The sequence below is a fragment of the Anomaloglossus baeobatrachus genome, chromosome 6, assembly GCF_048569485.1.
Source record: "Anomaloglossus baeobatrachus isolate aAnoBae1 chromosome 6, aAnoBae1.hap1, whole genome shotgun sequence".
Taxonomy (NCBI): domain Eukaryota; kingdom Metazoa; phylum Chordata; class Amphibia; order Anura; family Aromobatidae; genus Anomaloglossus; species Anomaloglossus baeobatrachus.
The window spans coordinates 272597447-272741625 of NC_134358.1; positions in this window are offsets into that span (position 1 = coordinate 272597447).

Here is a 144179-nt window from a genome sequence, read left to right on the forward strand (position 1 = left end):
ACGCCAAAAATTGAGCAGGGATGCAGATCTGTTATCTGCATCCCTGATCAGCGATTGGCGGGATGCACGGACAGATGCGATACAAAACGCGTTGGGGATACGGAAAAAAAAGTCACGCCAAAAATTGACCACGGATGCAGATCCGTTATCTGCATCCGTGATCAGTGCTCGGCGGGACGCACGGACAGGTGAGGTGTAAAAATGGACAGGATACAGGGGAAAAAAAAAAAAAGTTATACTCACAGTACCCAGAGGAGTAGCAGGAGGAACAGAAGGCAAGCGAGATAGACATCTGTAAAGGAGCAGCAGGCAGGACGTTGGACAGATCAGCAGAAGACCCAGGAAGGACCCAGAGATGGAGGCAGATGTGATCGGGCCAGTGAAGAAATCGGACGACCCGGTGAAGGCAGGTAAGAGGACGTCAAGGGGAGAGGGGAGGGGGAGAGCAGAGGGGGGCGCGGGAGAGCAGAGGGGGGGCGGGAGAGCAGAGGGGGGCACGGGAGAGCAGAGGGGGGGCGGGAGAGCAGAGGGGGATACCGGAGAAGCAAAGAAGGAAGGAAGGAAGCAGAATAGAGAAGACAGAGGAGGCAGGCAGATCACAGGGGGAGCAGATCGGGATGTCGGGGGACAGATCAGGGCGTGGGGGGGCAGACCGCAGGGGGCATGGGCAGGGGCCATAACGGGAGCGCGCAGGGGCCATAACGGGAGCACGCAGGGGCCATAACGGGAGCACACAGGGGCCATAACGGGAGCGCGCACAGGCTGCAAGAAGAGTGGAATACTCACGTGGAGCAGGCGCAGAAGCGGTGACATTAGCGGCGGCAGCGGTGGCGTGGTACCACAAGTACCAGCCACTCCACGCTGCAGACATGTTGGGGGAGGCTCCCCAGACCAGCACAGACCTGGGGAGGGCGGCCACCTGCAGATCAGACCGCCCCACTGCACACTGACTGGAGCGATTGCGCGTCATAGCACGATCGCTCCAATCAGTGCTGCAGGGGCTGGGGGCGGCATGTTTGAGATCCACCTATGATCTGCAGTAGCTGCTACGGCATCTCATAGCAGGATCTCATAGTATTGCACTAATTCGGGCATTATTTTTGCCGAAATCAGTGCGAATGATGTGGTTGGCGGTTCAGATTTGAACAGCCAATCACATCGATCGTCAATGGGGGTTGGCGATGCCACCCCCCATGGGGTCAAGCAAAGGTCCACTGCTGTAAGAAACAGCAGGGGACATCATTTGAAAGCTGTTGCTATGGCCACGGCAATCAAATGAAGTTTAGGCAGTAAAATTACGTCCCTGGTCGTTAAGTCACGTTAAAATAGGACGTAATTTTACTGCCCGCGGTCGTGAAGGGGTTAATGGCCTTCTCTCATTGTGATTCTGGGTTAAATGTTGATGACAAGGTGGCAAATTATCTTGGTTTACCATATCTAAAATTCTGTAAATCACTGCTTTTGATAATACACCTCTCACCCACAGTGCATTAAAGTATTTCACAAAGGAAATTTCCCTTCTGGCCGATTCCCTACAGTTTTAATGTAAGTAATTTTTTTTCTTGAAAACCTTACTGAACTTGTGGTCTTGGCATACTTTGGTTATGTAGTCAAACTAAGTTATTGACTGGCATGTAATTTATATTGTAAGTTGGAGCCCTGAGTGTCAGAATAAATATATGTTTTTAATTGTGAATTTTCCAAGATCTAACCCAATGATGTACCTGAAATATAGGAATGAAATGTAAGAGAAGGAGATAAAAACATTTAACACAACTGAAAGTCACAATGAGTATCTTTTGATTCAAGCTAAGTAAGGCTCACATGTCTTGTAGTCATCTGTTAGAACAGATCCGTTGGGAAACTGATTTCTGCCAGTTCCATTTTTTTAATGAAAATCAACAACCAAACCCATCGCATGATTGTAAATAAATATCAATATATGCATATATACTGCCAAGGTGACACGTAGGCAGTGTAGACTTGAGACTAATCACTGAATCAGAAAATAAACAAATAGAAAAAAATATGTGATCAAACACCCATTTAATAAAGCAGTGAAAAATCTTTATTAAGGATGGTGTAGGTGACAGCGTGTTACACAGACAAATATGTAGGGGGCGCACATTCCAGCAAATAAGTAAGCAACAATTTGAAAAAAAATCATATCGTAATAATATACCCCAATATGCATCACACAACCAGTATAGACACTATATTAAGTGGATCTACGTAGGGAAGGGCAAAAGTGCCAAATGAGGTGTAAAAACCAATAGTAACCATACATTTAAGGGCAGAATGGAAAAACCTATTGGGCTCATCGATGTAGAATAGAGGTTGGAAACGGCTTGTGGGAATGGCGTCTGCCTCAATGTCCGGGGTCCCCTAATGAAGGCTTTCCAGCCGAAACAGCATATCTGGTACTATGCTAGCTTTACAGTATTTGCAAATTTGCTTAAATTTTGATTCCTCTTTCCCATTAATATTTACTTCTGCCAAGATTCATGATTATTATTTTGAGTGTAAGTTTGTTTTGGAGTAGTCATTACATGGATTCTAGGTTTTTGGTTTTTATAACTTACATCCTTTGGTGTTTTTAAGTGTTCTTAAATTTGTTTTTGCTGTTTTTGAGTTTCTTTTTGCATATTAATTAAGTGCATTTTTTTCATATACCTTTCTGTATGTGCAGTTCCTTTTTCCATGTTTCCTTTTTGTTTACTACTATTTACTCACATTGTTCTTCACACTGCCCTTTTGCTTCACGTTGCTTCTCTTTTTTCATACTCCCTCGCCATGATTTTTTCCCATTTTGTATTTATGATCTTACTTTTCACATCTTTTTTTAGTTTTAATTGACTCATTTTCCAACTCATCTTTGTGCACTAATACTGTCAACTACTTTTCATATATCTTTCGAAAGATATATATGTTGTCTATTTTCTAAATGTTAGTTTTTTTAGGTTTTTGTTTTCATCTTTTTCCCCACTGATTTCACTATTGTGTATTTGTCTTAATCATTTATTAAATTTTTGTGCACAAAACTGATTTTCTTTATCATGTCTGTCCTTACTTGTTTTATTTTGCCAATTCATGTTTTGTTTTTTTTTACTCTGGTATCTTTCCTAATGCTTACTTATGTCATTTTTTTATCAGTGTTTCCCAGTGTTTATTGTAGTAACCTTTTATGTGGTGATACCCAACAAATATTCCTTTGCTATATTAATTGGGCCTCTACATTTTAAAAAACCATACCACTTTCTCTTATTAGCAATACTTGGCAAATCTTCATAATGGACGTCAGCTGACTATCTAAATGCAACGGCAACTTGTAGTCAATTGTCAGCATTGTGTTCCACACATTCACCTTCTTTCATAAAATGATTATGCTGCCCTTTGGCCTCTTCTGAATTAAATCATGATATCATGCAGTAATAAATTTGTTGGACCATTCCAACTGGTTGTCACTGATGTACAGGTCTATATTATACTCCCACTGAACACCCCAGAAAGACTTTATGAATTTCAGGTGTCATGTGTGACCAGATATTCATTTATTTTACTTACTTTAGATTATATTTATTCAATCATGCATTTTGAGGAAATACTTTACCTAATTGTATCTAACCTGTGCTTTTAAGTGCATACAACATGAGGATGGGAATTAACCCTAGAACGCGCAACCGTAGAAATCTACCATAGAAAACAAGTGACCTAGCAGGCCTGCGAGGCTCCAGGTATGCATTCTAGGGTATAACATACTGGCAAGGGCTCCTCCTGTTTGCAGTGTGCTGAAGAGCTAAGCAGCATCCATACATCACTAATGCAGGCTACATTACACAGCCATCATATTTCTCTATGAGCTCTGAGTGTGGTTGACAGCTGTTGTCAATCACTAATAACAGCATTAAAATGGAGCTTGTGCCAATGCTGTAATGCATCGGCTACTAGTAGCCAACCAGATAACGATTGAGGAGGCATAACGGGTAATTATGGCAGCCAGGGGCCTGCTTAAGACCCTTATCACTGTGATCTCAGTACTCCTGTGAAACTCAGTCACTGGATGAGATTAACCCTGTGACCATGATAGTCATTGTTTACTGCAATGTATTGTAATATATAGTGTAAACGATCAAAATTTAAAGGGATTAAAAAATGTAAAAATGTTTTAAGAAATAAAAATCTAAGATAAAAAAATTTAAATGAGCCTCATTTTTGCAATTAACAATGGAAAAAAAGTAAATATATTTTGTATTGTAAAGCTCTCTTCTATTAAAATGTGGAATTAAATAACCCCTGTAAAACTGTAGTGAGAAATAAAATAAAAATGCTAGTATTGTGTTTTTGGGGGGTCAATTTACCTACCTAAAAAATGCAACACAAAGCAATTAAAATATTTTATGTACCCAAAAACTGACAAAAATAAAAACATGACCTACTCGTGCCAAAAAAAACAAGCTCCCATTCAGCTCCATCAGAAAAAAATGTTAGGGAGGGTCTAAAAAAATGGCAAAACAATGTAAAACATTTTATTTACAAGATTCTGTTGTTTTTTATATCATTTAAATAAGAAAGATGCAAGATTGCTATTGCAAACCCTCATATGGCTATGACACTAGAAAAATAAATGGTCATTTGGAAGAAGGTGAGAAAAACTATGAAAGCAAAAAGACTAAAAACTTCCTGGTACTTAAGTATTAATTATAGTACTTTAGGGTACTACAATTTAAGCAGTAAAGCATATTGAATTGTTTTGAATGGAGTATCATGTCCTTCTATTCTTGAGTTTTGTTGTGCATCAATGAGTATCTTGAAAAACAAATGGTATGGTTCAATATAAATTTATGACAGTTTTTGTATTTTATATGGTCTTATCAGTCTAACATTTAGTCAATTGATATTTGGGATTTGTTCATTGTTTTTCTGTGTCTATTACAACTTGTTTAGTATTGTCATTTCTGCTGGGAATATTTCACATCTTTTTCAAGCTACAATTTTCAGAGTTTACGACAAAGACATATTTGACATATTTCCAGAATCATACAAAAGTGGTCCCATCCTACAGAAATTCTCTTGTCTTTTTTTAAGCAGTTAGAAGAAATAAAACATGTGTATTTTGAATAATTTAACTCAGGGCATGCTGGAGGAAACATTCCCCATAATATGATGTTACTTCACACATGCTGTTCATAAATAGATAAGCAGTGTTAGGTTTGTGCCACGTCTGACACTTAGGGGTACTTTGTACACTACGATATCACAGGTGCGATGTCCGCGGGGTCAAATCGAAAGTGATGCACATCCGGCGTCGCTGTCGATATCATAGTGTGTAAATCCTTTATGATACGATTAACGAGCGCAAAACCGTCGTAATCGTATCATCGGTGTAGTGTCCGACATTTCTAGAATGTAGCTGCAGCGACGGTACGATGTTGTTCCTCGTTCCCCTGCGGCAGCACACATCGCTGTGTGAGAAGCCGCAGGAGCGAGGAACATCTCCTACCTGCGTCACCGCGGCTCACGCCGGCTATGCGGAAGGACGGAGGTGGGCGGCATGTTTACATCCCGCTCATCTCCGCCCCTCCGCTTCAAATGGCCGCCTGCCGTGTGATGTCACTGTGATGCCATGCGACCTGCCCCCTTAGTAAGGAGGCGGTTCGCCGGCCAGAGCGACGTCGCAGGGCAGGTGAGTGCATGTGAAGCTGCCATAGCGATAATGTTCGCTACGGCAGCAATCACAAGATATCGCTGCTGCGACGGGGGCGGGGACTATCGCACTCGGCATCGCAAGCATCGGCTTGCGATGTCGTAGTGTGCAAAGTACCCCTTAGGATTTTGTCCAAAAAGCAGCATTATGTGTAATCTGACCACAAAACCTTTTTCCACAATTCAGCTTTTTCATAAACTCCAGATGTGCTTTGTCTTTTTTCTTCAGTAACAACTTATTCACGTACATTCTCCTGGACAGACCAGTTGTATGCATGGCTCTCTATAGATTAGTTTCTTCCTACCAGTCTCCACAAATGATTGTTTTAGCTTCTCCAAAGTTTTCATTGGCCTCTCCATAGTTTTCTTAAATTCTACCTTTTTGATTTGGGACTGCATTTTGTGGACAGCCTTATCTAACAAATGTCTGATATATATGATGTTGATTTTTTTATCCTTAATAATTATTCAAACAGTGCTCACTTAGAAATAAAACACTTTGTTATTAATTTGTGAGCTTTTTTATTCAAGTAAAATATATTACTTTGACATCTTTTGAATGCTCATCAATTTTTATTTCCATATCTTTTTATATATTCAGAACCTGATAAACATTATGTTTTTGAATTTGTCAGAGAAAAAGTCCATTTCTTGGTGCAAAAATGTATAACATAACTTTCCTATTTTATGCATTTTTTTATAACTATAAATAAGTTAAGTACAAGAACTATTGAAGAAGAAATGAAAGAATATTCAGAGTTCTTTGGCTGTAAAAACAGATACAATAACTAGTACTGAAAACTTAAAAGCTTTGTGGAGGAAAAAAACAATTATAGTCTGAAGTAGTCAGCAAAACCACTAAGCAAATATTACTTCCTACAACTTTGTAGCAAAAAAGAATCCTGCTGTCTTTTAAAATGATTTTTCTAGATGCAAATGTATCTTTCTTCATCTGCACTTAAAAATAGAACAAGTAATTTTCTGTACGTAAGATATGCAATATCCTGAACTACAGGGGGTATAATACCTTTTTTTTCTGCTAATAGGTCAAACCTTAAACACAGCTTTGCCTAAATCTACTGTGTAGTGTTTATTTTAGTGTGTTATTATTTTGTATTGCAGATATAGTGTGAGTCTTGATGATTCTCAAAAAATCGGCTTTGCCTACATTACACATGAAACTATACTGTCTGTTCCTATACAATTACAATGAGATTACATTATACTTCATGTTCTGTACAATATACAGAAATATATATATACATATATATATATATATATATATATATATATATGTATAATGTATATACAGTTAGGTCCAGAAATATTTGGACAGTGACACAATTTTCGCGAGTTGGGCTCTGCATGCCACCACATTGGATTTGAAATGAAACCTCTACAACAGAATTCAAGTGCAGATTGTAACGTTTAATTTGAAGGTTTGAACAAAAATATCTGATAGAAATTGTAGGAATTGTACACATTTCTTTACAAACACTCCACATTTTAGGAGGTCAAAAGTAATTGGACAAATAAACCAAACCCAAACAAAATATTTTTATTTTCAATATTTTGTTGCGAATCCTTTGGAGGCAATCACTGCCTTAAGTCTGAAACCCATGGACATCACCAAACGCTGGGTTTCCTCCTTCTTAATGCTTTGCCAGGCCTTTACAGCCGCAGCCTTCAGGTCTTGCTTGTTTGTGGGTCTTTCCGTCTTAAGTCTGGATTTGAGCAAGTGAAATGCATGCTCAATTGGGTTAAGATCTGGTGATTGACTTGGCCATTGCAGAATGTTCCACTTTTTTGCACTCATGAACTCCTGGGTAGCTTTGGCTGTATGCTTGGGGTCATTGTCCATCTGTACTATGAAGCGCCGTCCGATCAACTTTGCGGCATTTGGCTGAATCTGGGCTGAAAGTATATCCCGGTACACTTCAGAATTCATCCGGCTACTCTTGTCTGCTGTTATGTCATCAATAAACACAAGTGACCAAGTGCCATTGAAAGCCATGCATGCCCATGCCATCACGTTGCCTCCACCATGTTTTACAGAGGATGTGGTGTGCCTTGGATCATGTGCCGTTCCCTTTCTTCTCCAAACTTTTTTCTTCCCATCATTCTGGTACAGGTTGATCTTTGTCTCATCTGTCCATAGAATACTTTTCCAGAACTGAGCTGGCTTCATGAGGTGTTTTTCAGCAAATTTAACTCTGGTCTGTCTATTTTTGGAATTGATGAATGGTTTGCATCTAGATGTGAACCCTTTGTATTTACTTTCATGGAGTCTTCTCTTTACTGTTGACTTAGAGACAGATACACCTACTTCACTGAGAGTGTTCTGGACTTCAGTTGATGTTGTGAACGGGTTCTTCTTCCCCAAAGAAAGTATGCGGCGATCATCCACCACTGTTGTCATCCATGGACGCCCAGGCCTTTTTGAGTTCCCAAGCTCACCAGTCAATTCCTTTTTTCTCAGAATGTACCCGACTGTTGATTTTGCTACTCCAAGCATGTCTGCTATCTCTCTGATGGATTTTTTCTTTTTTTTCAGCCTCAGGATGTTCTGCTTCACCTCAATTGAGAGTTCCTTAGACTGCATGTTGTCTGGTCACAGCAACAGCTTCCAAATGCAAAACCACACACCTGTAATCAACCCCAGACCTTTTAACTACTTCATTGATTACAGGTTAACGAGGGAGACGCCTTCAGAGTTAATTGCAGCCCTTAGAGTCCCTTGTCCAATTACTTTTGGTCCCTTGAAAAAGAGGAGGCTATGCATTACAGAGCTATGATTCCTAAACCCTTTCTCCGATTTGGATGTGAAAACTCTCATATTGCAGCTGGGAGTGTGCACTTTCAGCCCATATTATATATATAATTGTATTTCTGAACATGTTTTTGTAAACAGCTGAAATAACAAAACTTGTGTCACTGTCCAAATATTTCTGGCCCTGACTGTATATATATATACACACACATAAGGGGGTACCAATTAGTGATGACAAAGCGTCCTCGCCATTTGTTTTTATTATATTGAGCATGGGGATCTCGAGCAAGAATTGAGTAATGTGTATAATGGAAGTCAATGGGAAACTTAAGCATTTATAAGCTCCACTGCTCGATGCTCAATCGAATAACAAGCAGTGTGAGCACGCTCCCTCATAGATTATAACAATTTTTTTGAACCTTTGACTTTGTCTCTATATCTCACCATCCACTACAGCTTTGAGTGTGAAACTACAGTTATTTTATAGACAATCATCTTGGCAATCTCACACTTAAATTTTACTTGCAGATCTGTATTATATGATTAGTTATGCAGATTCTTATCATATCACTTCATTGTTATCCTTTTGCTCCTACTAATCTAAATTACAATTTTTATTATTTAGTTAAAATTTTGTAAATGTACTTTTGGCTTTCACTACTGCCTGAATCCTTCTGGGCATGCTTTAGATCAGATTCAAGCATGTCATCACTGAATTCTGATCACAGGTGTCTTTTACACATTCCCAATGTTGGTGCATACTCGTAAACTCAATTGGGTATGTATAGAGCTTTTTATTAAACTCTATGCAGAAGTGTTGGATTGGTTTGGGGTTTGAGGACTTAGTGGGCCTATCCAGAACTTCGACTTCATTGGCATTTGAATTGTTATCCTGCTGAAACATATCCTTTTTAAACCAATAATACTTAAGTGCATGAAGTAATTCATGTTTAAGGATACTAAAATATAGCTTAACATTGAGACCACCATTAATTCTGGTCATGTACTGTATCCAAAGCATTTGGCTGGGAAACAACACCATATCATCAGGCTTCTTCTACCAAACTTGACAGTTTCTTCAATGTCTTGATCTGTTAGCCGCTATTCCTTTGTTTCTTCCAGACCTACTTGCATCCATCAGAGCCTAGTCTTTTGACTTTTGGCTCTTGCTGCAAAACACCTGTTTCCAATTTTCTGCTGTCCACTTTTTGTCTTTTCTTTGGAAACTCAAGCTGAGCCTTCTTATGATGATAGTTAAGGCGATTTTTCACTTTTGTTCGGGCCACCATTGCAGACTTGTGTAACGTGCATCACACGGTGCTTGCATGTCTATGATCACACTATTACAAAGCATATGAGACACCTGGACTGGCTTGTTTAAATAAGTCATACTTACTTTTTTTTTCTTTAAAAGTCAATTCAAATAGCGCTCAGGCAGCTATACATGTAAAATAGTAATTCATTTGGCAATACAATGCAGAAGGCCAGAAAGACCCGTCACCAAAGAAAGCAAACTCCGCCAAAAGAATTGCACTCAAAACTACCCACAAGACCTAAATCAATAAGGGTTTGCAAGTGCCTGGTTTTCATAAACAGATTAGGTAGACTCCCATTGTCATTCCACTCCCGAGCCCACTATATTACAGTTTTATGAATACTTACATTGACTAGGAACAGCCAACCGCTATACTTTGCTGCAGTGGAATGCAGAAGAGAACAGCTGGAATGACGAGGGACATGGCCATACTTAATACACCTGTGACAGGAGTGACAGCAACAGGACTACACAATCTGTGTGTAAGAGCCTGGCACTTGAATAAATATTTATTTTTTTTGTTCAAGAATAAATGTCTATTGTTAGTCATAGGAAAATAAACATTTATTTAAGACCTTGACTTATTTTCAGGGAACACAGATGACTGGGGACATACATTTAAAACATTACTACAATGCTTAAGTAAAAACACTGAAGTAATGGTTTAAAAATCATGGAGAGGCTCGATCTCGCCGGTGATGACGTCACAGCCTTGAAAGACAAGGAGCAACGGTCATATCCAAAAGCGGCAAATACGCAACAATTAAAGAAATTTTGACAGCCTAAAAACCAGTGGACCATCTGTGGGAAGATCTGGGGAGTATTTTAAGACCAACCCCGAAGAAATCTGAGGTAGCACAATGGAGACATCGGAGAAAATCTGCGGCGGGCAGGAGCTCAGTAAGTGTGTACCTCACAATACACTGTCTCCTCATGTTCCCAGTCCAGCTAGCGACAGCAGAGTTATCCCACTAATGTGAACCATCACCACTTCACTTTCATATTAAAAAAAAATTAAAAATTCCAACCCCAGTCACAAAAGAGCACAGAATATCATCATTAGCCTATATAAAAGGTTCGCCGGAAGCATGCTCGAGCCGCAGCCATTTTAGTTGTCGTGATAATGGGGATGCCGGCTCATAGGAATAAGTGACGATCTAACTGTTAATCCCAGATACTATGCCAGTGGAAGTACCTTCACACATTAGTGTCCCTGTCACTATTCTTGATTAAACCTAACGAAATAAAGCTGTCACAAGCTGCCAAACCTACTCATACTGACACTCTATTGATGGCTCTAGAGCTTGCTGGCACCGTTGCCATTTTTATTTATTTTTTTCTTTCAAGCTACTTTAAAGTCCAGAACCTAGTAAACAATAGAAGTGTTAACATACTTGTCCTGAATGGATTGAAAAATTACTAAATATACAATTTCAAAATGGAGAAAGGAGCAAGATCCAAGACCTTTAACAACAACCCATCAAACAAAACTCAAAAATTGAATGCGGGTTCAGACTCGGGAAGAAACTCACAATCTTCAGCCTCAAGAAGGAGAACCACCTCTTCTTTAAATAAGAAACATGACACCTAAACTACTTAGTCTTCATCTGACACGTATCATAAAAACTGTTTGATTGGAGGAAATGCTGCCTTAGAAACAACCCAGGACGAAAAAACATCACTAGCAGAAAAACTTGAAATTAGCTACATCAAACCACCTTTATTTAACCCTTTCGACCAAGACAAGGACAACTCCTTACGAGTTGATAATATGGACACTGCTAAACCAAATGAAAAGGAACTGATACTTACAGTGACTCTTCAAAGGATGAGTTCTATGTGTCACATTCAGGTTCTAGTGACGAAGCTCTTTCCCGCGTTCATAGCAAACAGAGACCTAAAGTAGAAATTAAAACCTCAGTTCATACATCTGTGACAGCTGATAATCTATGACCTTGGAACACATAAAAATGGCAGACAAAGTGGCCATGGAATAGTTTATGGTCCATTTAATAACATTTCTCAAGTCTGACATAAATGTCGCTCTAGAGCAACAAACTAAAACACTGAAAGATGATTTAGAAGTTATTAATGCAAGTCTAGATAACTATGGCGACAACATTTTAAAATTAGAAGAAAAGACAAAGACACTCACCCAGAGACAGGAAGATCTTCAATCCCGAATCTAATTTTTGAAAACTAAGGTTGCAAACCTTGAAGACAGGTCAAGACTAGAGTTGAGCGAACCGGTCCCGGTTCGGCTCGAGGTCGGTTCGCCGAACGGAGGTCCCGTTCGAGTTCGGCTCGTCGAACGTTCGACGAACCGAACTCGAGCCAATAGGCTATAATGGGAGGCAATCACAAACACATAAAAATGCATTATAAATGTACACAAACAGTTAATAAACATTGCCATAACACTTACCGGTCCTCGCGATCCCTTCTGCACTCTGTCTCCTGCCGCTATTCCATCCGATGATCGCTGAATCCTCCCGGTGACGGCACTGCCAGCAGAGATGCAGGACCTATCGTGACGTCAAAATAGCCATGTGACAAGTCACGTGGCTATTATCTCATTGGCTACAGACTGGTCACATGACTATGACGCGTCATGTAGGACCTGCGAGTCTATCTCTCCGGTACACGGTGCACATATGTGTATCGCCGTGTACCGGCGACATGCTCTAGCACACGGTCGACTCCCCGTTCCGTTAGGGACCGGCTGACACAGCCGATCATTAACGGAGATCACCGTTGCAATAGCAACGCAGTTAGCGGTGACGTCACCGCTAACCGCGGCTCCGAGAGCACCGTTGCTATGGTAACGCGTCTGTCAGCGTTACCGCTGTTACCGCTAGCAGCACTGATCACTCACGGAGTGAAGGCTGCACGCTGCTTCCCGATTATAGTGAGGATTGTACTGAGGATGAGGTTCCCCAGCCCCAAGTGATGAGCTGGTGAACCTCATCCTCACTACAATCGTCACTACTACTACACTAGTGAGGATTGTAGTGAGGATTGTACTGAGGATGAGGTTCCCCAGCCCCAAGTGATGAGCTGGTGCACATCATCCTCACTATAATCGTCACTACTACTACACTAGTGAGGATTGTAGTGAGGATTGTAGTGAGGATGAGGTTCCCCAGCCCCAAGTGATGAGCTGGTGCACATCATCCTCACTACAATCGTCACTACTACTACACTAGAAAGAAAGAAGACAGAAGAGCAGGATCGTGGAGGGCTGACAGGGGGTAATAAAGATGGAGTCTCTAATGTGTCTGTGTATTTATTTCTATTAAAGTATTTTTTCTCTGTGTGGTGTTTTTTTAACCCTTTATTGGAGATTCTTAATGGCCGGTCAAACGTGCCTGACATTAAGAATCTCTGGCTTAATACTGGCTAGTAAAACAAAGCCAGTATTAACTCATGATTACCCAACAAGCCACCCGGCTCCAGGGCTGTTGGAAGAGTTGGATACAGCGCCAGATGATGGCGCTTCTATGAGAGCGCCATTTTCTGGGACGGCTGCGGACTGAAATCCGCAGCAGAGGCGCCCAGAAACCTCGGGCTAACCTGTGCTGCGGATTCTAATCCCCAGCTGCCTAGTTGTACCCGGCTGGACACAAAAATAGGGCGAAGCCCACGTCATTTGTTTTTTAATTATTTCATGAAATAAGTGAAATAATTAAAAAAAAAAGGGCTTCCCTATATTTTTGGTTCCCAGCCGGGTACAAATAGGCAACTGGGGGTTGGAGGCAGCCCGTGGCTGCCTGCTGTACCTGGCTAGCATACAAAAATATGGCGAAGCCCACGTCATTTTTTTGGTGGGCACAAAACTTCTGCATACAGTCCTGGATGGAGTATGCTGAGCCTTGTAGTTCTGCAGCTGCTGTCTGCTCTTCTCCATACAGACAGACAGAAGCTGCAGAACTACAAGGCTCAGCATACTCCATCCAGGACTGTATGCAGAAGTTTTTTGCCCCCTGAAAAAATTATGTGGGCTTCGCCATATTTTTGTATGCTAGCCAGGTACAGCAGGCAGGTACGGCTCCCCCCAACCCCCAGTTGCCTATTTGTACCCGGCTGGGAACAAAAAATAAAGGGAAGCCCTTTTTTAATATTTCATGAATTTCATGAAATAATTAGAAAACAAATGACGTAGGCTTCGCCCCATTTTTGTGTCCAGCCAGGTACAACTAGGCAGCTGGGGATTGGAATCCGCAGCACAGGTTGGCCTGAGCTTTCTGGGCCCCACTGCTGCGAATTGCAGTCTCCAGCCGCCTCAGAAAATGGCATTTTCATAGAAGCGCCATCTTCTGGCGCTGTATCCAACTCTTCCAGCACCTGCCTGCTATACCTGGCTAGCATACAAAAATATGGCGAAGCTCACGTCCTTTTTTTGTAGTTTTTTGGCAAAAAAAAATAAAAAATGCTTCCCTGGATTTTCCATTGTCAGTGAAGGTAACACCAAGCAGTGGGGGTTAGCAGCCAGTAGCTGCTTGGATTACCCTTAGCTAGCAATACAAAAAATCCAGCGGGAGCCCATATATATTTTTTTTAATTATTTATTTAAATAACTAAAAACAAAATGGGCTTCCCTGTATTTTGATTGCTGGACATCACAGTGCTGTAAAAATAAATCTTTAAAAAAATGACGTAGCGCTCCGCGGTATTTTTGATTCTCAGCGCAGATAAAGCAGACAGCTATGGGTTGCCACCCCCATCTGCCTGCAGTTACCTTGGTTGGCAATCAAAATACAGGGAAGCCCATTAATTTTTTCTATTTAAAAAATAGTTAAAAAAAAATGACGTTGGGTCCCCCCATTTTTGATAGCCAGCTAGGGTAAAGCAGACGGCTGTAGCCTGAAAACCACAGCTGGCAGCTTTACCGTGGTTGGGGATCCAATGTGGAGGTCCCCTCAAGCTCTTTTTTATAATTATTTTATAAATATTAATAATTACACAATAAAAGTAGGGTCCCCCCCAAATTGGATCACCAGCCAAGGTAAAGCGGACAGCTGTGGTCTGGTATTCTCAGGGTGGGAAGCTCCATAGTTATTGGGCCTTCACAGCCTAAAAATAGCAGGCCGCAGGCACCCCAGACGTGGCGCATCCACTAGATGCGCCAATCCTGGTGCTTCACCCCAGCTCATCCCGTGCCCTGGTGCAGTGGCAAACAGGGTAATAAATCGGGTTGATGCTAGCTGTAAAGTAACCTGAGATCAAGCCCAGCAGTTTGTGATGTCATGGCGTCTATTAGATACCCAACATCATAAACTGTCAGTACTAACAAAAAAAAAAATCGACAAAAGAAATTTATTTGAAAAAACAGTCCCCAAAACATTTCCTCTTTCACCAATTTATTGTAAGAAAAAAAATAAAGGGGTCCCACGACGACTCTGGACCGTCTAGAATATGGGGGGGAGACACTCAGGGAACGTATCCCCCATTTTCTAGGAGTGCCGTCCCTTCATGTGAGGAGTGTGGGTGCAATGAATCTGCACTCACTCTTCTCGGGTCCACAGCAGCAGAGTCCATGTCGTAATGGTTGCTACCAAAGCTGCAATGCCCTGCTCATGAGGTAAGGGCATGCCTAATCAGGAGAACTACTGTAGAGGAAGCTCTGCTCACTGGTATATAGGTGCTCAGAGGTAATAATAGATAAAATTAGTGAGTAACCTCGGCACTCTAAATCTCCCAGACTAAGTCAGTAAGTCACAAAGGATAGTAATGCAAAATCACTCTTTATTGGTCCGTATTAAGAAAAAATTTTTTTTCATAAGCATATATATTTTTGTCCAAAACAAGTTACAAATGACGTTTCGGCCTGAGCCTTCGTCAGATTGGACTTATCTGCATGTAATCATGAAAAATGACAATAATCAGTATCACATAAGAGTGAGAGAACAATAACATAAACTCGAACAATGTAGAGGTACAATTGGGATGCAGCAAAAAAATTGCAACACAGCAAGAAATGAAACACATGATACAAATGTCATAATACAGTACAAGGACAATATAGTAATGACAAATATGGGGTCAGAGTAGGCTTAGACAGCTCTGGTACGAAAGAGATGTCAATCATAAAGTAACATGTGCAGTAGGTGTAGAGCTACACTATGCATGGCAGAGCTAATGGGTAGACCGACCATAGAAAAAAAACGGAGAAAAAGTGGAGAAAAAGTGGAGAAAAAGTGGAGAAAAAGTGGAGAAAAAATGGAGAAAAAAATGGAGAAAAAGTGGAGAAAAAGTGGAGAAAAAGTGGAGAATAAGTGGAGAAAAAGTGGAGAAAAAGTGGAGAAAAAAATGGAGAAAAAGTGGAGAAAAAGTGGAGAAAAAGTGGAGAAAAAGTGAAGAAAAAGTGGAGAAAAAATGGAGAAAAAAATGGAGAAAAAGTAGAGAAAAAGTGGAGAAAAAGTGAAGAAAAAGTGGAGAAAAAGTGGAGAAAAAGTGGAGAAAAAGTGGAGAAAAAGTGAAGAAAAAGTGGAGAAAAAGTGGAGAAAAAGTGGAGAAAAAATGGAGAAAAAATGGAGAATAAGTGGAGAAAAAATGGAGAATAAGTGGAGAAAAAATGGAGAATAAGTGGAGAAAAAATGGAGAAAAAAATGGAGAAAAAGTGGAGAAAAAGTGGAGAAAAAGTGGAGAAAAAAATGGAGAAAAAGTGGAAAAAAAAGTGGAGAAAAAGTGGAGAAAAAGTGGAGAAAAAGTGAAGAAAAAGTGTAGAAAAAGTGGAGAAAAAGTGGAGAAAAAAATGGAGAAAAAGTGGAGAAAAAGTGGAGAAAAAAATGGAGAATAAGTGGAGAAAAAGTGGAGAATAAGTGGAGAAAAAGTGGAGAAAAAGTGGAGAAAAAAATGGAGAAAAAGTGGAGAAAAATTGGAGAAAAAGTGGAGAAAAAAATGGAGAAAAAGTGGAGAAAAAGTGGAGAAAAAGTGGAGAAAAAGTGGAGAAAAAAATGGAGAAAAAGTGGAAAAAAAATGGAGAATAAGAGGAGAAAAAGTGGAGAAAAGGTGGAGAAAAAGTGGAGAAAAAGTGAAGAAAAAGTGGAGAAAAAATGGAGAAAAAAATGGAGAAAAAGTGGAGAAAAAGTGGAGAAAAAGTGGAGAAAAAGTGGAGAAAAACTGAAGAAAAAGTGGAGAAAAAGTGGAGAAAAAGTGGAGAAAAAGTGGAGAAAAAGTGAAGAAAAAGTGGAGAAAAAGTGGAGAAAAAATGGAGAAAAAATGGAGAATAAGTGGAGAAAAAATAGAGAATAAGTGGAGAAAAAATAGAGAATAAGTGGAGAAAAAATGGAGAATAAGTGGAGAATAAATGGAGAAAAAAATGGAGAAAAAGTGGAGAAAAAGTGGAGAAAAAGTGAAGAAAAAGTGGAGAAAAAGTGGAGAAAAAGTGGAGAAAAAGTGAAGAAAAAGTGGAGAAAAAGTGGAGAAAAAATGGAGAAAAAATGGAGAATAAGTGGAGAAAAAATGGAGAATAAGTGGAGAAAAAATGGAGAATAAGTGGAGAAAAAATGGAGAAACAAATGGAGAAAAAGTGGAGAAAAAGTGGAGAAAAAGTGGAGAAAAAAATGGAGAAAAAGTGGAAAAAAAAGTGGAGAAAAAGTGGAGAAAAAGTGGAGAAAAAGTGAAGAAAAAGTGTAGAAAAAGTGGAGAAAAAGTGGAGAAAAAAATGGAGAAAAAGTGGAGAAAAAGTGGAGAAAAAAATGGAGAATAAGTGGAGAAAAAGTGGAGAATAAGTGGAGAAAAAGTGGAGAAAAAGTGGAGAAAAAAATGGAGAAAAAGTGGAGAAAAATTGGAGAAAAAGTGGAGAAAAAAATGGAGAAAAAGTGGAGAAAAAGTGGAGAAAAAGTGGAGAAAAAGTGGAGAAAAAAATGGAGAAAAAGTGGAAAAAAAATGGAGAATAAGAGGAGAAAAAGTGGAGAAAAGGTGGAGAAAAAGTGGAGAAAAAGTGAAGAAAAAGTGGAGAAAAAATGGAGAAAAAAATGGAGAAAAAGTGGAGAAAAAGTGGAGAAAAAGTGGAGAAAAAGTGGAGAAAAACTGAAGAAAAAGTGGAGAAAAAGTGGAGAAAAAGTGGAGAAAAAGTGGAGAAAAAGTGAAGAAAAAGTGGAGAAAAAGTGGAGAAAAAATGGAGAAAAAATGGAGAATAAGTGGAGAAAAAATAGAGAATAAGTGGAGAAAAAATAGAGAATAAGTGGAGAAAAAATGGAGAATAAGTGGAGAATAAATGGAGAAAAAAATGGAGAAAAAGTGGAGAAAAAGTGGAGAAAAAGTGAAGAAAAAGTGGAGAAAAAGTGGAGAAAAAGTGGAGAAAAAGTGAAGAAAAAGTGGAGAAAAAGTGGAGAAAAAATGGAGAAAAAATGGAGAATAAGTGGAGAAAAAATGGAGAATAAGTGGAGAAAAAATGGAGAATAAGTGGAGAAAAAATGGAGAAAAAAATGGAGAAAAAGTGGAGAAAAAGTGGAGAAAAAGTGGAGAAAAAGTGAAGAAAAAGTGGAGAAAAAGTAGAGAAAAAGTGGAGAAAAAGTGGAGAAAAAGTGAAGAAAAAGTGGAGAAAAAGTGGATAAAAAGTGGAGAAAAAATGGAGAAAAAATGGAGACTAAGTAGAAAAAAATGGAGAATAAGTGGAGAAAAAATGGAGAATAAGTGGAGAAAAAATGGAGAAAAAAATGGAGAAAAAGTGGAGAAAAAGTGGAGAAAAAGTGGAGAAAAAAATGGAGAAAAAGTGGAAAAAAAATGGAGAAAAAGTGGAGAAAAAATGGAGAAAAAGTGGAGAAAAAGTGGAGAAAAAATTGAGAAAAAGTGGAGAAAAAATGGAGAATAAGTGGAGAAAAAATGGAGAATAAGTGGAGAAAAAATGGAGAAAAAAATGGAGAAAAAGTGGAGAAAAAGTGGAGAAAAAGTGGAGAAAAAAATGGAGGAAAAAGTGGAGAAAAAGTGGAGAAAAAGTGGAGAAAAAGTGAAGAAAAAGTGGAGAAAAAGTGGAGAAAAAATGGAGAAAAAATGGAGAAAAAATGGAGAATAAGTGGGGAAAAAATGGAGAATAAGTGGAGAAAAAATGGAGAATAAGTGGAGAAAAAATGGAGAAAAAAATGGAGAAAAGGTGGAGAAAAAGTGGAGAAAAAGTGAAGAAAAAAATGGAGAAAAAGTGGAGAAAAAAATGGAGAATAAGTGGAGAAAAAGTGAAGAAAAAGTGGAGAATAAGTGGAGAAAAAGTGGAGAAAAAGTGGAGAAAAAGTGGAGAAAAAAATGGAGAAAAAGTGGAGAAAAAGTGGAGAAAAAGTGGAGAAAAAAATGGAGAAAAAGTGGAGAAAAAGTGGAGAAAAAAATGGAGAAAAAGTGGAGAAAAAGTGGAGAAAAAGTGGAGAAAAAGTGGAGAAAAAAATGGAGAATAAGTGGAGAAAAAGTGGAGAAAAAGTGGAGAAAAAGTGGAGAAAAAAATGGAGAAAAAGTGGAGAAAAAGTGAAGAAAAAGTGGAGAAAAAGTGGAGAAAAAGTGGAGAAAAAGTGAAGAAAAAGTGGAGAAAAAATGGAGAAAAAAATGGAGAAAAAAATGGAGAAAAAGTGGAGAAAAAGTGGAGAAAAAGTGGAGAAAAAAATGGAGAAAAAGTGGAGAAAAAGTGGAGAAAAAGTGGAGAAAAAGTGAAGAAAATGTGGAGAAAAAGTGGAGAAAAAGTGGAGAAAAAATGGAGAAAAAATGGAGAATAAGTGGAGAAAAAATGGAGAATAAGTGGAGAATAAGTGGAGAAAAAATGGAGAAAAAGTGGAGAAAAAGTGGAGAAAAAGTGGAGAAAAAAATGGAGAAAAAGTGGAGAAAAAGTGGAGAAAAAGTGGAGAAAAAAATGGAGAATAAGTGGAGAAAAAGTGGAGAAAATGTGGAGAAAAAGTGGAGAAAAAGTGGAGAAAAAGTGGAGAATAAGTGGAGAAAAAGTGGAGAAAAAGTGGAGAAAAAAATTGAGAAAAAGTGGAGAAAAAGTGGAGAAAAAAATGGAGAAAAAGTGGAGAAAAAGTGGAGAAAAAGTGGAGCACCCTTTGGTGCCTTTCATGTGGCACTAAGGGGTGCTTAGCTTTGTATTTAGCCAAAAAAATGAAAAAAAAATGACATAGGGTTCCCCCTAGTTTTGTAGCCAGCTAGGGTAAAGCAGACGGCTGCAGCCTGCAGTCCACAGCTGGCAACCTCATCTTGGCTGGTAATCCAAAACTGAGGGCACCCCACGCTGTTATTTTAAATTAAATAAATAATTTAAAAAAAAAACACGTAGGGGTCCCCCAAAATTGGATCACCAGCCAAGGTAAAGCAGACAGCTGGGGCCTGATATTCTCAGACTAGGGAGGTCCATGGTTATTGGACTCTCCCCAGCCTAAAAATAGCAGGCCGCAGCCGCCCCAGAAGTGGCACATCCATTAGATGCGCCAATCCTGGTGCTTCGCCCCAGCTCATCCCGCGCCCTGGTGCGGTGGCAAACGGGGTAATATATGGGGTTAATACCAGATGTGTAATGTCACCTGGCATCAAGCCCTGGGGTTGGTGAGGTCAGGCGTCTATCAGATACCTGACATCACCAACCCAGTCAGTAATAAAAAAAAAATAGACGACAAACACATTTTTATTTGAAAAAACACTCCCCCAAACATTCCCTCTTTAACCAATTTATTAGAAAGAAAAACAAATCCAGGTCTGGTGTAATCCAAGGGGTTGCCATGACGATCCACACTGTCCCAGTCAATGAAGAGCAGGATGTTCCCCATTGGCTGGGAGAGCAATGCAGTGACCTGAGCTAACATCAATGGGTCAGCCCAGGTCACTGCAGGGCATGACAAGTGCTGCTGTCAGCGAGGTACATTACCTGCGCTGATCTCCAGCACACTGACAGCCCCTGTCACTGAGTTCAATGACCGGCGCCTTCACACCAAGCATCGCGAGAGGCCCGTGACGTCACCGCTAGTCAGTCTCGGGTCGGAAGCGAGAGGTGATGTGACAAGCGGCGGCCATGGAGGACAGTGACAGCGCTGAGGTCGGGATGGCGGGACTTCATCCCCGCAGGTAAGCCGAGCGGGACCATGTGTGTGTGTGTGTGTGTGTGTGTGTGTGTGTATGTGTACATGCCGCGGGCAGGAGGGAGCGGAGCGAGCTGAGCGGGGAAGTGTGGGCTTCCTGCACGTAACTAGGATAAACATCGGGTTACTAACCAAAGCGCTTTGCTTGGATACCCGATGTTTATCTTGGTTACCAGCTTCTGGCAGGCTGCCAGCGATGGCTCCTGCACACTGTAGCTGTAAAAAGCCCTGCTTTTTGCTGCTAGAACCGTTCTCGAACGTTTCTAGAACTATCGAGCTTTTGCAAAAAGCTCGAGTTCTAGTTCGATCTCGAACAGCCCCCAAAATCACTCGAGCCTAGAACTGGAGAACCTCGAACCGCGAACCGCGCTCAATTCTAGTCAAGACGAAATAATCTGAAACTCGGAGGCATTCCAAAAAACAATACCATGTAATGAACTAGAGGACTACACCAAATGCCTACTAAAAACACTATTCCATTTTTATCAGATACCAAGGTTATTATTGCTAGAATTCATCGTCTTCCAAAGCCGAGGTTTCTTGCACCTGAAATTCACAAAGACGTGATTTTGAAATTCCATTATTTTGGTACTAAAGAAAAACTTTTAAATTACATGAAACATAATACCTCACTGCCGGACCCATTTAGACACATCAAAGTGTTTATAGACATTTCAAAAGAGATCATGAATATGCGAAAATCCTTCTCTGATACCACAAACAGACTCAAAGACTGGGGGATCCAATACTGTAGGGGATTTCCTACCAAACTCCTCATTTGGATAAATGGCAAAACTGTCCCCATTCTTTCACCATAGGACGGTCAGAGATTTCTGCAATTCTTGGATAAAAACAAATATATAAGCAAGAGTAATCACAATACTCATCCAGGTTGATCCTATGGATTACAAATACTATCTAGCCCTTTCATAGGCAAAAGCTTAACAATTCTGACTTTCACTTTAAAACTTTATTCATTGGACCACTGCTTGCCGGATAAACAATCGGAATTTATCTACGGAACTCGTAAACACCACAAGAAGATGTATTGGACTATCCGCCCTTCTCTTCTACTCCTTTTCATTTTTTTCAGAAGAAGAACATCTTAACATCCTAACTTGCTATTTCTCATATTAACTTTGCCTCACTTGAGATTCTCCTATTCTGGAGAATTACAACTGTGAGGAGAATGTTTAATTTACCGTATTTTTCGGACTATAAGACGCACCGGACTATAAGACGCACCCTTGTTTTAGAGGAGGAAAAAATAGAAAAAAAATAAAATTAAAGTAAAAGAATGTGGTCATGATACACTGTTATTTTACTGCTGACTGTGTTACTGAGGTAATAATATCCCCAAATTCTGTCCTCATATCCCCCATTCTGGGTACCTTCCAGGTATATATGGCCCCCATCGTGGAATATGTATGTTCCCCATCATTATATGTGTGATCCTCCAATCTGGTGTGTGTGTGTGTGTGTGTGTATATATAGTTATATTGTGTGCTTGTGTGTGCATATATAGAGTTATATACTGTGTATGTGTGTGTGTGTGTATATGTGTATATATGTATATATATGTATGTATATATATATATATATATATATATATATATACACACATATACATACACACACCGTATATAACTCTATATATGCACACACACGCACACATACACATAATATAACTATATACACACACTCATATATATACACACACACACACACAGTATGTAACTATATATGCACACACACATAATATAACTATATACACACACACACACACACACACACACTCTCTCTCTCTCTCTATATATATATATATATATATATATAATGAGTGTGTGTGTGTGTGTGTATATAGTTATATTATTTGTGTGTGTGTGCATATATAGTTACATACTGTGTGTGTGTGTATATATATATATATATATATATATATATATATGAGTGTGTGTAATATATATATGATCCAACCCCATCCAGGTGTACAGTACTGTCTTTATATACTATATTATTTATTGCCTTACTTTTACTGATGTGCTCGAGGACCTACAGTGATGTAATGAAGAGGCGGGGCACTGTGCTGTTCTGTGCTGCTCTGGCCCACCCCTCTGCATTACATCACTGTAGGTCCTTGTCAGCTACGGGAGACTGTTTCTAGTGTAAAGGCAGCAGGAGCAAAGTGAAAGTAATTTGAGCCCTCAGCACAGAGACTGCGGCTGTGCTGTGAAGGTATGCCGTGCTCTGGCCCGGACACTGCAGTGATCTAGACTTCTTCCGGGCCAGATATGACTGCAGCGGCACCCTGCTCCTGCCTCCTTCACAGCGGACACACAGTCTCCCCAGCCGCTGCAGGAAGCCGGCGTCTGGAGCTCCCACGTGTGTCCGCTGTTTACATTAAACTATTGATTTGCTGCTCCTCACCCCTGCAGAGAGAGGTGGGCGGGGAGCAGCTAATGAATATTCACTTACTTTAAGCAGCGGGCACACGTGGTTTCTCCAGCCGCCGGCATCCTGCAGCAGCGACCATCCCTGCTTCCTGTGATCCCACTGCATAGCGCTGACTCCCCACAGCTCCCTACCCCGCAGGTTCAGACCATAAGACGCACCCCACACTTTCCTCCCAAATTTGGAGGAAAAAAAGTGCGTTTTATGGTCCGAAAAATACGGTAATTGTTACTCTTTAGTAGGGTGATCTATTTCAAATGTATTGAATACTACTGATTGTCAGATACTGTAAGTTATAGTTATTAGATAAGATTGTCTGACCTCTAGTTACAGATCCTAAGTCTTAGATAAGTATATTTTGTTACCCAAAATTGGAAATCTATTAACCTTATTTTGGTTTTTTCAGTTTTAAGATTATATAATTATCATACCACATAAATAATGACCATAAACTTACTGAGTTACACTGTAAGAGGCCTTAACGGCCCCAGACGTAGATATTTGACATGGCGAAACTTAAAAAATCAGGAGCAGATCTTGTCTGTCTCCAAGAAACAAAAAAAATCTAAAACTCATCCTTCAAAAATAAAGGAGTACTTATGCTCATTAAGAACACAGTGACTTTTGAATTCATATATGAAAAAAGTCATACCTCTGGTAATTTTCACATCCTAGCGTGCAAAATTAATAACTGTACTTTCACAATTGTAAATATATATGCACCTAATTTTGCTCAAATTAGCTTCCTAAAGAAATTACTAAAAAATGTAGAATCTGTCCAAATCGGCGACCTAGTAATACTTGGTGATTTTAACCTAATACCTGACCCTATTCTCGATTCTACTACACACTTTAGATACAGAAAACAAACCCTAAAAAACTGGCTTTGCAAAAATGAACTTCTGTACAGTTTTTGATGTTTAAATCTACATCTAGAGAATATTCTTATATTTCAGATATTTATAAATCATTCTCAAAAATAAACTTTATTCTCACAAATTCCCTTACAATATCCAAATGTAAAAATGTTTCTATATTAAAGAAAACTTTCTCTGACCATTGTCCCACTTCTTGCAAAATTATTTTGAATTATAGCACCATCACAAATTGCCTTTGGAAATGTAGCCCCTTTATAATCAATCCTCCTAAATATAAAACCCAGATTGAAAACACTCTCAAATTATACTTTCAAGACAACAGTAATAACGAATCAGGTCCACAACAATTTGGTTAGCATATAAAGCTGTCTTGAGAAGAGAATCAATTAAAATATCTTCCCACCACAAAAAGATTAGAAGACAAAAACTTACTACAGAATTGATATACGATAAAGGAAATCTTCTACAACAATCCACCACCTCATCAGGTGATATCTATAAAGAACTTCTAAACCTCAGAATCAAACTAAAAGCACTCCTCTTCAATGAATACGACAAATACCTGTATCATTCCAAACTACTATACTATACTGACTTCAACAAAACTATAAGTCTAATGACTCGAAGAGTGAAATCAGCAGGAATCAAAAATAGAATAATATCCATTAGGACTGCCCAAGGTGTATAAATATACCACCCAGAGGAGATAGCTAACTCCTTTGTGGACTACTACTCTAGACTATATAACCTTAAAATTGACCCCAAGTCTCCCCAGCCAACTCCTGAAACAATAAATTCTTATTGAAGATAAAACTCCCACAAATTATGCCGGAAAACTTAATTAATCTTAACTCTCCTTTCACAGAAATTGAAACCTTACATATAATAATGTCCTTAAAACCAAGAAATTCACCAGGCCCAGACAGATTCACTATACTTTGTGCAGAATTATTAGGCAAATAAGTATTTTGATCAAATGATAATTTGTATACATGTTGTCCTACTCCAAGCTGTATAGGCTTGGGAGCCAACTACCAATTAGGAAATCAGGTGATGTGCATCTATGTAATGAGGAGGAGTGTGGTGTAATGACATCAACACCCTATATAAGGTGTGCTTAATTATTAGGCAACTTCCTTTCCTTTGGCAAAATGAATCAGAAGAGAGATTTGACGGGCCCTGAAAAGTCAAAAATTGTGAGATGTCTTGCAGAGGGATGCAGCAGTCTTGAAAATGCCAAACATTGAAAGCGTGATCACCGAACAATCAAGAGTTTCATGGCAAATAGCCAACAAGGTCGCAAGAAGTGTGTTGGTCAAAAAAGGCGCAAAATAACTGCCCATGAATTGAGGAAAATCAAGCGTGAAGCTGCCAAGATGCCATTTGCCACCAGTTCGGCCATATTTCAGAGCTGCATTGTTACTGGAGTATCAAAAAGCACAAGGTGTGCCATACTCAGGGACATGGCCAAGGTAAGGAAGGCTGAAAAACAACCACCTTTGAACAAGAAACATAAGATAAAATGTCAAGACTGGGCCAAGAAATATCATAAGACTGATTTTTCAAAGGTTTTATGGACTGATGAAATGAGAGTGACCCTTGATGGGCCAGATGGATGGGCCAGAGTCTCAGTAAATAGCATAGAGCTCCACTCCGACTCAGACACCTGCAAGGTGGAGGTGGGGTACTGGTATGGGCTGGTATGAACTTGTGGGACCTTTTCGGGTTGAGGATGGAGTGAAGCTCAACTCCTAGATCTACTGCCAGTTTCTGGAAGACAACTTCTTGAAGCAATGGTACAGGAAGAAGTTGCATCGTTCAAGAAAAACATGATTTTCATGCAGGACAATGCTCCATCATATGCATCCAACTTCTCCACAGCGTGGCTGGCCAGTAAAGGTCTAAAAGATGAAAAAATAATGACATGGCCTCTTGTTCACCTGATCTGAACCCCATAGAGAACCTGTGGTCCCTCATAACATGTGAGATCCAAAGGGAGGGAAAACAGTACACCTCTTGGAACAGTGTCTGGGAGGCTGTGTTGGCTGCTGCATGCAATGTTGATCATAAACAGATCAAGGAACTGACAGAATCTATGGATGGTAGACTGTTGAGTGTCATCATAAAAAAAGTGGCTATATTGGTCACTAATTTTTTGGGGGTTTTGTTTTTGCATGTCAGAAATGTTTAGTTTTAAATTTTGTGCAGTTATATTGGTTTACCTGGTGAAAATATACAAGTGAGATGGAAATATATTTGTTTTTTTTTTAGGTTGCCTAATAATTCTGCACAGTAATAGCTACCTGCACAAACAGATATCCTCCTAAGATAGCCAAATAAAAAAAAAAAACACTCCAACTTACAAAAATATTAAGTTTTGATATTTATGAGTCTTTTAGGTTGATTAAAAACACAGTTGTTGATCAATAATAAAAAAAATCTTCTAAAATACAACTTGCCTAATAATTCTGCCCATGGTGTAATGACTCTTATAAGTCTTTCTCTTCCTTTCTTTCCCCTCATCTTACTAATGCCCTCAATGAAGCCTCCCTATCGGGTTCATTTCCAACAGAAATGTTGTAAGCCATCATAACTCTGATTCCAAAACCAGGGGGGGACTCTGAGTCTGTTGGCAGTTATAGACCCATTTCTATCACGATTAAAGGCCCCCTTCACATGTCCGTGGTACACGTGCGTGTTTTGTCCGTTTCCGTATATACCGGAGACACGGCCAAACGTGCACCAATGTTATGCAATGTTTGAGGACACACGTGCGTTATTTCATAATGTCCGTGTGTCCGTGTGCGTGCTACGTTTGTGTCTCCGTTTTGCACAGAAGCATGTCCGTTTTCAGCATGCAACACGCAGCACGGACCTAATGAAAGTCAATGAGTCTGTGCGCACGTCCGAGTGACACGGACGCATCTCTGTTTGCTCCCTGTACATTTTGTGCTTTTTTCATGTGATGTCGGTCTTTTTCTTTTTCTGTTTCATTCTCTCCCTCAGTCCGTCGGTCGGTCGGTCTCTCTCTATGTCTGTTGGTCGGTCTCTCTGTCTTATATGTCCCTCTCGCTGTCTGTCGGTCAGTTCCCCCCCTCTCTCATACTTACCGTTCCCCAATCTCCGGCGCGGCGCTGCACTGCTGTTATAAAAGCTCCGGCGGCTTTTCCTCTTTTGAAAAAGCCGGCCTCTCATTAATCAATCTCGTATTCCCTGCTTTCCCCGCCCACCGGCAAATATGATTGGTTGCAGTGAGACACGCCCACACGCTGAGTGACAGCTGTCTAACTGCAACCAATCGCAGCCGCTGGTGGGCGTGTCACTATGGAGCAGAGAAATAAATAATTAAAAAAAAGGCGTGCAGTCCCCCCCTATTTTAATACCAGCCAGATAAAGCCATATGGCTGCAGGCTGGTATTCTCAGGATGGGGAGCCCCACATTATGGGGAGCCCCCCAGCCTAACAATATCAGCCAGCAGACGCCCAGAATTGCCGCATGCATTAGATGCGACAGTTCTGGGACTCTACCCGGCTCTTCCCGATTTGCCCTGGTGCGTTGGCAATCAGGGTAATAAGGAGTTAATGGCAGCCCATAGCTGCCACTAAATCCTAGATTAATCATGTCAGGCGTCTCCCCGAGATACCTTCCATGATTAATCTGTAAGTTACAGTTAAAAAACAGACACACCCGAAAAATCCTTTATTAGAAATAAAAAACACTAACTAATTCCCTCCTCACCAATTTATTAACCCCAACAAAGCCCTCCATGTCCGGCGTAATCCATGGACCTCCAGCGTTGCATCCAGCTCTGCTGCATGAAGTTGACAGGAGCAGCAGTATACACCGCCGCTCCTGTCAGCTCCACACAGCAAATGAGGTGAGTAGCACGATCAGCTGCTGTCAATCAGGTAACTCACGGCCACCGCTGGATCCAGCTGTGGCCGCAAGTAACCTCAGTGACAGCTCAGCTCCACACAGCAAATGAGGTGAGTAGCGCGATCAGCGGTGACCGGGAGTTACCTGACTGACAGCAGCTGATCGCGCTACTCACCTCATTTGCTGCGTGGAGCTGACAGGAGCGGCGGTGTATACTGCTGCTCCTGTCACCTTCATGCAACAGAGCTGGATGCGACGCTGGAGGTCCGTGGATTACGCCGGACATGGAGGGCTTTGTTGGGGTTAATAAATTGGTGAGGAGGGAATTTGTTAGTGTTCTTTATTTCTAATTAAGGATTTTTCGGGTGTGTCTGTTATTTAACTGTAACTTACAGATTAATCATGGAAGGTATCTCGGGAGACACCTGACATGATTAATCTAGGATTTAGTGGCAGCTATGGGCTGCCATTAACTCCTTATTACCCTGATTGCTAACGCACCAGGGCAAATCGGGAAGAGCCGGGTAGAGTCCCAGAACTGTCGCATCTAATGCATGCGGCAATTCTGGGCGTCTGCTGGCTGATATTGTTAGGCTGGGGGGCTCCCCATAACATGGGGCTCCCCATCCTGAGAATACCAGCCTGCAGCCATATGGCTTTATCTGGCTGGTATTTAAATAGGGGGGGACTGCACGCCATTTTTTTAATTATTTATTTATTTATTTCTCTGCTCCATAGTAACACGCCCACCGGCGGCTGCAATTGGTTGCAGTTAGGCAGCGGTCACTCAGCTTGTGGGCATGTCTCACTGCAACCAATCATATTTGCTGGTGGGTGGGGAAAGCAGGGAATACGAGATTGATTAATGAGCGGCCGGCTTTTTCAAAAGAGGAAAAGCCGCCGGAGTTTAGAGAACAGCCGTGCAGCGCCGCGCCGGAGATCGGGGAACAGTGAGTAAGTGAGAGGGGTACTCCATTCAGTCACTCTGGTGACTAGCGGTCACCTATGAGTTCTTCACGGGTGACCGCTAATCAGGACGCGACACAGATAGAGCCACGGTATGACAATGAAGTCGGGTGAAGTTCACCCCAGTTCATTCTCTACACGCGACTCTGTCTGCTGTCAGCGTATCTACGACATTGTGCATCACAAACACGCATAAATTCACACGGACAACACATACTCATCTCAGTTATTTCTGTCACGCATAAACGGACAATCATCATGCACACACGGCTAGCATACGGCATTCACACAGATGGCACACGGACACAAAAAAGGACACAAAAACGGAAAACGGACCCGAAAAACGGACGTAACACACGTGCGTGTTTTTTCACGGACGTGTGAAGGGGGCCTAAGAGAAAGAGTGTACCTAATACATGGTATCACCACATGCAAAGAATGATATAGAGATGATTGGCAAAAAAAATATACATTTTTATTAAAGTTTCTCAGAGAATGAAGCCACACAATGTACAAAAACACTAAAAACATTTAAAAAGCCAATAAACATGGCACAGCCTGATTAACCCTCTCACATGTCAAAAATAAACCTGCTGGACAATAGGAAACATGTAAACGTACACTTTTAAACTGCCACTGTAGGACAAGCAATGCTCAATAGGACAACAACAGGGAAATGGAAAGGCAGAGTAATAGAAAGGCAGAGGCAGAAAAAGGCAGAGTTGATAGAAAAAACCTTATTGATAAATAAGCTCCTCCACACCCTTGTTGCAGCCTGTTTGCAAGACCATATATGCCTTGTTGGTAAACAGACTCCTACAACTCCCTATAGCAACCTCACTGGCAAATAAGAGGTGACTAAAGCCTTGGAGCTTACTCAACCTGATTGTGGATGACAGATAAGCCTGTAGCTCCTGGATAGGACAGCATAATCAGAAAGTGAACCTGTGGGGGTTACTGCCCACACATATTGCCACCCGTGGTGGTTTTATTAAGGGCAAAAGACCATTCTTTTAATAAGGCTTTTTTCTATCAACTCTATGTTTACATCTATGCATTCACCCTTTAACAGGATTAGCATGTGTCCTTTTACTGCTTGATATCTTCATTGATGTCTGTTACAGGGGCTATCTGATTATAAAAACCAAAGAGATATCAGACAGTCAGGGTCCACCGTGCAAAGTCCCTGCTGCAGACTATGGCAGAGGATAAGGGGTATCTTGTACCACGAATGCAGTACTGACACTGATACGTCTCAGTGACACTAGAGCCAATCACGGCGTGTACTGTTAAAGTCACAGCGACTACCGCATTTAGCATTAACGTAAAAGGGATATGTTAATGAGTGAGGAAGAGTATATAAGTGTGCCGCTGTAAATAGTAGTAGCACAAGTGCAGAGTGCAATACCTCTGTTAAACTCACAGAGGAATATAGTTAGGAAATAAAGCAATTCCTCCCTTACTCGGAGGGTGTGTGGTATGGTCTCTGTTTATGGTCACAGAGACAAAAGCAGTGAGTGGGAAATGGCACCTACCTAGGTCTGTTCCTCTAGCGGTGCCAGGAGACGGGCAGCAGCATCAGCCGCACAAAGCTCCTACCTGCGTTTGCTCCACTAGTGTGCGAGGACATGAACCACTAGATATGGCACCTGCCTAAGTCCGCTCCAATAGTGGTGCAGAAGAGACGGACAGCAGCACAAGCCGCACAAAGCTCCTACCTGCGTTCGCTCCACTAGTGTGCGAGGACACGAACCACTAGATATGGCACCTGCCTAGGTCCGCTCCACTAGTGGTGCAAAAGAGATGGACAGCAGCACAAGCCGCACAAAGCTCCTACCTATGTTCGCTCCCCTAGTGTGCGAGGATACGAACAACTGCCAGACGCAGTATAAGGAACGTTACCCTAGCGGCAACGTCCACCTACGAGTAGAATCACAAGGCTCAGCCTGACCATATGCCTCAGGCACCTGCCTATGTCAGCTCCAATAATCTGCAAGGATATGGACCGCAGGTGAATCTGTAAGGTACAAGAACGCTACCCTGCTGGTAGCGCTCACCTAGCATAGACAGGAAGATGCCTCCAGGGACGTGCACAGAGCGTCTACTCTCATGCATGAACCAAGAGGACTGAGCGCCGGGCGGCGTGTGTCAGGGTCTTATATAGACTCTGTGCCTCATCCAAGATGGAGGACACCAGAGCCAATCCGCTGCCAAAAAACGACAGCAATGACGTCATGCTGGCCTATCACCGAGCAAGGCGTCACAAGCACATGACCAGCGACCAATCGGCTTAGAAGGTGTCAGAGACATGTGACCTCATGTCACAAGCACATGACCAGCGGCCAATCAGCTTAGAAGGTGTCAGAGACATGTGACCTTGTGTCAGTGATGATGTCACTCGCACATGTGCAATGGCTCCAAGATAGGACTTAGTCTCCAGCGCTCGCACATGTGCAGTAGCAAGAAATCCGAACATAGTCTCCAGTGCCACAGCAAAGGAGAAGGAGACACGCAGATACCCAGAAACGGGAACCGTAACAATGTCATTGTGACTGCATTGTTAGCCTCCTGCCTTTCCATTTCCCTGTTGTTGTCCTGTTGAGCATTTCTTGTCTTACAGAGCCAGTTTAAAAGTGTATGTTTACATGTTTCCTACTGTCCAGCAGGTTTATTTTTGACATGTGAGAGGGTTACTTAGGCTGTGCCATGTTTATTGGCTTCTTAAATGTTTTTAGTGTTTTAGTACATTGTGTGACTTCTTAGAAGCTTAAATAATTTTTTTTGCCAATCATCTCTATATCATTATTTGCATGTGGTGATCCCACGTATAGTATTAGGTACAATAGTTATCTTAAATCCTGCTAGTTTGTCAAGTACCTAGGTGATCCCATTTTCAGGTGGTGCCCTCTTTGTCTAGTTCTTTGTATAGACCCATTTCTCTAATAAATAAGCATGTCAAAATCTATGCGATGATTTCCAATAGGCTTAAGAGAATTCTCCCCAACATCATAAACAATGATCAACTTGGTTTTGTGGAAGTCCAACAAACCACTGATGGCATGAGAAGGACCATCAACCTCGTACATCAGATGAGAAAAAAAACAAATTGCCATCTGTATTGCTAACGCTAGATGCTGAAAAATCATTCGACCGCATAAATTGGCAATACCTGAGGATGACTCTATCATTATTTGGTCTTAATAATAGCTTTATTAGAAAAGTTATGGAGTTATACTCTGGTCCTTCAGATAGAGTGTAAGCAAATAACCAATTGTCTACTCCCTTCCACATTACAAATCGAACCCGACAAGGATGTCCCTTCTCCCCTCTTCTCTTCATCTTAGCTATCGAAGCCCTGGCCAAAATCATTAGATTAAATAACAATATTAACGGAATCTCGATTAGAACTAAAACCCACAAAATAGGACTTTATGCCGATGATATTATGCTTTCATTATCTGACCCCTCTACATCCATCCCTGAACTAATCAACTTACTAAATTAATATTCAAGAACCTCTTTCTACAAACGGAATGGAAAAAAAATCCAAACTCCTTCCTTTCTTCCTCGACTCTCCCACTACTAACTTAATCAAATCCCTATCCTCATTTTCTTGGGAAGAATCAAAAATTGATTACCTGGGATTCAAATAATAAAACCCCCTTAATATGATTTCTACCAATATCAATAGATTAATTAAAGAAATCAATATAAATATTAATATGGCCCAAACAACATGATCTATCCTAGTTGAGGAGATCACTACCTTCAAAATTATTATCCTCCCTAAAATTCTATACTTGTTCTGATTTATTCCCCTGATTTTTCCTATCAAACTCCTAAATTCCTTCTAAAAGATTTTAAACAACTTCATATGGACTAACAAAAAAACCAGAATATTTAAATTAAATCTATCTAAACACAAAAGTAGGCGGGGTATAGGGCTTTCAGACCTGCATATTATATCACCAACATATTAAAACAGAGCCAACAATGGGTCAATGAATCGTATACCCTCTCGTGGGTAGATTTAGAAATGTCCTCTAATAGTTATAGCCTATTAAAAAATCTGATTCTCCTACACCTCACCTCTTCCTTATTTTTGCCACTCCTGACTCACCAACCATATCGGCAACTTTATATGCATGGAAATACCTGGCAAATCAAAACATCAAAACAAATACAAAACTATAAAAAAAAATATACAATTTAAAGCACTTCTGTCCAAAATTGAAGTCCCAGTTCCATGGCAAAACTCGAAATTAAGATTTTTAAGCAACTTACATGATGGGTCCAACTTTATTTCATTTTTGGATCTGAAAATTAAACATAAAATCTCTGACACAGACTTTTACAAATTGTACTGCTCCTCAGAGATTCAATCTGGAAATTACTTATAAATAAAAATCCCCTTCCATCTCTAATAGATCCTTTATTATGTAATCCCAAAGATAGTAAAGCCTGGAGTAGTAAAGTGCTATAGCAATATGTTATAGGAGACTATAACTTAGAGAAAAAAAAGCCTTTTCTCAAATGGGTAAAAGACCTAAATAAACAATTCCCAGAAGAGGAATGGCAAGATGCTTTGAAAGCGTTACTATTTACAGAATTTAGTGAACCAGTTAATAATTATTATACTTTGATAGTTTCGACTTTTGTGAATGTGACAATAGCACATATTATGTTTTAATTATATATATATATATATATATATATATATGTATATATATATATATATATATATATATATATATATAAAATTTATTTTTAATAACTAAAACGATGAAGGATTTGAACTTTTATGTTTTTTAATTTTTTTTAATATTTTCTAAAACTGTTTTCTCTTTTCCCTGTACACTACAAAGATTTGCAGGCCTCTGATCTGGGAACAGCGTTAACATGATAGCAATTGTGCACTATGCATGTTCCAAGCTAGAACCCTACTAGTGGGTGCAGCCTCGCTATGTACAAGTGTGTGAAGTGGGCGCATTCGACTAGTAAGCTTGGCTGTCCATTGGGCGTGGCCTTGCTCAATACATTTGTATTAAGCAAGGCCAAACCAACTAGTCAGGTTCTGGCTGGGAACATCCATAACGCACAATTGTGGTCACATGACTATTGTTCCTGGCTTAGAAATGGGCGAATCCTCGCAGCTCACAGTGTGTGTGCTGGGAGAATTCATAAGTCTGCTGGTACATAGAGTGGCATCAGACTTATCACTTTAGACAGGACAATATCTTTAACAGGTTAACAATCGTGGGCAGAGTTCCTCTCCATCCGCAACTACTTGAGGCAGGTACTGATTGTAATACACAGCCATTACCCCACCGAGTATGGGGCAGGCTTATTCCATGAGCTCACTCCATACATTCACTTCTGACTTGTCCCTTACATGTACGACAGATGTTGGGAAAGGAGTAAAGGAACTTTGTCCTTAAGATTACATTTTTTTCTCCAAAAACACACCATTCTGGTCAAGTTGCTTTTTAAAACCTAACTGAATCTGCACCTATATTCATAAGATTCTCTTCTCCATATTCAATACATCCCTTTCTTAATTTATAATCATATGAATGCTCTGCGCATGGTAAGATTACTTCCTGATCCGATTCCCTGCTGACATTATTCCTTTCTTAGCGCCCGCTTCTTTGGCTCACTGTCTGTCATAGTAATTGGTGAGCACTACCATGCTCAAGTGCTCAGTACTCATAACTAGCAGTTGGATGCTCAGAAGTGCGCTACGAGTAACCCGAGTATAATGGGAGTCAATGGGGAACTCAAGCATTTTTCCGGAAGATTTCCAGAAAAAGGCTCAAGATTCCCATTGTGTTCTGTTATACTCGGGTACTCGAATCACACCAATTCGAGCATACATCTGCTCCTTATGAGTACTGAGCACCCAAGCATGGTAGTGCTTGCTCATCACTAGTCATACATGCTAACAGTTCTTTAGGTAGAAAAACCAGACACTTTTTAATACTTTCATATGGGGGTGTTGTGCTTCCATGCATACTGTTTCTTCGTAAATGCTCAGCAAACACTGATAAAAAAATTGTTTAAAAGAACAGAGAGTCCTCAGTGGTTGATACCTTTTAATGGCTAACTGAAAAGATGGTAATAATTGCAAGCTTTCGAGACTACTCAGGTCTCTTCATCAGGCATGGTATAACACAAAATCTGAAGAGTCACGTATTTATATACAACAGGACTTAGAATAGTGCAGTAAAAAAAAAAAAAAAAAAAAAAAGAACAAGTTATATGAAACAGAACTATCTCTATGGCAGGGGGACAAGCTGTTCTAGCCATAAATACTGCTGCAGTTCAGTGTGAAAGTTTTATTGTCCTTTGATAAGGGTCTGGTCCAGGGCTGTGACACGCTCAGATGGTCAGAGGAGCACATCTTTTAACTGATGTAAAAAGACATGAATCCATGAGACACATTCATTCCTTCTCTGAATGTGTCAAAGGTCATCATAAGTTTGTACTCCCATAGTCTCCTGTCTCTCTGGGACTTGAAGTTTCCTTTCAATACCAGCAATTTCATGTCCATGATGCTGTGGTCTGGGTTACAAAAATGTTTGGCCACAGGTAGATCCATCCTTTTTTCCATGACATGACATGAAATTGCTGGTATTGAAAGGAAACTTCAAGTCCCAGAGAGACAGGAGACTATGGGAGTACAAACTTATGATGACCTTTGACACATTCAGAGAAGGAATGAATGTGTCTCATGGATTCATGTCTTTTTACATCAGTTAAAAGATGTGCTCCTCTGACCATCCGAGCGTGTCACAGCCCTGGACCAGACCCTTATCAAAGGACAATAAAACTTTCACACTGAACTGCAGCAGTATTTATGGCTAGAACAGCTTGTCCCCCTGCCATAGAGATAGTTCTGTTTCATATAACTTGTTCTTTTTTTTTTTTTTTTTTTTTTTTTTTTTTTACTGCACTATTCTAAGTCCTGTTGTGTATAAATACGTGACTCTTCAGATTTTGTGTTATACCATGCCTGATGAAGAGACCTGAGTAGTCTCGAAAGCTTGCAATTATTACCATCTTTTCAGTTAGCCATTAAAAGGTATCAACCACTGAGGACTCTCTGTTCTTTTAAACAATTTTTTTATCTCTACTGGCTAACACGGTACAAAGATATATTTTACTTGCAGCAAACACTGAGCGTTCTATGTATGTTAACAAGATGTTTGACAGTTCTTTTTTTATGGAAAATAATTATGACTAATTGTTTAAGTTAAATTGGCAAAACTTTCATAATGTCATCATAATTAGTCAAGGTCATTAAGAGGTGTCCATTTTTAAAATATAGACAGCTAATGAAATATTTATAACAATTCACACATTTATTGTAATAAGTAATATTCAGTCATTTGTGTGCATGAAATTAAAATATAATTATGTTTAAATAAACTCACGTTAATGTCATCTTAGTATGCAGTAATTGCTAATTAATATAAATATTTAATTGTTGACCAGTGTGTCATTATATAACAAAACAGCAGTTATTTATAGTCTAACATGATATTATTAAGTCGATGTTTTTTCAATATTTTTATTGAAATGCAATGGAATTAGCAATGAAATTAAAACTGATAAATCAAAAGGGCATAGTTATTGAATGACCATTTGTACATTTTCTGACATTGTATTATACTAGAAATTCAAATAGTGCCATTTAGCTTTATATTTGCTATTTAAATCAATGAATAGAATTCAAATTGCAAAGAAAAAAAAGGAAGTGGTTTAATAATGATGTACTAATGGTCACATAGTAATTAGACTTTTACATTTTTCAGGACTATAGCAACACCTTAGTAGTAAATTGCTAATTAATTGCTTTCTGTAGTCAGAGTAAATTATGCTAAAATGCCAAATAAGTCAAAGCAGAATAAATTATTATGACTAATAATAGTAGACTGGGTTCCACTAGAATGCATATAGGGAAAAGTTTGTTCATCTACACTGAACAAAGTAATTTATTTGCATTGATTTTCATTTTGTTTGCCCTCTATTTAAACTTGATAAGAAAGTAACAATTATTTGACATGGGAGCAAATTTTCCCTTCAACTACAGTGTAATATTAGAGCACTGTAACACAAAGCAATTGGCATGCTATGGATTGGAAAATCTGCTGCACATCTAGAATCTGCCAAAAAGTTATTACACTGTGCGTATATATGAATTATATACCCCCTTCATTTAAATTGTACAGCACATAATTTTACTGTACATAACTGAATTGTACTTTTTTTTGCAAAATTCTGCTTCAGATTTGACAATCATAATTCTGGCACAAATAAACAATGTGCAAATTCCAACTCTTATTTTATAGCTGACATGGTGATTTTAAAGAAGTGGTTAACCCATATTTATTGTTTGCTAGATCGATATTATGTTGAGAAACAATGTTTCTCTCAAATACCTTATGTTGGCAGTAGTACCTGTGAGAGGTGCTATTGTGGACTGCTGTTCCCCATCATCTGATCCCTGGCCTCCATGAACACAGGGATCCAGTGATGTCACATCAAGTTCCTGATCATGTGAAATCACCGCAGCCGACCCCAGTCTTCCTGAGTAACTGGGCTGTGGGCGATGTTTCACCAGTCGTCACAGCCCAGCACGTCTACTACTTGCAGCGCTTTGCTGTGAGGGAGGAGGTAGCAGGGAGCTGATAGGCTGTCACGTTGGGCTGTGTTGAGAGGTGAAACACTGACCACAGCCAATCACTCATGGAAACTGCGGCCGGCCACGGTGATGTCACGTGATCAGGAAGTTGACGTTACATCGCCGAATCCCTGAGATCATGGAGCCCGGGGGTCAGGCAATGGGGAACAGTGGTCTGCAATAGCGCCTCTCACAGACACTATTGCCAACATATGGTATTTGAGAGAAACATTGTTTCTTAAAATAATATCGATCTAGCAAATAATAAATATGGGTGAACCACCCCTTTAATAAAAATGTGTTTGAAACTACAGTACCGCTGAGTTGTACAGACATATGTTGCATACTTAAATGCATGGACAAAATAGAACACGGTGATTCTTCTTTGTTTTTTATTCTGTTACATTTTTTACTATTTTTTCAGTATGATAGAAAAACAGGAAAAAATCAAGAATATTTGCTGCTGCAACAATCGATTTGCATAACCAAAGATATTTTACACAAACTGTTAGAAACTGTCTCAGGGAAATTCCTCTGCCTGCATATTGTCAACATCGAGATTTTCACCTGACTGTAGTTCGTCATTGTATACGACTTAAGTGGGAAAATGCTCACATTCAATTGTTTCTGGAATGCTAGATATGTGTTCTCATCATGGAAGAATCAAGATTTTTACTCTACAGGATATATGGCAGACTATGTGTATGGTGTTGTGTGGGTGAGTGGTTTGCTGATATCAATGTTGTGAACTAAGTGGCCCATAGTGGCCATGGGGTTATGGTATGGGCAGGCGTTTGTCATGGACAATGAATACAGGTTAATTTTGATGATGGCATTTTGAGATACCGTGAGGAAAACCGGTAGCCCTTTGTTGTGCCATTCATCCACTACTATCACCTAATTTTGCAGCTTGATAATGCCTTTGTTGGTGCTGAAATGTCTGCACAAGATTTATGCACCATATTTGCATCTCCTGGAACAGCATCAAAACACATTTTTGGGCGATTTTTGCCAAGAGATGCAGCTTTGGTGCTGGAATTTATGCACCAAATTCTGTTGGCTAAAAAAGCATCAAAACATGAAGCGGTTTTCATGTGGTTTTTGTGATTTTTGCCAGGCAATGCAGATTTGGTGCAACAATGTCTGCAACCAAATACTCAATGTGCGCACATTGCTTAATCCGGAGGCAGATTCAACTGAGTTCACTGAGAACAATCCGAAATTCAGGTATCTGTGAGGCCCAAAAACCATAAAGGAGCCTTTAGGAGAGTCTTTAAATTTCCTGGCGTTCCCAGCTGTTGGGACAACAGGAGGCTGTGAACTCTGGTAACGGAAGCCCAGAAACCTTAAAAGAGCCTTTAAGATAGCCTTTGAGTTTCTTGGATTTCCCAGCTGTTGGGACACCTGGAGGCTGTAAACTCTGGTAACAGTTCACAGCCTCCAGATGTGTCAGCAAAGGCTCTCTTAAAGGTTCACTTGAAGTTTCAAGGTTGACAGCTACCCCAAAACCTGAAAAGTATACAGAAAATCTGGATGAGTGGGTCAAAATACCTGCTGCAATGTGTGCATATGTGGTCAAGAAATACAGGATATGTCTCACCTCTGTAACTGCAAACAAAAGTTTCTTTACCAAATATTTAGTTCTGTTTTTATTGTATCAAATACTTACGTCATGCAATAAAATACACATTAATTATTGCAAAGTCATACAATGTGATTTTCTGGATTTTTATTCATTTTTGTTTGTCACAGTTGAAGTGTACATATGATAAAAATTACAGAGCTTTTCATTCTTTATAGGTGGGAAAAATTTGTAAAATTGGCAGTGTATCAAATACATATTTGAATTAAGTATTGAGCATTTCACCAATTTCCAAGCTATTGGCATGAATTTCTCATCATGTGCCAAATAACAACTGTCATGGCTTGTGGGCGAGCCTTCTCTTGGGCCTCACTTCCGGAGCTTGGATGCTTTAAATTCTGTCATTTCTGGTGAACCAGAGCCGGCTATAAGCTTAGCACTGCTTTGCCTGTGATTGCGGGTCCCTGCAAGTGTTTCCTGATCCGTCCTTCCCCTGTGCTCTGTCTATGTTCTGTCCCACCTACTTACTTCCCACAATAGCCCCAGTCATTCCCACTTCTCCTACCTCCCCACTCGGTTGCTTCCTCTGGTACTTACCTTGGCCTGACCTCGACCTCGATTTTGCTTGTTCCTCCAGTCTTCTTTCTCATCGTACTGTGTATGACCTGGCCTGCCTTACTATCCCCTGCACACACCATGGCCTCTGTATTCTGACTTACTCTGCAGGGCAGTACTCCATCACACACTGTGTCAGCCTCCATGCTGATTCATCTCTGTATAGTGTCTTTTCCTGCAGGGCTCCAGCTCCCCCTGGTGGTAGCCTGACAACAACCCTTTTAATCCACACAAGCAAAGAAATCATACCATAGATATTCATAAATTAAAATATTGGTATTAATGAGAAATGACACAGGGAAAAAATATTGAACACTGTTAATGAATTTTAATTAATTTGTAAAAAAGCCTTTGTTGGTGATTACAGATTCAAGACTCCTCCTGAATGGAGAAACCAGTCAGATGCATTGCTCAGGTGTGAATTTGGCTCATTATTCCACACAAACACTGTTCAAATCCTATTGGTTACCTGGGCTCCTTCAATGTATTCTCAGCTTTAGGTTTTTTCATAAATTTTCTATTGGATTCAGGTCAGGCAATTGGCTGGCCTATTCTAGGAGTTATATTTTCTTTCTTTGAAACCAATTAAGAGTTTCCTTGGCTGTGTGTTTGGCATCATCGTTTTGCTAAAATGTCCACCCTCATTTCAATTATGGTCTCAAGTCACTGAACTACATTCTCCAAGTATTCCACAGTACTGTCTAAACATGGTTAACCAAAACTTTAAACATGCTTTAACATGCTTTTTGTTCAGCAATGGAGTCTTTCATGATATGTGCTTAAAAATCATGAAGGTTGAGTGCATTACTTATTGTTTTCTTTTAAAAAAAATTGTACCTGCTGATTCCAGGTCTTTATGTAGCTCTTCACAGGGGGTCAATGGCTCTTAGGCAGCTCTTCCGAAAAATATTTTCTATTTTCTGTATGAGATCTTGTGGGGAGCACCTGGTTGTGGTCGGTTTATTGTAAAATGATGTTCTCTCTACTTATCAATTTTGGCCCCAACTGTGATCACTGGAGCCTTCAGTAGTTTAGAAATTCTTCAGTAACCAATGTCATCAGTATAGTTTTCAGCAATAAGTTTGCAAAGGTCTTGAGACAGCTCAATAGTTTTAGACATGAGATTTTTGTGTGTGGCACCTTGGTAATGGGACATCTTTTTATAGGCCATTAGTAGAACCAGCTGCTATTAATTTTCAAATAAGTTGGAGGATTGCTTTCCAATTAAAAATTAGTCATTTGTGTCATGACTTTCCATTTTTTCATCTCTCTTTCTGCATGTGTTTAATACTTTTTTCCATTTCTTTCCTGTTCCATTTCTTTCCTGCTCCAGGGCAAGATGGGAAAGAGGTGATGTGGGGTCATCTGGCCAGCGCTTGTGCAGAACGGTGGAGGCAGAGGGGAAAGCTCGGGCACTAGATTATAGGCGGGTACTTGCTGATGAAAATCACAGTGCTGCCCATAATCTCACGCCTGCACAACACATCACCAGCGGTCACACTGTGCACAGTCCCGCTAGAGTAGCACGGCGCATGCGCGAGAACTCGGGCGCACTGGGCGGCGTCCTGAGGTATGAAATTGAGCGATGGGGGACGGCGTAAAGCAGCAGGAGGCAGAATAACGGACAACAGACAGCCCGCCCCCGTGTACGATTAACAAGATTTGCATAAAAAAAGGTACCACTTTATAAAGTATTTATTTTGGTCTAAAAAGGGGCACAATAACAACAGGAACCTTGCTAAAATGCAGCCCACGAGCTGCAGAAGGGGAATCTTTTAGGTTTAGTGCAAAATTTCTGCTGACAGGTTCCGTTTAAATACACATTATGTGGATAAAACTATAAAAAATATGTCCATAGCATATTGAAAGATTCTTTTAATATTATTAAAAAGATTATCATTGTTCACATCACTGAAAAAAGTGAAATAATTAAAGAGATCCTGTCAGCAGGTTTTTTCAATTTGGAGAGCAGCATGATGTAGACAAAGAAATAATGAATAGAAAAATGTATCACTTTGTTAATTGGGTGCAGCAGTTCTGAGACACACTCTATATATACAATGTCTATAGACAGGGAGCTGCTAATCATAGCATGAGGTCTAGCTTATTTCTAGGTGAGCTAGTTCTATAATGCTGATCTCCTGAAGTTAAAACAAACACTTCAGGTAAATAACAAAACACAGTGTGATAACAGACATTGCTGAAATATTTATGTTAACCCCAACAACATGCTTTATCCAGATTACATAAAAAATACCTGGTGAGATATTTCCTTCCAAAAAAGAATTGGAAAGTATCATAAGTGATGAAAAAGAAGAAAATAGAATAGATGAAATGAAAATGTAGGAATATACATTTCCCAAAGATATAATACATATATATCCATTACATTGAATTTGCAACACCAAGAAAGAAGTATAAATATCACGGACGGAAAAAACAGTCACTTACTTGCATTGCCATGCTCTCCATGGGGTTATTAATGGTTGTCTAAAGAATATTCTGACATACTGATTACATTTGGGCACTTAAATCATCAAGATCCACTGCCAGCAATTCCATTTGCAATTACTAATCAGTGATATTGCAGATATGTTTGAAGGCAGAAAATACTAGCGATCCTGAAGGCCATGGTTGCATGTTTAGGACATGATTCACTTTTCAATATATAATCCCAGTACATCAACAAAAAAGAGGTTCACAGAAAAAAAATTATTATAAAAAAATTACTTTTTTAATTCATTTAAAATCCTACATTGGCATATACAGTCACTGTTGACACCCTTGAACTTATGAAAGTATTTCTCTCAGAAAATTATTGCCATTACACATGTTTTGTTATACACATGTGTATTTACTTTATGTTTTTAGAAACAACATAAAAAAATAAAAAAAGGGCAAATTTGAATTAATTTCATACAGAAGACCCAAAATGGGCCCGACAAAATTGTTGGCACCGTTACAAAATTGTGGGGAAACAACTTTGTTTCAAAAATGTGATGCTCGTTCATGCTCACCTGTGGCAAGTAACAGGTGTGGGCAATAAGAAAATCACACCTGAAACAGATACAGAAGGAAAAAAGTCTGAATATTTGTTTTGTGCATTTGTGTATGCCACACTAAGCCTAGAGAATAGAAAGAGGTGGAAAAGAGAACTGTCTGAGGACTTCAGAACCAAAAGTGTTTAAAATATCAACAATCTTATGGTTACAAGTTCATCTCCCGAGACCTTGATTTTTTTTGTCCATGGTGAACAAAAGATTAATGAAGTTTACAACCCATGGCACTGTAGCTGATCTGCATGGATGGTAGAGGAAAATTGAAGAAAGGTTGCAATACAGGATATTCCAGATGGTGGAATTGCAGCCCTAATAGAGTTAAAAAAAATTCAAGCTGTCCTGCAGGCTCAGGGTGCATCAGTGTCAGGGCAAACTATGTGTCAACATTTGAATTAAATAAAACATTTTTGAAGGAGGCCAATGAGGTCTACACTGCTGACACAGAGACATAATGTTACGGTTGTGTCCCTGCTTTTGGAGTCTAGTGACAGCTTTAGGACTGGAGCCTCTCATCTCCATCTGGGACTCTACATTTAAATGTTGTTTCAATTCTCTTGGTGATGAAACAGTTAATGTCAGTTTTAATGCTAGCAGTCTTCCAGCAATGCAGGTCAGCTGCAGCTGCTCTGTAGCCATGCCCCTTTGTGTTTAAGTAGCTGAGTTTCCCAGCAATCTTTGCTGATTATACAAATCCATTTGTATTCTTTCCGCCTTGGTGGAAGGAGCTGCTGTGGATTCATCCTGAAGTTGTATCTTCTCCATTTCAATTGTTTTTCCCCTGTTTGTTTCACCTACCCTTTTGTTGTGTTAGTATAGTGGATAAAGTGTACCTTATCTTTCCACTCACTAGCCAGGACTATAGTAGGAATTTTCAGTGCTTCAGGTATTCTTGTACAGCAACAGGTGAGGAACCTGTATAGGGTCTGGCTAGCGTCTGTGTTAGGGTCCTAGATCATGGGTCTTCCAGCAGGAAAGTGACCCTGAACATACTTCAAGAAGCACAAAAAATGGATTAAAACAAAGCATTTGAGAGGTCTGAAGCATCCAGCATCTTAATTCTAATAAATTTCTGTAAAGAGAGCATTGTTCGGAGAAGGCACCCTTCAATCATGAAACCTTGATCAGTTTGTAAAAGAAGAGTAGTCCAAAATTCCATTTGAAAAGTGCAAAAAGCTTGATGTTAACAGGAAGCAATTGATTGCAGTTATTTATTCCAAAGTATGTGCTACCAAATACTAATTATTAACAATTTTGTCTTGCCAATTTTGGGGAATTTGTGTGACATTATGTCCAATTTTCGTTTTTTTCTATGTTTTTTTGTGTTGTTCCAATACATAAAATGGAAATAAACCTGTATGACAAAACATTTGTAATTGCAATAATTTTCTAGGAGAAATACTTAATTTTCTGGAAAAAATGTAAATGGTGCCAACACTTTTGGCTATGAACGTATAAGTTAAAATGAAAGAAAGAAATTACAGAAAAAAACTCCTAACACAGTTCGCTATCAAGAAGACAAAGTATTTGATAAAAAAAAATGAAGTGTTTTCTTAAAATGTGGTAGAGCATTTATCAGACAACCATTGATATCTTATAGCATAACTAAGAGTGTAAATCACTGTATTGCTGTGTGAGACTCCCATATTCAATACTGATTAAATTTTAATTTTTTGACAATTTTGTTTCCATTTTTATAACCTTTCCATATCATTAGCATGTTGATTTATCCTGTTTCTTGTTAATTACGAAATTTCATTATTGAAGTGTTTTTTTTTCTCCCAAAATTACACAAAAATATAAAATGTCAACTGAGGACTTCCTGTATTGGAAGGAATAAATTGCTGTATATTGAAAAAAATAAAGGAAAGTATGTAACTTATTTTTAAAAAGTATGCTACGGAAACCAAATCATATTTGCAAGAATTTAAAAAAAATAAATCAACGCCAATGTTATTTATTTTCAGGATAGGCCTTTTTTTTGTACCTGTGATAGTGCCTGTTTTCTAACCTGTTTTACTTGCCCTTTAGAGATTTTGATGACTTTATTTTTCCCCCAAAAAAGTACTGCTATTGTGATGGGTGTTAATTTAGCACCCATTAATCAGTTTTGTAAATCTGTTCTTGACAGTATGGGTAAAAAAGTGTATTTTTAATAATAAACCATTTCTTCCTTTTGCAAAATCCTATAAAAGTTATATAAACAATGTGGTTATTATCTGGATAAGTAGAACAAAAAAAACGTGAAGAATTTATCTCCATGACCAATAATTTGAATAATAAGAATAGCTTAGTCTCTACATCTGAAAAATAGGTTGATTTTTACTTTAGATATGGACATTTTTTAAGGAGGGCAATCAAACACTAGGACGTATTTTAAAGAGACTGATTGTAGCAGTTACATTGAATTTAGAAGTTGCCGTTTTAAACCTTGGTAAAACATTATCCCCAAGGGGCAATTTAAGAGGAGCTATAGAAATTGTAAAAATGAAAGTGATTTTAAAATACAGATGGAAAAATGGTTTTCAGATAGAAACTATAATGAGCAATTAGTGCAGGAAGTACTTTATGCAGTAAAATGAAAATAATATGAGGGTGTATAAAGGACAAGAACAAAAGTACAAAATGGAATAAAGAAGAACATTCGCGAGATTTAAATTAAATAAATAATATCATAAAAAATAATAAGTATATTTTTCAGACCGATCATAAAATAGGTGTTTTTTCTAGATGGACCAAGAGTTTAGCAAAAGAAAAACCGGTATCAATACCAGACTAAGGCCGGCGTCACATGGGACGATATATCGTGCGATCGCATGAGCAATCGCACCCATACCCGTCGTTTGTGCATCACGGGTACTTTGTTGTCCGTGGCGCACAAGGTCGTTTACCCCCGTTACACATACTTACCTCCTGGACGACCTCGCTGTGGGCGGCGAACATCCTCTTCCTGAAGGGTGACGGGAATTCGGCGTCACAGCGACGTTACACAGTGGCCGGCCAATAGAAGCGGAGGGGCGGAGATGAGCGGGACGTAACATCCCGCCCACCTCCTTCTTTCCTCATTGCCGGCGGGATGCAGGTAAGTTGCTGTTCGTCGTTCCCAGGGTGTCACACGGAACGATGTGTGCTGCCACGGGAACGACGAACAACCAGCGCGCAGAAAAAGGGACGACTTTATGAAAATGAACAACATGTCACTCAACGATAAGGTGAGTATTTTTGCTCATTCACAGTCCTTCGTAGCTGTCACATGCTACAATATATAATAAACTTAGCTCTGGCACACTAAAGTGATCAATGAGATGATAAAAGACTCCTTGAAATGCTGAAAATTCTTTTATTAGTGCAAAAAAGGATGATAAATCGTCCGACGTTTCGACCTTATTCACAGGTCTTAATCATGGACATGGTTATCTACGATCATAGGGGGTTACAAAATAATATAAACATGTAATTAGTACAGCATATTAATCCAGTATATCGTGGTACAATAAATCATTTAACCATGATGCACATGCAAGAATTTTCCTAAAAAGCATAAAGGATGCAATTATACAAAGGGGAACAGAGAATTCCCATAAGGCCCATTTGAGAGACTATTCAAGAAAAAAATATAAAATAAAATAAAAATAAAAATGAAATAACCAAAACAAAGTCAGGCACAATGGATACACACCTATATGAGTAACACGGTGGTGTGTGTTCAATTGTATCGCGTCATTGCCAATGGTACAAATGGAAAACTCGTAATCCTACATAGTCAAAAGAGTGAACACACATCATATCAAAATCACAAAAACCTGATTATGAGAAAAGAACTCGATTTTCATACTGTGTCCAATATAGCAGTGTGAACATATATATGTCTCGGTACCTTATGCACTTAGAATTTCTAGTGTAGATAATGCGAGCCTATTCCAAAAGCTGGAATTGGGTAGAATCTAAAATAAATGGCATAAGAATTATTATGACACATGGGCTGTGACAAAAACATGGGCCGTGAGACCAAGAGGTAAAGATGAAACTACCTATATCCCTACACAGTGATAGGTGATGGATGTCACTCCATAATCTAGGTGAGAGGGGCTCTTATATCAAAGGATTCCCAGTCACCTCAGAAATATGAAAAATAAGATAAATGGTATGATAATGAATAGGTGGTGGGTTGTACTACCTAAAAGAGATATGGAACATAGGACACACATCAGTGACCACTGCATATTCCGATAGAAGGGAGAGGGAACGAGAGAAAAGGAGAAAAGAGAAAAGAAAAAAATCTTTTAAAAAGGAATGAATGTCACTACCTGAGTTACTGCTGGAAAAACCCCAATGGGTGTAGTGAGGGTTGGTAGAATGCACTCACTGAAGGGTTTTCAGTTGCCTCAAATTCATGAAAAGGCAAGGGTGCCTGGAGAGAAGAGGGGGGAGTTCGTATACCGTGAACAGTACAAGATATGTGTATCGCATGTACTAGTGTAAGGATATATACAGGCTATCCATGAAAAATAGTTTTTGAAAAAAGGTAAGGAATACCTGTATTGTTATATGATAGCCACGTATTAGATTATGTTATAAGGGTGTATCCAAATAACATATTGGTGCAGCTGAAAGATTCTTAGTAGTTTCAGGGTCACAATCTCTATAGGCAAATATTGCAAAAAATTAGAAGTGTACATACATGAAAAAATAAGTGTACATACATGAAAAAATAACACCAATATAAGGTACATATAGTGTGCAGAGCGTTCCAATGATATTACCTTTATGAGCATAAGGGACTCAATCATTAAGGCCTTGTGGAAATTCAAGGGAAAAAACGTCCCAGTGGGGCTCTATGGGGAACCCTATAGGGAACATGACATAAATAATAGCATATGGGATGAATATATCAGACACCATAGTGTAGGCCAGATAACATACCTGGTGTATGCTGGTGGAGGTAAAGGGCGAACAGAGCGCTGTATAGGGACTGTGAAAGAGGGCATAAGAAACAATGGATAAAGGCTCCTGATATCGTGGCTTAGACCGGAATGAACCGGTACACATACCTCTCAGTGGTGGTGCAGGGTATCGGGTGTAGGCCCCAGGGAGGAGTGCATCCGACCGTGGCAAGGGACTTATTTATACTAGGGAGCAGTGCATTCCCCGTCCGACTTCCTGGACGGTGGAACGCAGCGTGTGGCCGGTGAAGCGCACGCCGCGCATGCGCAGTGCAACCAGTGCACCGCGCATGCGCGGGGAGCGTCACACGCGCCGATAATGTGAGGTGCTGTGGTTGGAAGACACTCGTAGGGGGGCGTGTCACAAGATGACAGTGGGGTGTAGGTGCAGGCTGGACCGTGGATTGCGTGCAGCAAAGGCGCCGCGCCTGGCTATTGGCGCAGCGCCCAAGCCGGACACAGAACACCGGCCAGTGTGTTGGAAAGAGTAGACTATAAACTGTAGCGTCCATGTGAGGCAAAAGGTCGTAATGTACTTAAGGTGAACCGGATGATACGCCACATGGTGATACTACATAGTGCAGATGTAAATGGATGACCAAAACAAGTGCCGGTTGGTGCAGGGGTCAGGTGGAGGAAAGTGCCTAAAAGAAAAAAGAAAAAGAGTTAGATAGGGGTCATTCATAGAGTCATAATTCTACTGCTATTTGCCCTTATATTGGAGTTTTACAGTTATACACATAATGAACAAGATAAAATAATAAGAAACCGAGATACCTAATGGAATTAAATGACATAATTAGACCTAAGGACACCCAAGATAAATAATAATCCAATAAGACATAATGTAATCTCGTGAGAAGACATATAGACTCTTGTAAAGGAAGAATGGATCATATATAAAGGGGGTTATAAGCACATGTCATGTTCTCGATTGAGACCCCTGGGCTCCAATGTATTGAGAGTGAAAATCCAATAGGATTCTCTTTCCTTAAGGGTACGCACTCGATTGCCACCCCTTCTAGGGGGAGGAACATGTTCAAGTACTTGATACTTCAATTGGGCAATAGTATGTCCATATGTAATGAAGTGATGCGGGATGGGTAGTAGGATCTGCTTGCACCGAATTGTGGATTTATGCTTACTGATACGGTCTCGGACATGTTGGGTAGTCTCTCCAACATATCCGAGACCGCACGGGCACTTGATCAGATAAACTACATAAGAGGATTCGCAGGTGAAAAATCCCTGTATCGGAAAAACGCGACCTGACAAAGGATGGGTAAAGGTGTCCCCCCTGGTGAGATTGTTACATTGCACGCAGTGATGACACGGGAAATTCCCTCTCTTAGGGGTGCCCAAAAAGGTTTGTCTCTGTACAATCTTATTAGAGCCAATGTCGGCTCTGACTAAATTGTCACGAAGATTCTGTGGTCTTTTATTACAGAACAAAGGGAGTGATTGGAACTCACTCACTTCCGGGTAGGCCTTGCTCAAAAGTGGCCAATGCCTGCATATGATGCTCCTAATTAAGGGTGAAAAAGGATGGTAGGTATTAATGCATGAAACCCGTGGAACCTTTTTGTTAATGGTAGGTCTCTGGGAAGATCTCCTATCCGCAATTTCAGGTGGATACCCTCTTTGAAGAAATTTGTTGCGCATCTCTGTGGATCTTATATTGCGTTGTAAAGGGTCCGATACAATACGTTCAACACGTTTATGTTGGGAAATGGGGAGTCCCTGTTTCGTGTGACGTGGATGACAACTTGTGTAATGTAACAGGCTATTCCGGTCAGTGGGTTTAACGTACAAATCTGTACTCAAGGTGCCAGCAGATAACATTACCAAAGTGTCCAAAAAATTGATCTCATGTGAGTCATGATGGATGGTAAAAGTCAGACCCTGTCTGAATGAATTCAGGTCAGTAAAAAATTGAAATAAGGTCACCGAGTCCCCCCTCCAAATCATGAATATGTCATCGATGTACCTTTTCCAGGTTACAGAATGTTCTAACCATAGTGGGTGATTATAAACGTAAACCTCCTCGAAGTGCGCCATATAGATATTAGCATAAGGGGGTGCTAAGTTTGAGCCCATCGCGGTCCCGCGTTTCTGAGCGTAAAATTGATCTTGGAACAAGAAGAAGTTGTTTTCGAGAACAATACGGAGAAGGTCCAGGCAAAATTTGTTCTGTATCGGGGAATAAGAACTATATTTGGACAAAAACCAGTCTACAGCTTGCATCCCTTCCTGGTGTTGGATGCTAGTATACAAACTATTGACGTCAAAGGATACCAGTAGGCACCCAGGAGGTAACATCCCAACTTGTTGTAAGTGTGTCAAAAAATCAGAGGTATCCTTGAGATACGATTTGATCTCTGTTATCAGGGGAGTGAGAATTCGTTCCACCGTGATGGCAAGTGGGGACAGAACGGATTCAGTGGACGCTACAATGGGGCGTCCAGGGGGTTGGTTCATGTTTTTATGAACCTTAGGTAGCGTGTAAAATACCGGTGTTATGGGGTGTGCCTTGATGAGAAACTCCGCCAGTTTCTGGTCTATGGTGTTATTGGTAAGATAGAGGTCAACTATGTTCTTAATCAGTCCTTGTATGTGGGATGTGGGGTCACGTGGAATGGGACAATAGGTATCAGTATCACTAAGTTGGCTCAATATCTCATTGACATAATATGTTTTGTCAAGTACCACTATGGCCCCACCTTTATCCGCCGGTTTAATAACGATCTTAGGATTATTTTTCAAATCGGACATTGCCCGGCTCTCTTCTATGGTGAGGTTATGTTTTATCTTAAATTGCCCCTCATCGACCGATTTTAATGTTTGACCAATATCCCTGGAAACCAAGGCAACATAAGTTTCGATCGGATGATAAGACTTAGGCGGGTTAAAGGAGCTGGGAATTCTCAAATCCAGCTGCTTCAACCGAAACATGTTGTCGGGAGTGGATGGAGTTGTCTCAATAGGTGTGTCCCTATCCGTGCTGAAATGGGCTTTCAACCTAAGGGTCCTAAAAAACCTCCTCATCTCCTGATCCAATACAAATGTGTTAAAGGATGGAGTGGGACAAAAGGATAAACCTTTTTGCAATACACGTGACTCAGTTACAGATAGATTGTAAGAAGAGATGTTATACACTAAGTTAATACCTGAGATCGTGTCTGCACGTGGTAGGTCGGTATGGTTCCTGTGGCCCCTCTTGCTGCGCCGCGTCTTCCTTTTTGATTTGAACGTTGGCCTAAAAAACGGGCTTGTCGAGGAATAAATTGCTCTGTATCCGATCCAGACGATGAAGAATAGCGATTGTAAAAAGCTGGTCGCCTAGGGTTGTCCTCTACGAACTGCCAACGGTAGACACGATTCCTGGAATAGTCGTCCTGATCTCTTACAAACTTGGACCTCTTTCGCTCTTGTAAGGTTCTTCTGAATTCGGCTATCGTCTCCTTAGTTTTAGAGTGAATCTTATCCCAGTCCGTGCTGGGTAGAGTGTTCTGGAGTTGGAGTTCAATAGAGCTAATGTTCTGTCCCAGGTCCTCGATTTCTTTTTGTAGAAATTCAATAGTCAAAATTATGATGTCCATCGAGCATTTATTAATTATACTTTCAAATTTAAGGCAGTAATCTGGTTTGTCTGAAAAAAGTGTTGGCTTCAATGACACACGTAGTCCCCTGGGAATACGCTGTACGCGGTGGTACTCTGCCAGTGTGGCGCAGTGTAGTTCCAAAGCGGTGTGTCTTCTGAGTTCTTTCTCATAATCTCTAGATCGAACTTCTTCATTTGGTACTGATAAAAAAGTATTCGGTATAGTTACTTTGGAAAGTATGTTGCTGACTTCATCTGCGTTATACGAAAAAGTGGTAAAGGACATTGGAGATAATGGGTAAGGACACTGGAGCTCAGAAAAAATAGAGACAATTGTAATAGAATATGTCTGGCTCACTGTGTACGCAGTAGGTGCTCAGAAAAAATTGAAGTCAATATAATAAACTTAGCTCTGGCACACTAAAGTGATCAATGAGATGATAAAAGACTCCTTGAAATGCTGAAAATTCTTTTATTAGTGCAAAAAAGGATGATAAATCGTCCGACGTTTCGACCTTATTCACAGGTCTTAATCATGGACATGGTTATCTACGATCATAGGGGGTTACAAAATAATATAAACATGTAATTAGTACAGCATATTAATCCAGTATATCGTGGTACAATAAATCATTTAACCATGATGCACATGCAAGAATTTTCCTAAAAAGCATAAAGGATGCAATTATACAAAGGGGAACAGAGAATTCCCATAAGGCCCATTTGAGAGACTATTCAAGAAAAAAATATAAAATAAAATAAAAATAAAAATGAAATAACCAAAACAAAGTCAGGCACAATGGATACACACCTATATGAGTAACACGGTGGTGTGTGTTCAATTGTATCGCGTCATTGCCAATGGTACAAATGGAAAACTCGTAATCCTACATAGTCAAAAGAGTGAACACACATCATATCAAAATCACAAAAACCTGATTATGAGAAAAGAACTCGATTTTCATACTGTGTCCAATATAGCAGTGTGAACATATATATGTCTCGGTACCTTATGCACTTAGAATTTCTAGTGTAGATAATGCGAGCCTATTCCAAAAGCTGGAATTGGGTAGAATCTAAAATAAATGGCATAAGAATTATTATGACACATGGGCTGTGACAAAAACATGGGCCGTGAGACCAAGAGGTAAAGATGAAACTACCTATATCCCTACACAGTGATAGGTGATGGATGTCACTCCATAATCTAGGTGAGAGGGGCTCTTATATCAAAGGATTCCCAGTCACCTCAGAAATATGAAAAATAAGATAAATGGTATGATAATGAATAGGTGGTGGGTTGTACTACCTAAAAGAGATATGGAACATAGGACACACATCAGTGACCACTGCATATTCCGATAGAAGGGAGAGGGAACGAGAGAAAAGGAGAAAAGAGAAAAGAAAAAAATCTTTTAAAAAGGAATGAATGTCACTACCTGAGTTACTGCTGGAAAAACCCCAATGGGTGTAGTGAGGGTTGGTAGAATGCACTCACTGAAGGGTTTTCAGTTGCCTCAAATTCATGAAAAGGCAAGGGTGCCTGGAGAGAAGAGGGGGGAGTTCGTATACCGTGAACAGTACAAGATATGTGTATCGCATGTACTAGTGTAAGGATATATACAGGCTATCCATGAAAAATAGTTTTTGAAAAAAGGTAAGGAATACCTGTATTGTTATATGATAGCCACGTATTAGATTATGTTATAAGGGTGTATCCAAATAACATATTGGTGCAGCTGAAAGATTCTTAGTAGTTTCAGGGTCACAATCTCTATAGGCAAATATTGCAAAAAATTAGAAGTGTACATACATGAAAAAATAAGTGTACATACATGAAAAAATAACACCAATATAAGGTACATATAGTGTGCAGAGCGTTCCAATGATATTACCTTTATGAGCATAAGGGACTCAATCATTAAGGCCTTGTGGAAATTCAAGGGAAAAAACGTCCCAGTGGGGCTCTATGGGGAACCCTATAGGGAACATGACATAAATAATAGCATATGGGATGAATATATCAGACACCATAGTGTAGGCCAGATAACATACCTGGTGTATGCTGGTGGAGGTAAAGGGCGAACAGAGCGCTGTATAGGGACTGTGAAAGAGGGCATAAGAAACAATGGATAAAGGCTCCTGATATCGTGGCTTAGACCGGAATGAACCGGTACACATACCTCTCAGTGGTGGTGCAGGGTATCGGGTGTAGGCCCCAGGGAGGAGTGCATCCGACCGTGGCAAGGGACTTATTTATACTAGGGAGCATATTGGACACAGTATGAAAATCGAGTTCTTTTCTCATAATCAGGTTTTTGTGATTTTGATATGATGTGTGTTCACTCTTTTGACTATGTAGGATTACGAGTTTTCCATTTGTACCATTGGCAATGACGCGATACAATTGAACACACACCACCGTGTTACTCATATAGGTGTGTATCCATTGTGCCTGACTTTGTTTTGGTTATTTCATTTTTATTTTTATTTTATTTTATATTTTTTTCTTGAATAGTCTCTCAAATGGGCCTTATGGGAATTCTCTGTTCCCCTTTGTATAATTGCATCCTTTATGCTTTTTAGGAAAATTCTTGCATGTGCATCATGGTTAAATGATTTATTGTACCACGATATACTGGATTAATATGCTGTACTAATTACATGTTTATATTATTTTGTAACCCCCTATGATCGTAGATAACCATGTCCATGATTAAGACCTGTGAATAAGGTCGAAACGTCGGACGATTTATCATCCTTTTTTGCACTAATAAAAGAATTTTCAGCATTTCAAGGAGTCTTTTATCATCTCATTGATCACTTTAGTGTGCCAGAGCTAAGTTTATTATATTGACTTCAATTTTTTCTGAGCACCTACTGCGTACACAGTGAGCCAGACATATTCTATTACAATTGTCTCTATTTTTTCTGAGCTCCAGTGTCCTTACCCATTATCTCCAATGTCCTTTACCACTTTTTCGTATAACGCAGATGAAGTCAGCAACATACTTTCCAAAGTAACTATACCGAATACTTTTTTATCAGTACCAAATGAAGAAGTTCGATCTAGAGATTATGAGAAAGAACTCAGAAGACACACCGCTTTGGAACTACACTGCGCCACACTGGCAGAGTACCACCGCGTACAGCGTATTCCCAGGGGACTACGTGTGTCATTGAAGCCAACACTTTTTTCAGACAAACCAGATTACTGCCTTAAATTTGAAAGTATAATTAATAAATGCTCGATGGACATCATAATTTTGACTATTGAATTTCTACAAAAAGAAATCGAGGACCTGGGACAGAACATTAGCTCTATTGAACTCCAACTCCAGAACACTCTACCCAGCACGGACTGGGATAAGATTCACTCTAAAACTAAGGAGACGATAGCCGAATTCAGAAGAACCTTACAAGAGCGAAAGAGGTCCAAGTTTGTAAGAGATCAGGACGACTATTCCAGGAATCGTGTCTACCGTTGGCAGTTCGTAGAGGACAACCCTAGGCGACCAGCTTTTTACAATCGCTATTCTTCATCGTCTGGATCGGATACAGAGCAATTTATTCCTCGACAAGCCCGTTTTTTAGGCCAACGTTCAAATCAAAAAGGAAGACGCGGCGCAGCAAGAGGGGCCACAGGAACCATACCGACCTACCACGTGCAGACACGATCTCAGGTATTAACTTAGTGTATAACATCTCTTCTTACAATCTATCTGTAACTGAGTCACGTGTATTGCAAAAAGGTTTATCCTTTTGTCCCACTCCATCCTTTAACACATTTGTATTGGATCAGGAGATGAGGAGGTTTTTTAGGACCCTTAGGTTGAAAGCCCATTTCAGCACGGATAGGGACACACCTATTGAGACAACTCCATCCACTCCCGACAACATGTTTCGGTTGAAGCAGCTGGATTTGAGAATTCCCAGCTCCTTTAACCCGCCTAAGTCTTATCATCCGATCGAAACTTATGTTGCCTTGGTTTCCAGGGATATTGGTCAAACATTAAAATCGGTCGATGAGGGGCAATTTAAGATAAAACATAACCTCACCATAGAAGAGAGCCGGGCAATGTCCGATTTGAAAAATAATCCTAAGATCGTTATTAAACCGGCGGATAAAGGTGGGGCCATAGTGGTACTTGACAAAACATATTATGTCAATGAGATATTGAGCCAACTTAGTGATACTGATACCTATTGTCCCATTCCACGTGACCCCACATCCCACATACAAGGACTGATTAAGAACATAGTTGACCTCTATCTTACCAATAACACCATAGACCAGAAACTGGCGGAGTTTCTCATCAAGGCACACCCCATAACACCGGTATTTTACACGCTACCTAAGGTTCATAAAAACATGAACCAACCCCCTGGACGCCCCATTGTAGCGTCCACTGAATCCGTTCTGTCCCCACTTGCCATCACGGTGGAACGAATTCTCACTCCCCTGATAACAGAGATCAAATCGTATCTCAAGGATACCTCTGATTTTTTGACACACTTACAACAAGTTGGGATGTTACCTCCTGGGTGCCTACTGGTATCCTTTGACGTCAATAGTTTGTATACTAGCATCCAACACCAGGAAGGGATGCAAGCTGTAGACTGGTTTTTGTCCAAATATAGTTCTTATTCCCCGATACAGAACAAATTTTGCCTGGACCTTCTCCGTATTGTTCTCGAAAACAACTTCTTCTTGTTCCAAGATCAATTTTACGCTCAGAAACGCGGGACCGCGATGGGCTCAAACTTAGCACCCCCTTATGCTAATATCTATATGGCGCACTTCGAGGAGGTTTACGTTTATAATCACCCACTATGGTTAGAACATTCTGTAACCTGGAAAAGGTACATCGATGACATATTCATGATTTGGAGGGGGGACTCGGTGACCTTATTTCAATTTTTTACTGACCTGAATTCATTCAGACAGGGTCTGACTTTTACCATCCATCATGACTCACATGAGATCAATTTTTTGGACACTTTGGTAATGTTATCTGCTGGCACCTTGAGTACAGATTTGTACGTTAAACCCACTGACCGGAATAGCCTGTTACATTACACAAGTTGTCATCCACGTCACACGAAACAGGGACTCCCCATTTCCCAACATAAACGTGTTGAACGTATTGTATCGGACCCTTTACAACGCAATATAAGATCCACAGAGATGCGCAACAAATTTCTTCAAAGAGGGTATCCACCTGAAATTGCGGATAGGAGATCTTCCCAGAGACCTACCATTAACAAAAAGGTTCCACGGGTTTCATGCATTAATACCTACCATCCTTTTTCACCCTTAATTAGGAGCATCATATGCAGGCATTGGCCACTTTTGAGCAAGGCCTACCCGGAAGTGAGTGAGTTCCAATCACTCCCTTTGTTCTGTAATAAAAGACCACAGAATCTTCGTGACAATTTAGTCAGAGCCGACATTGGCTCTAATAAGATTGTACAGAGACAAACCTTTTTGGGCACCCCTAAGAGAGGGAATTTCCCGTGTCATCACTGCGTGCAATGTAACAATCTCACCAGGGGGGACACCTTTACCCATCCTTTGTCAGGTCGCGTTTTTCCGATACAGGGATTTTTCACCTGCGAATCCTCTTATGTAGTTTATCTGATCAAGTGCCCGTGCGGTCTCGGATATGTTGGAGAGACTACCCAACATGTCCGAGACCGTATCAGTAAGCATAAATCCACAATTCGGTGCAAGCAGATCCTACTACCCATCCCGCATCACTTCATTACATATGGACATACTATTGCCCAATTGAAGTATCAAGTACTTGAACATGTTCCTCCCCCTAGAAGGGGTGGCAATCGAGTGCGTACCCTTAAGGAAAGAGAATCCTATTGGATTTTCACTCTCAATACATTGGAGCCCAGGGGTCTCAATCGAGAACATGACATGTGCTTATAACCCCCTTTATATATGATCCATTCTTCCTTTACAAGAGTCTATATGTCTTCTCACGAGATTACATTATGTCTTATTGGATTATTATTTATCTTGGGTGTCCTTAGGTCTAATTATGTCATTTAATTCCATTAGGTATCTCGGTTTCTTATTATTTTATCTTGTTCATTATGTGTATAACTGTAAAACTCCAATATAAGGGCAAATAGCAGTAGAATTATGACTCTATGAATGACCCCTATCTAACTCTTTTTCTTATTTCTTTTAGGCACTTTCCTCCACCTGACCCCTGCACCAACCGGCACTTGTTTTGGTCATCCATTTACATCTGCACTATGTAGTATCACCATGTGGCGTATCATCCGGTTCACCTTAAGTACATTACGACCTTTTGCCTCACATGGACGCTACAGTTTATAGTCTACTCTTTCCAACACACTGGCCGGTGTTCTGTGTCCGGCTTGGGCGCTGCGCCCATAGCCAGGCGCGGCGCCTTTGCTGCACGCAATCCACGGTCCAGCCTGCACCTACACCCCACTGTCATCTTGTGACACGCCCCCCTACGAGTGTCTTCCAACCACAGCACCTCACATTATCGGCGCGTGTGACGCTCCCCGCGCATGCGCGGTGCACTGGTTGCACTGCGCATGCGCGGCGTGCGCTTCACCGGCCACACGCTGCGTTCCACCGTCCAGGAAGTCGGACGGGGAATGCACTGCTCCCTAGTATAAATAAGTCCCTTGCCACGGTCGGATGCACTCCTCCCTGGGGCCTACACCCGATACCCTGCACCACCACTGAGAGGTATGTGTACCGGTTCATTCCGGTCTAAGCCACGATATCAGGAGCCTTTATCCATTGTTTCTTATGCCCTCTTTCACAGTCCCTATACAGCGCTCTGTTCGCCCTTTACCTCCACCAGCATACACCAGGTATGTTATCTGGCCTACACTATGGTGTCTGATATATTCATCCCATATGCTATTATTTATGTCATGTTCCCTATAGGGTTCCCCATAGAGCCCCACTGGGACGTTTTTTCCCTTGAATTTCCACAAGGCCTTAATGATTGAGTCCCTTATGCTCATAAAGGTAATATCATTGGAACGCTCTGCACACTATATGTACCTTATATTGGTGTTATTTTTTCATGTATGTACACTTATTTTTTCATGTATGTACACTTCTAATTTTTTGCAATATTTGCCTATAGAGATTGTGACCCTGAAACTACTAAGAATCTTTCAGCTGCACCAATATGTTATTTGGATACACCCTTATAACATAATCTAATACGTGGCTATCATATAACAATACAGGTATTCCTTACCTTTTTTCAAAAACTATTTTTCATGGATAGCCTGTATATATCCTTACACTAGTACATGCGATACACATATCTTGTACTGTTCACGGTATACGAACTCCCCCCTCTTCTCTCCAGGCACCCTTGCCTTTTCATGAATTTGAGGCAACTGAAAACCCTTCAGTGAGTGCATTCTACCAACCCTCACTACACCCATTGGGGTTTTTCCAGCAGTAACTCAGGTAGTGACATTCATTCCTTTTTAAAAGATTTTTTTCTTTTCTCTTTTCTCCTTTTCTCTCGTTCCCTCTCCCTTCTATCGGAATATGCAGTGGTCACTGATGTGTGTCCTATGTTCCATATCTCTTTTAGGTAGTACAACCCACCACCTATTCATTATCATACCATTTATCTTATTTTTCATATTTCTGAGGTGACTGGGAATCCTTTGATATAAGAGCCCCTCTCACCTAGATTATGGAGTGACATCCATCACCTATCACTGTGTAGGGATATAGGTAGTTTCATCTTTACCTCTTGGTCTCACGGCCCATGTTTTTGTCACAGCCCATGTGTCATAATAATTCTTATGCCATTTATTTTAGATTCTACCCAATTCCAGCTTTTGGAATAGGCTCGCATTATCTACACTAGAAATTCTAAGTGCATAAGGTACCGAGACATATATATGTTCACACTGCTATATTGGACACAGTATGAAAATCGAGTTCTTTTCTCATAATCAGGTTTTTGTGATTTTGATATGATGTGTGTTCACTCTTTTGACTATGTAGGATTACGAGTTTTCCATTTGTACCATTGGCAATGACGCGATACAATTGAACACACACCACCGTGTTACTCATATAGGTGTGTATCCATTGTGCCTGACTTTGTTTTGGTTATTTCATTTTTATTTTTATTTTATTTTATATTTTTTTCTTGAATAGTCTCTCAAATGGGCCTTATGGGAATTCTCTGTTCCCCTTTGTATAATTGCATCCTTTATGCTTTTTAGGAAAATTCTTGCATGTGCATCATGGTTAAATGATTTATTGTACCACGATATACTGGATTAATATGCTGTACTAATTACATGTTTATATTATTTTGTAACCCCCTATGATCGTAGATAACCATGTCCATGATTAAGACCTGTGAATAAGGTCGAAACGTCGGACGATTTATCATCCTTTTTTGCACTAATAAAAGAATTTTCAGCATTTCAAGGAGTCTTTTATCATCTCATTGATCACTTTAGTGTGCCAGAGCTAAGTTTATTATATTGACTTCAATTTTTTCTGAGCACCTACTGCGTACACAGTGAGCCAGACATATTCTATTACAACATGCTACAATATGTCTAACGATGCCGGATGTGCATCACGGAATCCGTGACCCCGACGACATATCGCCTGATATATCGTAGCGTGTGACGCCGCCTTAAGACTTTTTTGTTGTTGTGTTTGTAATTGCTGCAGCTCAGCAGATTGAATGTTTTTTTGTGGTCCTCTAAGTTATCCAGCAAAAAAGAGGGCAACCAGTCCAGTCAGCCCAGGCCAACACATCTAATGCACAATCAGGATGCAGACAAACCTCTCAACATGGTGGACACTTCACAGGTGGACACTAGTGGTGCGCATAGGGCGCTGTTCACACTTGTATGTGCATGGTGTCCAGCCAGCAACCTATTACCACGCTCTCACTTTTAGATTAGGCGGGTTATCCGGACACTACTCACTGCAGCACACAAGGAACAGAGACTTCACTATGCACGGCCTGTATTAAGAGGCCTAGCTGCACCCTGTATAAAAAAGAGCAAAAAAATATCAAATATATATGAGTATTATTTAGTCAGGCTTATGTACATTGGCCAATTTACTAACTAACACCTCATATATATTTGGTATATTTTTGCACTTTTTTATACAGGGTGCAGCCGGGCCTCTTAATACAGGCCGTGCATAGTGGAGTCTCTGTCCCTTGTATGCTGCCGTGAATAGTGTCAGGGTAACCCGCCTAATCTAATAGTAAGGGCATGGTAATAGGTTGCTGGCTGGACACCATGCGCATACAAGTGTGAACAGCGCCCTATGGCGCCACTAGTGTGCAATTTACCTTGCACCTGTGAAGTGTCCACCATGTTGAGAGGTTTGTCTGCATCCTGTTTGTGCATTAGATGTGTTGGCCTGGGCTGACTGGACTGGTTTTTCTGCTGTGAGTATATTAAATTTTTAGGGGAGTTTTTCTCCTCTTTTTGTTGCTATTTTTGTCCTCTAAGTTATTCACTGATGAATCCTTGTTGAGGGAAGAAACATGCCGGGAAGAGACACCGATAATTAGCTATAGTCAGGTAACAAGGAAAGCTATGGTCTGTTCTTGTCAGGACAGGAGTCTGTGGGTGAATAGGTTGAGGTAAAGATTTACCTTTAGGCCTGAGGCTTTCCTGCATGGACCACCAGAACTACACCCAGACACTGCTAACTATATTCACCCCTCACAAATGAATGAGATTATTCCATTTATTTTTAATGTATACTATCTCACCTATGGGGATTAAATCTTATCTAGCAATATATGGTTTTGACTAGGGATGAGCGAGTATACTCGTTACTACTGGGTACTCACCAAGTAGTACGGTATTCGGGTTACTCGTTACTCTGCGAGTATCCTTGTAATTACTCGTTAGAAGTCCAATGTAAGTCAATGGGAAATTTGAGTAATTGTCTACTGGACCCTACAAAGCGGTCTGGGGGCTGAGTAAAAGGCTGAAATGGATGCATGATTGTTTAAAAGCCAGGCGGTAAAAAGCCGCCGGCTTTTTTAAACAATCAGCTGATGCACGCTCCCCGCCCGGGTTCTTTGCTCCATGGTGCTGCACTCCCCGCTGCCCTGTGCTTTGCTCCCTGCTTTCTGATGCTTCTCTCCCCACTGCCCTGTGCTTTGATCACCGTTGCTCTGTGATTCACTCCTCGCTACCCTGTGCTTTGCTCCCCGTTGTTCTGTGCTTTGCTCCCTGCTGCCCTGTGCTTCGCTCCCTGCTACCCTGTGCTTCGCTCCCTGCTACCCTGTGCTTCGCTCCCCGCTCCCTAGTGCTGCACTCCCCGCTGCTATGTTCTTTGCTCCCCACTGCCCTGTGCTTTGCTTCCCGCTGCCCTGTGCTTCGTTCCCTGCACCCTGGTGCTGCGCTCCCCGCTGCCCTGCGCTCGCCCCCGCTCCCTGATGCTGCGCTGAAGCACCGGGCTGTGGAGAGGAAAGCACCAGGTGGGGGAGCGAGGCAGTGGGGAGGGAAGCATCAGATGGGAAAGCTGTCAGTGAAGTTTTACCTGGCTCCCTGCTGCTGATCCTCTTCGTCCAGAGTCTCTCATTACACCTAATGTAATATGAACTGCAACGCCCTGCCCACTCCATGTGACAGATGAGTGTGTAAATAAATAAATAAATTAAAAAAAAGAAGTAGGGTCCCCCAAATTTTGATAGTCAGCCAAGATAAAACAGATAGCTGAGGGTTGGTATTCTCCCCCTGGGGGGGCACATAGTTATTGCCCCCCCAGGGTAAGAATAGCAACCGGCAACCACCCCAGATTTGGCGCATCCATTAGATGTCCTACATCTGACGTTTATCCCGGCTGATCCCAGTTGCCCTGGTGCGGTGACAATCGGGGTAATTGAAGGAAAATAATAACAGGTGATAATTGACACTTGTAATTAAGCCCTGGATTGGTAATATTTAGGTTTTGATGAGACCTCCATATTACCAATCCTCTAATTAAATAGTTAATAAAACACATACATAGAAATCCTTTATTTAAAAATAAACACACAGACACCCTCTTTATTCCATTTATTAACCCCAAACATACCCAGCTCTGACTTAAATTTACAACCGAGGTCCAACGCCTGCTTTGCTGTATCCAGTCCACGTACGTAGCACAGAATGACAGAATGCGACTCGGCGTTTCCCTGCCAACGCTAAACTGTGTCGGGCAGCGATGACTTGGGTGCAAATCCCACCATGGTCAACATTTGTAAGAAATTTGTATGTTCTCCCCGTGTTTGCGTGGGTTTCCTCTGGGTACTCTGGTTTCCTTCCCCACAAAACATATAGATAGGAATTTAGATTGGGGACAGTGTTGCTGATATATGTAAAGTGCGGAGGAATATTTTGGATGCTATCTAAAAATAAAGATTAATATTATAAAAATCAAAATTATTATAAAAAAATGTGTTTATGGAAAATCATACATTTTTGCTTTGTTTGAAAAAAAATTCAGTGAACATTAGTTGATTTTCCCAACAATGTGACAGCCTTGATTTTTCTGGAATTGTTGCCTGCTACATTGCCCAGATATAGTTGACATGAAGCCATCAAGTGTAACATTTTAAACAATGTCTGCCTTGTTGCTCTTGGAGATAGAGGGATATCCATTGAGGAAGAAGTTGAGAAGGTGCAAAAACGTCATCTGATGTGGAGGTGTCATCAGTGAAAGGCCCATTTACAGTACTGGGTTACTGCCATTAAAATCTTTGACTCAATAGACCATGAAATACAAGTAAAGTTCAGAGAGCACATTTTAAGTGCATATCATTGCCAATAGGTTGCTATGATAGCAGAGGTCTGCTGAAAACCTTTGTGCTTGTCATAGCAACATTCCTTTAATAATCGCCTGTGGCCAGCCTACAAAGGAGATTGTGATTTCTGTTAATTAAAACAATGCTATGTCACAAGCGATCACGTGGAGACTATTAGAAACAGTGAAATGTAAAAAATAAAGTTTTTAAAAAATGTGAAAAAAATAAATCATAAAATATCAAATCACCTCCCTTTTGCCCTAATAAAGGTAAAGTTAATAAAGAATAAAAAAAATACACATATGCATTATTGCTGCATTCAGAAAAGCCCAATCTATCAAAATCTAAAAATAACTAATACTATAGGTAACCACCGTAAACAAAAAAAAAAGGATGCCAAAATTACATTTTTTTGTGTCGCTACAATACCACAAAAAAAGGCTGTAACAAGCAATCCAAATGTCATATCTATCCCAAAATGGTATCAATAAAAAAAATCATCTTGCTCAGCAGAAAATAAGCCATCACACACTTCTATCAAAAAATGAAAACGTTACTGGTCTTGGAAAATGGCGACACAACTCCATAATTTATTTAAAATGTCTCATTTTTTTCACCACTTTATTAGTAAAAAAAATGGACATGTTTGGTATTGCCATAATCATACTGATGAAGAGAATTATACTGCCAGGTTATTTTTATCACAAACTTGTACATCGTAAGAACAATTCCCCAAAAGTGTTTTTTTTTCACAATTTATCCACATTTGGAATATTTCCCACGTTTTCAAGAACATTACATGGTAAAATAAATGGTGTCGTTCAAAAGTACATCTTGTCCTGCAGAAAACAACTCTCATATGTCTATGTGTACAGAAAAATTAAAATGTTGTAGCTCTGAAAAAAGACAAGAAAAATGAAAATACAAAAATGAAAATTGGCAACATTGCGAAAAGGTTTAAACAGTAAGATTGGTCAGGTATTTTCTATCAAGGCTGAGCAGATCCCATACTCCATAAAAAGCTGTATAATCCACATGGTATGACAGCACATGTGGTTAAATTTGGCTATATAGAAGTTGAGTTATAGGAGAAATGAGTGACTAGATGCATGTTTCTTGGGCAAACATATAGCAACTGCTAATGCAACAGAACAAGAGTAAGAAGAATATGAAAAACAGGAGTTAAGGAAACTAGTGACAATGACCAGTCATTAATTGAGGGTGCAGCCTGAAATAAGAGAACAAGCAAAACATGAAGAAGAGCTTGTGCCTTGTTTAAATTGCTAGCCAGTTTGCTTAATACACATGAACAGGTGATGTGGCTTCGCTTTCTGATAGAAAGCCATAGTAACTAGACAATATGAACAAGTTCATCCACAGCTTATTTATTTCCTGCAGAATTCCCAGGTTGAAGTTGAAAGTCAAAGTGAAAAATATAAATAATTTCAGTAAAATGACTCAAACTGACAGTGTCACTGTCAAAGGTAACATACTGTAATCCTAAAGACATGGATGTAAGTGATGTGCCATATATTCTGTAATGTTTTTCAGTTGCAAGAGGCAAAAAAGATTAACTGTGACCTGTGTTTCGTAATATTCCTGGTGACAACGGTTGTATTTTAATTTTTTATTTTACATTATCCTGTCAGTTGCTATTGCACATTTCCTTGGCGTACGTGCAGTATTGGAAACTGGTAATGACTGGGAGTTACCACCTGGAGATAGTGGGTGGAGCGGAGGCAGTGAGCAGGATTATCTTGAGTTAGTGGGTGGGAACAGTGATAGGGGGCGTAAATCCATGTGGTCATGGAGTTCTGAATAATAGAAGCTTGAGTCTGTGGGCAACAGCTCTGGCAGGGATGGTGCAGGGGGGTGAGGCCCCCTTGTATAATTAAATTTGCCCCCACTGCATCATCCCTACTTATGGGTCGTACACCTAGACTCCTGCTTCTATTATAAAGAACTCCATGTGACCATGTGAACTTGAAAATGAATGTTTATTGCACTGCGCCACAAAATGGAACATCGAGTCACCTGAGCTGGTCACACTCACGCTATTCTCCGCTCCAGCCCATTAATTCTGAGTACTCAAATCCACTTTCTTTGCTCTGCCCACTATCCCTGGACAGTCATGCCCCTGATACTACAAGTGTGCCCTTTTCCTTTTCCTTTTAATCTTGTTTAACACAACTTTTGTTGCTGGTTTTAACTCCAATTATTCCACCCTTCCAAAAGAACTAAGAGATAGACAGTCAAAAAGCCAAAGCAAAAACTTTAAGAATTGGGGTGGCATATACGAGGTGCTGCTGATAAGTCTTTGGCTTTACCCAGAAAGAAACAACATATGATTGTGAAACTTTACATTTATTCCATATACTCTCCACTGATGTAAACAAACATCTTATATTGGTATTCCAAGTTCTGTAAGCCTAGCAAAAAGAAGGATTTCAGTTGTGCCTCAAACAAGACAGCCATGGCAGCCATGGCATCAGAAATGGTGTGAAATGTGGTACACATGAGATGTTTCATCAGGTTTGGAAACAGATAATAGTCAGAGGTAGCTAGATCTGGTGAATAAGGTGGGTCGTCAATCAGCTGGAAGCCCAGCTCTGCTGGTTTTGCCATAGTCACTTGTGCAGTGTGAGCGGAGGCATTGTCTTGCAGGAACAAGATTCCTTTGGACAGTTTGTGATGCCTTTTGACCTTCAGAGCTGCCTTCAATTGGTCTAAAAGTTCAATGTAATAACTTACATTGATGGTGGAACCCTTTTGAAAGTAGTCCACTTGCAGCACGCCCTCCTTATGCCAGAACACAGACGCCATCACCTTATTGACTGATTTTTGCACCCTGAACTTCTTTGGATGAGGAGAACAACTGTGCCTCCACTCCTTTGACTGCCCCTTGCTTTCAGAGTCATACAAATAAAATCCAGGTCTTATATGTAGTGACCAGTCGATCTAGGAAATTCTTATTAGTCAGGGAACGCTGACAAATGGCCTGGGCCTTTTCACTTGCATGCTTCCATGATCTGTTGTCAAATATTTGAGGACCCACTTTGCAGATAGTTTCCTCATGTCCAAATGTTCATGGATAATGACATAAACAGGTTCATGGGAAATCCCCATGATTTCTCTTATTGCTTTAGCTGAAATTCGTCAATTCTCCAGTATGAGGTTGTGCACAGCATTGACAATCTCTGGAACAAAAACCACTCTAAGGGGTACTTTGCACGCTGCGACATCGCTAGCCGATTGTAGCGATGCCGAGCGCGTTAGTCCCCGCCCCCATCGCAGATGCAATATCTTGTGATAGCTGCCATAGCGAACATTATCGCTACGGCAGCTTCACACGCACTTACCTGCCTTGCGACGTCGCTCTGGTCGGCAACCCTCCTCCTTCCTAAGGGGGTGGGTCATGTGGCATCACAGCGATGTCACACGGCAGGCGGCCAATAGAACCGGAGGGACGGAGATGAGCGGGACGTAAACATCCCACCCACCTCCTTGCTTCCTCATTGCAGGCGGGACGCAGGTAAGGAGATGTTCCTCGCTCCTGCGGCTTCATACACAGCGATGTGTGCTGCCGCAGGAACGAGGGACAACATCGTACCTGTCGCTGCAGTGAAATTATGGAAATGACCGACACTACACAGAGCACCAATTTTCGATGCTTTTGCGATCGTTTATCGGTGTTTCTAGGCTTTACACGTTGCGACGTCATTACCGGCGCCGGATGTGCATCACTTTCAATTTGACCCCGACAATATCGCAGTAGCGATGTCGCAGCATGCAAAGTACCCCTTAGTCTTCCAGGACGCTCCTCATCATTGGTGCTGAAGTGGCCCGTTTTAAATTTGGCAACCCATTTCTTAACTGTGGAATATGAAGGGCATATCACTATCACTAATAGTGACATATCACTATTAATAGCAGATATCTTCCTCATGTCCAAATGTTCATGGATAATGACACAAGCACGTTCACGGGAAATCCCCATGATGTCTCCTATTGCTTTAGCTGAAATTCGTCGATTCTGCAGTATGAGGTTGTGCACAGCATTGACGATCTCTGGAACAATAACCACTCTTGGTCTTCCAGGATGTTCCTCATCATTGGTGCTGAAATGGCCCAGTTTAAATTTGGCAACCCAGTTCTTAACTGTGGAATATGAAGGGCATTGATCTTCCAATGTCTGCGACATATCACTATGAATATCCTTTCAGAAACAAGAATTATATCACTCCTCTACTCTCAGTTGCTGTGAATATTGCATTAGACTCCGTCATTTTGCTTTCTCGCGTGTGTAGAAAATTGTTGCCATAAGCAACAAAAACATTTTTTTGAACATATATTAGACACATAAGGCTTTCATGTGATGAAACAAAAAAAGAATTAGAAAGCCAAAGACTTATCAGCAGCCCCTCATACAGATGTTAAGTTTCACTACTAAACAAGTGTGCAATCAGGACATAAACTGCAAGTTTTGACATGCACATTTTTGAGAGGCAGATATTTGAAGTGTAATTTTTCTAAATTTGTATTCAGTTATTTTGCTTGGATTTTTAACACAAATGTTGAAGCTTTCTCAAACAAGAAATGCAGAAAAATCACTACAGTAAATTGTGACATGGATACTTTTCTGTCAGAGCAATTTTTTCCTTGAAAATATTGTGTTGACTTGAATCTTGCTTTTCAAGAAGAATTAAAAAAAACATAATTAAATGTTAAGGAAATTCTGCAACTGCAAGCTAAACTAAATCACTGTGAAGTTGTACCACAAATTGTGTAGTATTTGTACAATATTATGTGAAAGCTGAAAGGGCCATGGGAATATTGTTTAACTAATAGAATCTGTAAGGCCCGTTTCACACGTCAGTGAAAAACACTGATGTTTTTCACTGGCGTGTAAAACACGCACATGTCCCTCCGTGTGCCGTGAATCACAGCACACGTGGGTTGTCTAAGTGCAATCCGGGCTCCGTTTTCCGTGGCCCGTGATTGCACTTAGAGATTAACTCACCTGTGCGCGCTCCCGCTCTCCATGGTGCTGATCACTCCCGCGGTGCAGCATCCGGCCGGCGCTGACCCCCGCAGCAGCTGCTTCCGGGTCGGCTGTGTCGTGCATTATGAATATGCGTGACAATAATGAGTCGGCTCAGAAGCAGCAGGCAGAACGGGCTGCAGAGGACATTGCTGGAGCCGGGTGAGTAAAAATGATTTTTATTTTAAAAGCACGTTTTTTTCTGTCACGTGTCTCACGGATCACACCACTGCATGGTCCATGGGACATCAGTGATGCCAGAAAAAAATGGACATGTCTCCGTGCGCTAATCACGGACACGCGGGTACGCCGCACGGAGACACGTGCAGTAAAAAATCAGTGATGTGTGAGCAGACCCATTGATTATAATGGGTCTGCGTATGTCAGTGATTCTGGTACGTTTAAAAAAAAAGCACAAACGTACCAGAATCACTGACGTGTGAAACAGGCCTTACATTGTGTGAATGCAGCTGGCAATTTTGGCAATTCACACAAATTGAATAGGAAAATATTTGAATTTTTCTAGTCCAGAAAATATCTCAAAATTAATCATGAATTTGAATAACATCAAATTGATTTGCTTATTTCCAATTTATTCTGATCTATACTCTGTAGTTTAACTTTATTTCTGTAAAGATTAAAACATGTTATAGAAGAGTAAAATGTCTTTAACAATATTTTGCTGTAGATTGTTTCTTAGAGATCATGCCATCTTGGTTCTTAAATCCTTAACACAAAATAACATACATACAAGTCAGCCATGTAGTCACTATGTGTAGAGATGCTCAGGAACTGAGTTCCCTCCACTAGTGTTATATTCCAGCTATGTCACATAGGTGGAACTTTATTTCAACAGAAGTGGCCAGTACTATTGTTTACTATTTAGCTGCTGCTATGAATTTCAATCCCTGCTTAAGGCTCCAGTTACTACCATATCAGTACATCCGTAAAGCTTAGATCTAGCTTAATATTAAAATTCTATTTTTACAATATACTGCCATTGTATTTAATATGAGTGATTAAATGATCACTGGTAGGGATGAGTGAACTCAAACTGTAAAGTTCGGGGTTCATACTGAACACCATATCTCCTTCTGCCACAGCAACCTGTACCTCCACTAACAAATCGCTTAGTTCCCTGACTTTTTGGTAACTTTTACTCATTATTTTGGGAAAAACATCAATTCTCTTGTACAAAACATTTTCTATAGCTTCTACTGAACCATAACACTCAAGTCTTTCCCATACCATACAAAGATCAGTTTCTGGATACCTTATGTTAATGTCTCTGATCCTTTTGGCGTGTTCAACAGATTCACTTCCGAGCAACTTTACAAGTAGATCTAACTCCTCACTAGGAGAAAGACCCAAGTCTTTGATGGCATTCTGGAAAGAGGCTCGCTACGACCTGTAGTTTTCAGCACGATCTGTGAACTTTACAAGACCTTTGGTGACCAACTGTTGCCAAGCAAAGAACTTTGCAAAGTCCATGGTGGCTTGGTTAGTGCCATAATGAGCTGTTGTTGCTGTTGTTGTAGTGCATATACCGTATTTTTCAGACCATAAGACGCACTTTTTTTCCTCCAAATTTTGGAGGAAAGTGGGGGGTGCGTCTTATGGTCTGAATAGTGTATTAAATGTGGCTTATATGGGGCTTGAGGGGCAAAGGGACGGCGCTGAGAGTGGACATGGGACATGGGGAGCAGACACCATGTTATTTACCGTTGTTCCTGCTCTGTAATAGCCGGCACACATGGTCTCTCCGCTTCCGCCGGCATCCAGCAGCTGCTGGGGAGATGTCTACTTGCTATTACAGAGCAGGATCAGTGCTGCCGGCGGTAGCAGGAGCGGTGCTGGCGGCGGGAGCAGGAGCAGTGCTGGCGGCGAAATCGGGAGCGGTGCTGGCGGCGGGAGCGGTGCTGGCGGCGGGAGCGGTGCTGGCGGTGGGAGCGGTGCTGGCGGCGGCTAGTGTATCATCACCACTCTGGTGATGAAATGACTGCCGCTGCATGTTACCTGCACTCAGTACGGTGGACAGTCTCCCCCTCTAGGACAGTACAGCCCTCCCTCCTCCCCACTGGCCCTGCCTCTTCATCACTGTTACCGTACTTCCTGGTTTCTGATGCGGCGACAGGGCTAGGCTTAATGTACATCATTATCATAGCTGGAGTCTGCTCCGGTAAGAGGTTAACCGTTACAGTACAATAAAGTATAAGTACCTTCTCCCCCTAAAAAAGTACCGTACATTATAGTAAAAATCACATTACTATGCTGAACTAGAACTCCAAGCAAACCATGCAGGACATGCTTGGAGTTATAGTTCTGCTTATAAGCAAGAAGATATTGTAATAATAAACCACTTGACATTAATAGAACCCCCATAACAGTGTCAGCAGCAGATCCTCATAGCAGTGTCAGCAGCAGATCCCCCATAACAGCGTCAGCAGCAGATACCCATAGCAGTGTCAGCAACAGATCCCCCATAACAATGTCAGCAGCAGATCCCCATAGCAGTGTCAGCAGCAGATCCCCCATAACAGCGTCAGCAGCAGATCCCCTATAACAGCGTCAGCAGCAGATCCCCCCATAACAGTGTCAGCAGCAGATCCCCATAGCAGGGTCAGCAGCAGATACCCCATAACAGCGTCAGCAGCAGATCCCCCATAACAGCGTCAGCAGCAGATCCCCCCATAACAGTGTCAGCAGCAGATCCCCATAGCAGTGTCAGCAGCAGATCCCCCATAACAGCGTCAGCAGCAGATCCCCCATAACAGTGTCAGCAGAAGATCCCCATAGCACTGTCAGCAGCAGATCCCCCATAACAGCGTCAGCAGCAGATCCCCCCATAACAGTGTCAGCAGCAGATCACCATAGCAGTGTCAGCAGCAGATCACCATAGCAGTGTCAGCAGCAGATCCCCCATAACAGCATCAGCAGCAGATCCCCCCAAAACAGTATCATTCGGATAGTAGTGATGAGGAGTTCTTGGGATTTCTCTGATAATTAGAGGAATTTCTGGACTTAAAGCTCAAAGTCAGAAATAATGGTTGTCAATGCTGCTGTTGAGTTGTTTACAGTTACATTAGTGAAATATTACAGTGTTATTTAGGTTATTAAATATTTTACCACATTTTTTGCTTCAAAAATTTTTTTCCCTATTTTACACTTCTAAAACCTGGGTGCATCTTATGGTCCGGTGCGTCTTATAGTCCGAAAAATACGGTATATACTGTATATTTATATATACACTGTGTGCAGAATTATTAGGCAAATTGTATTTTAGAGGATTTTTTTTATTATTGATCAACATCTATGTTCTCAATCAACCGAAAAGACTCATAAATATCAAAGCTTAATATTTTTGGAAGATGGAGTGGGTTGTTTTTAGATTTGGCTATCTTAAGAGGAAATCTATTTGTGCAGGTAACTATTACTGTGCAGAATTATTAGGCAGCCTAATAAAAACCAAATATATTCCCATCTCACTTGTTATTTTCACCAGGTAAACCAATATAACTGCACAAAATTTAGAAATAAACATTTCTGACATGCATAAACTAAACCCCAAAAAATGAGTGATTAATATAGCCACTAGTGATGAGCGAGCATGCTTGTTACTACTCGGTACTCGCACGAGTATCACTGTACTCGGTCTACTCGGCGTGGACCGAGTAATCTCGCGATACTCGTGCTGTACTCGTGGTTTTCATTTCTGCATGTTGGCGCTCTTTTGAGAGCCAGCCCTCATGCAGGGATTGGCTGGCAGACCACTGCAATGCCACAGCCCTGTTAGTTGTGGAATTGCAGTGATTGGCCGGCCTGGACAGCGTGACCGAGCCTTTATACCGGCGGGCGCGCTGTGCTCTGCTCACAGCTATCCAGACAGTCAGTGCAGGGAGAGTGTCGCTGCTTCAGGGAAAGGTTTGCGGCCCTTTATAGCTATTTCCGTAGCAGGGCTGCAAACAGTGTGACCAAAAGTCCTTCTCAGGACTATTCTAGTTGTATACAGGCAGGCAGGGTATAGCCAGGTCGGAGTACAGTAGCAGAGTCCTTCTCAGGACTATTGTTGCTGTATACAGGCAGGGTATAGCCAGGTTGGAATACAGGCTAGTGACCAAAAGAGTCCTTGTCAGGACTATTGTAGCAGTATACAGGCAGGCAGGCAGGCAGGGTATATAGCCATTCCTAGTAGTGACCGTATACCAGCCTTCATCATATCTGGGGCTGGTGTACACAGTCTAAGGCCCCCTTCACACGTCCGTGATACACGTGCGTGTTTGGTCCGTTTCCGTATATACCGGAGACACGGCCAAACGTGCACCAATGTTAATCTATGATTGTGGTCACACGTCCGTTATTTCATTATGTCCGTGTGTGCGTGTCCGTGATCCGTATGTGTTTGCGTTTGGCACGGATGCATGTCCGTTATCTGCACGGAGCACGCACACGTGGACACAATGAAAGTCTATGGGTATGTGCACACACGTTAGTAAACACGTATGCATATACCTATAGTCCGTGTCCGTTTGGTGTTTTTATTTCTAGTGATGTCGGCTATTCTTTCTATTTCTGTGTATGTCGGTCAATCTCCCTGAGTCCGTCGGTCAGTCTCTCTGTCTCTCTGTTGGTCTCTCTGTCTGTCTGTCCCTCTCTCACAGTCTGTCGGTCAGTTTCCCCCCCTCTCTCATACTTACCGTTCCCCGATCTCCGGCGCAGCGCTGCACGGCATTCACACGGCTGCGGCGGCTTTTACTATTTTGAAAAAGCCGGCCGCTCATTAAACAATCTCCTATTCCCTGCTTTCCCCGCCCACCGGCGCCTATGATTGGTTACAGTGAGACACGCCCCCACGCTGAGTGACAGGTGTCACACTGCACCCAATCACAGCAGCCGGTGGGCGTGTCTATACTGTGCAGTAAAATAAATAAATAAATAATTAAAAAAAAACGGCGTGCGGTTCCCCCCAATTTAAAAGCCAGCCAGATAAAGCCATACGGCTGAAGGCTGGTATTCTCAGGATGGGGAGCTCCACGTTATGGGGAGCCCCCCACCCTAACAATATCAGTCAGCAGCCGCCCAGAATTGCCACATACATTATATGCGACAGTTCTGGGGCTGTACCCGGCTCTTCCCGATTTGCCCTGGTGCCGTTGGCAAATCGGGGTAATAAGGAGTTATTGGCAGCCCATAGCTGCCAATAAGTCCTAGATTAATCATGTCAGGCGTCTATGAGACACCTTCCATGATTAATCTGTAAGTTACAGTAAAAAAACACACACACCCGAAAAAATCCTTTATTTGAAATAAAAAACACACACAAATTCCCTCATTACCAATTTATTAACCCCGACAAACCCTCCATGTCCGGCGTACTCCACGGACCTCCAGCGTCGCGTCCAGCTCTGCTGCATGGAGGTGACAGGAGCACCAGAAGACACCGCCGCTCCGGTCACCTCCACACAGCAAATGAGATGAGTAGCGCGATCAGCTGCTGTCACTGAGGTTACCCGCGGCCACCGCTGGATCCAGCGGTGGCCGCGAGTTACCTGACTGACAGCAGCTGATCGCGCTACTCACCTCATTTGCTGTGTGGAGGTGACCGGAGCGGCGGTGTCTTCTGCTGCTCCTGTCACCTCCATGCAGCAGAGCTGGACGCGACGCTGGAGGTCCGTGGAGTACGCCGGACATGGAGGGTTTGTCGGGGTTAATAAATTGGTAATGAGGGAATTTGTGTGTGTTTTTTATTTCAAATAAAGGATTTTTTCGGGTGTGTGTGTTTTTTTACTGTAACTTACAGATTAATCATGGAAGGTGTCTCATAGACGCCTGACATGATTAATCTAGGACTTATTGGCAGCTATGGGCTGCCAATAACTCCTTATTACCCCGATTTGCCAACGGCACCAGGGCAAATCGGGAAGAGCCGGGTACAGCCCCAGAACTGTCGCATATAATGTATGCGGCAATTCTGGGCGGCTGCTGACTGATATTGTTAGGGTGGGGGGCTCCCCATAACGTGGAGCTCCCCATCCTGAGAATACCAGCCTTCAGCCGTATGGCTTTATCTGGCTGGCTTTTAAATTGGGGGGAACCGCACGCCGTTTTTTTTTAATTATTTATTTATTTTACTGCACAGTATAGACACGCCCACCGGCTGCTGTGATTGGGTGCAGTGTGACACCTGTCACTCAGCGTGGGGCGTGTCTCACTGTAACCAATCATAGGCGCCGGTGGGCGGGGAAAGCAGGGAATAGGAGATTGTTTAATGAGCGGCCGGCTTTTTCAAAATAGTAAAAGCCGCCGCAGCCGTGTGAATGCCGTGCAGCGCCGGTGATCGGGGATCGGTGAGTATGAGAGAGGGGGGGACACTTCAGTCAATCGGGGGATTAGCGGTCACCGGTGAATCCTTCACAGGTGACCGCTAATCAGTACTCGACACAGACAGAGCCGCGGTATGAGGATGAAGTCGGGTGAAGTTCCCCCGAGTTCATTCTCATCGCGCAACTCTGTCTGCTGTCAGCCGACATTTATAAACGACATTGTGCATCACACACACGGACATTCCACACGGACATTCCACGTACACATACACGTTAATTCCACACGCACACACGGACGTTCTACACACAAACACGGCTAGCATACGCAATTCACACAGATGCCACACGGACCATAAAAATGGACACAAAAACGGGACACGGACCGGAAAAACGGCCCGTAACACACGTGCGTGTTTTTCACGGACGTGTGAAGGGGGCCTAAAACAGTCCTGATAGTGTCAGACTTCTCAGCAATTGTCGCTCCTAAAAACCTGTTAGGTTCTTAGTGCGTCCGTGCTTGCATTTAAAAACCGCACGTGTGTGCCTGTCGGTGGCAGCGTACAGGTGCACTTGTGTGCGTTTTTACCAAACTATTATATAACGCACAAGTGTAGTGCATAATACACGTCAGTCAGCAGTGGCTGATAGTGTCAGAGTTCTCGTCATAAATTTTTTCTCCTAAAACCTGTGTTAGGTTCTTAGTGCGTCCGTGCTTGCATTTAAAAACCGCACATGTGTGCCTGTCGGTGGCAGCGTACAGGTGCACGATTTGCACAAACTTTGATATAACGCCCAAGTCTAGTGAATACACGTCAGCACAGCATTGCAAAATGCGCAAGGGCGTTGGCAAGGAACAAGGAAGTGGACGTGATGGTGGTGCAGGCAGAGGCCGAGGTCGTGGGCAAGCTCTAATTTTGCCACAACAAAAGGCCACATCTAGTCGCTCGCACGTCCTGTCCCAAATTCTTGGGGACCGCAGCAGTACACCGCTCTTGAACCAAGACCAGTGTCAACAGGTTGTTAGTTGGATAGCGGATAATGCTTCCAGTCAGATTGGCACCACCACAAACACTCTGTCTTCCACACGGTCAAGTGTCAGTAGCCGTGATACTGCACCGCACATTTCAGAACCTGATCCTCCTTCCTACCACAAGGCTGAGTACACGTCCTCGGACATTAATGATCCCACACTTGGACACTCGGAAGAGCTGTTCACGTTTCCATTCGCACATTCTGGCCTCTCGCCAGCTCATGTTGAAGTGGGTCATGAGGAGATCGTATGTACAGATGGCCAAATATTTGAGCAGCCACGTTCTCACGAAGTTGGCAACGTGTCTCAACAAGGGGTGGACGATGATGAGACACAATTGTCAGGAAGTCAGGAGGAGGAGCAGGGTGTGGAAGAGGAAGACGACGTGGTGGATGATCCAGTAACTGACCCAACCTGGCAGGAGGATATGCAGAGCGAGGACAGCAGTGCACAGGGGGAGGGAGGCGTAGCATCCCAACAGGCAGTAAGAAGCAGGGTGGTGGCTCCAGGCAGAAGTCAGGCAACCGTTCCCCGGAACAACAACACGACACAAGGTGCCTGTTCAAATGTTAGGTCTTCCCGAGTCTGGCAGTTTTTTAAGTTGGCTCCAGATGATTCTAAAAAGGCCATTTGCAACACCTGCCGTGCCAGCATCAGCAGGGGTACCAAAACTAGCAGCCTGACCACCACCAGCATGATCAGGCACATGTCAGCCAAGCACCCGACTTTGTGGGAAGAACAACAGAGTCGAGGAGCAGTGCTTGCTGATGTCACTGCTACGTCTTCGCTGGTTGTGCATGCGAGCCAATCCCCTGTCTATGCTGCCTGCGAACAAGCCTCCTCCGGTCCTGCACCTGCAGTTGCCTACGCAGAAATAACACCATCATCAAGCACGTCCTTGTCCCAGCGCAGCGTTCAGTTATCCATTCAGCAAACCTTTGAACGCAGGCGCAAATACACTGCCAACACCCCACATGCCACAGTTCTAAATGCTAACATTTCGCGACTGCTTGCGCTGGAAATGTTGCCTTTTAGGCTGGTGGAGACAGAAGCATTCCGTGACCTGATGGCGGCAGCTGTCCCACGTTACTCGGTCCCCAGCCGCCACTATTTCTCCCGGTGTGCCGTCCCCGCGTTGCATAACCACGTGTCACAAAACATCACACGTGCCCTGAACAACGCTGTTTCACCCAAAGTCCACCTAACCACAGACACGTGGACAAGTGCTTGTAGGCAAGGCCGCTACATCTCGTTGACGGCACACTGGGTTAATATTGTGGAAGCTGGGACCCAGTCTGAGCGAGGGACGGAACACGTCCTTCCCACACCAAGGTTTGCAGGCCCTACCTCAGTCAGTGTTTCACCCACACTCTACAGCTCCGGAATGTCATGCTCTTCAGCCTCCTCCTCCTGTGCATCCTCATCCACTGTACCCTCCACACCAGTCCCAAGCTGGAAGCACTGCAGCACTGCCTCGGCGAAGCGGCAACAGGCTGTGCTGAAGCTAATCTGCATAGGTGACAAACCCCACAATGCAGAAGAGCTGTGGACAGCTCTGAAACAGCAGGCAGATCACTGGCTCACACCTCTGAACCTAAAGCCAGGAAAGGTCATGTGTGACAATGGCCAGAACCTGGTGGCGGCTTTGAGGCGAGGCCAGCTGACACATGTTCCATGCGTGGCCCATGTGCTCAACCTCATGGTTCAGCGGTTTCTAAAGTCATACCCAGAGCTGTCTGATCTGCTGGTAAAAGTTCGCCGCCTGTCTGCACATTTTCGAAAGTCACCTACTGCTTCAGCCGGCCTTGCTGGCTTTCAGCGCAGTTTGCATCTTCCGGCTCACAGACTGGTGTGTGATGTCCCCACGCGTTGGAATACAACTCTGCACATGTTGGTCAGGATATGTGAGCAGAAGAGGGCAGTTGTTGAGTACCTGGATCACCTAAACCGTCGGGAAATGGGTCAAACTCCACACATAACACCTGAGGAGTGGAGATGGATGTCCGACCTATGTACCATCCTCCAAAACTTTGAGGACTCCACCAAGATGGTGAGTGGTGATGACGCCATTATTAGCGTCACCATACCGCTACTCTGCCTTCTAAAACGGTCTCTGCTCAAAACCAAACATGATGCATTGCAGGCGGAGCGCGATGAGTTGCAGCAAGAAACAGTAGTGGGTGTGGGTGATAACACACAGCCCAGCCTCGTCTCATCACAACGTGCAGTGGAGGACTATGACGAGGAGGAGGATGAAGACATGGAGCAAATCTCCGGCCAAATTGAGGATATGACATGCACACCAGTCATATCCTCGGTTCAGCGTGGCTGGCCAGAGGACAGGGTAGATGAGGAGGAGGAGGAGGAGGACAGCATGTTCAGTCAACGTGTTGGTCAGGCTACTGAAGTCCTGGCTGTTAAGAGTGTGGCGCACATGGCTGACTTCATGGTAAGCTGCCTGTCTCGTGACCCTCGCGTTAAGAACATCTTGGCCGACAATCATTACTGGTTGGTAACACTGTTAGACCCACGCTACAAGGAGAACTTTATGTCTCTTATTCCCGAGGCGGAGAGGTCAACCAAAATGCAGCAGTTCCGGAAGGCCATAGTCACGGAAGTAGGCAAAGCATTCCCCTCACAAAACGCTAGCGGCATAGGTCAGGAATCAGTGGACAACCAAGGCGTACAGCCGAGAGAGGCACAAGTCCAATCCGCCAGAGGTAGGGGAACAGTCTTTAAGATGTGGGACAGTTTTCTCATCCCCTCACGTACCACAGCCCCTGAGGTGCGGGGTAGTGCCACAAGAAATCCTAAGTTTGCCCAGATGCTCAAGGAGTACCTTGCAGATCGAACAACTGTACTCCGACATTCCTCTGTGCCTTACAATTATTGGGTATCCAAGGTGGACACGTGGCATGAATTGGCTCTCTACGCCTTGGAAGTCCTGGCCTGCCCTGCCGCTAGCGTTTTGTCAGAGCGTGTTTTTAGTGCCGCAGGTGGAATCATTACAGATAAACGCACCCGCCTGTCAACTGAAAATGCTGACAGGCTGACTCTGATCAAGATGAACAAGGGTTGGATTGGGCCAGACTTCACCACACCACCAGCAAATGAGAGCGGAATTTAAAGTTTGTAACGGGAATTTGCCATGTACCTCCAGTCACCCATGGGTACACACTTCTGGACTTTGGATAATCGCTGGACTGCTCCTCCTTCTCCTCATGCGCCACCATGATGACCGTTACAAGAGTTAGGCCTTTGTTTCAGCTATACCCCCAGTGGTAAATTTTTTCGCCCATTCTTTGCAGAATGGACATTACAACGACAGGAGACCTGCTCCTTTGCAATGGGAACAATGTTTTGAGGCCCTCATGCACGTCTCTATCCAGGGACAACGTGGAGCCTCCCAATTTTTGGCTGCCCTGCCAAAGGGCTATACTACAAAAGACCCACTTCCTGACAATGGACACTTAATGTTTTGAGGCCCTCATGCACGTCTCTATCCAGGGACAACGTGGAGCCTCCCAATTTTTGGCTGCCCTGCCAAAGGGCTATACTACAAAATACCCACTTCCTGACAAGGGACACTTAATGTTTTGAGGCCCTCATGCACGTCTCTATCCAGGGACAACGTGGAGCCTCCCAATTTTTGGCTGCCCTGCCAAAGGGCTATACTACAAAAGACCCACTTCCTGACAAGGGACACTTAATGTTTTGAGGCCCTCATGCACGTCTCTATCCAGGGACAACGTGGAGCCTCCCAATTTTTGGCTGCCCTGCCAAAGGGCTATACTACAAAAGACCCACTTCCTTCCAATGGGCACTTCAGGTTTACAGGCCATCATGCACGTCTGTATGCAGGGGCATTGGTGAACCTCACAATTTTGGACTGCCCTGGCAAAGGAAAATACTACAAAGACTCACTTCCTCAAAATGGGCACATTAGACTCAGAGGCCTTTATGTACGTCTCTTCTCAGGGACATCGGAGTGCCACACAATGTTTTACGTAAAATCTTTCATGTAGTAATCTCAAAAAGTAACATACATTAGCTCTATCTCACTATTGGTTATGTGCCCTTAACATTTCCGCCATGAAAATTCATTTTGGTGTCATTTTGGAAGGTTTTCTGGTGAGTCCGTAAAAATGGCGTAAAACGCGGACTAAATTGTTCACAGCTGTGACTTTTGAGTGATAAATGCTTCAAGGGGTCTTCCCCATGCTGTTGCCATGTCATTTGAGCACTCTTCGGAGACTTTTGTGCCATTTTTAGGGTTTCTACATGCTGCCAGTGGTCATTTCACAAAAATACTCGGGTCTCCCATAGGATAACATTGGGCTCGTTGCTCGGGCCGAGTACACGAGTATCTTGGGAGGCTCGGCCCGAGCTTCGAGCACCCGAGCTTTTTAGTACTCGCTCATCACTAATAGCCACCTTTCTTTATGATGACACTCAAAAGCCTACCATCCTTAGATTCTGTTCAGTTGCTTGAACTGTTTACAATCAACATTGCATGCAGCAGCCACCACAGCCTACCAGACACTATTCCGAGAGGTGTACTGTTTTCCCTCCCTGTAGATCTCACATTTTATGAGGGACCACAGGTTCTCTATGGGGTTCAGATCAGGTGAACAAGAGGGCCATGTCATTATTTTTTCATCTTTTAGAACTTTACTGGCCAGCCACGCTTTGGAATAGTTGGATGCATGTGATGGAGCATTGTCCTGCATGAAAATCATGTTTTTCTTGAACGATATCGACTTTTTCCTGTACCACTGCTTCAAGAAGTTGTCTTCCAGAAACTGGCAGTAGGTCTGGGAGTTGAGCTTCACTCCATCCTCAACCCGAAAAGGTCCCACAAGTTCATCTTTGATGATACCAGGACATACCAGTACCCCACCTTCACCTTGCAGGCGTCTGAGTCGGAGTGGAGCTCTCTGCCATTTACTGATCCAGCCTCTGGCCCATCCATCTGGCCCATCAAGGGTCACTTTAATTTCATCAGTCCATAAAACCTTTGAAAAATCAGTCTTTTGATATTTCTTGGCCCAGTCTTGACGTTTTATCTTATGTTTCTTGTTCAAAGGTGGTCGTTTTTCAGCCTTCCTTACCTTGGCTATGTCCTTTAGTATGGCACACTTTGTGCTTTTTGATACTCCAGTAATGTTGCAGCTCTGAAAAATGGCAAAACTGGTGGCAAATGGCATCTTTTCAGCTTCCTGCTTGATTTTCCTGAATTCATGGGCAGTTATTTTGCGCCTTTTTTGCCCACTACGCTTCTTGCGACCCTGTTGGCTATTTGCCATGAAATTGTTTGTTGGTCACGCTTCAAATTTTTGCATTTTCAAGACTGCTGCATCCCTCTGCAAGACATCTCACAATTTTGGACTTTTCAGAGTTCGTCAAATCTCTCTTCTCACCCATTTTGCCAAAGGAAAGGAAGTTGCCTTATAATTAAGGACACCTTATATAGAGTGTTGATGTCATTACACCACACCCCTCCTCATTACAGAGATGCACATCACCTGATTTACTTAATTGGTAGTTGGCTCTCAAGCCTATACAGCTTGGAGTAGGACAACATGTATAAAAAGGGTACTGTCAATCTTCTGATTGCCTGAGCCATCTTCATGTAGAGGAACTATTCTTTTTTCAGATCCTCATAGAGTTCTTTTACATTGGGTGCTGCGCTGAACTTCCAGTGACTAGTATGAGTATGAGTGTGTGAATGATTACTCCAAATTTAACTCATCAACCCCCTATTCACACCTGAGACCTTGTATCTTTAATGAGTCACATGAACTGAGGACTAGAGATGAGCGATGTTTGATTCGAACTGTTCGCCAAATTCAAATTCAAGTGATTTTGGGTGGTGTTCGAGTCGTTCGACGAACTTGAACAATTTGCTTCAAGTTCGGCTGATCGAGTTCACATTCAATAACGGTTCGATCACCAAAAGCGTGGCTTTTCACAGTAAGGCTATTTGCGCACGTTGTGTACTTGCATGCGTCCTGCATCCCCAGCACAATCCCTTTCTCTTTCCTACTCACCGATCAGCTGCACGGCTGTCACAAAGCTCTGGCGGCTTTTCTTCTTTTGAAAATGGCTGCCGCTCATTATTCAATCTGGTATTCCCTGCTTTCCCCACCCACCAGCGCCCATGATTGGTTGCAGTCAGACATGCCCCCAGGCTAAGTGACAGCTGTCTCACTGCAACCAATCACAGCCGCCGGCGGGCGGGTCTATATCGTGCAGTAAAATAAATAAATAATAAAAAAACAAAAACCTGCGGTTTCCCCCAATTTTGATACCAGCCAAGATAAAGCCACATGGCTGAAGGCTGGTATTGTCAGGATGGGGAGAACCATGTTATTGGGAGCCCACCACCCTAACAATATCAGCCAGAAGCTGCCCGGAATTGCCACATCCATTAGATGCAACAGTCCCGGGACTCTACCCGACTCATCCCAAATTGCCCTGGTGCGGTGGCAATCGGGGTAATGAGGTTAGCTTAATCATGACAGGCATCTCCCCGAGATACCTTCCATGATTAACCTGTAAGTGAAAGTAAATAAACACACACAACAAAAAATACTTTATTTGGAATAAAAGACAAAAAAAACCCCTCATTTACCAGTTTATTAATCCCCAAACAACAATCCACGTCCGAAGTAATCCAAACAACGCTTTCAGCTCTGCTACATAAAGCTGACAGGGAGCGCCGTAGAACAAGAGCGCTCTGTGTCAGCTCCACGCAGCAACTGAAGTGAGCTGCGCTGTCACCGGAGACTTCACCCAGGTAGTGCTTGCGTGTGTGCAAGGATGATGATGGGGGCGGTAGTGCATGTGTGTGCGGTGATGATGATGAGTGCGGTAGTGCCTGCATGTGTGCGAGGATGATGATGAGTGCGGTAGTGCTTGTGTGTGCGATGATGATGATGATGAGTGCGGTAGTGCCTGCGTGTCTCTCTCTCTCTTTCTCTCTCTCTCTATCTCTCTCTTTCGTTCTCTCTTTCTTACTCTTTCTCTCTTTCTTTCTTTTTCTTTCTTTCTCTTTCTCTCTTTCTTTGTTTCTCTTTCTCTCTCTCTTTCTCTCTCTCTTTCTTTCTCTCTTTCTTTCTCTTTCTCTCTTTCTTTTTCCTTCTCTCTCTCTTTCTCTCTTTCTTTCTTTTTCTCTCTCTCTCTTTCTCTCTCTCTTTCCTTCTCTTTCTCTCTCTTTCTCTCTCTTTCGCTCTTTCTTTCTCTTTCTTTTTCTCTCTTTCTCTCTTTCTTTCTTTTTCTTTCTCTTTCTCTCTCTTTCTCTTTTTTTTCTCTCTCTCTCTTTCTTTCTCTCTTTTGTTCTCTCTTTCTCTCTTTCTTTCTTTTTCTCTCTATCTTTCTCTTTCTCTCTTTCTTTCTCTCTTTCTCATCTTTGTAGCTGAATAATTCACTTCTGGATTCTCTACTGCAATACAGAGGTCAAGATTACCAAATCTTCCTATGCTTTTCATTACAGGCAGTGGCTAAATGGCTAGAGCTGCCGCCTAAGGAGAATTAGTTCACGAGATAGAGTCCTGGCTGGTCCCAGTATAGAATTTTATTTATAATTTTAAATTATAATTATCAATCATTTATAATTATAATTTAATTTAATTATGCACTGAGGGGAGGAGCCGGACATCAGCTGTGAGCCGCGGGACACACCTCTAAAATCAGAGCAGTTCATGGAATGAGGCAGCATTGCTCCCTCCTCTCTCTCCTCTCTCTCCTCTCTCTCTCCTCTCTCTCTCCTCTCTCTCTCTTCTCCATTTCTCTCCTCTCCTCTCTATCTTCTCTCTCTCAGACCTGGCGATGATCAGCTAATGCGGTCAGCTGACGAAATCAGCTGACACTTTAAGTCGAGTGGTGAGGCCGGCTTCTTACCTCCCGGCCGGCTAAACTATCAGCTGATGCTGTCGGACAGGAGTCTGCACAGAAGTGTGTAGTTTTTTTGGGGTTTTTTGCAGTGATGCATCAACTGATTGTATAAAAGCCATTTATACAATCAGCTGCTGTGTCATGTGATTCAGGCCCTTGAACCTGACACATTATCTGATCGCTTTGCCTTCCAGCAAACCGATCAGATCATATTGGATCCGGATTGGACGGCACTGGACCCTTGACCTAGGATTACTGCGGAGGAGGGTTCTTTATTTCCATAAAGATGGAGTCACTAATTGTGTTGTGTTTTATTTCTAATAAAAATATTTTTCTGTGTGTTGTGGTTTTTTTTCATCTGTACTAGAAATTCATGGTGGCCATGTCTAATATCGGCGTGACACCATGAAGTTCAGGCAAGTTGATAATATACAGCTAGAACTAACCCTATTATTACCCAGCGAGCCAACCGTCACCAGGCAGCTGGAAGAGTTTGATATAGCGCCAAAAGATGGCGCTTCTATGAAAGCGCTATTTTCTGGGGCGGCTGCGGACTGAAATTCGCTGCAGGGGTGCCCAGAAAGCTTGGGCAACCTGTGCTGTGGATTCCAATCCCCAGCTGCCTAGTTGTACCTGGCTGGACACAAAAATTGGGCGAAGCTCATGTCTTTTTTTTTAATTATTTCATGAAATTCATGAAATAATTAAAAAAAGGGCTTCTCTATATTTTTGGTTCCCAGCCGAGTACAAATAGGCAGCTGGGGGTTGGGGGAAGCCCATAGCTGCCTACTGTACCTGGCTAGCATACCAAAATATGGCGAAGCCCACGTAATTTTTTCGGGGGGCAAAAAACTCCTGCATACAGTCCTGGATGGAGTATGCTGACCCTTGTAGTTCTGCAGCTGCGGTCTGCTGTCTCTCTGTGTGGAGGAGTGGAGACAGCAGCTTCAGAACTACAAGGCTCAGCATCCTCCACCCAGGAATGTATGCTGGAGGGAGAGGCAGGGGGAGCAGAACTGCAAGGCTCAGCATACTTCATCCACTAGTGTATGCAGGAGAGCAGACAGCAGCTGCAGAACTACAAGGCTCAGTATGCTCCATCCAGGACTGTATACTGGAGGGAGAGACAGCAGCTACAGAGCTTCGAGGCTCAGCATACTCCATCCAGGACTGTATGCAGGAGTATTTTGCCCCCCAAAAAAATAACGTGGGCTTCATCATATTTTTGTATGCTAGCCAGGTACAGCAGGCAGGTACAGCTGCCCCCAACCCACAGCAGCCTCTTTGTACCCGGCTGGTAACTAAAAATATAGGGAAGCCTTTTGTTTAATTATTTCATGAATTTCATGAAATAATTAAAAAAAAAAATCGACATAGGCTTCACCCAATTTTTGTGTCCAGCCAGGTACAACTAGGCAGCTGTGGATTGGAATCCGCAGCACAGGTTGGCCCGAGGTTTCTGGGCCCCTCTGTTGCAAATTGCAGTCCGCAGCCACCCCAGAAAATGGCGCTTTCATTGAAGCACCATTATCTGGCGCTGTATCGAACTCTTTCAGCTGCCCTGGTGACGGGTGCCTCACTGGGCAATAATGGGTTAATACTAGCTTTGTTTTACTAGCTAGTATTAAGCCAGAGATTCTAAATGTCAGGCAAGTTTGAGCCGGCCATTAAGAATTTCCAATAAAGGGTTAAAAAAAAAGACACCACACAGAGAAAAAAATACTTTAATAGAAATAAATATACAGACACACTTAGAGACTCCATGTTTATTACTCCCTCTCACCCCTCCATGATCCTGGTCTTCTGTCTTCTTTCTCCTTCAACACATGCAGCTCTGCTATATCAGACAGCACTGCATGGGAGAAAGACACTGCTACTCCCGTGCAGTCTAATTACTCAGTGAGTGAGCAGAGGCTGCGGGTTGTAAATAGTGACGTCACCGCTGCCACCGTTGAAAAAGTAATCTGACAGTCGGGTTACTATAGCAACGGTGATCTCTGATCACCTGATTCCCGGTGCCGAAAAGATAAAAGCGCTTGACCAAAAGGCACTCACTCCAAAATTAAGATTATATATTTAAATTGTATTTATATGCAAAAAGCTTAAAATCACACACAAAGTACAACACAGTGCATACAAATTAAAAACAACAAGAAAATGAGACCCAATCTAGGACAAATATTTCCCACAGATAGCAGATATTATATTGGTGTCACCATACAAATTCAGAGAATCAAAATATTTAGTAAAGCAGACCAAAGGTATAACTATTAATAGAAGCTCAAGTTAAAACAATCATTCTATTTCCAAATAACCTGGTGACCAAATAGTCAAAAACCACAAATACATTGCTCTATACACAGAAGGTTGCTATTATGGTGGTTCCTTATCTTAATAATAAAGGAGGGAAACCTGGCCCGACACGTGTCGCTATGGTAGCTTCGTCAGGGGCAGTGGGTGTCACAAAAAATAACACACATGGACAAACATTTATACCCGTGCAAATAAATCATTAAAAACACATTTCCTACCAGTGTGGTGCATGATCCTCCATAGCGTTTGTAATTAGGAAGTACTCAGGAGAACAGGAAGTCATTTCAAAAAACCTATACAGCGCTTGCGTTATTTTACGCAAAATACGTACTTAAGATGTTTTGTGAATAAGGAAGTACAACGGAACCTACGTTAAGTACGTTAGAATATAGAATCTCCACAAGCAGTTTACACTGCATTGATCACAAGAAATTGTACAGCGCTTGCGCTAGTCTACGCAAAATACATAATTAAGACGTTTTGTGAATAAGGAAGTATAACGAATACTATGTAAAAGACGGTAATAATTGCAAGCTTTCGAGACTACTCAGGTCTCTTCATCAGGCATGGTATAACACAAAATCTGAAGAGTCACATATTTATACACAACAGGACTTAGAATAGTGCAGTAAAAAAAAACAAAAAACATAGAGATAGTTCTGTTTTATATAACTTGTTTTTTTTTTTTACTGCACTATTCTAAGTCCTGTTGTGTATAAATATGTGACTCTTCAAATTTTGTGTTATACCATGCCTGATGAAGAGACCTGAGTAGTCTCGAAAGCTTGCAATTATTACCATCTTTTCAGTTAGCCATTAAAAGGTATCAACCACTGAGGACTTCAGTTCTTTTAAACAATTTTTTTCTCTCTACTGGCTAACACGGTACAAAGATATATTTTACTTGTATGTAAAAGACGTTAGAATACAGATCTCGACATGCAGTTTAATACTGCATTGAACATAGGAATTTACACAGCGCTTGCGTTAATCTACACGCAATACGTACTTAGAATGCTTTGTGGATAAGGGAGTAAAGCAAAACCTACGCTAATAATGATAAGGTACATAATTTCCACAGACAGCTTGTTTTAATCACAGAAGTTTACACAGCGCTTGTGCTAATCTGTGCAAGATACATTTAGGAACATATATTGGTGAACAAACAGATATTTCTATATTATTTATTTTGAGATATAATCATATCATAATTCAGGTCACATGAGTAGTGGCAACCATAATCCCATAAGGGAATCCAGGCCCATGAATATTGCATCATGTAGTTTAACATAGATAGTCAGGTCTCCATGAGGATAATATAAGGAAAGGTAGAGGTTATAATAGGATCCTATAGAATACCTAAAATCGGTCAGATACATACATTACCCATAACAATGTAGGGTCACCTTTATAAGATAGCTATATATAATATGAGATATCCATATATTAAATTGTAGTATCAATTATAAATTATTATTTTAGATGTAAAAATAAAAATACTATCAAGGCATTAGATCATACAATAGAATCCATACTCCCAACCGTATTGGAAAGGACTTATATAACCTAAAGATGATAGACTCATCTCCCATATTCGCAGATGACGCATAAGATTACAACCTATGCTCAAACAAATAACTAGTATATAGATATCCCTTTGTTGATATATATAAATGATTCAGAGACCACACATTTTCGTGCGGCTTTATCCATAACATATGTCACTATATAGTCATAATTATTAATAATCATAGGTGCATATCAAAGTTTGAAGAAATAGTTGTAATTAATCATGCTCCACAATATATCAGGAAATTGTCCATCATCTAAGGAGATCATGGTCCGCCTCAATATGAGGAATAAAAAACTACATCAGCTGTTAAGAGAAGCATATACAGTGAACCTAAATAACCCCTCATGGCCATATTCGCCCACAACACATATGTGTATAGAGTATGTATATTTGGATCAATAGATGATAAAGCATGAGGATCATGCATGACAACCAATAATTTACATTATCTCAAAGCAGAAAAGGAAATAAGCGGAAGGGAACGGAGAATAGATTATCTAAGTAAGTCCAATTATAATTGATGAGTATAAATAGTTCTTTTTTATGTCCAGAAAGATAATCCAAGTTGTTGATTCAAGGTGTAGAAAAATTTCAGAGGTATGGGTCCATTAGTCACAATGTGGAGACTTGCATAGGAAATGTCATATTCATAAAGATGGGTTCTGAAAAAAACAAAAACAAAATAAAGATCAGAAGCATTATAATTAAGGCATATTCACCTGTTCAACCCAAAAATGCCGAAAATAGGAGCTCTTCATTCAAACCCATCGGTGAGGTTGATTCCAGAAGACAAATCCAACTTGATTCAAGTTGTAGAAGGCGTTTCTGATGATCACCCCCTTTAATATTTGTCACCAACTTCTCCAATCCAATGATTCTAGGTGCCGCTATTCACTGGCTGTGGCATCCAGTCCTTGCATGTGGGCTGACTCTGTAAAGAGCACCGACATGCAGGAACGGGGAGCCAAGCATGTGCCCAAGTATCTCGCCGGTACACAGAGATGTTTGAGCACCACATACCGGAGAGATGCACTGACAGGACCTAGCATGACGTATAGCCATGTGACCAGTCTGTAGTCAATGAGATAATACACAGGTGACTGGTCACATGCTATGACGACGTCACGGAAGGTCCTGTCATTAGTGCTGGTTACCAGGAGGGCACAGCAATGATCGGAGCGAAAAGCGGCGGGAGACAGAATGCAGGACGCGTCGGCAATGTTTTTTAACTGTATGTGTACATGTATAATGTGTTTGTATGTGTTTGTGTTTGCCTGCCATTGTTTTCAATGGGGTTCGAAGGTGTTCATAGAACGTTTGTCGAACATTTGCTGAACACACCCGCCATTTGACGAACCGAACTCGAACACTAGGGGGGTGGCTCAACACTTCTGAGGACTGAAAATGGTCAATTGGGCATAATTTGGCTATTTTCACTTAAAGGTGTGCTAATGTTTGTTGCTAGCCTGTTTAGACATTAATGGCTGTATGTTGAAATATTTAGAGAACACACCAAATTTACACTAGTATACAAGCTATATATTGACTACTTTACATTGTATCAAAGTATCATATATTCAGTGTGGTCCCATGAAAAGATAAAGTAAAATATTTTAAAAAATATTTATAAAAATGTGAGTGGTGTATTAACTTTTCTGATATACTGTATATTGCATTTATATATTTGCTGAGAGTTGTAGCATCCTGTACTATCCAGATTCAGTGCAAAAAAAGTTGCTGTATTCCCTGCTTTTGCTTTTAGACAGGCTATTGTCGTCCCTCCTGATTAGCTGTGATATGTCGAGTGATGCAATAATGGCTCAGCATTTTGGGGATGCCCACCCAGTCATGCTAGAGGTTATATGAATCTTCTCTGGCAGGTGCAAACTTCATCATTGTGTAAAATGACAGAAGCTATTTTAGGTCATTTGCACAAAGTAAATTGTTTGAAATTTACAGTTCCAGTAAATTAGGAAAAATTTGAGACAAGTTTGAATCCCATTTATTCGAATCAATCTCTCTTCTCTAGATATTGCCTTCTTTTGCCGTATGATTTGTCTTGGATGTGCTAAAAAATCGTATTAAAATTATAATCATATAATTCCTACAAAAATATAAGAAGTTGGGCATGTACATTTTAAAACTGCATTTTCTGATAGTGCTTGAAACATATTTTTAAGGCTCTAAAAGTTAGTTGAAGGTTATTACTGACTTAAACATCAGTACATAAAACAAACAGACTAATAATTTACTGTTTAAAGGGTAGGTCAAAATGATAACTTGTAAGGTCTAAAATGATGTATTGTAGAAAAAGCGCACAGACAAAATATTTGGAGAAAACAAGAAACGTGTTGACTGAATAAAATGTACTGAAATGAATAGAAGTACGATGCACAAACACAGCAGTGAATTTAAAGTGTAGAGGTAACTTTCAGAAGTTTTCAGAATGAGAACATGGTAATCAAGGGTTAATAGAAAGATGTGACAGTGCAAGGGGATTAGTTAAGTAAGCAATACAAGTTCATGCAAATCAGCGATAAATTAAATGAGCGGGTTATACTGAACAGGAGGAATAAATGATAAGACAAATTGATTGAAATCCCATGAACTGACTGCAGATAAATGAACAGGAGCTTGGATAAGGATGAACTGTACTATTAGTTAACACAGATGAACCTGATAAATTGAGAGTATCAGAGAAATACAAAACTGGCCACGGCTAGTTGGAGATTTAAAAAGCTCATTCCTAAAGCTAAATATTGTTTAATGAAAAAATGGGAAAAATAACAGTATATAGATTACCAAAATAGTTACCAATTCCAACTGGCTAAATTATAACTTCATTCACAGCAAGTTTTAATCACCACATGTCAACTGATTGCACAAGGACAATGCCAGTGTTTATTTTTAAAAATGTTGTATTATTATTTATAGCCTTTTTGAGTAAAATAGAATAGCTAATACAAGTGCATCTCAATAAATTAGAATATCAGTCAAAAAGTTCATTTATTTCAGTAATTCAATACAAAAAGGGAAACATATACATTATATAGAGTCTTTACAAACAGAGTGATCTATTTAAAGTCTTTATTTCTGTTAATGTTGATGAATATCGCTAATAGCCAGTGAAAATCCAAAAGTCATTATCTCAGAAAATTAGAAAATTATATAAGACCAACTGAAAAAATGATTTCAAACTCAAAAATGTTGGTCTAATGAAAAGTATGTACATTGCATGCAGTCAATACTTGGTTGGGGCTATGTTTGCATGAATTACTGCATCAATGTGATGTGGCATGGTGGCGATCAGCCTGTGGCACTCCTGAGGTGTTATGGAAGCCCAAGTTGCATTGATAGCAGCCATCAGCTCATCTGCATTGTTGGGTCTGGTGTCTCTCATCTTCCTCTTGACAATACTCCATAGATTCTATATGGGGTTTAGGTCAGACGAATTTGCTGGCCAATCAAGCACAGTGATACTGTGATTATTAAACAACTTATTGGTACTTTTGGCAAATGTGAAATGTAACTGCTATCTCCAAAAAGCAAGTCAGTAGAGAGAAGCATGAAGTGCTCTAAAATTTCCTGGTAGATAGCTGTGCTGACTTTGCTCTTGATAAAACACAGTGGACCTACACTAGCAGATGACATGGCTCCCCAAACCATCACTGATTGTGGAAACTTCACACTAGGCTTCAAGCAGCTTGGATTGTGGCCTCTCCCCTCTTTCTCCAGACTCTGGGACTTTGACTTCTAAATGAAATGCCAAATTTACTTTCATCTGAAAATAACACCTTGGCCAACTGAGCAAAAGTCCAATTCTTTTTCTCCTTGGCCCAGGTAAGACGCTTCTGGCGTTGTCTATGTGTCATCGACCTGCAGCGGTCGGATCAGGAACACCACGTCACCTTCGGGGACGCCACAGGGTCGTCACTTTGGTATTTCTGGCTACAGGTATGTCAGGTTTATTTACATGAGAGTCAGGACGCCACTCACGGTTTGCGGTCAGGGTTATGGATGACTGCCACTGCAGGTTAAATGAGTGTCTGGGGCTGGTGGAATCTTCATTCGGGTGGTATGGCCTCCTGTGAGGGAGGCTGGCCCCAGGGGCTTGGGTGTGTAGAACAACAGGTCCAAGAATAACTAAGTCTCAGTCCAAGATGTCTTTCAACTTGTTTTACTTACGTTCAGATGTTTTGTGAGGTAACCCGGGTGATGCTGAGATAAACCAGGAGGAACCAGGTATCCTTTAGGCCTGTCTAAGGGTAACCATTAACTCGCCTTTCTAGCACTTCTTGTTTCGGATAACCCCTCACTTGAAGTACCGTGGGATTCATCCAGGGAAGTCGCTACTGCCTTTTCTCCCTTTTTTGGCCTGTTTGCTGGCAGCGTGGACCAAGGAAGCTGGCTCCAGGCTCGATCCTCCTTATGTACCCCCTCGTTGCTGCTGATGCTCGGACTCTAGTTGGTTGGTGTGGGTCTTGTGGTCCCCCTACCGGCAGGTTTAGCAGATCAATAAATGGACATCTACTTTAGGGACCTGTTCCCTGTGCATGCCAGTCACCAGGAGTCTCCGTACATGACCAGCTGACTTCCTCAGCGTCTTTCTGTCCGACTTGCTTGTGACCGTTATCCCAAGCTAACAGCTACTACACGTGCAGGGTCTGACTAGCATGTCAGCGCGTGTCTCTGCTTCTCCTTTCTGCACCTTCTGCTACCAGACTCACTAACTCCTCCTACTTTCCTTCCAGCCCCTCCCCTACACCCATAGATGAGATGTGGAGGACGCCCCCTCTTGGGTCTGCCCAAGGGTCCCCTCTAGAGTGTGGGAGACCTGGTTGCTATGTGTCTGTGCTTACACACCCTATTCTGGCCTTTGGAATTACCTGATAGTACTGCCCCAGCATGGGTGCAGTACTCTTTGGTGCCTGACCAGGTCAAGGGCGCCACATCTATTGGTCATGAGTGGCTTGACACAAGGAATGTAACACATTGAACCATTGACTCCAGCAGTCAACGCCTTGTGAATCTCCCCCAAATTTTTGAATGGCCTTTTCTTAACAATCCTATCAAGGCTGTGGTTATCCTGGTTTATTGTGGTTTTTTTCTATCACACTTTTTCCTTCCACTCAACTATCCATTAATATGCTGCAATACAGCACTCTATGAAAAGCCAGCTTCATTAGCAATGACCTTTTGTGGTTTTCCCTCCTTGTGGAGTGTGTCCATGACTGCCTTCTGGACATCTGTCAAGTCAGCAGTCTTCCCCATGATTGTGTAGCCTACTGAACCAGACTAAGAGACCTTTTTTAAACACTTAGGAAGCCTTTGCAGGTGTTTTGGTGTAATTATTCTAATTTTCTGAGCTAATGACTTTTGGGTTTTCATTGGCTGTAAACCATAATCATCAACATCAACAGAAATAAACATTTAAAATAGATCTGTGTGTAATGACTCTATATAATATATGTTTTTCCTTTTCGTATTGAATTGCTATAATAAATTAACTTTTTGATGATATTCTAATTTAATGAGATGCACTTGTATATTCTTCATACAAAAAACCTTTCCAGCCACAGCAGAACTTTTGTACTAGTGGATAAAATCTTTCAAGGGCACACCCACATTTTCGTCCACCATTAACATTTGTTCACGCTAATCCCTCTTATGAGATTATCTGTGACAATCACACGTTAACTTTAAATGATTTTGCAACCTTATGTTATGAGTTAAAATATCCAGGGACTATCTTCGTCATTTGTCTTCATTCCTTCCACCATCACTGAGTGGAGAACCACTCTACCATTGTGCACTACTGCACCCTATAGATAAAGTATGATATCAGCCAACAAAAGACTGGTAGTGGAAAGGAAGAAAATATCCTGAGCAAATGATGTCTGAATTTCAGACCACTTCCTACTTTGTTTGAAGTAATTAGTTAATCTGTCTTAATCAGTGTGCAGGGAAAAATACTTTATTCTTTTGCTTAATGAGTTTATTGACTGTCATTAGAAATGAGTAAATCTTTTGAAATTCAAATTAACCAGCTTTCCTAAATTTTAAAATGTTAGATTTACTGCTGATTAAAAACACTGTAAAACTTCCAATTGTCTTGAAAATATGTGTACAATGCTCTGTGATCTCCTCAGTCTGCATTCATCTCTTTCCTGACTTTTTAAAGCATACACTGCATTACTAATGGGAAAGTGACCTCGACACATATTGCTATGTTTAAATAGTTGGTAACCATACTTAAAGTTATGCTCACAGGTGAGCAGGGGGTTTAGTGGGTCAGCTGGATCAAAGGAGTAGCGAATTGGATAGGCAACTGAGTCTTCACTAAAGCCACCGGATGTGGCGATAGACAAACCTACTTGTAGGCAGCTGACAGAGGACAGCTTCATGGGGATCAACGGTACCTTGACTGCTGGAGCCACAGATACAATATTGGTCTTTGGTTGTAGAAACAGCAGCAGCAGCTGGTGTCATGGAGTCTGATGGATGGTTGCAATACTGGAGGCCAAAGTGGATACTTGCAGCAGCGGCAGTGGATATTGCTATAGGTGGCCAGCATGGATAGTTGAAGCAGCAGCAAACTCTTAATGCCCTGAAACATGGATACGAATCAGCAACATCATACAGCACAATGACAGAAGCAGCAGCACAAAGGACCTGAGAACTAGCAACATATAGAACTTATTACTCAGGCACCTTCTCTTTTAAGGTGAAGGCGTCTTAAATATCTGATGCCTCACAGCTCAGCCAAGAGGCACTTCCAGGTCTGGGCATACTGGATCTTAAAGAAAAAGAGCATGTCCACACACACCCTACGGACATTTCCAGGAGGCCTATGAGGCGTTTGCAGGCCCTGGGAGACAGCAGCACGGACAGGGCAACCACCTCTGGGAAACCTGGGAAGGTAAGAGAGCCAGCGTCCCTATCGGTGGATGGGGTAGGACAGCTTGGGGTTGCCGGTATGGGCGTTACAGTACCCCTCTCTTATGCCCCTCCCTTTTCCAGGAACCACTTAAGGAGAAGATAAATATTCTAAATGTAAGGCACAGAAAACATGTTTAGGGGTCGAAAACCTTCTAAAACAGCAAAAATACATTTTACAGTGCAACACCACTGTTATGGCATAGCTATTAGCTTTCTGGGCTTTCAACAGAAGAAATACAGAGGTGGATGAGAGACATGTATAGGGCTGGTACTCCCATACCCATGCCATTACAGACAAGACTCAACTTTGAGGCCTGTTTAATAGTCTCAATATTACAAAACCTTTCAGGGACACAGCAGTACAGTAGCATGAATTGCCCCTCTCCCCATAGGGCTTAAAAAGAGCAGGGAAAGACAGTCCATGCAACGCACAGGCCTGTGGTCCGGCATTAGAAATAGAAAAAGGAAGACATGCTACAGTGACTAGTCTAGGACTCTTGGTCAAAGAAACCTGGCAGTACCCACAAAACAAAAGCTTAACACCCATTTTGAAGTCTGGACATTAAAAATACAAATACCTTAATTTTTGAAGACATGTCCTGTGGTCTGACAAAACTAAAATTGAACTGTTTGACCACAATGACCATCATTATGTTTTGAGGAAAAAGTGAAAAGGTTTGAAGCCTAAGAACACTATCCCAACTGGGAAACATGGGGGTGGAAGTATCATGTTGTGGGGTTGTTTTGCTGCAGGAGTGACTGGTGCACTTCACAAAATAGATGGCGTCATGATGAGGAAAGAAGAAAATGTGGCAATACTGAAACAGCATCTCAAGACATCAGTAAGGAACCTAAAGCTTGGTCGGAAATGGCTCTTCTAAATGGACAATTACCCAAAGCATAATGCTAAACTGGTTACAAAGTTTTTTAAGGATAACAAAGTCAAAGTTTTGGTGTGGCCATCACAAAGCACTAATCTCAATCCTATTAAAAGTTACTTCTTCCTGTGTAATAACTTGTATTTAAGTCACATTTAAGGAACCTGATTTTCAGCCACAAAACATGCTTTCATTGAAAGTGGAACCCAATGCTCCATTTCCTTTGTGGCTATGTCCTGCAATCTGGCAGAGAGTTCAAGTTTCCATGAGAGCAGAGGGGAGCCTCAATGTGACCTTCAATGAACTGACTGACAGAATGTCGGATTGCTTTGGCTCATTCTCCCACAATCCAATGGTCTGGCAATCCAGCAGCTGTGAGGCCCGGAAATCTTGAAGGAGACTTTAATAGAGCCTTTAATTTTTTTGAGTTCCGATCTCTTGTGACATGTAGAGGCTGTTAACACTGGTAACAGATCACAGTCTCAAAATGTCCCCACAGCTGGGAACTCAATAAACATTAAAGGCTCTTCCAAATGTGTTTAGGCCTCAACGCTGCCAGTAAACCCAGTGGCTTTGAGCTCCGGTAACCTTTTGGTTACAAGACCTCAAGGCCACCGGGACTTCTTTCAGCTATAAACTCAGTAATTTTAAGGGAGCCTTTAAGAGATCCTTTATCATTCCTTGAGTTCCCAGTTACTGGGACATCTAGAAGCTGTGAACTGTTATCAGAGTTCACAGCCTCCAGGTGTCCCAACAACTGGGAGCTCAAAGAAACTTAAATGTTCTCTTAAAGGTTCCTTTAAGGTGTCAGGCCTCATAGCTGCCAGGAGACAAGGTAGCTGTGAGCTCCGGTAACTTTTAGGTTGTTGGAGCTCACAGCCACCAGGTCTCGCAGCAGCTGTCAACCCTGTCACTTTAAGAGAGCCTTTAAGACATCAAGACATCCTTGAGTTGCCAGCTGCTAGGACATCTGGAGGCTGTAAACCGTTACTATAGTTCACAGCCTCCATGTGTCCCAAGAGCTGGGAACTTTAAGAAACTTAAAGGCTCTCTTAAAAGATCCTTTAATGTTTTCAGGCCCCGCAGCTACCAGACTGTCGGACTGTAGTGCCGCCTTGTTCTTCAATCTGACAGTCCGACAATCTGTTAATCACGTCACCGAAGTTCACATTCGGGGACTCCCCGCTGCTTTCAGTGAACTCAGTTGAACCTGCTGTGGATTGCTGGATTTTGGTGATGTGCCCACTAGAGTTGAGCGCGGTTCGTGGTTCGTGGTTCTCCAGTTCGCGGCTCGAGTGATTTTGGGGCATGTTCTAGATCGAACTAGAACTCGAGCTTTTTGCAAAAGCTCGGTAGTTCTAGAAACGTTCGAGAACGGTTCTAGCAGCCAAAAAACAGCTAAATCATAGCTTGGTTTCTGCTGTAATAGTGTAAGTCACTCTGTGAATCAAACTATTATCACATTTCAGTGTATAGTGTGCGTGAACAGCGCCTTCAGATCACTGCTGTTTCTATAATGGCGATCGCCATTTTTTTTTTTTTTTTTTCTTGTCTTCCTTCCCTAAGCGCGCGCGTCTTGTGGGGCGGGCCAGCATGTCAGCCAATCCCAGACACACACACAGCTAAGTGGACTTTGAGCCAGAGAAGCAACGGCATGTGTGATAGGATCTGCATGTCACATGTCCCTGCATTATAAAACCGGACATTTTCTTCACGGACGCCATTATCTGCCTTCTGCGTCTTTGGTGTCAGACATCACTGTCGCAGCTCCGTCTTCCTGAGTCCTATAGCCGATACAGCTGTATGCGCTGCATACACAGCGTTAGACAGCTTAGGGAGAGCACTTTATAGCAGTCCTTTTAAGGGCTCCAACCGGCAGGGTCAGAGAGCCATAGGTGACAGGTCCTGCAAACAGCAACAGCGTCTGTGTAGCCCAGGTCAGGGATTTCCTACCTGCATTTCACCATTAGGAGGGAATAGAAAGGCAGTCTTCCATTCCTCTACCCAGAGCACCACAATCCTGCCACTGTACCCTCTTGTCCTCTGCACACTCCAACTGATAACTAAGCCATTATACTAGCAAACACTCAGTGTACCTAGTGGCATCCTATACGTGGCTATTGGACTTTGCTATAGTCCCACTAGTGCAAAGACATTTGCAGAGCGCGTCTGCCTGCATTGCACACTACAACTCATTCTAACCAAGCCATTATACTAGCAAACACTCAGTGTACCTAGTGGCATCCTATACGTGGCTATTGGACTTTGCTATAGTCCCACTAGTGCAAAGACATTTGCAGAGCGCGTCTGCCTGCGTTGCACACTACAACTCATTCTAACCAAGCCATTATACTAGCAAACACTCAGTGTACCTAGTGGCATCCTATACGTGGCTATTGGACTTTGCTATAGTCCCACTAGTGCAAAGACATTTGCAGAGCGCGTCTGCCTGCGTTGCACACTACAACTCATTCTAACCAAGCCATTATACTAGCAAACACTCAGTGTACCTAGTGGCATCCTATACGTGGCTATTGGACTTTGCTATAGTCCCACTAGTGCAAAGACATTTGCAGAGCGCGTCTGCCTGCGTTGCACACTACAACTCATTCTAACCAAGCCATTATACTAGCAAACACTCAGTGTACCTAGTGGCATCCTATACGTGGCTATTGGACTTTGCTATAGTCCCACTAGTGCAAAGACATTTGCAGAGCGCGTCTGCCTGCGTTGCACACTACAACTCATTCTAACCAAGCCATTATACTAGCAAACACTCAGTGTACCTAGTGGCATCCTATACGTGGCTATTGGACTTTGCTATAGTCCCACTAGTGCAAAGACATTTGCAGAGCGCGTCTGCCTGCGTTGCACACTACAACTCATTCTAACCAAGCCATTATACTAGCAAACACTCAGTGTACCTAGTGGCATCCTATACGTGGCTATTGGACTTTGCTATAGTCCCACTAGTGCAAAGACATTTGCAGAGCGCGTCTGCCTGCGTTGCACACTACAACTCATTCTAACCAAGCCATTATACTAGCAAACACTCAGTGTACCTAGTGGCATCCTATACGTGGCTATTGGACTTTGCTATAGTCCCACTAGTGCAAAGACATTTGCAGAGCGCGTCTGCCTGCGTTGCACACTACAACTCATTCTAACCAAGCCATTATACTAGCAAACACTCAGTGTACCTAGTGGCATCCTATACGTGGCTATTGGACTTTGCTATAGTCCCACTAGTGCAAAGACATTTGCAGAGCGCGTCTGCCTGCGTTGCACACTACAACTCATTCTAACCAAGCCATTATACTAGCAAACACTCAGTGTACCTAGTGGCATCCTATACGTGGCTATTGGACTTTGCTATAGTCCCACTAGTGCAAAGACATTTGCAGAGCGCGTCTGCCTGCGTTGCACACTACAACTCATTCTAACCAAGCCATTATACTAGCAAACACTCAGTGTACCTAGTGGCATCCTATACGTGGCTATTGGACTTTGCTATAGTCCCACTAGTGCAAAGACATTTGCAGAGCGCGTCTGCCTGCGTTGCACACTACAACTCATTCTAACCAAGCCATTATACTAGCAAACACTCAGTGTACCTAGTGGCATCCTATACGTGGCTATTGGACTTTGCTATAGTCCCACTAGTGCAAAGACATTTGCAGAGCGCGTCTGCCTGCGTTGCACACTACAACTCATTCTAACCAAGCCATTATACTAGCAAACACTCAGTGTACCTAGTGGCATCCTATACGTGGCTATTGGACTTTGCTATAGTCCCACTAGTGCAAAGACATTTGCAGAGCGCGTCTGCCTGCGTTGCACACTACAACTCATTCTAACCAAGCCATTATACTAGCAAACACTCAGTGTACCTAGTGGCATCCTATACGTGGCTATTGGACTTTGCTATAGTCCCACTAGTGCAAAGACATTTGCAGAGCGCGTCTGCCTGCGTTGCACACTACAACTCATTCTAACCAAGCCATTATACTAGCAAACACTCAGTGTACCTAGTGGCATCCTATACGTGGCTATTGGACTTTGCTATAGTCCCACTAGTGCAAAGACATTTGCAGAGCGCGTCTGCCTGCGTTGCACACTACAACTCATTCTAACCAAGCCATTATACTAGCAAACACTCAGTGTACCTAGTGGCATCCTATACGTGGCTATTGGACTTTGCTATAGTCCCACTAGTGCAAAGACATTTGCAGAGCGCGTCTGCCTGCGTTGCACACTACAACTCATTCTAACCAAGCCATTATACTAGCAAACACTCAGTGTACCTAGTGGCATCCTATACGTGGCTATTGGACTTTGCTATAGTCCCACTAGTGCAAAGACATTTGCAGAGCGCGTCTGCCTGCGTTGCACACTACAACTCATTCTAACCAAGCCATTATACTAGCAAACACTCAGTGTACCTAGTGGCATCCTATACGTGGCTATTGGACTTTGCTATAGTCCCACTAGTGCAAAGACATTTGCAGCACGTCTGCCTGCGTTGCACACTCCAACTAATTATAACTAAGTTGCATTGTCAGGGATATTTATTCTTTATTATTCTGCTGTTAATAAAGCTAGACCACCACTGCAATCTTCACCACCTCTCAATTTTTACTACCACATTTTCAGTCCACAATCTTGTCGCAATCAACATGAGTGGCAAAATGACAGATGCTGGTGGAAAGGGGAAGAGGCGTGGTGGAAAAGGCAAAAAAGGTTTTGTCCGTGGGGAAGGTGGCAAAGCTCCATTATCATCTGCTGAAGATAGACCATCTACCAGCAAAAGTAAGATGTCTACTACTTACCGTGGACAATCCGATGTGCTCCCTTTTTTACGGACACGAACAACAGGAAGAAAGGTAGATGATGGGCAAAAAAGGAAAATGCTTGAATGGATCTCAAGTGGTCCAACAAGTGCCCTCTCAGCCACTTCAAGTACCGCATCCAAAAAACACCAGTCCTCTGAGTTGTCATCCCAATCACACTTGATTTCTCCCAGCTCTGAAGTCTCCATCAGCCCTGCACAGTATGGTGGAACTGAGATGGCTGAGTCTGCAGAGCTGTTCAGTCACACTATAGCCTGGGAATCAGAGGTCTGCTCCCAAGCTACAGTGAGTACAGAACAGGAAATGGTCTGCAGTGATGCCCAGAACCTTTGTGACTCAGATTCAGGCCGTGAGGACCAAGTTTCTGAGCATAATGTTGACCCTTTGTCACAAACTGTAACACCTGTGGTTATAGACAATGAGGAACATACTGATGAAGATGAGACGCAGATACCCGATTGGGATGACAACTTAAATATTCCGTCAGGGCAAGAAGAGGCTCGGTCTGAGGGGGAGGGGAGTGCAAACACAACAATTGATGATGACGTTCTAGATCCCACCTACTGTCAACCCCCAGTCAGGCACTCGAGGAGGTCAACAGAGGCGGTGGAGGAGGATGCAACCGACGACGAAGTTACCTTGCGCCTTCCTGGACAGAGTCGGAGCACTGGTAGCACGTCTACAACTGCATCCTCAGCCACCACTCTGCCTATGAGCATTATTCGGGGTGGATCAACAGGTCGCATGGCCTCTAAGCCTTGCCTAGCCTGGTCCTTTTTTCACATCGAAAAAGATCGCCCAACTCATGTGATATGTAACATTTGTCATGATTCTCTTAGTAGAGGTCAAAAGCTCAGCAGTTTGACAACTTCTTCCATGAATCGTCACATGAATAAATATCATAAGTCCCGGTGGGAAGCTCACCGTGCTGCAATGCGGCCTAGCGGAGCGAACCATCCACCGCCCGCCCCTTCCACTGCATCCGTGCGCTCTTCATCTTCTAGGACTGTGGGGACAGCTGCCACACCTGTTTTTCCACGCAAAACTTCCACCACTGTAACCGCAACAGGCAGTTTGCTTGTAAGGTCGTCAGTTGGTTTGGAAGGGGAAACAAGTGAGTGTGTACAGCTCTCTCAGACATCGATAGCACCAACGTTGGATGAAGGCAACATCATGTCTCCGCCTGCACTTTCCTCACAAACCTGCATTTTTCCAGGGACACCCTACTCAACACCGTCTACACACAGCAGCCAGATCTCTGTCCCTCAGATGTGGTCAAATAAAAGGCCACTTCCTCCGACCCATGACAAAGCTAAGAGGTTGACTCTATCCCTCTGTAAGCTGTTGGCTACCGAAATGCTGCCTTTCCGCCTAGTGGACACACAGGATTTTAGAGACCTTATGTCTGTCGCTGTGCCCCAGTACCAGATGCCTAGTCGCCACTACTTCTCTAAGAAAGGTGTGCCCGCGCTACACCAGCATGTCGCACACAACATCACCGCTTCCTTGAGAAACTCTGTGTGTGAACGGGTGCATTTCACCACCGATACTTGGACCAGTAAGCATGGACAGGGACGTTACATGTCGCTGACTGGGCACTGGGTAACTATGGTGATAGATGGTGAAGGGTCTGCTGCACAAGTCTTGCCGTCCCCACGACTTGTGTGTCAATCCTCTGTCTGTCCAAGTTCCGCCACTGCTTCTGCATCCTCCACCTCATCTGGGTCCTCCACCTCCGCCCCAAGCCTGCCTGGTCAGGCCACCAGCGTTCTCACTGCGCAGAAGGAATCACGCACCCCTCATTACTATGCTGGCAGCAGAGCGCAACGGCATCAGGCGGTCTTTAGCTTGACATGTCTTGGTAATAAGAGTCACACAGCTGAGGAGTTGTGGTCAGCTTTGCGGTCCGAGTTTAATAAATGGTTGTCTCCACTCAAACTGCAGCCTGGTAAGGCCGTGTGCGACAATGCTGCAAACCTGGGTGCGGCACTTCGCCTGGGCAAGGTGACACACGTACCTTGTATGGCTCACGTGTTGAACCTTGTCGTGCAGCAATTTTTAACACACTATCCCGGCCTAGATGGCCTTCTGAACAGGGCACGAAAACTGTCAGCTCACTTCCGCCGTTCAAGCGCCGCAGCAGAGCGACTTGCATCGCTCCAGAAGTCTTTCGGCCTGCCGGTTCATCGCCTGAAATGCGATGTGGCGACACGCTGGAATTCAACTCTCCACATGTTACAGCGACTGTGGCAGCACCGCAGAGCCCTGGTGCAATACGTCATGACGTATAGCCTGGGCCAACGAGATGCAGAGGTGGGGCAGATCACCCTGATGGAGTGGTCTCAGATCAAGGACCTATGCACCCTTCTGCACAGTTTCGACATGGCGACGAATATGTTTAGCTCTGACAATGCCATTATCAGCATGACGATTCCAGTCATTTACATGCTGGAGCACACGCTAAACACTATTCGGAGTCAGGGGGTGGGACAACATGAAGGGGAGGAACTACAGGAGGATTCATATGCGCAAGGGACAACAACATCACGAAGGTCCAGACGTTCATCATCACCAACGCAGCAGGCATGGGACCATGGGGGACAGGGATCGACAAGGGCGCATAGTAGCAGGCGAAATGTTGAGCAAGGTGCAGGAGAACATGAAGAAATGGAGGACGAACTGTCCATGGACATGGAAGACTCAGCGGATGAGGGAGACCTTGGTCAAATTTCAGTTGAAAGAGGTTGGGGTCAGATGTCAGAGGAAGAAAGAACGGGTAGCACCTCTATGCCACAAACACAGCATGGACTTGGTCCGCATGGCTGCGCAAGACACATGAGTGCCTTTTTGTTGCACTACCTCCAACATGACAGTCGTATTGTCAAAATTAGAAGTGATGATGACTACTGGATTGCCACACTATTAGATCCCCGGTACAAGTCCAAATTTTGTGACATAATTCCAGCCATAGAAAGGGACGCACGTATGCAGGAGTATCAGCAGAAGCTGTTACTAGATCTTAGCTCGGCTTTTCCACCAAACAACCGTGCAGGTGCAGGGAGTGAATCTCCCAGTTGTAACTTGACAAACATGGGACGGTCTCGTCATCTTCAACAGTCTACCCGTACCAGTAGGACCTTTTCTGGTGCCGGTAACAGCAATTTTATGGAATCTTTTCATAATTTTTTTAGACCCTCTTTTGCAAGGCCACCAGAGACAACAAGTCTGACACATAGTCAACGGCTGGAGAGGATGATACAGGAGTATCTCCAAATGAACATCGATGCCATGACTGTGCAACTGGAGCCTTGCTCCTTTTGGGCTTCAAACCTACAAAAATGGCCAGAGCTCGCAACTTACGCCTTGGAGATTTTGTCGTGTCCAGCTGCCAGCGTTGTCTCTGAACGTGTATTCAGTGCTGCTGGGTGTGTGCTGACAGATAAGCGCACGCGTCTGTCCAGTGACAATGTGGACAGACTGACGTTCATCAAAATGAACAAGTCATGGATCCAGAAGGAATTTACTACCCCTGTGTCATCCTGGGGAGAGTAAATGCTTGTGGATTTGGAATGTGCTTGATGCAAATCAAAACATCCTGTTTGCAACTAGGGCCCAAGTGCTGCCACTGATGGGGTGGGTGTCTGTGTGGCCCAATTTTTGGAAAAAAGGGAGACTCCGCTTGGAGTAACCCTTGCTTGCTGTGTTTTTAAAAGAAGCCAAGATGAACAGAGCTGGGATCAGGAAAGACTTTGCTACCTACCCCGGTGTCATCCTGGGGACGGCTAAGAATAGCGTATTTTTGAATGTGCTTGATGCAAATCAAAACATCCTGTTTGCAACTAGGGCCCAAGTGCTGCCACTGATGGGGTGGGTGTCTGTGTGGCCCAATTTTTGGAAAAAAGGGAGACTCCGCTTGGAGTAACCCTTGCTTGCTGTGTTTTTAAAAGAAGCCAAGATGAACAGAGCTGGGATCAGGAAAGACTTTGCTACCTACCCCGGTGTCATCCTGGGGACGGTTAAGAATAGCGTATTTTTGAATGTGCTTGATGCAAATCTAGCTGTGAAGTGTACAACTGGGGCCCAAGTGCTGCCACTGAAGGGGTGGGTGTGTGTGGGGCCCAATTTTTGGAAAAAAGGGAGACTCCGCTTGGAGTAACCCTTGCTTGCTGTGTTTTTAAAAGAAGCCAAGATGAACAGAGCTGGGATCAGGAAAGACTTTGCTACCTACCCCGGTGTCATCCTGTGGACGGCTAAGAATAGCGTATTTTTGAATGTGCTTGATGCAAATCAAAACATCCTGTTTGCAACTAGGGCCCAAGTGCTGCCACTGATGGGGTGGGTGTCTGTGTGGCCCAATTTTTGGAAAAAAGGGAGACTCCGCTTGGAGTAACCCTTGCTTGCTGTGTTTTTAAAAGAAGCCAAGATGAACAGAGCTGGGATCAGGAAAGACTTTGCTACCTACCCCGGTGTCATCCTGTGGACGGCTAAGAATAGCGTATGTTTGAATGTGCTTGATGCAAATCAAAACATCCTGTTTGCAACTAGGGCCCAAGTGCTGCCACTGATGGGGTGGGTGTCTGTGTGGCCCAATTTTTGGAAAAAAGGGAGACTCCGCTTGGAGTAACCCTTGCTTACATTGTTTTTAAAAGAAGCCAAGATGAACAAGTCATGGGTCAGCAAAGACTTTGCTACCTACCCCGGTGTCATCCTGGGGACGGCTAAGAATAGCGTATTTTTGAATGTGCTTGATGCAAATCAAAACATCCTGTTTGCAACTAGGGCCCAAGTGCTGCCACTGATGGGGTGGGTGTCTGTGTGGCCCAATTTTTGGAAAAAAGGGAGACTCCGCTTGGAGTAACCCTTGCTTGCTGTGTTTTTAAAAGAAGCCAAGATGAACAGAGCTGGGATCAGGAAAGACTTTGCTACCTACCCCGGTGTCATCCTGGGGACGGCTAAGAATAGCGTATTTTTGAATGTGCTTGATGCAAATCAAAACATCCTGTTTGCAACTAGGGCCCAAGTGCTGCCACTGATGGGGTGGGTGTCTGTGTGGCCCAATTTTTGGAAAAAAGGGAGACTCCGCTTGGAGTAACCCTTGCTTGCTGTGTTTTTAAAAGAAGCCAAGATGAACAGAGCTGGGATCAGGAAAGACTTTGCTAACTACCCCGGTGTCATCCTGTGGACGGCTAAGAATAGCGTATTTTTGAATGTGCTTGATGCAAATCAAAACATCCTGTTTGCAACTAGGGCCCAAGTGCTGCCACTGATGGGGTGGGTGTCTGTGTGGCCCAATTTTTGGAAAAAAGGGAGACTCCGCTTGGAGTAACCCTTGCTTGCTGTGTTTTTAAAAGAAGCCAAGATGAACAGAGCTGGGATCAGGAAAGACTTTGCTACCTACCCCGGTGTCATCCTGGGGACGGCTAAGAATAGCGTATTTTTGAATGTGCTTGATGCAAATCAAAACATCCTGTTTGCAACTAGGGCCCAAGTGCTGCCACTGATGGGGTGGGTGTCTGTGTGGCCCAATTTTTGGAAAAAAGGGAGACTCCGCTTGGAGTAACCCTTGCTTACATTGTTTTTAAAAGAAGCCAAGATGAACAAGTCATGGGTCAGCAAAGACTTTGCTACCTACCCCGGTGTCATCCTGGGGACGGCTAAGAATAGCGTATTTTTGAATGTGCTTGATGCAAATCAAAACATCCTGTTTGCAACTAGGGCCCAAGTGCTGCCACTGATGGGGTGGGTGTCTGTGTGGCCCAATTTTTGGAAAAAAGGGAGACTCCGCTTGGAGTAACCCTTGCTTGCTGTGTTTTTAAAAGAAGCCAAGATGAACAGAGCTGGGATCAGGAAAGACTTTGCTACCTACCCCGGTGTCATCCTGTGGACGGCTAAGAATAGCGTATTTTTGAATGTGCTTGATGCAAATCAAAACATCCTGTTTGCAACTAGGGCCCAAGTGCTGCCACTGATGGGGTGGGTGTCTGTGTGGCCCAATTTTTGGAAAAAAGGGAGACTCCGCTTGGAGTAACCCTTGCTTGCTGTGTTTTTAAAAGAAGCCAAGATGAACAGAGCTGGGATCAGGAAAGACTTTGCTACCTACCCCGGTGTCATCCTGGGGACGGTTAAGAATAGCGTATTTTTGAATGTGCTTGATGCAAATCTAGCTGTGAAGTGTACAACTGGGGCCCAAGTGCTGCCACTGAAGGGGTGGGTGTGTGTGGGGCCCAATTTTTGGAAAAAAGGGAGACTCCGCTTGGAGTAACCCTTGCTTGCTGTGTTTTTAAAAGAAGCCAAGATGAACAGAGCTGGGATCAGGAAAGACTTTGCTACCTACCCCGGTGTCATCCTGTGGACGGCTAAGAATAGCGTATTTTTGAATGTGCTTGATGCAAATCAAAACATCCTGTTTGCAACTAGGGCCCAAGTGCTGCCACTGATGGGGTGGGTGTCTGTGTGGCCCAATTTTTGGAAAAAAGGGAGACTCCGCTTGGAGTAACCCTTGCTTACATTGTTTTTAAAAGAAGCCAAGATGAACAAGTCATGGGTCAGCAAAGACTTTGCTACCTACCCCGGTGTCATCCTGGGGACGGCTAAGAATAGCGTATTTTTGAATGTGCTTGATGCAAATCAAAACATCCTGTTTGCAACTAGGGCCCAAGTGCTGCCACTGATGGGGTGGGTGTCTGTGTGGCCCAATTTTTGGAAAAAAGGGAGACTCCGCTTGGAGTAACCCTTGCTTGCTGTGTTTTTAAAAGAAGCCAAGATGAACAGAGCTGGGATCAGGAAAGACTTTGCTACCTACCCCGGTGTCATCCTGGGGACGGCTAAGAATAGCGTATTTTTGAATGTGCTTGATGCAAATCAAAACATCCTGTTTGCAACTAGGGCCCAAGTGCTGCCACTGATGGGGTGGGTGTCTGTGTGGCCCAATTTTTGGAAAAAAGGGAGACTCCGCTTGGAGTAACCCTTGCTTGCTGTGTTTTTAAAAGAAGCCAAGATGAACAGAGCTGGGATCAGGAAAGACTTTGCTACCTACCCCGGTGTCATCCTGTGGACGGCTAAGAATAGCGTATTTTTGAATGTGCTTGATGCAAATCAAAACATCCTGTTTGCAACTAGGGCCCAAGTGCTGCCACTGATGGGGTGGGTGTCTGTGTGGCCCAATTTTTGGAAAAAAGGGAGACTCCGCTTGGAGTAACCCTTGCTTGCTGTGTTTTTAAAAGAAGCCAAGATGAACAGAGCTGGGATCAGGAAAGACTTTGCTACCTACCCCGGTGTCATCCTGTGGACGGCTAAGAATAGCGTATTTTTGAATGTGCTTGATGCAAATCAAAACATCCTGTTTGCAACTAGGGCCCAAGTGCTGCCACTGATGGGGTGGGTGTCTGTGTGGCCCAATTTTTGGAAAAAAGGGAGACTCCGCTTGGAGTAACCCTTGCTTACATTGTTTTTAAAAGAAGCCAAGATGAACAAGTCATGGGTCAGCAAAGACTTTGCTACCTACCCCGGTGTCATCCTGGGGACGGCTAAGAATAGCGTATTTTTGAATGTGCTTGATGCAAATCAAAACATCCTGTTTGCAACTAGGGCCCAAGTGCTGCCACTGATGGGGTGGGTGTCTGTGTGGCCCAATTTTTGGAAAAAAGGGAGACTCCGCTTGGAGTAACCCTTGCTTGCTGTGTTTTTAAAAGAAGCCAAGATGAACAGAGCTGGGATCAGGAAAGACTTTGCTACCTACCCCGGTGTCATCCTGGGGACGGCTAAGAATAGCGTATTTTTGAATGTGCTTGATGCAAATCAAAACATCCTGTTTGCAACTAGGGCCCAAGTGCTGCCACTGATGGGGTGGGTGTCTGTGTGGCCCAATTTTTGGAAAAAAGGGAGACTCCGCTTGGAGTAACCCTTGCTTGCTGTGTTTTTAAAAGAAGCCAAGATGAACAGAGCTGGGATCAGGAAAGACTTTGCTACCTACCCCGGTGTCATCCTGTGGACGGCTAAGAATAGCGTATTTTTGAATGTGCTTGATGCAAATCAAAACATCCTGTTTGCAACTAGGGCCCAAGTGCTGCCACTGATGGGGTGGGTGTCTGTGTGGCCCAATTTTTGGAAAAAAGGGAGACTCCGCTTGGAGTAACCCTTGCTTGCTGTGTTTTTAAAAGAAGCCAAGATGAACAGAGCTGGGATCAGGAAAGACTTTGCTACCTACCCCGGTGTCATCCTGTGGACGGCTAAGAATAGCGTATTTTTGAATGTGCTTGATGCAAATCAAAACATCCTGTTTGCAACTAGGGCCCAAGTGCTGCCACTGATGGGGTGGGTGTCTGTGTGGCCCAATTTTTGGAAAAAAGGGAGACTCCGCTTGGAGTAACCCTTGCTTGCTGTGTTTTTAAAAGAAGCCAAGATGAACAGAGCTGGGATCAGGAAAGACTTTGCTACCTACCCCGGTGTCATCCTGTGGACGGCTAAGAATAGCGTATTTTTGAATGTGCTTGATGCAAATCAAAACATCCTGTTTGCAACTAGGGCCCAAGTGCTGCCACTGATGGGGTGGGTGTCTGTGTGGCCCAATTTTTGGAAAAAAGGGAGACTCCGCTTGGAGTAACCCTTGCTTGCTGTGTTTTTAAAAGAAGCCAAGATGAACAGAGCTGGGATCAGGAAAGACTTTGCTACCTACCCCGGTGTCATCCTGGGGACGGTTAAGAATAGCGTATTTTTGAATGTGCTTGATGCAAATCTAGCTGTGAAGTGTACAACTGGGGCCCAAGTGCTGCCACTGAAGGGGTGGGTGTGTGTGGGGCCCAATTTTTGGAAAAAAGGGAGACTCCGCTTGGAGTAACCCTTGCTTGCTGTGTTTTTAAAAGAAGCCAAGATGAACAGAGCTGGGATCAGGAAAGACTTTGCTACCTACCCCGGTGTCATCCTGGGGACGGATAAGAATGGCGTATTTTTGAATGTGCTTGATGCAAATCTAGCTGTGAAGTGTACAACTGGGGCACAACTGCTGCCACTGAAGGGGTGGGTGTGTGGGGCCCAATTTTTGGAAAAAAGGGAGACTCCGCTTGGAGTCACCTTGCGGTGTTTTACATGACTTTAGAAGGGCGTGCCATGCCTATATCTGTGTGTCCTCCTCTTTTTCCTTGTCCAGCTGTTTTGTTTTCGCATGAGTACATGTCCTTGTCACTTTCCCATGTGTTTGTGTTGTGTTGTGAGTTGTTTGTCACCTTTTGGACACCTTTGAGGGTGTTTTCTAGGTGTTTTACTGTGTTTGTGATTGCCTGCCATTGTTTCCTATGGGCTCGAGTTCGGTTCGTCGAACGTTCGACGAGCCGAACTCGAGCCAGACCCCCCGTTCGGCGAACCGCCTCGAGCCGAACCGGGACCGGTTCGCTCATCTCTAGTGCCCACATGTGTGGACATTTGTGCACCAAATCTGCAACAAATCTGCATCTCCTGGCAAAAAATGCATTGAAACTGCACCAAAAACACATAGGGATTTGCTGTGTTCTTTTGCCAAGTGATGCAGATTTTGTGCAGAAATGTCTGCAACCCAATACTCAATGTGTGCACATTGCCTAATCCGGTATTGAGATCAATGAGTTCAACTGAGGTGAGGTCTCTGAGTTTAATGAGTTCACCTCAGGTCACATCACCTGGCATCACAGCTGGAGGTTACCACAGTATCCCAGCTGTTACCTCAGGAGAACTGACCTGAGGTGAACCCATTGAACTCAGTGAACTCACCTTAGGTGAACTCATTGGACTCAATGCCAGATTTACTTGATAAAGTGACGTGCACATGTTGAGCATTTGTTTGCAGACATGTCTGCACCAGCTCTGAAGCCACTGCCAAGAAAATGTCCAGAAACCACATATGTTTTGATTCAGTTTTGGTGTGTATGTCTGTGCATAAATACTCAATGTGCATGCATTGCCTAATCTAGCAATCCGGCATTGAGTTCAATTCCTTCACCTGAACTCTGTTACCTCACCTCAAGTAAACTGATTGAGTTCAATGACACTTGGTACAGATTTGGTACTGAAATTTATACACCAAATTCCTGTTCCAAATCTGCATCTCCTAAGGAAAAAAAACACACATGAAAACCTCATCGCAATCCATTTTTTAATAGGTGGATGAGTGAAAGGAGTAGGCCTGTTCCTGTGACTCCAGCCACTACAGAAAAGACACAACTTGGAGATCCAACTTGGAGTCTTCACATTTACAAAAATTAGGAGCAGAACTCGGGACAGTTTAATCAATTGCCCCAAAGTACCCATAGTGTCTTTGCTCAGCAGTGAGGCATGGGACACTCTCCACACAGGGTCTGGCCCAGATTTGACAGCTTTCAAATCAAGAGGTGAATGAGTGACATGAATAGGCTTGTTCCTCTGAGACACCAGCCACTACAGAAAAGACCCAACTTGGAGTCTCCACATTTCCAAAAATGATGTGCAGACACCATGACAGTGGTATCAATTGACCCGAAGTAGACAGATGGTCTTTGCACAGCAGTGAATCATGGGCCATGCAGCAGACAGGGTTTGGCCCAGAATTTACAGCTTTAAAATGAAGAGGTGAATGAGTAACAGGAGTAGGAATGTTCCTCTGAGATCCCTGCCACTACAGACAAGACAAAATTTGGAGTCTCCATATTTTCCAAAATTAGGGGTACACACCAGGAAAGTTTCATCAATCGCCCCAGAGTACCCATAGTGTCTTTGTACAGAAGTAATGCATGAACTGTGCACCAGACAGGATCTGGCACAGAATTTACAGCTTTCAAATGAAGAGGTGGATGAGTGACAGGAGTAGGCCTGTGCCTTTTGGACCCCTGCCACTACAGATAAGACACAAATTGGAGACCCAATTCGGAGTTGGTTGCAACCATTTTTTTTTTAACTAGTATTCTTATTGTGATATTTTATCATGGGGATAAATAACGAATATCCAAACTACCTTAATATTCATGCCAAATATATTAACTCAGCACTAGTAATAATGCACCATTTTTCTATTTTGTTCAAATCCGCATCAGAGGTCTGTGCAAATAAAACAGCAAGAATAAGGATTCCTGGAGTAGTATTCCTCTTGTCATAATGATGAAATCCATAGGAGAACTAAACAGACACCATTATAAATGTGGCACTGGTGGCATCTATAATGTGATAAATTTGTAATATATTGAAACCATAATGCAGATTTGAACAAAGCTTTAAAATACTAATGCTAAATACTGACCAAAATAAAAGCTCATATATCTTTCACATTGTTGTGAGAAAGGCCTAACACACAGAACTGCTAGTCTGTTGGTCACTTAACAGTATAAAAAAAAGTCCGATCTTCATTAAGAAAAGTAGAACAATTTTTTGTTTCTATTTCCGTGTGCTGTCTGTTTGCAATTCTTTTTTTTATTTTTTTACAGTAGCAGCTATTAATCATTTACACAATAATTTACAGTTTCCTATGTTATAGAATTGCAATGTATCTGTAAAAATCGTATGCCATATGTCTCTAGGAGTTTTGTTCAAAACTCACCTATTGTCATCGCGGCATCAGATACTCTTTACATTACAGATCCTGACACTTCACCCTGTGGTTTCTCAGATACTTCTGAGCTACAGAGGCAGGTTCGCGTGTTGACTAGCTGTGGGCTCATTCATGATCAGGCTAGCAAGACTTATCCTCTGCTACACTGCTTGTTACTTCTGGGATCACATGTTAATGAAAGCCTATCACATTGGCTCCCTTCATATTTAAGTTGGTGGAACCTGTTCTCTCACGCCCACTACAGTTTATTGCTGTGTTGGTCTCTGAGCTGTTGTGTTCCAGTCCTGATGGTGATTGTATTGCTTTGTGCTTGAAGTTGCTGGGGAATTCTCCCTTTGTCTTGTTGATTCCTACAAGCTCTTATTTTCCTTCTAAGTTCCTATTGTCTTACACCTCTTTGTGATCGTGCCGAGTGCTAGAGTTTTGGTTTCCTCTGTTTGCCTATTTCTTTTGGCTTTATCACTTCTGTACTGGCCCTCCCCTGGGGTTTATGGAGGGAGTATAAGATCAGGGTTGGTCTGGAGTAGGTGAGCGGATACATACACTTTCCTTGGTCTGGAGTAGGGTCAGGAAGGCGGCTCAGACATCCTCACCTTCAGAGGTAACTTTGAGATCAGGAATAGCTAGGTTCCCCCAGCTTGAGGGCTAGTCTAGGAACCCTGTCCCTTTATTTCCTCAGAATCACCATGACACCCTATTTTGGGATTTTTTTTTTTTTTATCACACCCATAGACGTGAATAGGTGAGTCATATCCAATTTCTGGAAGAAAATTGGGAATACCACATTTTTTTTAAAATTCTGTCAATGAAAAAATGTGGTTATGTGCACTACCCCATTAAATATCATTTGTCAGAGTGCTGTCAGTTTTTTACGGATAGCACTTGTACCAAATACATTGTTATGCTAACCTGGCCTTAAGATGAATGTTCAATGAGGCCAAGAAATGGAGTGGGCTCACAATATATACTGATGAGCAAAAGAGTAACAATGTTTTAACTTTAGAATTTTAGTCTCCATATCTCACCCTCTACTATAGCTTTGAGCATGAGACTACTTTCATTTAATAGACAATCGTCTTGGTTATCTCATACATAATTTTTACCTTCAACTATTTAGCATATAATTAGTTATGCAGATTCTTGTCATGTCACTGCAATGTTGATATATTGTTCCTAAAAATCTAAATTTTAATTTTCATTTTTTGTTAGTATTTTGTTAATCCACCTTTGGCTTCAACACTGACTGAATGCTTCCATGCTCTCTATCAGATTCAAGCTTGCCTGAACTGAAATCTAATCCCAGGTCTCTTCTACTCGTTACTAGTGTTCATACATACTGTTCGACTCACTTGGATATGTAAACAGCTTTTTATTTGAATTCTACCCATAAGTTTTCGATTGAGTTGAGTTTGTGGGACTGTTGGGGCCAATCCAGCACCTCTACGTCATTGTCATTGAACCATTTATTCACCAATCTTGATGTATGTGCTTCCAGTCATTGTCCCGCTGGAATACTATGTTGTCCTTTTCATATTCATAGCACTCAAGTGTAAAAGTAACTAATTTTCTAGGAAACTTAGATATAGCTGAGTATTGAGACCACCATAGATCCTGGTGAAGTATCCAACATCTTTGTCTGTGATACAACCCCATATCATCAGACTTCCTCCAATGAACTTCAGGGTTCCTTCATTTTCTCGACCCTTGTGTCTTCCAGAACCATTTGCACCCATCAGAGACAAGACTATTGACTTTCGTCTCATTGCTCCACATAACCAATTTCCAGTCTTCTACAGTTCATTTTCATTCTATTTTCCAAACTCGAACATATGAAGATATTGAGGCTGAGGTTTCTTCACCTTAGTTTGGGCCTCCATTCTATTGATGTGCATTGCACGGTGTTTGAATAGATATTTGTGATCTTACTATTACAAAGTATACAAGCCACCTTCACTGCCGTGTTTGTCACACCAGAAAAGAGAAGGTCTCTCTGTGATGAGCCAATTTGTTGACTCAATAAATATTTTGCCCGGACATCCACCTCTTGGCTTTTGAATGGATCAACGGATTTAATTTAGCATTTTTCCGACTGTCACGGCACTTGCATGAATAGTTTGGTAATTTTCTTTGCCAATATCGATTAGCTGGATGATGCTGTTTCTCTTTTCTTGTAAGCTATAGTGGATGGTGAGACATGGAGCCTGAATAACAAAATTTCAAAACATCGTTACCCTTTTGCTCATCAGTGCAGATGTGCAAAACTTTGCATTCTGCTTTTCTTTGCTTATGTTCAACTCTTGTTTTTGTAATAAATATACAAATATTAAATAATGATAAAAATGCTTACCTTCAGTTGAAACAGTGTAAAATATACACTGTTGAATAAATGTAAAACGATACAACTTACTTATGCTTTTCACGGAATTAATAATTTGAAATTCAAAGCATACACTAGCTTTGTCGATTTTTCCTCAAAAATTGATTCGCAGAGAATAAATTTGCAACAAGTTGTAATAATGAGATGCCACTTATTGCACAAACAGCTAGGTACAAGTAAAGTGAGAGAAATAACGAGGGAAAAAATTGAGGGGTTTCATACTGCCACTCTTTTTAGTAACATGTAAGGATATGAATAAGAAAGACTGTTGTTGGTATAATTCAGAATTTAGCACAAACCTTTTCACACAATGGGAGAATTTATCAAAACTGGCATTTTATACTGCATTATGCCTGCCTGCTGTAATAAGGTTTTCCAAATTTATTTAACACTAGCTGTACTTCCCGGCTTCGCCCGGGTTAATAACTGCTGTTAACAAAATAGAATGTATTAACAAAAATTTATTCTGCACACAAAAACCACAACAAATAGATAGAAATATAATTATTAAAAGGCAAAAACTAAGCTAATAGAAGCATTTCACAACATATATTTAACACCACAGATATTCCACACAGATTTAACCAAATTGGACAAGTAATGCATCATAGGACCTGTGAGTTTTTGCTACTCATTGCAAACTATTGTTCCTTTTCTGAAGCACAATGTCACGGCTTTGAAAATCATTACCTACAATCAAGATGGCTACCTCATCAAATGTGGGAGCACTGAAACGTCGCTGATGTTCACCTTGTGGTGTTTTGTCCGCTCGAGTGACAACCTTGAAATCGTCATATGGCATGCATTCAAGTGCAGTCTTGAAAAGTTGAACATATGCATTGTTGGAGTGAAGGAACTGCTATACAATAGTGACAATATCAAGGCGAGTGTTAGGAATTAAAGAGCATCTCCGCTGAGCCTCTGCTTCTGCATTTCCCATGAAGAAGAGTTGAAGAAATTGAGGTTCTTCTCTTTGTAATGGAAGCAGTGACCCAATTGAGTGGTAAACCTGTCCTTGAAATTTAAATGTCAGCAGAAATCCTGTTGAAACATTTCTTTTGTTGCACCAAATGATGTCATTTGGAAGCAGGAGTTGTACGTTCTAATGTTGTCCAAGAAATGCTTTGATATTGTACTGATACCTGTCATCAGAGACTTTGGTGACAAGAGAGGTGGAAGTTTTATCTTGCCATTTGCACAGCATAAACCTGGTGGTTCATCTTTCCATTTAAGGGCACTGCAGTACATGCAGACCACATCCATTTTTCTTATCTGAACTTTAGGATGATCCTGATAGTTTATGTCTGACTAGTAACAAAGACAGCATGTTTCAAATCTCCAACCATTTCCTGTGTCCTGGTGGAAGAAATAGCAATTCTCTTACTGGCAAGTCGGCCATCTCTCTGCTGAGATGATTGATTGGCCCTTGAGAAACCAGCTCTTCTTCTCTTATCTGCAAGCCTCGCTTCCCCCTCCTCAGAAAGTTTATTAGCTCTTGAGGAAGCAGCTCTTGTTCTCTTGTCTGCAAGCCTCACTTCCCTCTCCTCAGAAAGTTAATTGGCCCTTGAGGAAGCAGCTCTTGTTTTCATGTCTGCAAGCCTCGCATCCCTCTCCTCAGAAAGTTAATTGGCTCTTGAGGAAGCAGCTCTTGTTTTCATGTCTGCAAGCCTTGCTTCCCTCTCCTCAGAAAGTTCATTGGCTCTTGAGGAAGCAGCTCTTGTTTTCATATCTGCAAGCCTCGCTTCCCTCACCTCAGAAAGTTCATTGGCCCTTGAGGAAGCAGCTCTTGTTCTCTTGTCTGCAAGCTTCGCTTCCCTCTCCTCAGAAAGTTTATTGGCTCTTGAGGAAGCAGCTGCTGTTCTCATGTGTGTCAGCCTTGTTTCTCGGTCTTAACATTTTTCATTGGCCCGTAATGCTGCTTTTGTTTTCGCATCAGCTGACATTCGTGCCAAGGAATTCCTTTTCTTATGAGGCATTATTGTGGTAAAAATAGTCTGTAACTGACAGTTTTTATATCCTCTCACATAGAGGTAATGTGACTGACATCAGCCTTTCCACCAACACACCCTAACTGACATCTTATTACCTCACATAAGCTTTTTTATACTGAGAATGTCCTTTGTTGCCTATATTAACAAATCAGAGCTCAGATTAATTAGCTGTAGCAAAATAGAAGCTGAGCTGTGATTGGTTGTTATTGGCAGCCTGGTTAATCCCCAGGCAACAGAAAGCCCTCCCCCCTGACAGTATATATTAACTCACACATACACATAATAGACAGGTCATGTGACTGTCAGCTGCCGTATTTCCTATATGGTACATTTGTTGTTCTTTTAGTTTGTCTGCTTATTAATCAGATTTTTATTTTTGAAGGATAATACCAGATTTGTGTGTGTTTTAGGGCGATTATGTGGCGACGTTGGTGTATGTGTGGTGAAATGTGTGCTGAGGGTGGTATATGTGTTCAAGCACGTGGTAGTGTGTGGCGCATTTTGTGTGTGTGATCATATCCCCGAGTGTGGTGAGTATCCCATGTCGGGGCTCCACCTCAGCAACTGTATGGTATATACTCTTTGGCGCCATCGCTGTCATTCTTTAAGTTCCCCTTGTTCACATCTGGCAGCTGTTAATTTGCCTCAAACACTTTTCATTTCACTTTTTCCCCATTATGTAGATAGGGGCAAAATTGATTGGTAAATTGGAACGGGCGTGGTTAAAATTTCGCCTCACAACATAGCCTATGACGCTCTCAGAGTCCAGACTTGTGAGTGTGCAAAATTTTGTGGCTGTAGCTGTGAGCGACGCTGCAGATGCCAATCCTGGACATACACACACACACACACACACACACACACACACATATTCAGCTTTATATATTAGATAGCATGCCTTTTTTGTGCATGTGTAGGCAGGTTATTCTCCAAAAAGTGAGACAAATAGCGACATTGAGATTGCAAAGGTTTAGAATGGTTTAGAATACAATGCCTACATTATAGTACACTTCTTGCACTTTGTAGTCTAATCCTTTTTCCTAAACACTGCCTAGCAATACAGCAAAAAAAGCCTTAAGGCCCTGAGTGCACTTGCCGTTTTTTGCCGCAGATTTTTTGCGGATTTGCTGCATGTTTCTCTGCAGAAAATGTTCATAACATCTGTGCAATGATTCACCAGCAAATCCTAAGGGAAAAAAAAAATCCTGTGCGCACTAAGCGGAATTTGACCGCTGCATGTTTTGCTGCGGGATTCCCGCAGCAAAAACAATTGCATGCCACTTCTTTCCCGCACGTCACTGCGGGATTTCACTCCATTGACTGCAATGTAATCGTGAAATCCCGCAGGGAATAATGCAGGCAGCAAATTCTGTGCAGTTCATTGCGTTTTCCTGCGTTATTCCCTCCGGTATTTCGCGGTTTACCTGCGGTAATGTACATCGCTGCCTGCGGTTTGCAGGGAAGTGATGTCATTATGACAGGAAGAGGAAGCAGAGCAGAGTAAACACACACACATCACAGACACACACAGACATCACCGACACAGACATAGAACACAGACACAGACACAGACATATAGAATACACATAGAAAGCAAACGGAAATATAGAAAAAAAACCACGTGGGCTCTGCCGTATTTTTACCTTCCAGCCAAGGTAAGCACACAGCGGCGGCCCAGTATTCTCAGGCTGGGTAGGGCGAGGGGCAGCGTTAATGTCCCCCGCCTCCCTCCCACCTCCCGCAGCCGAGAATATCAGCCACAGCTGCCCCGGGACTGTCGCATGCATTATGCAACAGTACCGGAGTGTCCCCGGCTCTTCTTGTTGCCATGATGCAGTGGCAATCAAAGTAATGTAATGAGTTAATGGTGGCAGATCGCCGCCACTAAGTCCAGGCTTGATCATGGCAGCGTCTATGTGACAGCTGACATGATCAACCCGTAAGTAAAGTGAAAAAACACACACACACCGAAAAATCCTTTATTTTAAATAAAACACAAAAAAGCTCCTGGTTCACCCGTTTATTAACCCCCCCCGAAACATACCGCGCCGGCGTAATCCACGTCCTCCGATGCTTGCATCCAGCCGCGACTGACACACAGCGCTGAATGCAGCCTTGCAGCGAGACAGCAGAGGTAACCACAGGGCATTTCCCACGGTCGGTAATGTGAACTCACATTACTGCTCGGGAGAAATGCAGCGTGTGCTCACAGGTACTCTATCTATCTATCTATCTATCTATCTATCTATCTATTCTTCTATCTGTCTATTTCTCTATCTATCGGTTTTCGGGTGCGGTTTGCCGTGGTTTTTTACCATGGGTGCGGTAATATTTCAATGCCTGCGGAAATTTCTTGAGGAAATTCCATTTTCCAGTGCGCACAAAGCCTAAAAATTGTGTGCAGAAAACTGATAAAGAGGTTAAATAAAATCCCCCATAATTTTTATGTGCTCATTTTTCGCTTATAAAAATGCCATTAATTTAATTTCGTACGATTCTCAAAATTCTTTGCTAAGCCGAATAGAATCTTATGTGAAAGTAGAAAAAGGACCAGACATACAGCATGTTTTATTGTGGTAAAAATCTATAGATACCAAGAAAAATACTAAAAGTGAAAAAGAGCGCCACAAGCAAAAACAGCAGTGGATCAGTAATGTAAGTATATACACCAGTGTATTTATCCCATCTTGTAAATAAGATTTTTTTTGTGCGGGAGCTGAGTGGACTTTTATAAATAGTGCATTTTTGTAGGTTGATATTGATGTTGGAGTATTACACCTGTTGTATTTATGTCTATATTTAGGAGGATTCTTGTTAATCTTTGACAGAACGATTCTAGTAATGTAGTCAGTAGAGATGAGCGAACCGGTCCCGGTTCGGCTCGAGGCCGGTTCGCCGAACGGGTGTCCCGTTCGAGTTCGGTTCGTCGAACGTTCGACGAACCGAACTCGAACGTATAGGCTATAATGGGAGGCAATCACAAACACATAAAAATGCATTATAAATGTACACAAACAGTTAATAAACATTGCCATAACACTTACCAGTCCTCGCGATCCCTTCTGCACTCTGTCTCCTGCCGCTATTCCATCCGATGATCGCTGAATCCTCCCGGTGACCTGCACTGCCAGCAGAGAAGCAGGACCTATCGTGACGTCAAAATAGCCATGTGACCAGTCACGTGGCTATTATCTCATTGGCTACAGACTGGTCACATGACTATGACACGTCATGTAGGACCTGCGAGTGCATCTCTCCGGTACACGGTGCACATATGTGTATCGCCGTGTACCGGCAACATGCTCTAGCACACGGTCGACTCCCCGTTCCGTTAGGGACCGGCTGACACAGCCGGTCATTAACGGAGATCACCGTTGCCATAGCAACGCAGTTAGCGGTGACGTCACCGCTAACCGCGGCTCCGGGAGCACCGTTGCTATGGTAACGCGTCTGTCAGCGTTACCGCTAGCAGCCAGCACTGATCACTCACAGAGTGAAGGCTGCACGCTGCTTCCCGATTGTAGTGAGCATTGTAGTTAGGATGGAGGTTCCCCAGCCCCAAGTGATGCCCCTCACTACAATCGTCACTACTACTACACTAGAAAGAAAGAAGACAGAAGAGCAGGATCGTGGAGGGCTGACAGGGGGTAATAAAGATGGAGTCTCTAATGTGTCTGTGTATTTATTTCTATTAAAGTATTTTTTCTCTGTGTGGTGTCTTTTTTTAACCCTTTATTGGAGATTCTTAATGGCCGGGTCAAATGTGCCTGACATTAAGAATCTCTGGCTTAATACTGGCTGGTAAAACAAAGCCAGTATTAACTCATGATTACCCAACAAGCCACCCGGCTCCAGGGCTGTTGGAAGAGTTGGATACAGCGCCAGATGATGGCGCTTCTATGAGAGCGCCATTTTCTGGGACGGCTGCGGACTGAAATCCGCAGCAGAGGCGCCCACAAACCTCGGGCTAACCTGTGCTGCGGATTCCAATCCCCAGCTGCCTAGTTGTACCCGGCTGGACACAAAAATAGGGCGAAGCCCACGTCATTTGTTTTTTAATTATTTCATGAAATAAGTGAAATAATTAAAAAAAACGGGCTTCCCTATATTTTTGGTTCCCAGCCGGGTACAAATAGGCAACTGGGGGTTGGAGGCAGCCCGTGGCTGCCAGCTGTACCTGGCTAGCATACAAAAATATGGCGAAGCCCACGTCATTTTTTTGGTGGGCAAAAAACTTCTGCATACAGTCCTGGATGGAGTATGCTGAGCCTTGTAGTTCTGCAGCTGCTGTCTGCTCTTCTCCATACAGACAGACAGCAGCTGCAGAACTACAAGGCTCAGCATACTCCATCCAGGACTGTATGCAGAAGTTTTTTGCCCCCTGAAAAAATTATGTGGCTTCGCCATATTTTTGTATGCTAGCCAGGTACAGCAGGCAGGTACGGCTGCCCCCAACCCCCAGTTGCCTATTTGTACCCGGCTGGGAACCAAAAATAAAGGGAAGCCCTTTTTTTATTATTTCATGAATTTCATGAAATAATTAGAAAACAAATGACGTAGGCTTTGCCCCATTTTTGTGTCCAGCCAGGTACAACTAGGCAGCTGGGATTGGAATCCGCAGCCCCCGGTTGGCCTGAGCTTTCTGGGCCCCACTGCTGCGAATTGCAGTCTGCAGCCACCTCAGAAAATGGCATTTTCATAGAAGCGCCATCTTCTGGCGCTGTATCCAACTCTTCCAGCACCTGCCTGCTATACCTGGCTAGCATACAAAAATATGGCGAAGCTCACGTCCTTTTTTTGTAGCTTTTTGGCAAAAAAAAAAAAAAATGCTTCCCTGGATTTTCCATTGCCAGTGAAGGTAACACCAAGCAGTGGGGGTTAGCAGCCAGTAGCTGCTTGGATTACCCTTAGCTAGCAATACAAAAAATGCAGTGGGAGCTAACATATATTTTTTTTAATTATTTATTTAAATAACTAAAAATAAAATGGGCTTCCCTGTATTTTGATTGCTGGACATCACAGTGCTGTAAAAATAAATCTTTAAAAAAATGACGTAGCGCTCCGCGGTATTTTTGATTCTCAGCGCAGATAAAGCAGACAGCTATGGGTTGCCACCCCCATCTGCCTGCCGTTACCTTGGTTGGCAATCAAAATACAGGGAAGCCCATTAATTTTTTCTATTTAAAAAATAGTTAAAAAAAAAAATTACGTTGGGTCCCCCCATTTTTGATAGCCAGCTAGGGTAAAGCAGACGGCTGTAGCCTGAAAACCACAGCTGGCAGCTTTACCGTGGTTGGGGATCCAATGTGGAGGTCCCCTCAGGCTCTTTTTTATAATTATTTTATAAATATTAATAATTACACAATAAAAGTAGGGGACCCCCCAAATTGGATCACCAGCCAAGGTAAAGCGGACAGCTGTGGTCTGGTATTCTCAGGGTGGGAAGGTCCATAGTTATTGGGCCTTCACAGCCTAAAAATAGCAGGCCGCAGGCACCCCAGATGTGGCGCATCCACTAGATGCGCCAATCCTGGCGCTTCACCCCAGCTCATCCCGTGCCCTGGTGCAGTGGCAAACGGGGTAATAAATCGGGTTGATACTAGCTGTAAAGTCACCTGAGATCAAGCCCAGCAGTTTGTGATGTCATGGCGTCTATTAGATACCCAACATCATAAACTGTCAGTACTAACAAAAACAAAAAAGCGACAAAAGAAATTTATTTGAAAAAACAGTCCCCAAAACATTTCCTCTTTCACCAATTTATTGTAAGAAAAAAAATAAAGGGGTCCCACGACGACTCTGGACCGTCTAGAATATGGGGGGGAGACACTCAGGGAACGTATCCCCCATTTTCTAGGAGTGCGGACCCTTCATGTGAGGAGTGTGGGTGCAATGAATCTGCAATCACTCTCCCCGGGTCCACAGCAGCAGAGTCCATGTCGTAATGGTTGCTACCAAAGCTGCAATGCCCTGCTCATGAGGTAAGGGCATGCCTAATCAGGAGAACTACTGTAGAGGAAGCTCTGCTCACTGGTATATAGGTGCTCAGAGGTAATAATAGATAAAATTAGTGAGTAACCTCGGCACTCTATATCTCCCAGACTAAGTCAGTAAGTCACAACGGATAGTAATGCAAAATCACTCTTTATTGGTCCGTATTAAGAAATTTTTTTTTTCATAAGCATATATGTTTTTGTCCAAAACAAGTTACAAATGACGTTTCGGCCTGAGCCTTCGTCAGATTGGACTTATCTGCATGTAATCATGAAAAATGACAATAATCAGTATCACGTAAGAGTGAGAGAACAATAACATAAACTCGAACAATGTAGAGGTACAATTGGGATGCAGCAAAAAAATTGCAACACAGCAAGAAATGAAACACATGATACAAATGTCATAATACAGTACAAGGACAATATAGTAATGACAAATATGGGGTCAGAGTAGACTTAGACAGCTCTGGTACGAAAGAGATGTCAATCATAAAGTAACATGTGCAGTAGGTGTAGAGCTACACTATGCATGGCAGAGCTAATAGGTAGACCGACCATAGAAAAAGTAGAGAAAAAGTGGAGAAAAAGTGGAGAATAAGTGGAACATAAGAGGAGAAAAAGTGGAGAAAAAGTGGAGAAAAAAGTGGAGAAAAAGTGGAGAAAAAGTGGAGAAAAAGTGGAGAGAAAGTGGAGATTAAGAGGAGAAAAAGTGGAGAAAAAAGTGGAGAAAAAGTGGAGAAAAAGTGGAGCATAAGTGGAGAAAAAGTGGAGAAAAAGTGGAGAAAAAGTGGAGCATAAGAGGAGAAAAAGTGGAGAAAAAAGTGCAGAAAAAGTGGAGAAAAAGTGGAGCATAAGAGGAGAAAAAGTGGAGAAAAAGTGGAGAAAAAGTGGAGCATAAGAGGAGAAAAAGTGGAGAAAAAGTGGAGAAAAAGTGGAGCATAAGAGGAGAAAAAGTGGAGATTAAGAGGAGAAAAAGTGGAGAAAAAGTGGAGCATAAGAGGAGAAAAAGTGGAGAAAAAGTGGAGAAAAAGTGGAGAAAAAGTGGAGAAAAAGTGGAGCATAAGAGGAGAAAAAGTGGAGATTAAGAGGAGAAAAAGTGGAGAAAAAGTGGAGAAAAAGTGGAGAAAAAGTGGAGAAAAAGTGGAGCATAAGAGGAGAAAAAGTGGAGAAAAAAGTGGAGAAAAAGTGGAGAAAAAGTGGAGAAAAAGTGGAGATTAAGAGGAGAAAAAGTGGAGCATAAGAGGAGAAAAAGTGGAGAAAAAAGTGGAGAAAAAGTGGAGAAAGTGGAGAAAAAAATGGAGAAAAAGTGGAGAAAAAGTGGAGAAAAAGTGGAGAATAAGAGGAGAAAAAGTGGAGAAAAAGTGGAGAAAAAGTGGAGAATAAGAGGAGAAAAAGTGGAGAATAAGTGGAGAAAAAAATGGAGAAAAAGTGGAGAAAAAGTGGAGAAAAAGTGGAGCATAAGAGGAGAAAAAGTGGAGAAAAAGTGGAGAAAAAGTGGAGAAAAAGTGGAGCATAAGAGGAGAAAAAGTGGAGAAAAAAGTGGAGAAAAAGTGGAGAAAAAGTGGAGCATAAGAGGAGAAAAAGTGGAGAAAAAGTGGAGCATAAGAGGAGAAAAAGTGGAGAAAAAGTGGAGAAAAAGTGGAGAAAAAGTGGAGCATAAGAGGAGAAAAAGTGGAGAAAAAGTGGAGAAAAAGTGGAGAAAAAGTGGAGAAAAAGTGGAGATTAAGAGGAGAAAAAGTGGAGAAAAAGTGGAGAAAAAGTGGAGCATAAGAGGAGAAAAAGTGGAGAAAAAAGTGGAGAAAACGTGGAGAAAACGTGGAGAAAAAGTGGAGAAAAAGTGGAGAAAAAGTGGAGCATAAGAGGAGAAAAAGTGGAGAAAAAGTGGAGAAAAAAGTGGAGAAAAAGTGGAGAAAAAGTGGAGAAAAAGTGGAGAAAAAGTGGAGAAAAAGTGGAGATTAAGAGGAGAAAAAGTGGAGAAAAAGTGGAGAAAAAGTGGAGCATAAGAGGAGAAAAAGTGGAGAAAAAAGTGGAGAAAACGTGGAGAAAACGTGGAGAAAAAGTGGAGAAAAAGTGGAGAAAAAGTGGAGAAAAAGTGGAGCATAAGAGGAGAAAAAGTGGAGAAAAAAGTGGAGAAAACGTGGAGAAAAAGTGGAGAAAAAGTGGAGAAAAAGAGGAGCATAAGAGGAGAAAAAGTGGAGATTAAGAGGAGAAAAAGTGGAGAAAAAGTGGAGAAAAAGTGGAGAAAAAGTGGAGAAAAAGTGGAGCATAAGAGGAGAAAAAGTGGAGAAAAAAGTGGAGAAAAAGTGGAGAAAAAGTGGAGATTAAGAGGAGAAAAAGTGGAGCATAAGAGGAGAAAAAGTGGAGAAAAAAGTGGAGAAAAAGTGGAGAAAGTGGAGAAAAAAATGGAGAAAAAGTGGAGAAAAAGTGGAGAAAAAGTGGAGAATAAGAGGAGAAAAAGTGGAGAAAAAGTGGAGAAAAAGTGGAGAATAAGAGGAGAAAAAGTGGAGAATAAGTGGAGAAAAAAATGGAGAAAAAGTGGAGAAAAAGTGGAGAAAAAGTGGAGCATAAGAGGAGAAAAAGTGGAGAAAAAGTGGAGAAAAAGTGGAGAAAAAGTGGAGCATAAGAGGAGAAAAAGTGGAGAAAAAAGTGGAGAAAAAGTGGAGAAAAAGTGGAGCATAAGAGGAGAAAAAGTGGAGAAAAAGTGGAGAAAAAGTGGAGCATAAGAGGAGAAAAAGTGGAGAAAAAGTGGAGAAAAAGTGGAGAAAAAGTGGAGCATAAGAGGAGAAAAAGTGGAGAAAAAGTGGAGAAAAAAGTGGAGAAAAAGTGGAGAAAAAGTGGAGAAAAAGTGGAGAAAAAGTGGAGAAAAAGTGGAGATTAAGAGGAGAAAAAGTGGAGAAAAAGTGGAGAAAAAGTGGAGCATAAGAGGAGAAAAAGTGGAGAAAAAAGTGGAGAAAACGTGGAGAAAACGTGGAGAAAAAGTGGAGAAAAAGTGGAGAAAAAGTGGAGAAAAAGTGGAGCATAAGAGGAGAAAAAGTGGAGAAAAAAGTGGAGAAAACGTGGAGAAAAAGTGGAGAAAAAGTGGAGATTAAGAGGAGAAAAAGTGGAGCATAAGAGGAGAAAAAGTGGAGAAAAAAGTGGAGAAAAAGTGGAGAAAGTGGAGAAAAAAATGGAGAAAAAGTGGAGAAAAAGTGGAGAATAAGAGGAGAAAAAGTGGAGAAAAAGTGGAGAAAAAGTGGAGAAAAAGTGGAGAATAAGAGGAGAAAAAGTGGAGAATAAGTGGAGAAAAAAATGGAGAAAAAGTGGAGAAAAAGTGGAGAGAAAGTGGAGAAAAAAATGGAGAAAAAGTGGAACACCCTTTGGTACCTTTCATGTGGCACTAAGGGGTGCTTAGCTTTGTATTTAGCCAAGAAAATGAAAAAAAAATGACATAGGGTTCCCCCTAGTTTTGTAGCCAGCTAGGGTAAAGCAGACGGCTGCAGCCTGCAGACCACAGCTGGCAACCTCACCTTGGCTGGTAATCCAAAACTGAGGGCACCCCACGCTGTTATTTTAAATTAAATAAATAATTAAAAAAAAAAACACGTAGGGGTCCCCCAAAATTGGATCACCAGCCAAGGTAAAGCAGACAGCTGGGGCCTGATATTCTCAGACTAGGGAGGTCCATGGTTATTGGAATCTCCCCAGCCTAAAAATAGCAGGCCGCAGCCGCCCCAGAAGTGGCGCATCCATTAGATGCGCCAATCCTGGTGCTTCGCCCCAGCTCATCCCGCGCCCTGGTGCGGTGGCAAACGGGGTAATATTTGGGGTTAATACCAGATGTGTAATGTCACCTGGCATCAAGCCCTGGGGTTGGTGAGGTCAGGCGTCTATCAGATACCCGACATCACCAACCCAGTCAGTAATAAAAAAAAAATACACGACAAACACATTTTTATTTGAAAAAACACTCCCCAAAACATTCCCTCTTTAACCAATTTATTAGATTGAAAAACAAATCCAGGTCTGGTGTAATCCAAGGGGTTGCCATGACGATGCACACTGTCCCAGTCAATGAAGAGCAGGATGTTCCCCATTGGCTGGGAGAGCAGTGCAGTGACCTGAGCTAACATCAATGGGTCAGCCCAGGTCACTGCAGGGGGGTGACAAGTGCTGCTGTCAGCGAGGTACATTACCTGCGCTGATCTCCAGCACACTGACAGCCCCTGTCACTGAGGTCAATGACCGGCGCCTTCACATCAAGTATCGCGAGAGGTCCGTGACGTCACCGCCAGTGTCAGTCTCGGGTCGGAAGCGATAGGTGATGTGACAAGCGGCGGCCATGGAGGACAGTGACAGCGCTGAGGTCGGGATGGCGGGACTTCATCACCGCAGGTAAGCCGAGCGAGCGAGCGAGCGGGCGGGCGGGCGGGCGGGGGGGTGGATGTGTGTGTGTGTGTGTGTGTTTGTGTATGTGTATGTATGTGTACATGCCGCGGGCAGGAGGGGGTGGATGTGTGTGTGTGTGTGTGTGTATGTATGTATGTATGTGTACATGCCGCGGGCAGGAGGGGGTGGAGCGAGCTGAGCGGGAAAGTGTGGGCTTCCTGCACGTAACTAAGATAAACATCGGGTTACTAACCAAAGCGCTTTGCTTGGATACCCGATGTTTATCTTGGTTACCAGCTTGTGGCAGGCTGCCAGCGATGGCTCCTGCTCACTGTAGCTGTAAAAAGCCCTGCTCTTTGCTGCTAGAACCGTTCTCGAACGTATCTAGAACTATCGAGCTTTTAGCAAAAAGCTCGAGTTCTAGTTCGATCTCGAACAGCCCAAAAATCACTCGAGCCTAGAACTGGAGAACCACGAACCACGAACCGCGCTCAACTCTAGTAGTCAGTTTATTGATATTTACGTTTTATCTGTTTTCTCAGGCAGATGGAATTTAAAGCGAGTGACCAGTCGTGGATATCTCAACGTAATGTGGATTTTAAGGAGGATTCAAGTTTATTTCTGGCTTCTAGTTATAGCGACAATCAGAAAAAAATAATAAATAAAAGAATTATGTGATCAAAGAAAAAGAACATAGTTGAATAAGGCTGTTTGGTAAAATACCTTGGGAAAGGAATAACACCAAGAGGTTTGTATGTTCAAGTATTTCCTTCTTTTTTGATTAATGATGATAGGTTTAAATCAATTATATTGGGAAGAAACTGCTTCATAGTGTCCTTTTATAGAACAAATTACTAAAATAAATTAGCAAAAGTATTGAACACATCACCAATTTTCTAAATATATATATTTGAAAAGTTGCTATTGACATTAAAGTCTCACCATATGTCGATAACAGCCCATTGAATCCACACAAGAAAAGAAATAAAACCCTAGATGTTCATAAATTAAGTTAGTGCAATAATGAAAAATGACACAAAGAAAATGTACTAAACACATGAAGAAAGAAAAGAGCAAAAAGTCATGAAAATTCATGATACCAGCTGAAATCTATGCGTAATTAGAAAGTAATCCAGGCACTTTATGAAATATAATTTCAGTTATAATGAGAAGGAAGATGGAACTATAGAGAATTCACATATATGGCCAAAGTCAAGAAAGCACATTCACCAATAAAGAAATAAATAATGGGTTCAATAATTATCCAAATATAAATAACTAAGTATAATTGTGATGCAAGTTTGAAATAGATATATATAAACAGGTAGTTAGATATATATGTTAAGTCAATATGCCGCTGTACAAAGTAATGCGGATGTCATTATATTTCACCAATAAATAACTGAGAACTATTGAATATTTAAGCATCCGTATAGTTCATAGGTGGTGCAGAATTGTTTTAAAAAGCAAGGCACTTGATCCGTAAAGAGTATATGTGAACATAAAACAACAAGGATGATCTCCGGTGATTTGAGACCTGCCAGTACCTCCTGTGTTTCATGGAGTGAGCTGGAGGAAACAAATCAAAACAGCTCTATGAGAGCTTCTTTATGGCTCTCATAGAATTGTGTTGAGTGCTTCTGACTTATCTGCTGACACCCAGGCAATTAGAGATTACGGCATGAAATGGTGCCACAGGACCACAGCACTGCCGAAAAAAAGACTAAAACACCAGAGCACAATTATAATACCAGGGAAAGGAGACTTGGGATTAAAACATCATTCCAGCACTGGAAACAAAATAAAAACAAATAACGCTGTAGTGGTGCTTTACATGAGAAAATGAGCAGGTAATGTCATTTTATGTGCTCACAGAGAGCCGTAGTTTAGGGATGTCCATGGCATATTTTTGTCTTGTGGTGCCTGCATACCATAAGAGAGAGATCTGTCAGCAGTCAACATGGAAAATAATTACACGTTTCATGCCATGTAAAATGTGAAACGTGCGTTGGAGTTCATGGCAAAGGCTGCAGAAAGACTTTTATCACAATTAATTTGGATCTGTTACTTTAAACATTGTTATTTTCATTTTGACCTACTTTGGTATTTATCTTCATTCCCTATTGGGATGAATTATAGAAAAGGTTTGGTCTCTTTATTATTTTTGTTTGTTACAAATGCTTTTATAGCAAATTTACAATTTTTTAATATATTGTTAGCACAATTATTACTTAATTATTAATTAGCACAAGATACACATTTTTTGAACAATATTTAGTCTGCTTTTTATTTTAACTTTGCCATAGTGCTTAATTTTCCAATATATATATTTTTTCATTTATTGCCAGTACATTTTCTATTTAAATATCAATAAATATTAGCATGTTAAAGATGTTTTAAAGCAATTTTCTCACTATATTCATCTTTTTATGTCTCGTTGCATTATTATTATTATTATTATTATTATTATTATTATTATTATTATTATTATTATTATTATTAATAACCCTCAATAAGTATATATCTTTTATAGATGTCCTCCTGCTGGCTCTGCTATTGCTTTTTTAAATTTTGTCTTTGTATGTTAATTTTGTTTGTTTTTATTCAGTATCAATAAAATATATTGTTTTGATTAATTTGGTATTTTATATACTTCATTATTCTATTAGGATTGTGTTGCTTTTATATACTCTGGTATACTTTATAGTTTTGGATTAAATTGAGGAATTCCTACTTTTTAATTGGTATCCTTTATAATATGCCTGTGCCTCTCTATGTTGTAATTTATTTTTTTCCCGATGAAGAGGTTGGAATACTTTGAAAGTTTAGAAAATTAACCTCAAGAATAATTTCATGTATCCTGCATCTATCTTACAGTTTATATTCAGCAGCGCAGATAGAAGTCACACATATATTCTTAAACACTGTTGCTCCATCCCTCGTGTGACTTACAGCAGCTGAAAATCTAAAGTTGTTGTGTGAGCACATACCCCTTGTCTATACACAACTGTGTTATAGTACCACCCTGTTGCGCTTTTCTTCCTCCTTAGTGTTCTCTGTATTCAAAGTTAAATATTTGGGGGGTTTTTGTTAATTTCCAAACACAAGTATTGCCCCTGTATACAACATTTTTAATGAAATGCAAAAATTCAGTCTACTCACTCCCTTTGGTTAACCCACTTTATCTATCTGACATTGAGTTCAGATTTATTTTTTTACTATTATTTTGGATTTTGGCTTTTTTAGTGTATAAAGAATTATGAAAACAATTTGCACTTCAAATTCCGCAAGACAAGCTGCCAGACAGCTACATTGTATGGTTTCATTCACATCTGCGTGTGAAATATGGCTCCGTTGTTGCTCCCAAAAACGTCTTTTAATGAGATGTGAGTGACATGCGAGTGTCATGTGAGTGTTATGTGGGTGCATTTTTTACCCCCTTGACTAAGCTCCATGTTACATCTTTGTGGCATTTGTGTGATACTGGGCACAACATAGTCCTCCATACAGAATAATGTGCCCCACATTGTCTTACATACAGAATAATGGACTCCTAATTGTCCACCAAACAGATAAATGGACCCCAATTAGCCTTCAGTAATAAATAATGGGCCCCACATGGTCCTCTGTACAGAATAATGGGCCCCACATAGCCTACATACAGAAAAATGTGCCCCACATTGTCCTACATACAGAATAATGGCCCCACACATAGTTCTCCATACGGAATAATATACCCCACATAGTCCTCCATACTGAATAGTGTGCCCCACATAGTCCTACAAGCATATTTCTAGGCTTCAAATAGTCCTTCATACAGAATAATGTGCCCCACATTGTCCTTCATACAGAATAATGGGCTCCTAATAGTCCACCATACAGATAAATGGACTCCAACTAGCATTTCATACAGAATAATGGGCCCCACATGGTCCTCTGTACAGAATAATGGGCCCTATATAGCCTACATATTATTATTTATTATTATTATTTATTTATAGAGCACCATTAATTCCATGGTGCTGTACATGAGAAGGGGTTACATATAGAATACATACACAAGTTACAGTAGACAGACTAGTACAGAGGGAAGAGGGCCCTACCCTTATGGGCTTAGAGTCTATAGAATTTTGGGGAGGAGACAGTAGGTGGGGTGTAGATTGGTCTGGCGGCAGCTCCGCTCGGTGGTCGGGCGGCAGCCCCGCTCGGTGGTCGGGCGGCGGCTCTGCACGATAGTGAAGCAGTGAGGTCATTGTAGATTATAGGCATTTCTGAACAGATGGGTTTTCAGGTTTCGTTTGAAGCTTGTAAGGGTAGCAGATAGTCTAACGTGTTGAGGCAGTGAGTTCCAGAAGACTGGGGATGCTCGGGAGACGTCTTGGAGTCGGTTGCGTGAGGAGCGAATGAGAGAGGAGGAGAGAAGGAGATCTTGGGAGGACCAGAGGTGACGTGTTGGAGTGTAGTGGGAGATTAGTTCAGAGATATATGGAGGAGACAGATTATGCACAGCTTTCTAGGTCAGTGTTAGTAGTTTGAATTGGATGTGGTGGAAGATTGGGAGCCAGTGGAGGGACTTGCAGAGAGGAGAAGCAGGGTGGTATTGAGGAGAGAGGTGGATCAGACAGACAGCAGAATTAAGGATGGACTGGAGAGGGGCGAGCGTGTTAGCAGGAAGGCCACAGAGGAGGATGTTACAGTAATCTAGGCGGGAGATTATGAGGGCATGCACTAGCATTTTTGTAGATTGCGAGCTGAGGAAAGGACGGATTCTGGAAATATTTTTGAGTTGAAGACGGCAGGAGGTGGTGAGGGATTGGATGTGTGGTATGAAGGACAAGGCAGAGTAAAAGGTCACTCCGAGGCAGCGAACTTTGGGTACTGGCGAGAGCCTGGTGTTATTTATTGTAATAGATAGATCAGGTGGAGAGTGTAGGTGAGATGGAGGAAAGATGATCAGTTCAGTTTTGGCCACATTGAGCTTTAGGAAGCGAGAAGAGAAAAAGGAGGATATAGCAGATAGACACTTTGGGATTCTGGACAAAAGAGATGTGACATCTGGGCTAGAGAGGTAGATCTGAGTATCATCGGCATATAGGTAGTACTGGAAGCCATGGGACTTTATGAGTTGTCCCAGGCCAAATGTGTAGATAGAAAAAAGTAGGGGTCCAGGACAGAGCCTTGAGGGACGCCAACAGAGAGATAGTGGGATGAAGAGGTTGTGTGGGAGTGGGAGACACTAAAAGTGCAGTTGGAAAGGTATGAAGAGATCCAAGAGAGGGCGAGATCTCTGACACCAAGGGAAGAGAGGATCTGCAATAGGAGGGAGTGGTCGACAGTATCAAAGGCTGAGGACAAGTCTAGAAGTAGGAGTATGGAGAAGTGCTTGTTAGCTTTGGCAGTAAGTAAGTCATTCGTGATTTTAGTCAGGGCAGTTTCGGTAGAATGATGAGGACGGAAGCCGGACTGTAGGTTGTCAAAGAGAGAGTTAGATGAGAGGTTTATTGATTTGTCTCACTCTGCCATGCACAAGGGGAGCGACTGAATCAATAGCTGATGTGAGAGTGGTGTTGTAGAAAATGGTGGCACTGTTTGTGTCGTGGAGTGACAATATGGAGGATAGCGGAAGGATAGAGTTAGAGAGAGTGTGCATGTTGAGATGTGCAAGGTTCCTGCAGGGATGTGCTAGGCACTGGACGGGGGGGCAGGTGAGGAGGACAGGACTGAAAAGGTCAGCAGATGGTGGTCAGATAGGGGGAGGGGGGAAGTTGTGAGGTCAGAAAGGGAACAGAGGCGGGTGAAGATAAGGTCTAGTGTGTGTCCATCTTTATGGGTGGCAGAGGTGGACCACTAAGTTAGACCAAAAGACGAAGTGAGGGACAGGAGTTTGGTGGCTGCCGACTGGCGGTTGTCAGTTGTCAGTCACCCATGATGATGGTGGGAATGTCAACAGAGAGAAAGTGTAGAAGCCAGGTAGAGAAGTGGTCGAAGAAGGCAGTGGTAGCGCCCGGGGGTCTGTATATGACAGCCACTTTGAGTTTAGAGGGAGAATAGATTCGGACAGAGTGCACTTCAAAGGAAGGTAGGACAAGGGAGGGTAGAGGTGGGATTGGGTTAAAGCAGCAGTTGTTAGAAAGAAGGAGGCCCACTCCTCCACCTTGTCTATTGCCAAGGCGAGGAGTGTGGGTAAAGTGCAGGCCACCGTAGCATAGCGCAGCAGGGGAGGCAGTGTCAGAGGGTGTCAGCCATGTTTCAGTGAGGCCCAGAAAGGATAGATTGCTGGAGGTAAAGAGATTGTGAATGATGTGTAGTTTATTACAGACAGTAGGTGAGAGGGGAATGGGTTTTATATTGGAGAGATTACGGTAGTTACTAGTATGTGGGGAGTGATAGTGATAGGGGGGTGATGCAGAGGGGTGTACCATCTGTGGGGGGCCAGGGTTGGGGGATATGTCACCAGCAGTGAGAAGAAGTAGAGAAAGGGAGAGCAGGTGGGAAAAGGAGAGTGGACGGCATGGTCTGCGTGATATAAGGAGCGATTTGAGGTTTAGGAGCAGGTCAGCAGATGAGGACAGATGAGAAGGCAGGAGGGAAGGGGAGATGAATATTTGTTTGGAGAGTGCTGGGGTGTGGGGAAAGCGAAGGAGAGTAAGGAGGAGAGGGGCAAAGACAGTGAGGGCATAGGTGAACATGGTGGGAGAAAGGGGTTAAGTATGGGGTTTAACAAATAAATTGTGATAGTGGCAAACTTAGAGAGAGTAAAATTTTACCTTCTGGTCACTTCTGGGACATTTCTGGTATATTTCTGACATTCCACTTAATAGATCCCACTTAGGAGATCACACCAGACCAAGGTCATAACAGACCAGCACCAACAAATTTATACGTTTATACATACAGAATTATGTGCCCCACAGAGTCCTCCATACAGAATAATTGCCCTCCACATAGTCCTACATAGACAAAACACCCAAGGTTAACAATATACCATTGGGTAAAACGTGATAAATGCAGAAAAATTATTTTTTTAAAAATATTTTTTTATTTAACATAAAAAGATAAAAAATACCAATAATAATGAAACCTACTCCTAAAGGGGACACAACCAATACCTGGACATACATATGGCTCAATTTATAAATTAGAGATGATAAATACTGTACAACAATTAATATATAATAATAAATATTGCACATCAATGTATATCTCTTGTTGGTCAATTCATCTTGCCCTCATTGCAAATATGGTCATTAAATATATAGCATTTGAAAGGAAAAATACATATGTTTGACAATGTTATGCATATTAAATTGTTATTGCTGAGTAGCATAAGGTAGAAAGTGCATATTTGCATAATGAACACAACATGTAGGAACATATGTGCAATAATAATCCTGCATATAGTTCATATAAATAATAGCTAAATAGCCTAGTGAAAAGTGCACATGTGCAATATTCTACTATGCAAATGGTTCGGAAAAAAAAAAGCCTGAAGTAAACATTCTGCAAAATAAATGGGCCTTACATGAATGTAGACTGGTACTAATATTAAATTGCTAAAAGATATTACCTTAAATAGACTGATGCATTAAAAGAGCTTCAGGTAGTGTGTCCCACCACCAGAAATAAATACAACTACATCTGCTGTTAGTCACCAGTAAATGTAATTTTAACATTTTATTACTAGAGATGGTCAAATACTTCGATTATTCTGCTTCGCGAATATTTTCCAAATATCTCACCGCTATTCGACTATTCGTGAATATTCGATGCGCAATGTAAGCCTATGAGAAACCCGAATAACAACTATTCAGAACTATTCGGGCTTCCCATAGACTTACATTGCACATCGAATAGTCGAATAGCGGCGAGGTATTCGGAAAATATTCGCGAAGCTGAATAATCGGAGTATTCAATCATTCCTATTTATTACCTTTTCTGTACATTTGGTGTGTGTGAGATGGTCAGACACATCCTGTTTAGTTTATGATGAGGGACTCTGAGCCCCAAAAAGCTATACGGAAAATGGAAGCACTGGCAAAAATCAAAGGAAGAAGGACTCTGATACATCCTTTATTAAAAATAAAGGAGGGCCTCATACACAATTTGTTAAAATGGTTAGCCAGTGTGACTGCTACATTCATAAAGGCTATGCACTAAGTGCAGGGGCTGCCAAAAATTAGAAGGAGGAAGTGGAATACCCCCTGAAAGACACGAGAACTAAATGTCCAAAGGAAATCCAGTAACCAGGTCCAAAAAAATATTGATATAAAAATACTAAATTGATAATTCATATTAAAAAGTCCATGTAGGGTCACAAAGCAAGCCCAAAAAGGAGGACGCATTTCAAACGTTTTGTTCTTAATCTGTCTAAAACCAATCCGAATTGAAGGACTCATTAAAAGGACTCAGACCCGGACATAGAATCAGGAAAGGGGGAAGGAAAGGTGAGGTATGCAAATTAAATCTCACAGAATCAAACAGAAAAACACCAAGAAAACAAACACATGAAATTATCATCAAAAAAGTATATCTAAAAAAAATCCATTTAGCATGTTCCAGTCAATAATATGCCCACAACATTTCAACTTTGTATATCCATTAAATATGTGTCAATATTAACATTAGTAAAATCTACTCTCTGGATATGTGGATGAGGAGAACAAGAAAAATAACCGTATACCCTCTTGGAGTTTGAAGTGGGGCATGAGAATACACCAGAAAAAAATAATAATTTTCTTTATATCCCGCTGCTTTCATCTGCTGGGGCTTAACACTAGAAGTCCCAGAAATTTCGAGCTTTCCACTGAAGTCCCGAAAGAGGGTCAAATTACCCTTAGTCCAAACTGAATAGAACTAACTAGAAACTAAATGGCTAAACTCAATGGAAAACAACAACCTCCTGTGGTGTGACAGTAATGGCCTTAATTACAGAACAAAAGATGGTGATTATAGGATGTTAGCTAAAATCCTTCAGGTCATTCGACCCGTCTCTGGGTTCCAAAGGTAGAAATGTTAAATGACCCCTCTCTGGGACTCCTAGTGTTAAAAGTCAGAGCCAAGCCTTGTTCATTTTAAAAACAGTCAGCCAAAACATGCTGTCTGCATTTTCACTTGACAGGTGGCTGCGCCTTTCAGTTATTATGCCTCACAGTGGCACTAAAAAGCCCCAGATTTAAATTAAGCATGATGAGAGCTATACATGTGGCAAGTAGAGATGAGCGAACCGGTCCCGGTTCGGCTCGAGGCCGGTTCGCCGAACGGGGCTCCCGTTCGAGTTCGGTTCGTCGAACGTTCGACGAACCGAACTCGAACGTATAGGCTATAATGGGAGGCAATCACAAACACATAAAAATGCATTATAAATGTACACAAACAGTTAATAAACATTGCCATAACACTTACCGGTCCTCGCGATCCCTTCTGCACTCTGTCTCCTGCCGCAATTCCATCCGATGATCGCTGAATCCTCCCGGTGACCTGCACTGCCAGCAGAGAAGCAGGACCTATCGTGACGTCAAAATAGCCATGTGACCAGTCACGTGGCTATTATCTCATTGGCTACAGACTGGTCACATGACTATGACACGTCATGTAGGACCTGCGAGTGCATCTCTCCGGTACACGGTGCACATATGTGTATCGCCGTGTACCGGCGACATGCTCTAGCACACGGTCGACTCCCCGTTCCGTTAGGGACCGGCTGACACAGCCGGTCATTAACGGAGATCACCGTTGCCATAGCAACGCAGTTAGCGGTGACGTCACCGCTAACCGCGGCTCCGGGAGCACCGTTGCTATGGTAACGCGTCTGTCAGCGTTACCGCTGTTACCGCTGACAGCCAGCACTGATCACTCACGGAGTGAAGGCTGCACGCTGCTTCCCGATTGTAGTGAGCATTGTAGTTAGGATGGAGGTTCCCCAGCCCCAAGTGATGCCCCTCACTACAATCGTCACTACTACTACACTAGAAAGAAAGAAGACAGAAGAGCAGGATCGTGGAGGGCTGACAGGGGGTAATAAAGATGGAGTCTCTAATGTGTCTGTGTATTTATTTCTATTAAAGTATTTTTTCTCTGTGTGGTGTCTTTTTTTAACCCTTTATTGGAGATTCTTAATGGCCGGGTCAAACGTGCCTGACATTAAGAATCTCTGGCTTAATACTGGCTGGTAAAACAAAGCCAGTATTAACTCATGATTACCCAACAAGCCACCCGGCTCCAGGGCTGTTGGAAGAGTTGGATACAGCGCCAGATGATGGCGCTTCTATGAGAGCGCCATTTTCTGGGACGGCTGCGGACTGAAATCCGCAGCAGAGGCGCCCACAAACCTCGGGCTAACCTGTGCTGCGGATTCCAATCCCCAGCTGCCTAGTTGTACCCGGCTGGACACAAAAATAGGGCGAAGCCCACGTCATTTGTTTTTTAATTATTTCATGAAATAAGTGAAATAATTAAAAAAAACGGGCTTCCCTATATTTTTGGTTCCCAGCCGGGTACAAATAGGCAACTGGGGGTTGGAGGCAGCCCGTGGCTGCCAGCTGTACCTGGCTAGCATACAAAAATATGGCGAAGCCCACGTCATTTTTTTGGTGGGCAAAAAACTTCTGCATACAGTCCTGGATGGAGTATGCTGAGCCTTGTAGTTCTGCAGCTGCTGTCTGCTCTTCTCCATACAGACAGACAGCAGCTGCAGAACTACAAGGCTCAGCATACTCCATCCAGGACTGTATGCAGAAGTTTTTTGCCCCCTGAAAAAATTATGTGGCTTCGCCATATTTTTGTATGCTAGCCAGGTACAGCAGGCAGGTACGGCTGCCCCCAACCCCCAGTTGCCTATTTGTACCCGGCTGGGAACCAAAAATAAAGGGAAGCCCTTTTTTTATTATTTCATGAATTTCATGAAATAATTAGAAAACAAATGACGTAGGCTTTGCCCCATTTTTGTGTCCAGCCAGGTACAACTAGGCAGCTGGGATTGGAATCCGCACCACCGGTTGGCCTGAGCTTTCTGGGCCCCACTGCTGCGAATTGCAGTCTGCAGCCACCTCAGAAAATGGCATTTTCATAGAAGCGCCATCTTCTGGCGCTGTATCCAACTCTTCCAGCACCTGCCTGCTATACCTGGCTAGCATACAAAAATATGGCGAAGCTCACGTCCTTTTTTTGTAGCTTTTTGGCAAAAAAAAAAAAAAATGCTTCCCTGGATTTTCCATTGCCAGTGAAGGTAACACCAAGCAGTGGGGGTTAGCAGCCAGTAGCTGCTTGGATTACCCTTAGCTAGCAATACAAAAAATGCAGTGGGAGCTAACATATATTTTTTTTAATTATTTATTTAAATAACTAAAAATAAAATGGGCTTCCCTGTATTTTGATTGCTGGACATCACAGTGCTGTAAAAATAAATCTTTAAAAAAATGACGTAGCGCTCCGCGGTATTTTTGATTCTCAGCGCAGATAAAGCAGACAGCTATGGGTTGCCACCCCCATCTGCCTGCCGTTACCTTGGTTGGCAATCAAAATACAGGGAAGCCCATTAATTTTTTCTATTTAAAAAATAGTTAAAAAAAAAAAATTACGTTGGGTCCCCCCATTTTTGATAGCCAGCTAGGGTAAAGCAGACGGCTGTAGCCTGAAAACCACAGCTGGCAGCTTTACCGTGGTTGGGGATCCAATGTGGAGGTCCCCTCAGGCTCTTTTTTATAATTATTTTATAAATATTAATAATTACACAATAAAAGTAGGGGACCCCCCAAATTGGATCACCAGCCAAGGTAAAGCGGACAGCTGTGGTCTGGTATTCTCAGGGTGGGAAGGTCCATAGTTATTGGGCCTTCACAGCCTAAAAATAGCAGGCCGCAGGCACCCCAGACGTGGCGCATCCACTAGATGCGCCAATCCTGGCGCTTCACCCCAGCTCATCCCGTGCCCTGGTGCAGTGGCAAACGGGGTAATAAATCGGGTTGATACTAGCTGTAAAGTCACCTGAGATCAAGCCCAGCAGTTTGTGATGTCATGGCGTCTATTAGATACCCAACATCATAAACTGTCAGTACTAACAAAAACAAAAAATCGACAAAAGAAATTTATTTGAAAAAACAGTCCCCAAAACATTTCCTCTTTCACCAATTTATTGTAAGAAAAAAAATAAAGGGGTCCCACGACGACTCTGGACCGTCTAGAATATGGGGGGGAGACACTCAGGGAACGTATCCCCCATTTTCTAGGAGTGCGGACCCTTCATGTGAGGAGTGTGGGTGCAATGAATCTGCACTCACTCTCCCCGGGTCCACAGCAGCAGAGTCCATGTCGTAATGGTTGCTACCAAAGCTGCAATGCCCTGCTCATGAGGTAAGGGCATGCCTAATCAGGAGAACTACTGTAGAGGAAGCTCTGCTCACTGGTATATAGGTGCTCAGAGGTAATAATAGATAAAATTAGTGAGTAACCTCGGCACTCTATATCTCCCAGACTAAGTCAGTAAGTCACAACGGATAGTAATGCAAAATCACTCTTTATTGGTCCGTATTAAGAAAATTTTTTTTTCATAAGCATATATGTTTTTGTCCAAAACAAGTTACAAATGACGTTTCGGCCTGAGCCTTCGTCAGATTGGACTTATCTGCATGTAATCATGAAAAATGACAATAATCAGTATCACATAAGAGTGAGAGAACAATAACATAAACTCGAACAATGTAGAGGTACAATTGGGATGCAGCAAAAAAATTGCAACACAGCAAGAAATGAAACACATGATACAAATGTCATAATACAGTACAAGGACAATATAGTAATGACAAATATGGGGTCAGAGTAGGCTTAGACAGCTCTGGTACGAAAGAGATGTCAATCATAAAGTAACATGTGCAGTAGGTGTAGAGCTACACTATGCATGGCAGAGCTAATGGGTAGACCGACCATAGAAAAAGTAGAGAAAAAGTGGAGAAAAAGTGGAGAATAAGTGGAACATAAGAGGAGAAAAAGTGGAGAAAAAGTGGAGAAAAAAGTGGAGAAAAAGTGGAGAAAAAGTGGAGAAAAAGTGGAGAAAAAGTGGAGATTAAGAGGAGAAAAAGTGGAGAAAAAAGTGGAGAAAAAGTGGAGAAAAAGTGGAGCATAAGTGGAGAAAAAGTGGAGAAAAAGTGGAGAAAAAGTGGAGCATAAGAGGAGAAAAAGTGGAGAAAAAAGTGGAGAAAAAGTGGAGAAAACGTGGAGCATAAGAGGAGAAAAAGTGGAGAAAAAGTGGAGAAAAAGTGGAGCATAAGAGGAGAAAAAGTGGAGAAAAAGTGGAGAAAAAGTGGAGCATAAGAGGAGAAAAAGTGGAGATTAAGAGGAGAAAAAGTGGAGAAAAAGTGGAGCATAAGAGGAGAAAAAGTGGAGAAAAAGTGGAGAAAAAGTGGAGAAAAAGTGGAGAAAAAGTGGAGCATAAGAGGAGAAAAAGTGGAGATTAAGAGGAGAAAAAGTGGAGAAAAAGTGGAGAAAAAGTGGAGAAAAAGTGGAGCATAAGAGGAGAAAAAGTGGAGAAAAAAGTGGAGAAAAAGTGGAGAAAAAGTGGAGAAAAAGTGGAGATTAAGAGGAGAAAAAGTGGAGCATAAGAGGAGAAAAAGTGGAGAAAAAAGTGGAGAAAAAGTGGAGAAAGTGGAGAAAAAAATGGAGAAAAAGTGGAGAAAAAGTGGAGAAAAAGTGGAGAATAAGAGGAGAAAAAGTGGAGAAAAAGTGGAGAAAAAGTGGAGAATAAGAGGAGAAAAAGTGGAGAATAAGTGGAGAAAAAAATGGAGAAAAAGTGGAGAAAAAGTGGAGCATAAGAGGAGAAAAAGTGGAGAAAAAGTGGAGAAAAAGTGGAGAAAAAGTGGAGCATAAGAGGAGAAAAAGTGGAGAAAAAAGTGGAGAAAAAGTGGAGAAAAAGTGGAGCATAAGAGGAGAAAAAGTGGAGCATAAGAGGAGAAAAAGTGGAGAAAAAGTGGAGAAAAAGTGGAGAAAAAGTGGAGAAAAAGTGGAGCATAAGAGGAGAAAAAGTGGAGAAAAAGTGGAGAAAAAAGTGGAGAAAAAGTGGAGAAAAAGTGGAGAAAAAGTGGAGAAAAAGTGGAGAAAAAGTGGAGATTAAGAGGAGAAAAAGTGGAGAAAAAGTGGAGAAAAAGTGGAGCATAAGAGGAGAAAAAGTGGAGAAAAAAGTGGAGAAAACGTGGAGAAAACGTGGAGAAAAAGTGGAGAAAAAGTGGAGCATAAGAGGAGAAAAAGTGGAGAAAAAGTGGAGAAAAAAGTGGAGAAAAAGTGGAGAAAAAGTGGAGAAAAAGTGGAGAAAAAGTGGAGATTAAGAGGAGAAAAAGTGGAGAAAAAGTGGAGAAAAAGTGGAGCATAAGAGGAGAAAAAGTGGAGAAAAAAGTGGAGAAAACGTGGAGAAAACGTGGAGAAAAAGTGGAGAAAAAGTGGAGAAAAAGTGGAGAAAAAGTGGAGCATAAGAGGAGAAAAAGTGGAGAAAAAAGTGGAGAAAAAGTGGAGAAAAAGTGGAGAAAAAGTGGAGAAAAAGTGGAGATTAAGAGGAGAAAAAGTGGAGCATAAGAGGAGAAAAAGTGGAGAAAAAAGTGGAGAAAAAGTGGAGAAAGTGGAGAAAAAGTGGAGAATAAGTGGAGAAAAAAATGGAGAAAAAGTGGAGAAAAAGTGGAGAGAAAGTGGAGAAAAAAATGGAGAAAAAGTGGAACACCCTTTGGTACCTTTCATGTGGCACTAAGGGGTGCTTAGCTTTGTATTTAGCCAAAAAAATGAAAAAAAAATGACATAGGGTTCCCCCTAGTTTTGTAGCCAGCTAGGGTAAAGCAGACGGCTGCAGCCTGCAGACCACAGCTGGCAACCTCACCTTGGCTGGTAATCCAAAACTGAGGGCCCCCCACACTGTTATTTTAAATTAAATAAATAATTAAAAAAAAAAACACGTAGGGGTCCCCCAAAATTGGATCACCAGCCAAGGTAAAGCAGACAGCTGGGGCCTGATATTCTCAGACTAGGGAGGTCCATGGTTATTGGAATCTCCCCAGCCTAAAAATAGCAGGCCGCAGCCGCCCCAGAAGTGGCGTATCCATTAGATGCGCCAATCCTGGTGCTTCGCCCCAGCTCATCCCGCGCCCTGGTGCGGTGGCAAACGGGGTAATATTTGGGGTTAATACCAGATGTGTAATGTCACCTGGCATCAAGCCCTGGGGTTGGTGAGGTCAGGCGTCTATCAGATACCCGACATCACCAACCCAGTCAGTAATAAAAAAAAAATAGACGACAAACACATTTTTATTTGAAAAAACACTCCCCAAAACATTCCCTCTTTAACCAATTTATTAGATTGAAAAACAAATCCAGGTCTGGTGTAATCCAAGGGGTTGCCATGACGATGCACACTGTCCCAGTCAATGAAGAGCAGGATGTTCCCCATTGGCTGGGAGAGCAGTGCAGTGACCTGAGCTAACATCAATGGGTCAGCCCAGGTCACTGCAGGGCATGACAAGTGCTGCTGTCAGCGAGGTACATTACCTGCGCTGATCTCCAGCACACTGACAGCACCTGTCACTGAGGTCAATGACCGGCGCCTTCACATCAAGTATCGCGAGAGGTCCGTGACGTCACCGCCAGTGTCAGTCTCGGGTCGGAAGCGATAGGTGATGTGACAAGCGGCGGCCATGGAGGACAGTGACAGCGCTGAGGTCGGGATGGCGGGACTTCATCACCGCAGGTAAGCCGAGCGAGCGAGCGGGCGGGCGGGCGGGGGGGGGGGGGGGTGGATGTGTGTGTGTGTGTGTGTTTGTGTATGTGTATGTATGTGTACATGCCACGGGCAGGAGGGGGTGGAGCGAGCTGAGCGGGAAAGTGTGGGCTTCCTGCACGTAACTAAGATAAACATCGGGTTACTAACCAAAGCGCTTTGCTTGGATACCCGATGTTTATCTTGGTTACCAGCTTGTGGCAGGCTGCCAGCGATGGCTCCTGCTCACTGTAGCTGTAAAAAGCCCTGCTTTTTGCTGCTAGAACCGTTCTCGAACGTATCTAGAACTATCGAGCTTTTAGCAAAAAGCTCGAGTTCTAGTTCGATCTCGAACAGCCCAAAAATCACTCGAGCCTAGAACTGGAGAACCACGAACCACGAACCGCGCTCAACTCTAGTGGCAAGGCTCTGATTTGGCTTAAATATGTGGCGCGTAAAATTATAACTAAGGGCTTCCTGATAACCCTTTGGATATGGTGGAAGAAGGAGGAGGAGGACTAGAAATATAATTAATCATGGCACTTATACAGTACTCTTTTTGGGGGTGGTAAGTGGTGTATGAGAAAACACCAGAAGGAAAAAATAGCTAAAACATTTGATTTGGTCTTATGTTTTGCTAATGTAATCCTGGATTTGAGAAGTCTGGGCCCATCCAGGCCTTGTTCTTTTTTAGAAGTCAGTCTCTCAGAATTTGCATTTGACCAGTGAATGCACCTATTTGTTATTATGCCCCCAATGGAACTAAAAACCCATGGAATCAACTTAAGTAGGGAGAGAGCAGTAACAGTGTCCAGCTATTGTCAGATTTACTTCAATACTGTGTAAAAAAAAATAAAATAAGATGCATTCATGCAATAGAAAAAAGGCCCAAATGAACCTATTGAGTAAATAATTAGACAAAGGATTTGTGGTGTCCTTTCTCCAGAATAGGTTGGATAGGTTTCCCCCTTATGAATCATTAATTTTTATTGGCAAATATCTCCAAAAAGATTTTGAAAAGTTTGGAAACCCTTTCTTCAATCTATAAGTAGCCTAGGGTCTTCCTGGTGCCATGAAATAATACAGGAGGAACTGCCGCCCACCGTAGCTGGCTGAAAATTGGAGTCAGATATCTGAAGGTCCTTGCTGTGCCACATTTACCCTGAGTAGTGGCCTCCGATATGCCTAGTTATTTGCCAAAAAAGTCCCACTCCTTCTAAATATAAATGTTTTCTGAGGTCCTACTCTACATTTGTTCCAGAGTGTATTGGCATTCCTCCTTTTAATTTTTGCCAGCTTTAGCACATAGTGCATACACTTTACCTGATTAGGAGTCTCATTCCTTACAAATGGTAAAAGAATGTGAGAAATCTCATGCTTATGATTTATATTTCTGTCTGATATGGAAAAATACTCCAGTGCTTTTTCAGCATTTGTTCACTATTGAAAACAATGAGAGTACCAAAACGGAGCAAAAACGCTACATGTAAACATAGCCAGTGGTACAAGACATCAAGATTGCCCGTGGGATGGAAAATCAGTGATCCACGCATTCTAGGAAGACCTAACATGTTTCGGATCTAACAAATTTGATCCTTACTCATAGGTACCTGGACAATCTCTTACTCTAGTCCAGGTAACCTATGAGTAAGGATCAAATTTGCTAGATCCGAAACATGTTAGGTTTCCTAGAATTTTAATATATCTGTCTATGGATTTTAATATGGGATCCAATAAAAGTTAAATTTTAATTCATGATGAAGCCTTTTTTCCCTTTTGCTGGATTATTGTCTTATGGTGTCTGTATCATTAGGTTTATCATTTGACCCATTTGATTCTTTGTACTTTTGCACCTTAAATATTGGTAGTGATGCATTACCTTTTTTCATCTGTGATGATGTAAATATACAATGATATTTTTGCAAATTTGTCATCAGTTGTGATATATTATATGTATGAGTGGCAACACTGTCCTTTCTCTTTTTCTACAATTACATTTATTCTGCCTATGCTCATTGTTTGTCACTTGAC